Source organism: Lathyrus oleraceus, chromosome 4, assembly GCF_024323335.1.
Source record: "Lathyrus oleraceus cultivar Zhongwan6 chromosome 4, CAAS_Psat_ZW6_1.0, whole genome shotgun sequence".
NCBI classification, from domain to species: Eukaryota; Viridiplantae; Streptophyta; class Magnoliopsida; order Fabales; family Fabaceae; genus Lathyrus; species Lathyrus oleraceus.
The window spans coordinates 341319623-341463801 of record NC_066582.1 but is presented as its reverse complement, the minus strand read 5'-3'; the positions used below and the strand labels follow the sequence as shown (position 1 = coordinate 341463801).

The following is a 144179-nucleotide window of genomic DNA, read 5'->3' as shown; positions in this document are numbered from 1 at the left end:
ATGTGTTGATGCATTGAGAGTAAGAACCCAAAATCCAGTCTATAGAGTCAGTCATTTGTGGAGAAGAGTTCCTTCATTCTGAACTCCCACACTTTCTATTTGATTCATGCTCTCCCAGGCCAGGGATAAGAGTTGTGAGGTCTTACCCTCACTTTCTATTTCATCTGCTTCACCCTAACTCTCAATGTTAGGGTTAAGAGCTAAAAACACCCCTTCCAGTTGGCTTGTTTCTGCAGCCTAACCTTGTATGAGCCCAATTGTTTGCATATAGTGTGTGCTACTTGTGCTTGTGTTTGTTGGATGTGCTATTTAGGATAGCTTGCTTCCTGTGCAAGTTAGGATAGAGACCTCAACATAGGGATCGTATGCATGACAACTTCTAGGCTCGAGTCGTAGTCTCCCTAGTAGTCTGTTATCTCCCTTTGTCTCTGGTTAGGTTAGAAGTTCTTTCCCTGTTTAGGGGAACTACGTCGCCCTGATCCTCATACCAGATGAGGTACGTAGGCAGGAGATGAGCTGATCTCTCCGGGCGCCCTTTTTCTCTTTCAACCCTTTGTTTGTGTTGGAGTCTGACGTAAGTCCAACGATTGGCAGTTGGTTTCCTGTCCGTGTTTCTTTGGTTTGGAGTCTGACGTAAGTGCAGCGATTGGCAGTCGGTTTCCTGTCAGTGTTTTGTTTGGCATGCGTTAGCCGAGCTACGAGTGCTCTGATTCTTCTGTGATTAGAGAAGATACGTATGTGTAGCACCTCAAATTTGCACCTCCCATTTGTATATACATTTCATGGTTAGGTCATTAACATTGCATTGCCATTGCATAGTCCATTACATGTCATCATTCAGACTGGTCAGGAGATTCAACTATACAAGGCCACAAGAGCATTCTCCATGAGATCAAAGCCCTAGGGTTGGTACAATGAGTTCACATGATCCAAGGAACATTTTGAAGTGTCTTGGCCAAGAATTGAATGCTCAAAACTCATCAGTCCATGTGCAATTCATCTGAGATCCTAAAAAGTCAACAGAAGTCAACTGTCAAGTTAACTGTGGATTTGGAGGTGGGAAGTGGTTAGAGATACCTCATTCATGTTCAAACAAGTCTCATTTGACATCTCAAACATCAACATTGAAGAATTTGAGGTCAGATCAAAACTTTCCAAAAATAGCAGGTGACCTGTAATTTGAAAGTTTCCAAAAATGGAAAGGTTTTGGACCAACTTCAACTCAAGATTACATCATCAAGAAAGCTTCAAATGAAATTGTGTCCAACATTAAAGTTGAAGATCTTTCTCTCCCATTTCCAAAAAGTCCAAGATCATGGATTTCTCATGTGTGGTTGAGGAGATATGATCCAATCATTGCAAAGTGTGGTTTAAACTTCAAATGAGCATAACTTTCAAACCAAAACTCCAAATTGAGTGGTTCTTTTTGCACTTTGATCCTTGTAACATGTATTTTCCAAGCATACCATCACTTGACATGAAATCTTATTGCATAGGCATGTGCTCACTCATGAAGGTTTTGGAAGAAAATTGCATAACTTCATGTTGCATGATCATGAGCATACCAAATCAATTTCAAACCTTGCATGAGATGTTTTTAAGGCATTTTGGGCCAGAACATGCACTGTTCACGTGCATGGGGGTGCATGAAGTGGAAACTGCATTTTTGCACAAACACCACAAAACTCACTAATCTCATTTGCATTTGCCCTAAACATTTCTTAAACATGATTAGCATGAGGTATATATGCTTAATCATAACTGTTTTGCTCAGAATCATCAATTGTAGATCTAGAATCACCAAATTCTCCAAATTTTTCTCTCACATTTTTTCCAAAATTCTTCAAACCTAAACACTTTTCGTTGATCCATTCATCATCCTGAGGTATTGTTGAGCACATTTGGACCAAAATTCAGAAGAAATCGTGGCTGTTTGAGCTAGGTGCAAAGAGTGAAACATTCATGGTAGTTGGAGATTCAGCTGGATTCATGTGCACTTGAGCCTCACACTCATCATCATTCATCTCAAGAAGCATATTGGAAGAGATCTGAGGACTTGCCAAGCCTTGTAACACGTGATTTCAGTTGCTGTTCATCAAGAGGTTACTTTTTCGACCTCTTTAATTCACAAATTCATTATGCTTATTGTGTAGATCTTTGAATGGTGGTAATCCTGGTACAAATTTGGAATGATTTGGTGCTATATTCACAAAGATCCGTGCATTTAAAGTTTTGATGTAGATTTGTAATTCCTTCGATCCATGCATATTTTGATGTTTTTGCATGAATGATTTGTGGATTCTTGATGTATGATGCCATATGATTCGAATGCTATGCTCATTTTTCCTTTCTGGAACTTTTTGGAAAAAATCTGGAAAAGTTGGATGAAGATCTTCATGATCTTCATCGTGTTCTTCATTTTCCAGTTTTGCTGGAGATTTTCCTACGGATTTTGCCACGAAACGCATGTGATTACCTGCGGATTTTTGAATGTCATGCATGCGCGCCAGGTTAGGGTTAGATGTAAAAACTACGTCGTTATGTGTGGCGCGCGCGTTTGGATTTGAATATGTACATGGTTCGAATCCGGTTGAAAACATTTTCCATTTGCCTTGTATTTTCTCACATGTTCCTTCATATTTGCCATGGTTGCTCCATTTCATTTTTTCATTTCTTTCTCCACTTCAAAAATTCATTTAAAATTGAAAACTCATCCAAATTCATCCCAATTTTTTGCATTGTGATCCTTATCCTGTGTATTATATTTTGATCATTAATTTCAAAATTGTGCTTGGCTGGATTATTTTTGGTGCTAGAATGTTTGAGTACATGTCCATATTTGACCTTGCCTTGGTTATCATGTTGTGAAATGCTGGTCTTTGATCCAATGGATGTGAAATTTTGCATGCTATAACTATACACATTTCTTGACATTTTGGTGTTGATTTGGTATTTTTATCAATTGTCAATTCTGTTTTATGAATGTGCTAAGTTGGTGTGACAATTTGTGTCACACCTTGTGATGTTCAACTTGAGTGATGTGTTTGCCATGCCAAATGATATCTTATGCTCCTTATTTTTTGTGTGATGCATGTTATAGATGTTATGATTGCTCATGAATTTTGTTGGAATTATTTGAATCATTTCTGATTTAATTGAGATTTCTCATTCTGGTTGCTCACATTTGAGCTTTAAAATTGCCTTGAACTTCAATTGATCATGAAATGCTTTTGGTTAATGATATTGATATGAGACCTTTTGGAATGTGTCAAGATGTGATTGAAGTTGATTCATGTTAAATTTCATGTTCTGTTTTGAATGTTTGACCCTCTTTTGACCCTAGGCTTTGACCTAGTGGTTTGGACTCACTGTTTAGATTGTGGATTTCAGGTTCAAAGGCACATTGCCATAAGTGGAGTAGCTCATTCATTTGAGTTGATTACTTGATTGATGTTGGCTAATATTGAGTTGTTTTGTAGGCTTTGAGAACAAGTTGCCTAATGGCTTGTGCCTTGCTCATTGTGGCCTAATGCTTTGTCTGTCTGTGTACTATTGCCTGATGACTGTGGTCTGTTTATTTGAACTGTATACTGATTAGTTTAGATTTTTCAACAGGTACCTTAGTTGCTTTGAGTTCTTTTGAACTTGCTTTTGCTTTGCTTGGTTGCTTAACCACTGAGGTATAATTTCCCTGACTTCATGTAGTCTGGAAGACCTGTCCTGTTATGTGGGCAGGCACCTGTCTGAAGCCCTCCTTAAGAGGCAATGCTTGTGAATGTTTACTTTTGTGCCAAGCAGGTAAAGACCTCTTAAGAGGCAATTGGCAGATAAAAGAGATGTGTAATCCATCTCCTGTTACTCAGTGTGTCATTCACTTTGCTCACACACCTTGTGTTGATGCATTGTGGATAATAACCCAAGATCATGTTGTGTCAGTCACTTGTGGAGAAGAGTTCCTACATTCTGAACTCCCACACATTCTATTTTGAGTCAAGCTCTCCCAGGCCAGGGATAAGAGTTGTGAGGTCTTACCCTCACTTTCCATTTCATCTGCTTCACCCTAACTCTCAATGTTAGGGTTAAGAGCTAACTACACCCGATTCCAGTTGGCTTGTGTCTCACAGCCTAACCTTGTATGAGCCCAATTGTGTGCATATAGTGTGTGTGCTTGCTTTTTGTGCTTGTATGACTTTGCTTGTGCTGTTTAGGATAGCTTGCTCCCTGTGCAAGTTAGATAGAAACCTCAACCTAGGGCCATTGTGGATTGCATGATAACTACTAGGCTCGAGTCGTAGTCTCCCTAGTAGTTTGTGTCTCCTTTTGTATCTGGTTAGGATAGAAGTTCTCTCCCTGTTTAGGGGAACTACGTCGCCCTGATCCTCATACCAGATGAGGTACGTAGGCAGGAGATGAGCTGATCTCTCCGGGCGCCCTTTTTTCTTTTTCGACCCTTTGTGTGTGTTTGGAATCTGACATAAGTCCAGCGATTGGCAGTCGGTTTCCTGTGTCTTGTTTGCTTGTTGGAGTCTGACGTAAGTCCAGTGATTGGCAGTCGGTTTCCTGTGTGTGTGTTTGTTGGTTCAGAGTGTGATGTAAGTCCAGCGATTGGCATTCGGTTTCCATGTTTGCCTGTTTGTGTGGAGTCTGACGTAAGTCCAGCGATTGGCAGTCGGTTTCTAGTGTTTGTGTTTTGTTTGGCGTGCGTTAGCCGAGCTACGAGTGTCCTGATTCTTCTCCGGTCAGAGAAGATACGTATGCATAGGATGCGACATCCTAGCGAGCACGTTTCCCACTGTCCCGAACTACGTCGACTCTGATGTCTGTGCCCGACAGACTACGTAGGCCCAGGATACGATATCCTGCCGAGTTAGTTTCTCTTGTCTTTCTGTGTTTCCTTCCAGTCGTGTGTGCAGTGTTGGAGCAGTCTTTAGCAACCTTCTTTTTCTATCCTTTTTGAGCGTGGATCCCGTCCAGTACGACGGATGCGTAGGGGTGCTAATACCTTCCCTTCACATAACCGACTCCCGATCCCATCTCTCTCTGGTCGCGAGACCATGTCTTTTCCAGGTTTACTTCGAGCGTTTCCTTTCCCTCTTTTGGGATAAATAACGCACGGTGGCGGCTCTGTTGTTTCGTTTTCCCGCCGGTTTTTCGCGTAATGCGACAATATACATAGGATGCAACATCCTAGCGAGCACGTTTCCCCTGTCCCGAACTACGTCGAGTCTGATGTTTGTGGTTGACAAACTACATAGGCCCAGGATGCGATATCCTGCCGAGTCCCGTTTCTTCCGTCTTTCTGTGTTTCCTTCCAGCCTTGTGCAGTGTTTGGGCAGTCTTTTAGCAACCTTTCTTCTATTCTTTCTGAGCGTGGATCCCGTCGAGTACGACGGATGCGTAGGGGTGCTAATACCTTCCCTTCACATAACCGACTCCCGTACCCATCCATCTCTGGTCACGAGACCATGTCTTTTCCAGGTTTACTTCGAGCGTTTCCTTTCCCTCCTTTGGGATAAATAACGCACGGTGGCGGCTCTGTTGTTTCGTTTTCCCGCCGGTTTTTCGCGTAATGCGACAACGGGGTGGTGGATTTCTTCTTACTTGAGGCCTCCTCTTCCTCCCACTGGAAATTGTGTTGGTTTCACAGTCCTTCCTCTTGCTGAAACTACTACCATACTTCTTACTTGTTGACGCCTCATCTCTTGACAAACGTCCCTCACGGACCCCCTCTTCAAGTCTCATCCCCATGTTTACCATTTCGGTAAAATCACTGGGGGCACTGGCGATCATACGTTCATAGTAAAATGAACTCAGGGTTTTGAGAAAGATTTTTGTCATCTCCTTCTCCTCTAAAGGAGGAGTAATCTGGGCAGCCATCTCCCTCCAACGCTGGGCGTACTCTTTAAATGTCTCATTGTCCTTCTGAGACATGGACCTCAGTTGGTCCCTATCTGGCGCCATATCCATGTTGTACTTATACTGTTTCACGAAAGCCTCTCCTAGATCGTTGAAAGTGAGGATGCTTGCACTATCTAACCCCATATACCACCGGAGTGCAACACCTGTCATGCTATCCTGGAAATAATGAATCAGTAGTTGATCATTATCTGCCTGGGTTGACATCTTGCGGGCATACATCACAAGATGGCTAAGTGGACAAGAGTTTCCCTTATACTTCTCAAAGTCAGGCACTTTGAATTTGACTGGGATTTTCACATTAGGCACTAAGCACAGTTCAACAACACTCTTCCCAAACAGATCTTTGCCTCTCAGCGTTTTCAGTTCCTTGCGCAACTCACGGAATTGATTCTTCATCTCATACATCTTCTCATAAACGTCCGGGCCCTCAGATGGCTCGGAATGATAGATGGTCTCTTCTACTCGCGGCAAAGTGTGCACAACGGGAGGTGGCACAGACATGACCGGGCTAAATGCAGGCATGGAAGCAAAAGTGGGAACGAAACCATCTGGCACAAAATTAGGTGGCATTCCCCAAGGGAATCCAGCAAGCAGATTCAGAGCAAAATGGGTGGTGGCAGCAGGCACTGTAGAGGTAACCACTTCAGAAATGACAGTCCTTGCGGGAGGAGTTGCAGGAGTTGGAGAAGCTTGGCTCTGGGCAGCAAAAACAGACTCCATCATGGCAGTCAGCCGGGCAATCTCCTCTTTAAAGTCTCGATTCTCTTGCTCAAGGTGTTCCATGATCTTTGAATGATTGGCTCGAGTGTTGTACCGGTGAGTCAACTTAGCAAAAGCACAGAAGAACACCAATCAGACACCTGGCAAAAACCTGCTTATGCAAATGATGCATGAAATGAAATGCTTGATTATTTTTATTTTCCAAGGAACTTACTATATCATTTTCAAATACATAAAAATTGAAATGGCAATTGCAATAATTTGATATGACAAAAAAAAATCTCTTTTCATTTATATAAATTGGAAGGATTACACTGAGTACAACTTCAGAAACCAAAAATAAAAGATACATGAGAAAAGGAGACTAGTCATCCTATGGATCCCTAACAACAGTGTCAGAAGATCTGGTTGAAGGCGTGTACTTCCTTCGAATGCGACGAATCTCAGCCTCAAAAGAAGCCTTCAGCTAAGTCTTCTCGAGGACAAGACGGTCAACAATCTTCTTCCAAGCAACGGAAGACTGAGGCATGCTAGAAGATGAAACCTCGGGCTCTCTCTGTCTCTTTGTCACTCGGTCTTCAAGTAGCTCAATCAGTGCATCTTTGTCTTTAGACTACAATAGCAACTCTTCATGTTTCTTGCTCAAAGCGTGGAAACGCTCTTCCCACATATCCTTCTCTTGCTTCATCTTGATGAGCGCGTCTTCCAACTCCTCTACATCTTGATTAGGGAGAGTTAATGGCTCAACTACAACCATAGACATAGGTCTTTCACAAGGATAAGGCATCTTCAATTCCATAGCTCCCTTCTTCACCCAAAGAGTGTAAGATTCCAAAGCTACACAATTGCACGAACTAAGCTCGAATCTTCCTTTCCTATGCACATTATGCCAAGTGTGTACAATCTTCTGCTTCAAATGTTAGGGATCTTTACTCTCTTGATAGAAAAGACCTTCTAACAAAGTGTTATTAGGTTTGTCTCTCAAGGGGAACCCAAGTTGACGACGAGCCAAATCAGGGTTGTAGTTAATTCCTCCTTGTGTACTAATGAGAGGCACATTAGAGAATTCACCACAACTATCAATAATCTCCAAACTGCTTAAAGACGGATCATACCAAACTATATCATCATTAGTGAGGGACATAAGTCTCTGAGACCACCTTAGACATTGTTTGTTCTCTACAAAAGCAGGTGTCTGAGGCAAGTGCAAAATAAACCACTTGTACAGAAGAGGAATGCAACAGACAATCGTTCCACCACCCTTAGAATTCCTTAGATGCAAAGAGAAATACATATCATCCAACATAGTAGGCACAGGATTCCCATTCAAGAAAAGTCTAATGGCGTTAACATCAACAAAACCGTCAATGTTAGGGAACAAAGCTAATCCATAGACGAGCAACACAAAGATAGCTTCAAAAGCATCCATACTACCAGCTTGAGCAAAAGTGGTAGCTTCCTTGATGAGGAAAACAGATGGCAATCCAAATAACCCTCCTTTCTTCACCCAATGAGCCTCTATCTCAAACTTCTTCAAGTGAAGCGCTTCAGCAAGAATATTAGATCAGGGAATCTCCTCCAATCCACTAAAGGGTACTCTACTGGAAACAGGTATCCCCAAAAGATAAGAATACTCCTCCAAGGTAGGCACAAGTTGAAAATCTGGGAAAGTGAAACAATGGTAGAGAGGATCATAGAACTGCACCAATACACTCAAGAGTCCTTCAACTACATCAGCAAACAAAATGGACAGAAGCTTCCCATAACGTTATTTAAAGTCAAAGGGATCTAATAAAAAAGATGCAAGCTTCCTTAACTCTTTCAAGTCGGGACATCTAAAACTGTACTTCTTAGTGCTCCTTCGTCCATAATCCATGGTCTGAAAATATTTGCAAATGATACGTTAGTTCCTTGAAATTTTGTGTGATGAATGTTATGATGCACATGAAATGCATGGATGCAACAATCACAAATAAGGGATCACACACAAGGCAAATAAAGGTCAAGGGATGAATCAAGTCATTGTCAAGATCAATCATCCATTTTGGGGGATTATGGTTTTCACCTTATCAACACCCAAGTTCCATTGATATTGACAAGACTTGATTGGATCAACCAAGAATCAAGGGTTTGTTGCAAGTCACGAGCATGTAGTCTGGGTAAGAACCATCCCAAAGGAGTGAACTAAGGATAAAACCTGTAGATCATTTCTAAAAGGTTCCCAGAGTCTTAATTCCATCTATCGGATATTACAGGTTAAGATGGATGACTCATCGACCCATAATATTCTCAAGAGAAACTCGTCTGAGTGTAGTATCGCGTAACAACTGTTATCAAGTCTACACTTGAACAGTTTCCGCACTACGTCCTAAATAGGCCAAGATGGGTTAGATGTTCTAAGGTCCTCAGCTTCTCAGAACCAATTAGAAATAGTCATGCCTAACCACAAATACTTGTGTGACATTTCCAAATTCAAAGGAGTCTCCACTGAGCAGATGGATCTCAAGCGAACTTGTTAAGGACTACTCCATAAAAGTCGAACATGACTATACCATCCTCCTATCTTAATTGCACTCAATTTTGGGTTAGAACTTATCTCACCAATCAGAGATCACCAAGCACAACAAGCAGATTATATCACACATACATATATACAAACATTAAATATATTCACACAAAAAGTAGGCTAAACCCACTAGAGACTACTTCCCAGTAGAGTCGCCACTTAATTTCTGTAGCGGGAAATTCATGATCATCAAGCTATTGACATGCTAGAGATCAAATAACAAGAGTCGCCACCGCGATTTTATTGTTTCAAAGGGAAAAGGAAAACAAATCCGAACAAAACCCAAATACTAAGAAGTTTTCAAATAAAAACTAATAAAAATCAGAGATCACAGGTAAGGGGTTGGTTACACAGAGGGAAGGTGTTAGCACCCAAAGTGTCCTAGGTACTCCTAGGGAGCACTTTTTGTGTGCATATGTATTTTGTACAAAGTGATGTTTATAAACAAATAGACTGGGGAGGTGAGAAAAGAATTCATTGACTATATTTTTTGTGTTTGACAAGACCTTTGGTCTCGTTCCTACGTACCAACATATAAATGAGGGGTCAAAACCTCGTAGTTCATGCTAGAAATTTCAAAGTGAGTATGTTGGTTTTAACAAAAATTAAGTCTGAAAGGCACAAAGGCCTAAAATGGTTTGGATGAGTTAGTTCTTTTTGGATTTTGAAATTTTAAGTCAAGTATAATTAAGTTTACTTACAAGTTTTATTTAAGAAAATAAGTTTGAAAATGCAATGGCATATGGCCAAAGTTTCTACCTTTTTGTAAAAGTGGTCTAAGTTTAGAACAAAATAGTTCACACAAAGAAGGTTTTGAAAATGGAGGGAGAGATTTTTGAAATTAAAGAAATGGGGAGAAGATGAAGAGACTACCCTAGATACAAGAAATTTAAAAGCTTAAAGTTGAAAAGATCTAACCAAATGGGAGCAATCCAATAGACAAGTATGTCAATAGAAACCCATAATTCCCTTGGACTGTTTAGATCAAGCAACACACAAATGCATAATTATATAAACTTTGAAGAGCAAAGTGTAGCGGGGTATTCGTTACCATTGGGGATATTGACTAAATCCAAGGTAAATCATACAAGTCGAGTCGCCACCGCACTTCTATTTATCCAAAGGAATGGTTAGAAAGTGAACAAAAACCTAATAGTTTTAACAAAAACTAATAAAAGAAACAGAGATCTGGGTAAGGGGGTTGGTTATGCAATGGGAAGGTGTTAGGCACCCAAAACATCCTAGGTACTCCTAGGGAGCCCTTTTCATACTTGTTGCAAAGGTTATTGTTTTGTGAAAATTTTATTTGTGCAAACATGATTGAAGAGATGAGAAGAGAATGTACAAGTTATTTACCTTTTGTGTTTGGAGGGATAAACCCATTGCCTACGTATCATCTTATAAAAAGATTAGGATCAAAACCTCCTAGTTCGGGGTAAAAATTTCAAAATAAGTTGATGAATTGATTGGTCCAAAGCCTTAAGGTCTTTTGTTATCAAAGGGAGAAAACTCAACCTAAAACCACAAATCCACCATGTGAGGATAGCTTCAACATGCAAGTGAGGGGTTAACCCTATAATAAGCATGGAAGACTCATTGTCCATCACTAAGGATATAGGTGAGTATTACATCTACCACAAGGATAACTCAAACCTAATAGCTAAAGGTTATGGAAAATTTTGATTAAGAACATGGCCATTGAAACCACAAAAGGGAAATTTGAATGGGTTATATTTACCAATTAGAAGTATATACAAAAGTGGTCAAAGTTGACTTAAAGATTCAATTCAAAATGAGCGTTATGAAAAGAAAGTTTGAAAATCAAAAGCATAAGGCTTAGGTTTCTAATGTTGAAAACAAAGGTTGAATGTTTGCACAAAAAGGGTTTTGGCTTGGGTTAGAGTGGAGAGATGAAGAAGAAGGGTTAAGTCCTAAGGAAAACAAAAAGATGAGGGATAAGAAATGAAACCATACTAGGAGTTCCTCTCTTGAGATCATATTGATGATCCAAGTAGCTCCCATCCTTTGGAATAAGCAAGCACAAAGTATAAGCAATCAAACAAGTCTCATAAGAGATCATCAATGTATCTTGTATCTTCCACTTGGATGAACATGGTAATGATCCTCCAATTAAACTCAAAAGGAAACTCCTAGTTCAAGAGCACACACATCAAAAGTTCCATGGGGTAAAACACTCTCCTAACCAGAGACCAGGGAAACAACAAACTAATAGGGAGACTAAGACTCGAGCCTAATGTTGCAACCTGAAAAATACAGTGTGCGAAAAAACAACCGGCGAAAGAAAATGACAGAAGAGTCGCCACCGTGCGTTATTTATCCCAAGGGAGGGAAAGGAAACGCTCGAAGTAAACCTGAAAAAGGAAAGGACAAGACGGGGTCTCGCAACCAAATCTTGGGTTCGGGAGTCGGTTATGCGAAGGGAAGGTATTAGCACCCCTACGCATCCGTAGTACTCTACGGGATCCACTTTTGTAGTTCTTGTCTAAAGAGTATGGGTTTACCTAATGTGTTTATTTACTAAAAAGGTTAAGAGAAATGACTCGCGCGGATGTCGCATCCACTGCATACGTATCTCATCTGAATATGAGAATCAGAGTCTTCGTAGTTCGGCTGACCTATGGGTTAAGGGTTAGTGTGCTCGCTAAGACATCGCGTCTTATGCCTACGTATCTCATCTGGAATGAGAATCAGAGCAAGCCGTAGTTCGGCTAACTACGGGGTTATGGATTGGGTTTTGGACGAACGACGTCACTACGCAATCTACCGGATGCTCGACCTTTGGAGACTTACTCGCCTGTAGTAGAAGGAGTAAACGTGTTGCTTTGGGTTTTAGGGTTTGGGATGCTCGAGGGTAAACAGGCGGTCCTTGACGAAGGAACCGCGCTACCTGTGGGGATACGAATACAAAACACAAAACATGTATCTCAAAGTAAAATGCCACCAAGGGGCTCAAACATTGCCTCCTATCGAGGTCTTCCAGTTAAGAAAGCGATAAAGTATGAGAAAGGGAAAAAATTACCACATGGATAAAGATCCGAAGCTATAGCAGTTAAAGGGGCAAGAAACCCTGAAATGTCTCCAGCTGGACCGTCAAAGGAAATCAGTCAACACGAATAATCAGAATAAAACTCCAGGGGGTATCCCACAAATAAAGTGGGAAACCACGCGAGTGTCTCTGCGAAAGCCATGTGAGCCCTCACAAAACTCGACAAAGGGTTAGAGCAGCAGGATGAAATCAAGAGAAAACAATGCCATGGAAACACAAGACAGGTTAGAATAAACAAAATAGGGTAACCCAGAGTTGCCCCTAAATCAAAATGTAACCACATGAATAATTCCATCAAAATTCACAAAAGGCTCACAAAAAAGGTATCAAATTCACCCATAATACCTCATACATTTAGAGCATTCAAATAAAAGGCATAAAGATGATGGATATAGGGCAAACCTGATTGGAGAGCTTGATTGAAATTGAGTTGCACCCGTGAGGTTTACAAGTTGAGTTCCCTTCAGGGTTTGGAGGCTGCTCTGAGTTCTCTGTCAGGTCTTCTCTCACTATCTTTTTCCTCAGGGTTTTGTTCCAAGGAAACCTCAGAGTGTTTTGTTTCTCCTCAAAATCCCCCTTTATTCTGTCTTCTTTCTCTCACTATCTTTTTCCAGTGAATCTCCCAGTGTAACTCCAAGTGTGTTTTCCTCTACTGAAACTTCAGTATTTATAGACTGATTTTCGTGGGTAGTGGGCTCAAATGAGGGAGACCCAAGTCCAAAATAATTTGTTATATTTTATTTATTTATTTTATTTATTTATTTAATTAATTAATTAATTAATTAATTAATTTTTTTTCGTTTTTTTTTTTTTTCAGGAAAAATGAAGGGTAAATTTTGGGGTATTACAGCTGCCCCTATTCAATCAACTGGAGACCCGGAAAGAAGATGGCAGCTGCTTTCGTGCTTTCGAGGTATCAAGGGATTGAATACAATAAAAGCCCAAAAGTTTGCACTGAAGTGAAGTGAAGTAACAATGTCTGTCAGAATCGGCAAAGAGGTGGTCTTGAAAGAAGAATCCGTCTGGTACGGTGAAAGTCAGTCTGAATACCGAAAAAGAATGTTAACTTGGATACCAAAATAAATGGTAACACAGAAATAACCATGGCCTGAATGCCGCTCATCAGTCTGAATACTGGAAATGACTTCGATCTGAACATCAGAAAATTGGCCTGAATGCCACAAGTTGCATCGACCTGAACGTCGGAAACTTCTTCGATCTGAACATCGGAAAGACTTGGCCTGAATGCCACTTCGATCTGAATATCGGGAAAACTGGCCTGAATGCCACTTCGATCTGAATATCGGAACACTGGCCTGAATGCCACAAGTCGCATCGACCTGACCGTCGGAAACTTCTTCGATCTGAATATCGGAACACTGGCCTGAATGCCACAAGTCGCATCGACCTGACCGTCGGAAACTTCTTCGATCTGAATATCGGAACACTGGCCTGAATGCCACTTCGGTCTGGATACCGGAAAACTGGCCTGAATGCCACTTCGGTCTGGATACCGGAAAACTGGCCTGAATGCCACTTCGATATGAATATCGGAAAACTGGCCTGAACACCACAAGTCGCATCGACCTGAACGTCGGAAACTTCTTCGATCTGAACATCGGAAAGACTTGGCCTGAATGCCACTTCGATCTACATACCGGAAAACTGGCCTGAATGCCACTTCGTCTGGATACCGGAAAACTTCATGCTTGTCAGCATTGGCAGAAATAGGGAATGATAATAGAGGCGGCGCATGGGCCAATGACACTTACTGGGGATAACAAAGGTAAGTCATGAACAATCTTCAGTCTGAGTACTGGAAACAACTTCTAGCTTATCACTTGGGATACCGAGAATGTTTTATGCTTACATGCGTATGTTTGAATTTTTCAATGGCGTAATGCTCCATGAAAATGGAAATGCTACGCGATTTGGAAGGATGCGATGCAATATGATTCTACATGCAGGGATGCGAAATGCTGGGTAGAATGCGAAGCTGAGGCAAGGGGATCTACTGGGGGTATGATCACCATCTTCTGGACCCTGGCAAGGCTGTTGGAGATGCACAACGCAAAGAACTCTGTGGGGAGATGACTAGCCATGCGGTATTCTTGCCATACCGAGACTCTGATCGGGGAAAGAATGGCATTGGAAGCCTGCTGCTGAGGAAAGCTACAATGGTTCTGGCAACCACGATTTGCGAGAGATGACTCAGCAGGGGGAGCAAACACTGATACGGTACCGAGGTTCTGCTTCAAGGAAAGAAACCATGGATCTAGCATTGGGATTATCGATCTGGCATCGAACTCTAAGGAGCAGCCACTTCTGCTGGGAAGATAAAGTCTGGCACTGTCAACCCCGTTGGGGATATGTAGTCTGGTACTATCAACTCTACTGGGGAGTGTATGTCCTGAAACAACCGCTAGGGGAAGTACGGTGGTGAGAAACTGCTGGGGATTGAAGAATCCAACGCTCTGATCAGCTCTGCAGGGATAAGACACCGAATTTGTCTGTTGGTGACTTCACTGGAGAAGATATTCACGATCATCTGCAGGGAATTTTAAGGAAATGCCCCGAGGGTATCTGTTCTGAATAGACGATCCAAAGCACTTAAAATTTACAGCAATTTTAAATGTTTATTAAGCATGTACCTGTAAAGCCCTTATGTGTCATGATGCAATGTTTATAAAAAATTCGGACGTCATTTTTGCAAACAAAACAGTAAAATGAAAATGAAAACAGAGATATACTGAATAACATGATTTTATTGATTAAATGGCCTCTGAATAGGCATTTACATTAAGAAGCAATCCCTGGAAAGAGGTAATCGCACAATAGATAAAAACAGAAATTAATCTAATGGCAATGTGAAATGGATTTCTATTGGGTTCCAATTCTGCTATGACTTGCCCGTCTTCAAGATCCTCCAGATGATCAGCTTTCTGAAAGAGTGATTGGACTGTTTCCTATCCTTCAAAAATTTCCAGTCATTGGCACGAGATGAGATTCAGAATGACTCAGAACGCAGTCATTCGCTTAATCCCTAACTTTTGCCTGGATCGCCCTTTTCGGGTTTTCGATCCACCGGGATACCCATTTTTGCCTAAGTTGTCTTTTCAGGTTTTCAACTTACCGGGTGTACAATCTTTTTTTATTTTTGTCCCTAATTTTTTCCCGAACCCTTTCATTTTCTTGGTTCGCCGGGACGCCCATTTTTGCCTGGACTACTCTTTTTTATTGTCCAGCGGGTCTATTTTATGCGAAGTATTTTTTAACTGCGTCTGAGTTCACAGGGGAAGTGAAGTCTTCACCATCCATAGTTGCAAGCATTAAGGCCCCACCATCGAAAACCTTGGTGACAATATACGGTCCATCATAGTTAGGAGTCCACTTGCCCCTGTGATCTGTCTGAGGAGGAAGGATCCTTTTCAACACTAAATCTCCGACTTGGAAACAACGAGGACGCACCTTCTGATCAAAAGCTCTCTTCGTCCGACTCTGATACAACTGCCCATGACAAATGGCTGTCATTCGCTTCTCTTCGATAAGACTCAACTCATTGAACCTTGTCTGAATCCATTCAGCTTCATCTAACTTGACATCCAACATGACTCTTAGAGAAGGAATCTCCACTTCAACAGGTAGGACTGCTTCCATACCATACACCAGGGAGTAAGGGGTTGCCCCGGTCGATGTACGTACTGAAGTACGGTACCCATGCAAGGCGAAGGGTAGCATATCATGCCAATCTCTGTACGTAACGACCATCTTCTGCACAATCTTCTTTATTTTCTTATTTGCCGCCTCAACAGCGTCGTTCATCTTAGGGCGGTAAGGGGAAGAATTGTGATGCTGAATGTTGAAGTTCTGACACAACTCCTTCATCATTTTGTTGTTGAGATTAGAACCATTATCAGTAATGATTCTTTCGGGAATCCCATAGCGACAAATGATTTCTTTCTTGATGAAACGGGCAACCACATGTCTGGTGACATTCCCGAACGACGCTGCCTAGACCCACTAGGTGAAATAGTCGATGGCAACAAGGATGAAGCGATGCCCATTGGAAGCAGTCGGCTCAATCTTTCCAATCATGTCAATGCCCCACATGGCAAACGGCCACGGCGAAGACATCACATTCAAAGGATTCGGCGGTACATGCACCTTATCAGCATAAATCTGGCATTTATGACACTTCCGAGCATACTTGAAACAATCTGATTCCATGGTCATCCAATAACAACCCGCTCTCAACAATTTCTTAGCCATTGCATGTCCGCCGGCATGAGTACCGAAGGAACCTTCATGAACTTCCTGCATTAACATGTCCGCCTCGTGTCTGTCCACGCATCTGAGCAAAACCATGTCGAAGTTCCTCTTATACAGCACATCGTCTTTGTTCAAGAAGAAACTGCCTGTCAATCTTCTCAAAGTCCTTCTGTCATTGTTGGATGCCCCTGCAGGGTACTCTTGATTCTTCAGAAAGCACTTGATATTGTGATACCAAGGCTTGTCATCGACTACCAGTTCAGCAGCAAACACATACGCGGCCCTGTCAAGGCGCATCACATCGATCCTGGGAGCATGGTTCCAACGAATTACCTTGATCATGGAGGATAGAGTAGCAAGTGTGTCTGCTATCTGGTTCTCATCACGAGGCATATGATACAATTTTACTGTTGTGAAGAAAGTCAACAGTCTTCCCGTGTAGTCTCTGTAGGGGACCAGAGTGGGCTGGAGAGTATTCCAATCACCATTCACTTGATTAATCACCAGAGCTGAATCTCCGAAGATGTCCAGAGTCTTGATTCTCAGATCAATGGCTTGCTCAATGCCCAAAATACAGGCCTCGTACTCAGCTTCATTATTTGTGCACTCAAAAGTCAAACGAGCGGTGAAAGGCATGTGGGCACCCTTCGGAGTAGTAATGACAGCGCCAATTCCCCTACCTCTAGCATTGACAGCCCCATCAAACAACAAAGTCCACTTTTCGTTTGGATCAGGTCCCTCCTCAACAACTGGCTCTTCACAGTCTTTCATCTTAAGGAACATGATATCTTCATCTGGAAAATCAAACTTCATCGGCTCATAATCATCAATCGGCTGCTGAGCAAGATAGTCTGACAGAATACTCCCTTTGATGGCCTTCTGTGACGTGTATTGAATATCATACTCTGTTAAAATCATTTGCCAACGAGCGACCCTTCCGGTGAGAGCTGGCTTCTCGAATATGTATTTCACTGGATCCATCTTAGAAATCAACAAGGTAGTATGGTTCAACATATACTGCCTCAGTCGGCGAGCAGCCCAGGCCAAAGCACAACAAGTTTTCTCAAGCTGCGAATATTTGACTTCGCAGTCGGTAAACTTTTTGCTAAGGTAGTATATGGCATGCTCTTTTCGACCAGACTCGTCATGCTGTCCCAATACACACCCCATCGAGTTCTCAGTCACTGATAGGTACATTATCAGAGGTCTCCCAGGAACTGGAGGTATAAGGATCGGAGGTTTCTGTAGATACTCTTTTATCTTCTCGAAAGCCCTTTGACAATCTTCATTCCACCTGATAGCCTGATCTTTCCTCAGCAATTTGAAAATTGGCTCACACGTGGTTGTTAGGTGAGAGATGAACCTTACAATGTAGTTCAACCTCCCTAAGAAACTACGGACTTGCTTCTCTGTTCTTGGCTCAGGCATTTCCTGTATTGCTTTCACTTTATCAGGATCCACCTCAATCCCTTTTCCGCTAACAATAAAGCCCAGCAATTTTCCCGATCTTACCCCGAAAGTGAACTTGTTCGGATTAAGTCTCAGTTTGAATTTCCTCAAACGCTCAAACAGTTTCTGCAAATTCACCAAATGTTCTTCTTCTGTCTGAGATTTGGCAATCATATCATCCACATAAACCTCGATTTCATGATGAATCATATCATGGAACAGAGTTACCATAGCTCGTTGATATGTTGCTCCGGCATTTTTCAGACCAAACGGCATCACCTTGTAGCAGAAGGAGCCCCATGGGGTTATGAAAGTTGTCTTTTCCATGTCTTCTGGTGCCATCTTGATTTGGTTATAGCCAGAAAATCCATCCATGAAGGAGAATACCGAGAACTGAGCTGTATTATCCACCAAAACGTCGATGTGAGGTAATGGGAAATCATCTTTAGGGCTAGCTCTGTTCAGATCCCGGTAGTCAACACACATCCGTACCTTTCCATCCTTCTTAGGTACTGGGACGATGTTTGCAACCCATGGCGGATAATTGGTGACTGCTAGAAACCCTGCATCCAACTGCTTTTGTACTTCTTCCTTTATCTTGACAGCCATCTATGGTCTTGTTCTTCTGAGTTTCTGCTTGACCGGAGGACAACCTTCTTTAAGAGGCAAGCGGTGTACCACGATGTCTGTGTCCAGCCCGGGCATGTCCTGATAAGACTAGGCGAAGATGTCAACGTATTCTTGCAGCAATTCAATCAGCCCTTTCTTCACATCACCTCTCAAAGCAGCCCCTATCTTGATTTCTCTCTTGGCGTCTTCGGTGCCGAGATTAATCACTTCAACAGACTCTCGATGCGGTTGAATAACCCTTTCCTTTTGTTTTAATAACCTGGTAAGTTCTTCAGGGAGTTCACAATCCTCATCACCCTCTTCTTCAGCTTGAAAGATTGGATTTTCAAAGTCGAAACGAGCCATAGCAGAACCGTTATCAATAGGATCCGGTGATGTGCATCTGCATGAATGATGGTATGTGCTTATGAGTGTGAACAAGAAGTGAAAACTAAACGAAACATTGCCATTTTTTTTATGTTTTATTTATTTTGAAAAACTGCAAAAATAGAAAGACAGGGAACGAAATATTTGAATGCAAAAAGACGTCCGTTATTTATGATAAAAAATGCAAGCGTCACATAGATGAGCCCTACAATGAGTCATTACGCCCTGGGCGGAACGTAAGACTTGGATATGCATGAATGAACAAAGAAAATTACTCTTCAAGAAGAGTGACTTGGATAATCTCCTCAGAAGACCAATTGTTAATGACTTCATCCGGGATCCTCGGACGCACCCAGTTGTCAATGTCACAATCACTATCCCCATCTTCTTCTTCGACTGCAGAGACTTGACCATACTGAATGATGCCAGCACTGGAGAAAATGATCGGCCCCTGAAGTGTTGTAGAAGTCAGAGCTGGCTGATATCCAATCCCGAACTTATCTTCTTTCACTGGTAATTCCAACAGACGCCCCCAACCGGGAGCAACACCTGAATCAACCACGGCCCGTGCCTGCTTAAAGGATGAGATAGAGGCACCCGCTTTAACCTCTTCCACCGGAGCTGCATCCTTGACTTGAACTGACTCAGAAGCCTGACACAGAGTCTCATGAATTTCACCTTCTACTTCTACATACTTGAATGTAGACAGGTTACTGACCAGGATGTCCTCCTCACCACAGACGGTGATAATTCGTCCGTTGACCGGAAACTTAATCTTCTGATGTAGAGTTGAAGAGACTGCCCCAACATTATGGATCCAAGGACGACCCAGCAAGCAACTGTAGGAAGGACTGATATCCATCACGTAGAAGACAGTATTGAAGGTTTGTGATCCAATCAAAATTGGCAATTCTACCTCTCCAAACACCGACCTCTTAGAACCATCGAAGGCTCTCACAATAAGATCTGAAGGTTTCAAGACCAAACCCTCTACTTCTAACCTTGTCAGGGCTCTCTTGGGTAGCACATTGAGAGAGGAGCCTGTATCCACCAGAACATGCGATAACACGGTGTCCCTACATTCCATCGAGATGTGCAGAGCCTTGTTATGATTGCGTCCGGCTGGTGTTAAGTCAGAATCAGTAAAGCCTAACCCGTTGGTTGTATGCACATTGGCGACGATCCCTTCTAGTTGGTTTACCGAGATCTCTTGAGGTACATAAGCAGCATTAAGAACCTTCAGAAGTGCCTCCCTGTGTGCCTCCGAACACAATAGAAGTGAGAGAATGGATATCTTGGACGGAGTCTGAATCAACTGATCGACTACCTTGTAATTGCTTTTCTTTATGATTCTCAGAAGCTCGTCCACATCCTTTGCAAAAGTGGGCTCAGAACTTCCCTGGGGTGCAGAGGTATCCCCGTTCACGGCTTGCTTGCCCTTGGCTTTCGCCACAGCATCAGCATTATCAGCTTGGGTAATAGGTGGTGAGAACAGTCTACCACTCCTGGTGAATCGCCCAATTCCACCGACATTATCCACTGCGGGACCTTCAAGTTCAGGCTTCTGACCCTCTTCTACTTTCAGTGGCCGTTCCACCTTATGATCGTGCGTATACACGCTCCCCCCATAATGCCACGGAATGGCCCTTTCACTGGTGAAGGGTAAAGGACCAGGGGTTGTGATGGTCATAGTAGATCGTCGCACTGGTGGCACGGGTTGCGCTTCTGGCACACGGATCTGATTGGTTGGGTAGAAAATAGTGATAGTAGCAATATCACAGTCGTACTCATAAATCTCATTCATTGAAATGCAAGCATCCGAAACATCGGAATCAAGTTCAATTACATCATTATGGATTACAGAAACAGTAGGAACAACATCTGCGAATTCATCAGTAGCATCTTCAAACCCTTCTTCCTCAACCCCTTCCGCAGACTCTTGGACAGACAGACCCTCAACCTGGAGGATACCTTTGTCGAGCAAGGCCTGAATACCCTGCTATAGTTTCAAACAACCTCCACTCTAAGTGGCACAATCCAAACAACCCTTCCCACAACCGGGGAAGACATCGGCCTTCAGCAAGCATCCTTTGATATCCAACAATGGAGTCTTCAACTTCAACACATCCTTAATGGACTTGGCTTCTCCCTCTACCAAATTAACGTTCGCACCACCATGCTGGGGCATGGGATTGTTGACGACATTCGGAGCTGGTGCTGTCGCACCCCAAAATTTGACTTTGGCTTTGTTGACCACATCTTGATTAATCTCATTGTCTCGTATTCATCTCAATTTCTTAAACTTCGCGTGAAAACTGGTTTGATTAGGTTTTGTGTGTTTTCGTTGCTTACCGTGTTGTATTTCGTTGTTTTAGCAAAACCTGGCCGATATCGTTGCCTCGTATTTATCTCGCTTATCTCTTTTGTGCGTGGCATCGCTTCGATTAGGTTTTGTGCGTTTTTATCTATTTAATTGTTTGTTTGTCGGTATTTTGACTGTATTTCGAATATATTAGAGTTTTCGTATTGTCCGATTATTTGTGATTGTGTTTGTCAGCGTTTTCGTGATGTCGTGTTGATTTTATTATTGCCTAGGGTTGTTTATTTAATTACGTGTTGTGCCGTGTGATTTAATCGAGTCTGTTTGATTCGTGTTGTTGATTTTTCTGGTTTACCGGTTTACTGGTTTATTGGTTTTATCAATTTGTCTGTTTTGCTGTGCAAATTGTCATCGTTTTTATCGCGTTCGTGTCACTCGATTTTATCGTATTTTAATCGTGTGCCGTTTAATATTATTTGTGCTTAATATTAATTGTGTTTAGTTGTTAATTAGTTTATTTAATTAGGATTAATATTATATTAGTTTATTATTATTATTATTATATAATATATAAATTATATTATTAATTTATGTTAGATATTTTTTTTAGGTTTCCTATTGTTTAAGTAATCTAAATATATATTATTAATTTATGTTAGATATTTTTTAGGTTTCCTATTGTTTAAGTAATCTAAATATATATTATTAATTTATGTTAGATATTTTTTAGGTTTCCTATTGTTTAAGTAATCTAAATATATATATATAGATGTTGTTAGTAAGAAAAAAAGAGGGGATCAGTAAGGAAAAAACGTGTGGTGAGAGAAACAGAGAATTGAAAAGAAATATTTTTCCAAAAGCATTACCGTATTTCACTTGTTCTTCATTTTCGGTAACCTAAAATCGTCCCGATTATTCACCGAAACACAAAACCGATTTCATATATTTGAAGTTCGTTGAGTCCAGGTCACAAATATCCAAGGTTCATTTCATTCTGGCGTCGTTTCACCGATCAAAAGCGACGTTGAAGTCAGGTACTCACGAAGGCAGCCAGCACTGCGTCGGTGACGGTTTCCAGCTTTCGGTCGATCATTTGGACGATCAGAAGTTCATCCTCTTCACACAAGGTAATATTCTTCACTTATCTCTGAAATCGGCAAAGTTCCGGCTTGCCGACATGTGTTTTAATATATTATTTATATATATATATATATATATATATATATATATATATATATATATATATATATATATATATATATATATATATATATATATATATATATATATATATATATATATATATATAATATATATATATATATATATATATATATATATATATATATATATATATATATTTATTTTTGTCTATTATATATCTAAATATATATATATATATATATATATATATATATATATATATATATATATATATATATATATATATATATTACTTTTGTTTACTAAATATTGTTTATCTTTTATTATTATTTTGCATATACGTTTTATTTAAATGTTAGTTAAATTAATTATTTTTTTAAATGTTTATTTTAATTAAATGTTTATTTATATCAAATGTTTATTTTGTCTAAAGTAAATGTTTATATTGTTTTTTTATATTTGTTTATGTTGTTACTAACTGTTTCGTTTCAGTTTCAGCTCGATTAACTCCACTAACTATTCGTAATACTAACTATTCATAGCTAACTGTGTTGTAATAATTTACTTTCTCGCATTTTATATTTTTTGTATTGTGTGTTTAATCGTATTGTTCACGTTTTATGTTAAAAAAATCGAAAAATCCAAAAAAAAAAAAGAGAAACCCGATGCGATTCCAACGGTCGCCGTTTAAGAAACCCTTTTCACACACTCATAGGCTTACTCTTGGGCTTTCCTGTAATGAGCCCATTTATCTATTTCTTTAGAGTTTAGGCTCGTTCAAATCTAAAATCAACAAAACAGACTTTCCCCTTTTCTTTTGGGAGAACTACGTGGATTCTGATTTTTCCATTGCGCCTTGGAGATACGTAGGCATGAAGTCTACGACTTTATCGAGTCCAAAAGCAATAAAATCAAGTTCTTTTCTCATCTCCCCAATCAAACGATCAAAGCAAAAAAAGCAAAGCATTCACATAAACATAAGCAAAAAGGTTCCTGTGGAGTACCACGGATGTAGAGGGTGCTAATACCTTCCCTTTGCAAAACCAACCCCCGAACCCGTAACTCTAAAGGGATTTATCGTTATTTTTCCCTTCCTCTTTTTGGATAAAATAAAAGACGGTGGCGACTCTTGCATTTAAAATATTTTTCAAACGGGTTAAGTTCAATCAATACTTAATCTCGTGAAAAATCCCGCCGCGACAGAATGGCGACTCTGCTGGGGAGTACATGATTAAACTTATTTGAGGGTTTAGCCTATCTTTGCTTGTTTATATGTTTTCTTTGTGAATATTTGCTAAATTGTATTATTTGTAATGTTTGTTATTTTGGGTTTTGGGGGATACTTGTGATAAATCCTATACCCGGATTTGGGGTACATTTGAGATAGGATGGATGATAATTCAGGTTGACTTGATAGGAGACAATCCTTACCGAGTTGACTTGAGCCTTTGTCCGCTTGGTGGAGGCCTCTTTGAGGGTGATAGTGCTAAACAAGTCATTTGTGAGACATTGTTGCTTTCGACGGGCCCGTGAAGCCAAGGACCTTAGTTTACCTTTACCCCATCTTGGCCTTACTTAGGATGTGATGTGGTGACCACTTCAGACCAAAAGTCTGGTTTGGTTGATACGCGATATCACACTCAAGCGAGATTCTTTTGAGAATAATATTGGAAAGCGAGCAGTTGCTTAACCCGGTATTATCCGAAGAAGGATCCATAACCTTGGGAACTTTTAGAACCCGTTTGGCAGGTGAAACTTAGAACTTATCTTGGGGCTTTGTCCTAAACTTCATGCTGGTGATGAACTTTGAGCCTTGTATTGTTTGACCATGTTTGTGTTTGTTGCATTCATGCATGACATGCATTCATTCCCATCATTTCAACCTTTTTCCAAGGAACTTAAAGCGAGGATTGCAAATATTGCAGGAAAAATGGATTTTGGACGGAGAAGTGTGAAAAAGTACAATCTCATCAATCCAAAGATAGATGAACTAAAGAAACTGGTTTCTTCGATCACAGATCCTATTGGTTTCAGAGACAGATATGGGGCACTTATATCTTTATTGACACTTAGGATGGAAGAAGGGTTATTGCAGACATTAGTACAGTTCTATGATCCAGTCTATCACTGTTTCACATTCCCAGACTATCAACTCATGCCTACATTGGAAGAGTATGCCCAGTTGCTTCACATCCCAGTTGCTGATACAGTACCTTTCTCTGGTTCAGAAAAGTTACCCGAGCACAGTTCTCTTGCAAAAGTGTTGTACATGAAGAAGTCAGAATTCAAGAATAACTTCACCACCAAAGGAGGACTTCCAGGTTTCACTGCCAAGTTCTTAATGGGGAAGGTTTCTTATTTTGCCAGTCAAGGTTGTGATATTATTGTGGAGCATCTGTTTGCCTTGTTGATCTACGGTTTGTTACTATTTCCTAATATTGAAGGTTTTGTGGATTCATATGCTATACGCATCTTCCTAAGTGGTAATCCTGTTCCAACTTTGCTCGGAGACACCTATCATTCCATCCATTATCGTACTTTGAAAGGAGGAGGAACCATAGTCTGCTGTATACCGTTACTCTACAAATGGTTTGTCTCTCATCTTCCTAAGTCAGCTACTTTTTGGGATCGCAAGTCAGGACTTCAGTGGTCACAGAGGATTATGTCTCTTACCCAGTCAGATATTGCATGGTATAGTAGAGTTTTAGACGATGTGAAGATCATTGATAGCTGCGGGGAGTTCCCCAATGTGCCCCTCATGGGCACAAAGGGAATCATTTCTTATAATCCAGTACTTGCTAGGAGACAACTCGGTTACCCTATGAAGGACAAGCCTCCTAACATTCTTTTAGAAGGTATTTTCTTGAGGGATAACGAGGAGGACCCTACCATGAAAGAGAGAGTAGTAAGAGCTTGGCATCGTGTTTGTCGCAAAGGGAGACTTGAATTGGGTAAGAAAGATTGTACCTCCTATGAGCCGTACCTCCAGTGGAGCAGAGCCAGAGCTATACAGTTGAAAATGCCATACCCACATAATGATCCTGTCAAACCCGCTCCGTTGAAGACCCCTTACCTTCCGCTAGATGACAAAGAAGAACTCCAAGCCACCTTGGAGAGGGTCGAGAAAGAGAGAGACGCTTGGAAGAATAAGGCCCAGGTGCTCGAAATGGAAAATGAAGAACTTCAGAGACAGTTAAAGGAGCAGAGTGGAGAAGATCGTGCAGGTAAACGTCCAAGGGTGCAAGAGGATTTATTTTCCTCAGACACAACAGATTACTCCCAGATTCCACAGTCCTCAAGTGCATGGAAAGGTCTTGTAGACAGTTTGGTGAAGGAGAAAGCTTTTATGCAGAAGGCCTATGAAGAAAGAATTGAGAGACTTGAAGGACAACTCCTACTTGTTTATGCTCGTCCTGATGACACATGTCCTTAAATGGTTTTCTTGGTTGTATTTTGGGTTGATAACTTTGTATATTTTGATAAAAATGCTTAAAATGAAAAATTTTGTTTTGTTATCAAAAATGTTTGCAATTCTATCTTTTCCTTCACTTAGAGTTCCTTGGAAAATCATTCATTTTGCATATCCATGCATCACGTGCATACAGGTTGTCTGTCTTGGTCCAGTCTTCTAACAGTTGCTTCCCGCTAGCAGATCCATTTCAAGCTGACGCATAATTACAACACAAGAGCCAACTACAAAAGAAGAATGGAGATAACAGATAACGAGAATCGAGAATTGAAAGCTCACGTTGACCGCCTTTCTGCTATGGTCGAGACATTGATAGCAAACCAAGCAGCCCAAGCTGCTCAACTTCAAACAGCACAAGCTCAGGTTGCCGAAGCACAAGATGCACAGATCCAGGCGCAAGCACAAGCAGCAGAGATGCGCAACCAAATGTTAACCGCCCGTCTACAAGTAGAGGAAGCCCAGGCTAGGGCTCAAGTTCATAATTCAAGACAGACTTCGGCACAGAATCAACCTCAAATTCAGAATCAAACAACAGCAGCACCCGTCACTACAGTCATCGCTTCAGAAATCAACGCTGTCCCAGTCACTTCTGCTACCATCACAGCATCCCGTCCTTGGGAAATACCCAGGGATCTTAATCAAGATAGATATCAACAAGAGTTCGTTCCACCAAATGCTCCCGTCTTCACTAATGTGCCTCCCGTTGTTCACTATACTCCTCACCTAGGCGAACCTGTCTATCACGGCCCTACCCCAAGTGAGGATCCTGGTCTCAATGATAGAATGGATGAATTCCAGGATCAGTTTGCGGAATTACAAAAAGAGATAAAAGCTCTTCGTGGGAAAGAACTGTTTGGTAGAGATGCAAATGATATGTGTTTGGTTCCAGACGTAAGGATGCCAGCAAAATTTAAACTACTAGAATTTGAAAAGTACAAAGGAAGTTCTTGTCCACAGACCCATTTGGTTATGTACGTGCGAAAGATGTCAATGTACACCAACGACCAAAGGATGCTCATTCATTGTTTTCAAGACAGCCTTACCGGTGCAGCTTTACGCTGGTATATGGGATTAGACAGTTCTCAGATCAAGACTTTCAACGATTTAGGCGAGGCCTTTATCAAACATTACAAATACAACCTTGATAATGTGCCAGACCGAGATCAGTTGAGGTCCATGCAACAAAGAGAAAAGGAGACATTCCGTGAATACGCGCAAAGGTGGCGCGAAATTGCAGCACAGGTTGTTCCACCTATGGAAGAAAAGGAGATGACGAAAGTGTTCTTAAAGACTCTTGATACTTTTTATTATGAGAGGACGATTGCAAGCGCTCCTACAGACTTTACTGACATGGTAAACATGGGAGTCCGTTTAGAGGAAGCAGTTCGAGAAGGGCGTTTAGTCAGAGAAGGAAGTTCATCTTCAAGCGGGGCAAAGAGGTACGGCGGTTTTATGAAAAAGAAGGAACAAGAAACTAATGCTGTGTCCTATAATCATCCAAGAAGGATCAATTATCCTTACCATCCCCAACACCAACATATAGCAGCCGTGACTCCAGTAATCACTTCCGCTCCAGTTCAAGTCCAATACCCTCAGCAGCGTACTAACCGCTTCCAACAGAATACTCAGTATCAGCAACAACATCAACCTCAACAACATCAACATCAGTTACAACAACGTCCACCACAGCAGCAAAGAAGAACCAATTTTGATCCAATTCCAATGTCATATGCAGAATTGTATCCAGCTTTGATCACTAAAAACCTTGTGCAACCACGACCACGACCTCCTGTACCAGAAGTGCTACCTTGGTGGTACAAGCCAGAGGTATCTTGTCCCTTTCATCAGAATGCTCTAGGTCATGACTTAGATAACTGTTTTGCTTTAAAGTTGGAAGTACAGAAGTTGACAAGAGCAGGTATCCTGACCTTCAAGAGCATGGGTCCCAATGTGAAAGACAATCCAATGCCAAGTCATGGTCCTTCATCAGTGAACAATATAGAAGTTTGTCTCAATGAACAACGTGTTACGAAGATAGAGGAGATTCGGCAGTCTTTGGTTGAAATTCATTCTGTTTTATGTGCTCATGGTCTATTCCAACATGACCACCAGATCTGTGGTACATGTTCAGTCAATTCAAGAGGTTGTAGAAAGATTCAAGATGATTTGCAAGGCGTCCTTGATCAGGGTTTGATTCAGATTTCAAGACAAGTGAGTTCTCCAGAATCACAAGAACAAGAGGTGAATGTCATCATTCCTTGCTTCAACATTCCAGAGAAAGTAGAGATAGCTTATCATCCGAGGGAGCCAGTGGTGATTTGCCCTCCGGGCCCAATGCCTTACACTTCAGATAAAGCGGTCCCCTACCGCTATGCAGCAACTATTATTGAGAACGGTAAAGAGGTCGAGATTAAAACCTTAGCCTCAGTTACCAATATCGCAGCAAATAGCCGAATGACGCGTAGTGGCCGCGTGTTCGCTCCGACGGTTATCCCAAGTAGAAATGTTGAGAAAGATCCAGTAGTCGTGGTACCAGTGACAAGAGAAGCAGAAGGGCAAACAAGCAATTCAACCCTTGACAAAGAAACAGATGAACTACTCAGAATTATCAAGCTCAGTGACTACAAAGTGGTAGATCAGTTGCTACAGACACCGTCAAAAATCTCGATCCTGTCCTTATTATTGAACTCAGTTGTCCACAGAGAAGCACTACTGAAGGTGCTTGATCAAGCCTTTGTAGAACAGGATATAACACCAGAGCAGTTCAACAATGTTGTAGGCAGCATCACTTCGTGCAATGGCTTAGGCTTTTGTGATGAAGAACTGCCAGAAGAAGGAAAGAATCACAACTTCGCTCTCCATATCTCAGCCAATTGTCAAGGGGATTCTTTGTCTAATATCCTAATTGACACCGGTTCATCTCTGAATGTCATGCCCAAGTCTACCTTGTTGAAGCTAAAGTACAAAGGGGGGCAAATGCGGCACAGTGGAATTATTGTGAAAGCGTTCGATGGATCAAGAAAAACAGTCATTGGAGAAGTTGATTTGCCTATTGGTATTGGACCACACGTATTCCAGATCACTTTCCAGGTTATGGACATAGTGCCAGCTTATAGCTGTCTGCTCGGACGCCCATGGATTCACGAGGCGGGTGCCATTACATCCACGTTACACCAAAAGTTAAAGTTTGTCAAGAATGGGCAAATAGTGACGGTTAATGGGGAGCAGGCTATGCTGATTAGCCACCTTTCATCGTTTAGTGTGATAGAAGTAGACGAGACGGCTGTTCAAACTCCATTTCAGGCCCTGACCATCGATGATTACAAGAAAAGTGAAGGTTCAATCGCGTCATTCAAAGACGCCCAGCAGATTGTCAAGACAGGTCCTACAGAAATGTGGGGCAAAGTGATAGAGTTGCCAGAAAATGTTAACCATGCAGGATTAGGCTTTGTTGATGGAAAACAAGTGCAGACTTTAGTGGTGCGACCTTTCAAAGATATCTTTCACAGCGGTGGGTTTATCAACATGGTAGCAGTTGGGGAGGATACTTTTGAGGGAAAGACAGAAGACGAAGGCCCCAGATTTGTGACACCAGGAGTAGTTATGAAAAACTGGACCGCAGTTGACATCCCACATTGTGTCCACATATCAAAGTAATTAAGCTTTTCAGTTTTCAAAAATCTTTCGCTTTAGCCCAAAGCGCGAAGCATTAATTTTGTAAAATGGGCACTTTTGTCAAAAACGTACTATCCATGAAAAAGATCTTTTGTGTTCCTATACACTTGTATCCTTTTATCTTTTTAGCTTTTTCGGAAAATGGTAACACAAAAAAAAAACCTTAAAAAGAACACATTTTTGCATGTCATGGTCAGTCCTCTAAAAACAATTGTTTGTACAGGTTACTTAAACCCGTTGAACACAATGACATCATGCCCTCTCCCAACTTTGAACATTCTGTATTCGAAGCTGAAGAGGAAGAGTGGGATGAGATTCTAGAAGAGGTCGCCCGCCAGCTTGAAAATGAAGGAGACACTATTCAGCCATACAAGGAGCCTTTGGAAACAGTCAACTTGGGTTCGGAAGAAAATGTGAAAGAAGTCAAAATTGGAGCATTGTTATCCCCACAGGTGAAGGAGCAATTGATCAGCCTGTTGAAAGAGTATGTAGATGTGTTTGCTTGGTCTTATCAAGATATGCCTGGTCTCGACACTGACATCGTAGAGCACAAGCTACCTTTGAAGCCAGAATGTCCACCGGTCAAATAGAAATTAAGAAGAACACATCTAGATATGGCCGTCAAAATTAAGGAAGAAGTTCTGAAGCAAATAGATGCTGGTTTTCTTGCCACTTCAGTGTATCCAGAGTGGATAGAAAATATTGTGCCAGTTCCTAAGAAGGACGGGAAGGTACGAATGTGTGTCGACTATCGTGACTTAAATAGAGCAAGCCCAATGATTTCCCCCTGCCTCACATTGACATGTTGGTAGACAATACAGCAAAGTTTGACATATTCTCCTTCATGGACGGATTCTCCGGGTATAACCAGATCAAAATGGCTCCCGAAGACATGGAAAAAACTACATTCATAACACCATGGGGAACATTCTGTTATCAAGTGATGCCGTTTGGGTTGAAGAACGCAGGTGCTACTTACCAGCGAGCCATGACAACGCTCTTTCACGACATGATGCACAAAGAGATTGAGGTTTATGTGGATGACATGATCGCGATATCTCGTTCAGAAGAAGGTCACTTAGTAGATCTATTGAAGCGGTTTCAACGATTTAGGAAGTTCCGTCTTCGCCTCAATCCGAACAAATGCACATTTGGCGTCAGGTCAGGTAAACTTTTGGGCTTCATTGTCAGCCAAAAAGGCATTGAAGTTGATCCAGATAAAGTAAAAGCTATCCAAGAGATGCCCGCACCAAAAACAGAAAGGCAAGTGAGAGGTTTTCTAGGACGATTGAATTACATATCCCGGTTTATTTCTCACATGACTGCCACTTGTGAACCTATCTTCAAATTGCTGAGAAAGAGTCAGAATTGTGTTTGGACAGAGGATTGTCAGAAAGCATTTGACAGTATCAAAGAGTACCTCATGGAGCCTCCTATCTTGTTACCACCTGTTGCTGGAAGACCGTTGGTTATGTATTTGACAGTGCTTGAGAATTCTATGGGCTGTATTCTGGGTCAACAAGACGAAACTGGAAAGAAAGAGCATGCCATTTACTACTTAAGTAAGAAATTTACTGACTGTGAATCACGATACTCCTTACTCGAGAAGACATGTTGTGCATTGGCTTGGGCTGCTAAGAGATTGAGGCAGTATATGTTAAGTCACACCACTTGGTTGATATCCAAAATGGATCCAATCAAGTACATTTTTGAGAAGCCTGCACTCACTGGTAAGATTGCCAGATGGCAGATGCTGTTATCAGAATACGACATTGAGTATCATACCCAGAAAGCTATCAAGAGCAGTGTGTTGGCTGAGTACCTTGCTCACCAACCCGTTGAAGATCACGATGATAATGAGGATGAGTTTCCTGATGAAGATGTCATGTTCCTAAAATCCAGAGATTGTAAAGAGCCACTTCCTGAAGAAGGACCTGAACCAGATTCTCAATGGGGTTTAGTATTTGATGGAGCTTCCAATGTTTATGGACATGGAGTAGGTGCAGTCATTATCACTCCAGAAGGTTCTCATATTCCTTTCACGACAAGAATTTGCTTTGAATGTACAAACAACATTGCTGAATATGAAGCCTGTATCATGGGTCTTGAAGAAGCCATTGACCTCCGCATCAAAAATCTTATTGTTTATGGTGACTCAGCGTTAGTTATCAATCAAATCAAAGGAGAATGGGAAACACGCCACCCTGGCTTGATCCCATACAAAGACTATGCAAGAAGATTGTTGACTTTCTTCACCAAGGTTGAATTGCATCACATTCCTCGGGATGAGAATCATATGGCGGATGCTCTAGCTACGTTGTCTTCAATGTATCAAGTGGGTTTTCCAAACGAAGTACCCAGAATTATGATCAAGCGACTTGATAGACCAGCACATGTGTTTACAGCTGAGGCCAGTTTTGATGATAAACCATGGTACCACGATATCAAGCATTTCCTTCAAACTCAGGAGTATCCTCTTGGAGCAACAGAAAAAGATAAAAAGACTTTGAGAAGATTGTCAGGCAGTTTCTTCCTTAATCAGAATGTGCTCTATAAGAGGAATTATGACATGGTCTTACTCAGATGTGTTGACAAAAAGGAAGCAGAAATGTTGATGAAAGAAGTTCACGAAGGGTCCTTTGGTACTCATGCAAACGGCCACTCTATGTCAAGAAAGATGTTGAGAGTTGGTTACTACTGGTTGACCATGGAATCAGATTGCTACAAATTTGTAAAGAAGTGTCACAAATGTCAGATCTACGCTGATAAGGTTCATGTACCACCAACCTTTTTGAATGTGATTTCTGCTCCTTGGCCATTCTCAATGTGGGGCATTGACATGATCGGTATGAGTGAACCCAAAGCTTCCAACGGACACCGTTTCATTCTCGTGGCAATTGATTACTTCACCAAATGGGTGGAAGCAGCTTCGTATGCAAAGGTGACAAAGCAAGTGGTGGTCAGATTCATCAAAAATAATCTCATTTGCCGATATGGCATTCCAAACAAGATCATCACTGACAATGGCTCCAATCTGAGCAACAAAATGATGGATGAATTATGTGAAAGTTTCAGGATCGAGCATCACAACTCTTCTCCTTACCGTCCCAAGATGAATGGGGCAGTTGAAGCTGCAAATAAGAATATCAAGAAGATCATTCAAAAGATGGTTGTTACCTACAAAGATTGGCATGAAATGCTGCCTTTTGCACTACACGGATATAGAACATCAGTCCGTACTTCAACTGGGGCAACCCCATTTTCACTTGTATACGGTATGGAAGCTGTGTTACCGATAGAGGTTGAAATTCCATCAATGAGGATACTAATGGAAACTCAGTTGTCAGAGGCTGAATGGTGCCAAAGCAGATACGATCAGTTGAATTTGATTGAAGAAAAAAGAATGACTGCCTTGTGCCATGGACAGTTATATCAAAAGAGAATGAAGCAGGCTTTGATAGGAAGGTTAAGCCGAGAGAATTCAAAGAGGGTGTCCTTGTGCTCAAGAAGATGATACTATTTCACAATGATTCTAGGGGCAAGTGGACTCCTAACTATGAAGGACCCTATGTTGTCAAGAAAGCCTTCTCAGGCGGTGCTTTAATTCTTACAAACATGGATGGTGAAGAGCTTCCACGTCCCGTGAATACAGATGCAGTCAAGAAATACTTCGCCTAAAAAATGAAAAGAACAGCTCGCTAAGTTGAAAACCCGAAAGGGCGGCTTAGGCAAAAATGAGCGTCTCGGTGGACTGAAAACCTGAAAGGGCGGTCCCAGCAGAAATTAGAGACATAAAAAAACAAAGAGAATATTATCCCGGTAGATTGAAAACCCGAAAGGGAAATCTAGGAAAAAGTTAGGGATTTCAGGCAAGTAACTGCATAACAGAGATAAGATCATTGAAGTATCAGAATATTTTCAACAGTTCTCCAATTTTCTCAAGGCTGCAATACAGGTCAAAAGTGGAAGAGAGAATGATGTCATTGTAGTTCAACGTACCCTTTTTCCACGAATATACCATTTTCCAATTTGTAAAGATCTATGGAATCACGCTATTGGCTGAGTACCATCCTATCAAATCAATTTGAGCCTTTCTATATTTCTTGGCACTCTTAATTTTCATTTCAATTTACGAAAGTTCTTTTACTTTGACAGATATGTTTTGAAGCAAAAGTTTTGAATTAAAAACAGTTTTTGAAAAATATAAAGATTATTTATTTTGATTTGTGGACATCAATAAAAGGATTGAGACATGTGGTCCCAGTAATTCTGAAATCATGTCATTCCAACTAGACATGTTCATATTACTATCCTTATATGTATATGATGAAAAAATCTCCACAGGTGTCTTGGCAGTAATATTTCTCCAGCAGAGGTTGTGATTCTGGATATCCCCAGCTATGCTTCCTAGTTTTCCTCAAGAGATCATGCAAGAAATATTTCAAGAAGTTTATTCCCTTCACTTGGGGCATGAAGACTCCGCAGTTAATTGATCATGAAGACTCCCTAGTTTAATTGATCATGAAGACTGTAACACCCCGATAATAATATGATTATTAATTAAATTAAGTTAATAATAGATTTATTAATTTAATTAGATAATTGGATTATAATTATTATTATTATTATTATTTTGGGATTATTGAATTATTATTATTATTGGAATAATAATATAATTTGGAAAATATATAAGTTGGAAGTTAGAAAAATCCCATTTTTGGTAAAAACTTATTTTTCACGTGAAAAGGGAAAAGAGGCAGAAAGGGCAAAAAGCAAAAGAACGAAGGTTGAAGGAAGGGAAAGCTTGGAGCTCAGAGACTGCCGGATTTACTCAGGTAAGGGGGGTTTATCATCGATTAACGGGTATTATGGGATAGTATGTGATGGGTAGTGAGAAACCATTGAAATTGACTCTGATTGAAATGATATGTGATGAATTTGTGAAATATATTGATGAACGAAATTGGATGATAATTGATGAAATTGTAGGAATTAGATGTAGTAAGGTTAGCGATTTGAGAAGTTGAATGTATCTGAGTTGCAATTGATAAAACGAACGAAAGTGTATGAAAAATTGGACTGGGAGAGGTTGGATCGGAAGGATCTCGTAGCAGAGAAAACCCATAACAGATCTGGAAAACTGCATTCTGGTCATACGCGTATGGCACTAGGCAATACGCGTATGGGGTGGCTTGAAAATGGGGGTTTTGGCGCTGGTACGCGCCATACGCGTGTGATACGCGTAATCCCTGGAGTGGTACGCGTATGGTGTATGCTATACGCGTATGGGTGAGAAAGAGGATGTTTTGAACGTGAAAACGTCTCTGTTGGTACGCGTATGAGGATGTGGTACGCGTAGCATACGCGTATGAGCGTGGGCGATACGCGTATGGGATGGGCGAGGAAATGCGCCATACGCGTATGGGCATAGGCGATACGCGTATGGGCAGACTTGTGGTTTTTCTGAACTGTTGTTGTGCAGTTTTTGGTTGTTTAGGCTGAGTGGTGTAACTTAGCTGATGTATGACGTAGTAGGGATCATTTCCCGTTGTTTTGAGTAGTATAGGTATTAGTAGAGTGTGCTAATACTATGATTAATTATGTGGCATGATATGATATGCTTTTGTTGATGATATGTGAATGTATGCATTTGTGAATAGACTGTTTTATGGCTTAGAGTGTGAGCATACGTCTACTCTTGAGTTGTTGTTGTTGTTGCATTGCTAGGTGATTAGCATGCATATTGTGGCCCATTTGGGGTGGTAGCTAATTCCCATGGTGTGGAATTAGTGAGTAAATAATTTTGATTGTTGTTGATGTTTGCATGCTAGGTGATTAGCGTGCATAGCATGGCCCATTTGGGGTGGTAGCTAATTCCCATGGTGAGGAATTAGTGAGTGAGTCACTATGTCTCAAATGAGTGGGACTAGTGAGCTTGGTAGCCGTGCCTGGATTTGGACGGTGAGGTTGAACTATATGTTCACAACATAGTCGGTACCGCATGCATGGAGTCGCATTGCATAATATATGTATGGCGTGTAATATGAATGGATGTATTCCAATATTACACGTGTAATTTATGTTGGTATTGTTGTGTTGTTATGGAGTATGATGTTGAATTAATATGCTGTCCCTGAATGTGTGTTTTGATTAGGGTGATGAAGTGTGTTGAATCACTTAACATAGCATGATGTTTTATAATACTCATTATATTGATTGAGGAACTCACCCTTACAACTATTTTTCAGGTAACGAGAAATGAGTTGAGTAGAAGCTGATGCATGGAGTCTAGTGTGGTCTCCGTAGTGGGTCGTGCTCTGATAGATGTAACATCGGGATGGGTTGTCTTAATTTGTTTTGAATGTTTTACTGTTGGTTGAGAATCATTTTCCATGTAATGTTTTACATGATTGATGAAATTATATCCGCTGTGTTTTATGCAATTGTTTAAGTTTTAAATTAATAAAAGAGCATGACCTCTATATTGTTGAATGGTGTGAAGATTGTGTGACACCCTTAAAGGGCATAATTACTCTGATGTTATATTTTGATAATTTAATTAAATATTATTGGGGTATTTTAGAAGGGTGTTACATTAGTGGTATCAGAGCATAGTCGGTCGAGTCGAGTCGTAATTATTCTGTTTCCCCTGTACGGTATAGGTGTTGTGTAACCTATCAGTACTTATTGTTTTAGTTTGTTTGGGTTTTCAGAATAGAGATGGCCGGAAGAGGTAGAGATGATGCTGCGATTGCTGAGGCTCTGGGTATGCTAGCTGGAGTACTTGGAGGAAATCCGAATGTTGTGGGAATGGGAGCTGCTCGCCAATTGAGTGAGTTCCAGAAGAACAATCCTCCAATGTTCAAGGGAGCATACGATCCAGATGGTGCTCAGAAGTGGTTAAAGGAGATCGAGAGGATCTTCCGAGTAACTGAGTGTGCCGATAACCAGAAGGTCAGGTTCGGTACGCATATGCTGTCAGAGGAAGCTGATGATTGGTGGGTTGCTACCCGCACTGAGTTGGAAACTGCTGGAAATGCTGAGATTACTTGGGCAGTGTTCAGAGAGAGATTTCTGAGGAAGTACTTTCCAGAGGATGTCAGAGGAAAGAAAGAAATAGAGTTTTTGGAATTGAAGCAGGGTAACAGGTCTGTTACTGAGTATGCTGCTAAGTTCACCGAGCTGTCAAAGTATTATACTCCATATAGTGAGGCTACTGGGGAATTTTCCAAATGTGTGAAGTTTGAGAATGGGCTGCGTCCCGAGATCAAACAGGCTATTGGATATCAGCGGATCAGAGTGTTTTCTGATTTGGTTGACTGTTGCAGGATTTTTGAACAGGATTCCAAGGCTAGAGCAGAGAGCTATCAGCAAAGGGTTGATAGGAAAGGTAAGAATCAGATTGATCGTGGGAAACCGTATGCAGCTGGCAAAGGTTTCCAGAGACAGAGTGGGATGAAGAGGCCTAGTGGGGGAGATTCGAGTGCTCCTGCTAAGTGTTATAGATGTGGTCAGGCTGGACATCGTATCCATGAGTGTACCAGTAATGAGAAGAAATGTTTCAAGTGTGGAAAAGGTGGTTACTTGGCTGCAGACTGCCGGTTGAAGACTGTGACTTGTTTCAACTGTGGAGAAGTGGGTCATATCAGTCCACAGTGTCCTAAGCCGAAGAAAGAGAATCAGTCAGGAGGCAAGGTCTTTGCTTTATCGGGTTCTGAGACTTCTACAGATGATCGTTTGATCCGAGGTACGTGTTATATTAATGGCTTTCCTCTTGTAGCTATTATTGACACAGGTGCGACTCATTCTTTTATATCTTTGGATTGTGCTGTGAAACTTAAGTTAGAGATATCTGAGATGTATGGTAGTATGGTGATTGATACTCCTGCAAAGGGTTCAGTGACTACTACTTCAGTCTGTTTGAATTGTCCTCTGAGTATTTTTGGTAGAGACTTTGGGATGGACCTTGTGTGTCTTCCACTAGTGCAGGTTGATGTTATCCTGGGTATGAACTGGTTGGTGTTTAACCGAGTCTATATCAACTGTTTTGATAAGACTGTGATATTTCCTGAGATTGAAGAAGGAAAGAGTTTATTTCTATCTGCAAAGCAAGTGAATGAGGAAGTAGCAGATGGAGCAGAGTTGTTTATGCTGTTAGCGACTTTGGAGGCTAAAGATAAACTGGTGATTGGTGATCTGGCTGTGGTGTGTGATTTTCCTGATGTGTTTCCTGAAGAAGTGAATGAATTGCCGCCAGAGCGTGAAGTTGAGTTCTCGATTGAATTGGTACCTGGTACTAGACCGATATCGATGGCTCCGTACCGTATGTCTGCTGTTGAGTTAACTGAATTGAAGAGTCAGTTGGAAGATTTGTTGGATAAGAAATTTATTCGTCCGAGTGTGTCACCGTGGGGTGCTCCAGTGTTATTGGTTAAGAAGAAAGAAGGTACTATGAGGTTGTGTGTGGACTACAGGCAACTGAATAAAGTGACGATCAAGAATCGGTATCCTTTGCCGAGGATTGATGATTTGATGGATCAATTGGTTGGTGCGAGTGTGTTCAGCAAGATAGATTTGAGATCTGGGTATCATCAAATACGTGTGAAAACTGAAGATATTCAGAAGACTGCTTTCAGAACAAGGTATGGACATTATGAGTATTCTGTGATGCCTTTTGGTGTGACTAATGCGCCTGGTGTATTCATGGAGTATATGAATAGGATTTTCCATCCGTACCTAGACAAGTTTGTGGTAGTGTTTATTGATGACATTTTGGTGTATTCGAAATCTGAAGAAGAGCATGCTAAGCATTTGAGAGTAGTTTTAGAAGTTTTACGAGAAAAGAAGTTATTTGCTAAACTGTCTAAGTGTGAATTTTGGTTAGAAGAGGTTAGTTTTCTTGGGCATGTGATCTCAAGAGGTGGTGTTGTTGTTGATCCTTCTAAGATAGAAGCGGTATCTAAATGGGAAGCTCCAAAGTCAGTTTCTGAGATAAGAAGTTTTCTTGGACTTGCAGGTTATTATAGGAAGTTCATTGAGGGATTTTCCAAGTTGGCGTTACCGTTGACGATGTTGACTAGAAAGGGGCAAGCGTTTGTTTGGGATTCGAAATGTGAAGAAGGTTTCCAAGAGTTAAAGAGAAGGTTGACTACTGCTCCTATTCTGATATTACCGAGTTCGTCGGGACCATTTGAGGTTTACTGTGATGCTTCATTGTTGGGTTTGGGTGGTGTGTTGATGCAGAACAAGCAGGTTATAGCTTATGCTTCGAGACAGCTAAGGGTTCATGAGAGGAACTATCCGACACATGATTTAGAGTTGGCAGCCGTGGTATTTGTTCTAAAGTTATGGAGGCATTACTTGTACGGGTCAAGATTTGAGGTTTTCAGTGATCATAAGAGTTTAAAGTATTTGTTTGATCAGAAAGAGCTGAATATGAGACAGAGGAGATGGTTAGAATTTCTGAAGGATTATGATTTTGGTTTGAATTACCATCCGGGTAAAGCAAACGCAGTAGCTGATGCATTGAGTCGGAAATCATTGCATATGTCTATGTTAATGGTTAAAGAGTTGGATTTAATTGAGCAGTTTAGAGATTTGAGTTTGGTGTGTGAGAGTACTCACAATAGTGTTAAATTGGGAATGTTGAAGTTAACGAGTAGTATTCTGGATGAGATTAGAGAGGGTCAGAAATCCTATATGCTTTTGGTTGATAAGTTGACTTTAGTGAATCAAGGTCAAGGTGGTGAATTCAGAGTTGATGAGAATGGTATTTTGAAATTTGGTAGTCGGGTGTGTATTCCGGATGTTACCGAACTTAAGAAGAGTATCCTTGAGGAAGGACATCGTAGTGGCTTGAGTATTCATCCTGGAGCTACGAAGATGTATCATGATTTGAAAAAGCTATTTTGGTGGCCGGGAATGAAAAGAGAAATTGCGAGTTTTGTTTACTCCTGTTTGACTTGTCAGAAGTCAAAGATTGAGCATCAGAAGCCGTCTGGGCTAATGCAACCGTTGGCTATTCCAGAGTGGAAGTGGGACAGTATCAGTATGGATTTTGTTTCTGGTTTACCGAGGACGAGTAAGAATTTTGAAGCCATTTGGGTGATTGTTGATAGATTGACGAAATCGGCTCATTTCATTCCGATCAGGATGGATTATCCGTTAGAGAGATTAGCCGAGTTGTATATTGAGAAGATTGTAAGTTTGCATGGTATTCCGTCGAGTATTGTTTCAGACAGAGATCCTAGATTTACATCGAAGTTCTGGGAAGGTTTGCAGAAGGCTTTGGGAACTAAGCTGAGATTGAGTTCTGCATATCATCCGCAGACTGATGGTCAGACTGAGAGGACGATTCAGTCATTAGAGGATCTTTTGAGAGCTTGTGTTTTGGAAAAAGGAGGTGCTTGGGATTGTTATTTGCCTTTGATTGAGTTTACCTACAACAATAGTTTTCATTCGAGCATTGGTATGGCACCGTTTGAAGCTTTGTATGGTAGGAGATGTCGGACACCGTTATGTTGGTATGAGTCCGGTGAGAGTGCTGTGGTTGGACCGGAGATTGTTCAACAGACTACAGAAAAGATTAAGATGATTCAGGAGAAGATGAGAATTGCTCAGAGTCGTCAGAAAAGTTATCATGATAAGAGGAGGAAGTCACTTGAGTTCCAAGAGGGAGATCACGTGTTTCTTCGTGTTACTCCGATAACTGGTGTTGGTCGAGCTTTGAAGTCGAAGAAGTTGACACCTCGATTTGTTGGTCCTTATCAGATTTTGGAGAGGATAGGAGAGGTAGCCTATCGTATCGCTTTACCGCCGTCGCTTGCGAATTTGCATGAGGTTTTTCATGTGTCTCAGTTGAGGAGGTACATTCATGATCCGTCGCATGTAGTCCAAGTAGATGATGTACAGGTGAGAGATAACCTGACTGTTGAAACATCACCTATGGGGATCGAGGATCGAGAGTTGAAGCAGTTGCGAGGTAAAGAGATTGCCTTAGTGAAGGTAGCTTGGGGAGGACCAGCAGGTGGCAATGTGACTTGGGAACTGGAGAGTAAGATGAAGGAGTCTTACCCAGAGTTATTCGATTGAGGTATGTTTTCGAGGACGAAAACTCTTTTAGTGGGGGAGAGTTGTAACACCCCGATAATAATATGATTATTATTTAAATTAAGTTAATAATAGATTTATTAATTTAATTAGATAATTGGATTATAATTATTATTATTATTATTTTGGGATTATTGAATTATTATTATTATTGGAATAATAATATAATTTGGAAAATATATAAGTTGGAAGTTAGAAAAATCCCATTTTTGGTAAAAAGTTATTTTTCACGTGAAAAGGGAAAAGAGGCAGAAAGGGCAAAAAGCAAAAGAACGAAGGTTGAAGGAAGGGAAAGCTTGGAGCTCAGAGACTGCCGGATTTACTCAGGTAAGGGGGGTTTATCATCGATTAACGGGTATTATGGGATAGTATGTGATGGGTAGTGAGAAACCATTGAAATTGACTCTGATTGAAATGATATGTGATGAATTTGTGAAATATATTGATGAACGAAATTGGATGATAATTGATGAAATTGTAGGAATTAGATGTAGTAAGGTTAGCGATTTGAGAAGTTGAATGTATCTGAGTTGCAATTGATAAAACGAACGAAAGTGTATGAAAAATTGGACTGGGAGAGGTTGGATCGGAAGGATCTCGTAGCAGAGAAAACCCATAGCAGATCTGGAAAACTGCATTCTGGTCATACGCGTATGGCACTAGGCAATACGCGTATGGGGTGGCTTGAAAATGGGGGTTTTGGCGCTGGTACGCGCCATACGCGTGTGATACGCGTAATCCCTGGAGTGGTACGCGTATGGTGTATGTTATACGCGTATGGGTGAGAAAGAGGATGTTTTGAACGTGAAAACGTCTCTGTTGGTACGCGTATGAGGATGTGGTACGCGTAGCATACGCGTATGAGCGTGGGCGATACGCGTATGGGATGGGCGAGGAAATGCGCCATACGCGTATGGGCATAGGCGATACGCGTATGGGCAGACTTGTGGTTTTTCTGAACTGTTGTTGTGCAGTTTTTGGTTGTTTAGGCTGAGTGGTGTAACTTAGCTGATGTATGACGTAGTAGGGATCATTTCCCGTTGTTTTGAGTAGTATAGGTATTAGTAGAGTGTGCTAATACTATGATTAATTATGTGGCATGATATGATATGCTTTTGTTGATGATATGTGATAGTATACATGATGATGTGAATGTATGCATTTGTGAATAGACTGTTTTGTGGCTTAGAGTGTGAGCATACGTCTACTCTTGAGTTGTTGTTGTTGTTGCATTGCTAGGTGATTAGCATGCATATTGTGGCCCATTTGGGGTGGTAGCTAATTCCCATGGTGTGGAATTAGTGAGTAAATCATTTTGATTGTTGTTGATGTTTGCATGCTAGGTGATTAGCGTGCATAGCATGGCCCATTTGGGGTGGTAGCTAATTCCCATGGTGAGGAATTAGTGAGTGAGTCACTATGTCTCAAATGAGTGGGACTAGTGAGCTTGGTAGCCGTGCCTGGATTTGGACGGTGAGGTTGAACTATATGTTCACAACATAGTCGGTACCGCTTGCATGGAGTCGCATTGCATAATATATGTATGGCGTGTAATATGAATGGATGTATTCCAATATTACACGTGTAATTTATGTTGGTATTGTTGTGTTGTTATGGAGTATGATGTTGAATTAATATGTTGTCCCTGAATGTGTGTTTTGATTAGGGTGATGAAGTGTGTTGAATCACTTAACATAGCATGATGTTTTATAATACTCATTATATTGATTGAGGAACTCACCCTTACAACTATTTTTCAGGTAACGAGAAATGAGTTGAGTAGAAGCTAATGCATGGAGTCTAGTGTGGTCTCCGTAGTGGGTCGTGCTCTGATAGATGTAACATCGGGATGGGTTGTCTTAATTTGTTTTGAATGTTTTACTGTTGGTTGAGAATCATTTTCCATGTATTGTTTTACATGATTGATGAAATTATATCCGCTGTGTTTTATGCAATTGTTTAAGTTTTAAATTAATAAAAGAGCATGACCTCTATATTGTTGAATGGTGTGAAGATTGTGTGACACCCTTAAAGGGCATAATTACTCTGATGTTATATTTTGATAATTTAATTAAATATTATTGGGGTATTTTAGAAGGGTGTTACAAAGACTCCCCGGTTAATTGATCATGAAGACTTTGATCCAAGTTTTAAGTTACAGATTTGGCCTATGGGATTACTACAGGTATTTCCCCAGTAATTTATTAAGGCGGGATCAACAATGTCCCCAGCAGAGGATGAGAAGGAAGATTTGATTTCCCTGAGCAGGAGTAATACAAAGGTCTCCATCCCTCAGCGAGTGAAGAAAGTTGATATTCAGAAACTACAGGGAATCTCCTGTTGTTCTCTGTCCATTCAATAGAAGGATATGTCTCCTCCTCAGTAATGTTTTGTAGTAAAAGAAGAGTGTGTTATGCATTTTAAGCAAATTCAAGAATTGCAGGATTTCTCCTGAATTCTCATTTATATTCAAAGGTCAGACATCACTGTTCCCCAGCAGAGTCTCCTAGAGGAAAGATCTCGTAACCAGATATCAGACACCATAATCCCCTGCAGAGTCTTCAGATACAGAAAGTCTCCATGATAATTAAAGCAAAAAAATCAAGGATAGATTTCCCCTATATTCTTATTCCCTGGAAAGATACCACCTATCCCCAGCGGACTTTATCCCCAGCGGAGTCTTCCAGAAGAATAATCCCTTCTGCATTATCAGCAATTTCAAGAATTGCAGGACTTCTCTTACAATATCATCTTATTTCCAGAGGATAACACCTTGTATCCCCAGCGGAGTCCTCAGAAAGGTCCAATCCTCATATACCTCACAAATTCAAGAACCACAGGGAATCTCCTGCATTTTTGAAGTAGAAGGCATCTCCATTCTTCTACAGAATCCTCAGCAGAGACAAACTTTTAAAGAAACCTGGATATGGTGCTCTTGTACCAATTCCCCAGCAAGTATTTGTACTACTCCCTAGCGAGTCTCAGTGCAAATCTCCAGCAAGTCCTTATGCAGCTGTTAACATTTTTAGTTATTCCTAGTTTTGTCTGTCCATCATGCATTCATTACTAAATATTCATGCATATCTATGACATATCATGCTTGCATTCATATACACCTTGTTTCCTTGTTTATATTGTGGGTTGAGTCAATCTCTCCATATAGAGTATCCTCATAAGCAGCAAAATACCTTTTATTGGTCATGTTCCCCACAGAGATCTATGCCTCGTGGAAGATGGTTGTTTCAGTTGTAAATCCTGATGAGTTCATTCCTCTTTAGTTGAAGTCTTGTTTGACCGTTTCATTCTAGTTCTATCCTAGTTTGAACCTCGTGTCTCCAGATAAAGCTCAGAAATTGCTAGTAAAAGGCAACAATATAGTCTTTGTGACTCTCATTCAGTAAAACAGACATGACAGATATTGTGTCCAAGTCCTTTATGCCTTCATCTTTGAGTTGGTACCCGTTACAAACTTGAGTTACCTACATCCATGAGTGGTAACCTTTGTTATCCCTCGGATAAATTAATTACTATCTCCATCTATGAGTTGATAACATCCTCACAGAAAGTTCCATGGTTCTACCTGCAACTTTGAGCTGGTAGCGTGCTTTCGTCTTGGAGTTTAGCACAGATTCCTTTTGATTCCACCTTCGTCTTTGAGTTGGTGAAGTACCTGCAACTTTGAGCTGGTAATATGCATTCATCTTTGAGTTCGCACATTTTCCTGTGATTCCATCTTCATCTTTGAGTTGATGGAGTACCTTCATCTATGAGTAGGGTATGTTTGATCCTTGTTGAACTGATAGTGTGTTTTCATCTTTGAGTCTGCACAGATAACTTCTGATTCCATCTTCGTCTTTGAGTTGATGGAGTACCTTCATCTATGAGTTAGGTACATTTTGTCCTTCCACCGTCATCTTTGAGTCGGTAATGATAAACATCTCCAGGAGAATATGTTCTAAATTCTTTTAAACACCTTTGTCAATGAATCGGTGGTTGCCTTCAACTTTGAGTCGGCATTTCTCTGTCTACCTCATCAATGAGTTGGTAGTGTGCATTCAACTGTAAGTCTGCACAATGATCCTTAGATCTGATTCTTCATCTACACCATCATCAATGAGTTGGAATTTGATTTCCCTAGCAGTGTTATTATCAATCTTTTGAAGCTTGCCTTCAACTTTGAGTTGGCATGTCCTGTTTACCTCATCAATGAGTGGGTAGTGAGTTGTCAACCATGAGTTAACGCAGTTCGATTCTTATTATGCCCTTGTTATACCTTCATCCTTGAGTTGGTATTCATCTTTTCTGTTACCTCCATCTTTGAGTTGGTAATGTACTGTCACATCAGTACTCTTGTTATATTGATCTTTTCCCACTTTCATCTATGAGATAGTGATGTATCGTCAACATTGAGTCGATATCTCTTTTCCTCCTATTTTCCATCTATGAATAGGTAGTGAATCTTCCCCAGCTGAGTATTCTCAGTGTTTACCTTCATGCATTGAGTCGGTGTATGTCCTTCCCCAGTAGAGTTTGCACTCCTGTGTCTCTGTGTCTGTCTGTCTTTTGCATCATGCATACATGCATTTGCGGTCAAATTTTGTGGCGTTTGTCATATTTAATTACCTTACGCCATTCGATAGCCTCCGGCTATCTGGCCTAAGTTAATTAAATAGGGGCATCTGTCGCACCCCAAAATTTGACTTTGGCTTTGTTGACCACATCTTGATTAATCTCGTTGTCTCGTATTCATCTCAATTTCTTAAACTTCGCGTGACAACTGGTTTGATTAGGTTTTGTGTGTTTTCGTTGCTTACCGTGTTGTATTTCATTGTTTTAGCAAAACCTGGCCGATATCGTTGCCTCGTATTTATCTCGCTTATCTCTTTTGTGCGTGGCATCGCTTCGATTAGGTTTTGTGCGTTTTTATCTATTTAATTGTTTGTTTGTCGGTATTTTGACTGTATTTCGAATATATTAGAGTTTTCGTATTGTCCGATTATTTGTGATTGTGTTTGTCGGCGTTTTCGTGATGTCGTGTTGATTTTATTATTGCCTAGGGTTGTTTATTTAATTACGTGTTGTGCCATGTGATTTAATCGAGTCTGTTTGAGTCGTGTTGTTGATTTTACTGGTTTACCGGTTTACTGGTTTATTGGTTTTATCAATTTGTCTGTTTTGCTGTGCAAATTGTCATCGTTTTTATCGCGTTCGTGTCGCTTGATTTTATCGTATTTTAATCGTGTGCCGTTTAATATTATTTGTGCTTAATATTAATTGTGTTTAGTTGTTAATTAGTTTATTTAATTAGGATTAATATTATATTAGTTTATTATTATTATTATTATATAATATATAAATTATATTATTAATTTATGTTAGATATTTTTTTTAGGTTTCCTATTGTTTAAGTAATCTAAATATATATTATTAATTTATGTTAGATATTTTTTAGGTTTCCTATTGTTTAAGTAATCTAAATATATATTATTAATTTATGTTAGATATTTTTTAGGTTTCCTATTGTTTAAGTAATCTAAATATATATATATATAGATGTTGTTAGTAAGAAAAAAAGAGGGGATCAGTAAGGAAAAAACGTGTGGTGAGAGAAACAGAGAATTGAAAAGAAATATTTTTCCAAAAGCATTACCGTATTTCACTTGTTCTTCATTTTCGGTAACCCAAAATCGTCCCGATTATTCACCGAAACACAAAACCGATTTCATATATTTGAAGTTCGTTGAGTCCAGGTCACAAATATCCAAGGTTCATTTCATTCTGGCGTCGTTTCACCGATCAAAAGCGACGTTGAAGTCAGGTACTCACGAAGGCAGCCAGCACTGCGTCGGTGACGGTTTCCAGCTTTCGGTCGATCATTTGGACGATCAGAAGTTCATCCTCTTCACACAAGGTAATATTCTTCACTTATCTCTGAAATCGGCAAAGTTCCGGCTTGCCGACATGTGTTTTAATATATTATTTATCTAAATATATATATATATATATATATATATATATATATATTATTTTTGTCTATTATATATCTAAATAAATATATATATATATATATATATATATATATATATATATATATATATATATATATATATATATATATATATATATATATATATATATATATATATATATATATATATATATATATATATATATATATTATTTGTCTAAATGTACATATATATTATTTTTGTCTACTATATATTTATTGTCTATTATATATTACTAAATATTGTTTATCTTTTATTATTATTTTGCATATACGTTTTATTTAAATGTTAGTTAAATTAATTATTTGTTTAAATGTTTATTTTAATTAAATGTTTATTTATATCAAATGTTTATTTTGTCTAAAGTAAATGTTTATATTGTTTTTTTATATTTGTTTATGTTGTTACTAACCGTTTCGTTTCAGTTTCAGCTCGATTAACTCCACTAACTATTCGTAATACTAACTATTCATAGCTAACTGTGTTGTAATAATTTACTTTCTCGCATTTTTTATTTTTTGTATTGTGTGTTTAATCGTATTGTTCACGTTTTATGTTAAAAAAATCGAAAAATCCAAAAAAAAAAAAAGAGAAACCCGATGCGATTCCAACGGTCGCCGTTTAAGAAACCCTTTTCACACACTCATAAGCTTACTCTTGGGCTTTCCTGTAATGAGCCCATTTATCTATTTCTTTAGGGTTTAGGCTCGTTCAAATCTAAAATCAACAAAACAGACTTTCCCCTTTTCTTTTGGGAGAACTACGTGGATTCTGATTTCTCCATTGCGCCTTGGAGATACGTAGGCATGAAGTCTACGACTTTATCGAGTCCAAAAGCAATAAAATCAAGTTCTTTTCTCATCTCCCCAATCAAACGATCAAAGCGAAAAAAGCAAAGCATTCACATAAACATAAGCAAAAAGGTTCCTGTGGAGTACCACAGATGTAGAGGGTGCTAATACCTTCCCTTTGCATAACCAACCCCCGAACCCGTAACTCTAAAGGGATTTATCGTTATTTTTCCCTTCCTCTTTTTGGATAAAATAAAAGACGGTGGCGACTCTTGCATTTAAAATATTTTTCAAACGGGTTAAGTTCAATCAATACTTAATCTCGTGAAAAATCCCGCCGCGACAGGTGCAAGGTCGATGGACTTTGAATCTATGAGGTCCTGAACTACGTGCTTAAAAGCTTTGCAGTTCTCAATGTCATGGCCAGGTGCCCCAGAGTGGAAGCTACACCTAGCGTTGGCGTCGTAACCCACCGGAAGTCTACCAACAGGAGGAGCCAGAGTGCGCAATTGCACAAGTTGTAGTTGTTGAAGACTAGAAAGTAACTGGGCGTACGACATTGGAAGGGTGTCGAAACGTCGGTCCATCATCCTTTGCCTCTGTTGATAAGCGGGTCTGTTACCCAGTTGTTGTTGCTGTTGATACTGAGCTGGTTGACGTTGTGATTGTTGTTGTTGTAGTGGTGCTGCAGCTGGAATGGTCACAGCCGCAACATACGGTTGCTGATGATAATTCTGAAAATTATTCCTCCGGTTATCCCTGTTATGATAAGAAGATATGGCATTCGCATCCCCTTCTCTCCTCTTCTGTCCCTGAATGAACGGCTTCTTCACCCCTGATGAGCATCCACTTCCACTCTGGATCTTGTATGTCTTTAGGTAATTCTCTACCCTTTCTCCAGTAGAGACCACATCAGCAAAGTTGGAAGCATTGCAACCTACCAAACGCTCCAAGTAAGGTTCAGGCAGCGTATTCATGAACATGTTGGCCATTTCCTTTTCCAACATAGGAGGCTGAACACGGGAAGCTGTATCCCTCCAGCGTTGAGCGTATTCCCTGAAGCACTCATTGCTTTTAAGAGACTGATTCTGAAGTTGAGTTCTGTCCGGAGCCATGTCTGCATTATACTGATACTGCTTCACGAAAGCCTCTGCCAAATCCCTCCAGCAACGGATGTGGGCTCTGTCCAGCCTCATATACCATTCCAAGGATGCCCCAGCTAGGCTATCCTGGAAGAAGTACATAAGTAGCTTCTCGTCATCAGAGTATGCAACCATTTTACGGAAATAGGCTTGCACGTGAGTTTTGGGGCAAGAGCTGCCATTGTATTTGTCAAATATCGGGACCTTGAATTTCGGTGGCACTCTCACACCTGGGACCAGCCCCAAGTCAGCAACATCTACTCCCAGAGGATTCTGTCCTTCCACTGCCTTCAACCTTTCTTCCAATTTTCTAAACATGGGGTCCATGCCAAAGTCTTCCTGAAGCAAGGGGAACTGATCATCCTGACCATCCTGAATGGGTTGTTGACCGGAGGTGACATGTAGGATTGGGATAGGCCCTGGTCCATTGGGACCGTTAGCCTCTCCAGCTAGAGGATCAGCTAGCGTCTCCGGTTGAGTAATAGGGGGATCCTTCTGCACCAACAATCTAAGCTTCTGCTGTCCTTGAGCCACCCCTTGAACCAAATCCATGAATTGATTCATGTGAATCTTCATCTCGGCGAGCTCTGCCTGTAGGCTTTCCATTACTCTCTGTTGGTTCCTCCGGGTACCGTATCGGTGAATGCCTGAGTCAGCTATCCTGCTGATGGGACACCAAACAAACTGAGAACACTGTGGCGGTACCTGTTATGCAAGACATGCGGATGACTATGCAAATGCAATGACATGTTTATCAATTCCAAAAGTATTCTACCCCCTTGATTCCAGTCTCACATTTGATAAACAGTGTAAGAAGAAAACCCCGACTAGAATCAAGAAGAAGATTTAAACCTCCTTGAAAAGGATAAACATGTGTTAAATGATATGAATGCAAATGGTGTGATGATGTGAATGCAATGCAATGGCATGCCAATCAGGATTGCTGTATCTGCTTGAACATCTGTCAGGTTGCACTGTCTGGAGAGAAATTAAGAGCACACCAAACAAAGGTCATGGGATGGATCATGTTATCCTTAATATCAACCACCCATTTTGGCGGATTATGGTTTACACCTTATCAATACCCGAGTTTCATTGATATTAAGGATACCTGATCAGATCAACCATGAATCAAGGGTTTGTCGCAAGTCACGAGCATGGAGTTTAGGTTAAGAACCACCCAAAAGGAGTGTACTAAGGTTTAAATCTGCCAAACATGTTCTACAAAAGGTTCCCATAGTCATAATCCCATCTTTCGGATATTATCAGAGGAACGACTACTCGTATTCCAACAATATTCTCAAGAGAGACTCTTATGAGTGTAGTATCGCGTAACAATCGTATCAAATCTTACATTTGAACGACTTTCGCAATACGTCCTACGAATAGGCCAAGATGGGTTAGGTAAACTAAGGTCCTTGGCTTCTTAGGTCTATATTGGAACAAGTAATGTCTAACCACAACTTACTTATGTGACATTATTGATCTCAACATGACCTCCACCAAGTGAATGGGCTTGCAAGTCAACTCGCTAAGGAATACTCCACACAAGTTGACAGGACTATGCCATTCTCCTATCTTAAGTGCACTCGAGTTCGGGTATAGAACTCATCTCACAAAGATCACCAAGCAGCCATAGCCAGCCAACAGATACAACAATGATATGTACACAATGCAATAAGGTAAAGCAGGTAAATAAATAACTGTACAAAAGCATGAACACCCAATAAACAAACAAACTACAAAAGCTAGGAGGGACTCGCTTAGGGAAGATGGACCAGCAAGAGGTCAACTTCTTAGGGTCCCCAGCAGAGTCGCCAGCTGTCGCAACCTGAAAAATACAGTGTGCGAAAAAACAACCGGCGAAAGAAAATGACAGAAGAGTCGCCACAGTGCGTTATTTTTCCCAAGGGAGGGAAAGGAAACGCTCGAAGTAAACCTGAAAAAGGAAAGGGCAAGACGGGGTCTCGCAACCAAATCTTGGGTTCGAGAGTCGGTTATACGAAGGGAAGGTATTAGCACCCCTACGCATCCGTAGTACTCTACGGGATCCACTTTTGTAGTTCTTGTCTAAAGAGTGTGGGTTTACCTAATGTGTTTATTTACTAAAAAGGTTAAGAGAAATGACTCGCGCGGATGTCGCATCCACTGCATACGTATCTCATCTGAATATGAGAATCAGAGTCTTCGTAGTTCGGCTGACCTATGGGTTAAGGGTTAGTGTGCTCGCTAAGACATCGCGTCTTATGCCTACGTATCTCATCTGGAATGAGAATCAGAGCAAGCCGTAGTTCGGCTAACTACGGGGTTATGGATTGGGTTTTGGACGAACGACGTCACTACGCAATCTACCGGATGATCGACCTTTGGAGACTTACTCGCCTGTAGTAGAAGGAGTAAACGTGTTGCTTTGGGTTTTAGAGTTTGGGATGCTCGAGGGCAAACAGGCAGTCCTTGACGAAGGAACCGCGCTACCTGTGGGGATACGAATACAAAACACAAAACATGTATCTCAAAGTAAAATCCCACCAAGGGGCTCAAACATTGCCTCCTATCGAGGTCTTCCAGCTAAGAAAGCGATAAAGTATGAGAAAGGGAAAAAATTACCACATGGATAAAGATCCGAAGCTATAGCAGTTAAAGGGGCAAGAAACCCTGAAATGTCTCCAGCTGGACCGTCAAAGGAAATCAGTCAACACGAATAATCAGAATAAAACTCCAGGGGGTATCCCACAAATAAAGTGGGAAACCACGCGAGTGTCTCTGCAAAAGCCATGTGAGCCCTCACAAAACTCGACAAAGGGTTAGAGCAGCAGGATGAAATCAAGAGAAAACAATGCCATGGAAACACAAGACAGGTTAGAATAAACAAAATAGGGTAACCCAGAGTTTCCCCTAAATCAAAATGTAACCACATGAATAATTCCATCAAAATTCACAAAAGGCTCACAAAAAAGGTATCAAATTCACCCATAATACCTCATACATTTAGAGCATTCAAATAAAAGGCATAAAGATGATGGATATAGGGCAAACCTGATTGGAGAGCTTGATTGAAATTGAGTTGCACCCGTGAGGTTTACAAGTTGAGTTCCCTTCAGGGTTTGGAGGCTGCTCTGAGTTCTCTGTCAGGTCTTCTCTCACTATCTTTTTCCTCAGGGTTTTGTTCCAAGGAAACCTCAGAGTGTTTTGTTTCTCCTCAAAATCCCCCTTTGTTCTGTTTTCTTTCTCTCACTATCTTTTTCCAGTGAATCTCCCAATGTAACTCCAAGTGTGTTTTCCTCTACTGAAACTTCAGTATTTATAGACTGATTTTCGTGGGTAGTGGGCTCAAATGAGGGAGACCCAAGTCCAAAATAATTTGTTATATTTTATTTATTTATTTTATTTATTTATTTAATTAATTAGTTAATTAATTAATTTCTTTTCTTTTTTCGTTTTTTTTTTCGTTTTTTTTTTCGTTTTTTTTTTCCAGGAAAAATGAAGGGTAAATTTTGGGGTATTACACCTAATAGTTGTCATGCAATCAACATCCCTAATTTGAGGTCTCTAACAAGAACTTAACTCACAAGTAAACAAACATCACACACTATATCTAGGGGTGTTCGTGGTTCATGAACTGCAATGAACCAAACCAAATTTATAGTTCAGTTCAGTTTATAATAACCATTTTAAAAAAAATGCAGTTAATTGTTAAAATAGTTTCAATTCAATTTATAACTAGTTTATAACCGGTTTGTATTTATAAACTAGTTTATAATCAGTTTGCAATTATAAACCAATTTTATAATTTGAACTCTTTTAAAATCAATTTTTTGAATTTCATAAAAAATAATTAATTTAAAAAAATAATAATATATGAAAATATTTATCTTTTTAAAAAAAACTTTTATTTATAAAAATTCATTAAATTTTTTATTTTTCTGAAAAAAACCGAAATAAATATTTTTAAAATTTCATGCAAAAAAAAAATCTTTTTAAATATTTTGATTTTAATATTTCGGGGAAAAAAATCTAGAATAAAATTTTTTCGAATTTTATTTTCGGAAAAAAAAAATTATTTTATATTTCAAAAGTTTTGGGGAAAAATTTCACTACAAAATTTATTTTATTCTGAATTTTTTATTTAAATTTTTTTTTTCAGATTTTTTTTATTTCGAAAAACAATAATTTTTTATTTTTCTGAAAAAATATTTTTTTCATTTCAAATTAAAATATATTTTCTTAATGAATAAAAAAAATTATTTTTAGAAAAAAAATATTTTTTATTTTATGGAATACAAAATATTTTATTTTCAAATTTTTTTCTAAAAAAACTATATATTTTTTTTATAATTTTATTTTTAATTTTTAATAAAATATTTTTTACTTTTCATAATTATAAATGTTTTTAATTTCCATTTTTTTCACTCTCATTAATTCTTCTTTTTTTTATTAAAAAAAATTATAATTAAAGCAATTTATAAAAGAAAATTGATTATGAACCAGTTTTAAACTGAATTATAATTGGTTAATTTAAATGGTTCAGTTCATTAACCATTCAAGTGGTTTAGTTATTTTATGGTGCAATGCAATTCAGTTTAGGCATATAGTTTGGTTAACCATATTTTTGCACACCCCTAATTATATCCATACAAGTGGCTCAAACAATGGGTGGGCTTTAGTCAAGAGGGGTCATGTCAACCTCGACAAACAAGCCAAACTGTAAAGGGTAATCTGTAGCTCTTAACCACTAACATTGAACGTTAGGGTGAAGTTTCTCATGCCATGACTATCCAATCCTGAAACAATAGGCAAAGTTAGTCTATATACATACAATCAACACAACAAAGCATAAACAAACAATGGCATGAGATGAATCAAATCACAAGCCCCAAACAGAACCATATGAATCCCTAAACACCAATCACCATGGCCAAAGATCCACCATACTCCAAATATCATTCAAATGCTTCAAAAAGCCTCAAAAATATGCACAAAATGAGCTTCCAACTTAGAAAATTCATACCAAATCAGAAATGCATGCAATGACTTTGATATTTTTTGTATAAGTTTCTCATGCCATGAATGTTCAACATGCAAAAAATCAAGTCCAGAATGATGCAAATGCTATGTGAACAAAATTGAACCAATTCAATGTCAAAAATGTGACACAAATTGTCACACTTTTCTCTATGTGTCAAAAGTGATGATAACATGTGAGAAAAAATCCAAACCAGTGACCAAAAATTCATATTATGTATGAATGTCATGTATGCAAAAAATTGGATCAAATGGTTCAACATAGAGAATTTCACAACACATTGAATACACTATATCAATTTGGCACCACATGGATTCAAAAATTCACACATAAAAATCCAGACATCCAAAATTCATGAATTCAGCACCATAAAAAAGTAGACATCAATACAAAACCATGAAAATAAAATGGGACTCATTTGGATCATTTTTGCATTTTTTATGAATTTTCTAAAATGACTAAAATAACTGGATAATGCATGGAAAATGGAGGGAAACAACATAATTCAAATAAAATCAGAAAAATCCATAGCCATAGGATATGGCGCGCTCCTCGGATCAATGGTTCACATTTGAAACATGAAACGCACCATTCCATTTATGACTTAGCACACAGTCACCACACACAATCAGCATTTCAACGAATGCGTGGCTTGGTCAAGCGCTCTCATCCAATCAATCTCACACGCAACAGCACACATGGCTTCCACACATGCAAAACCCTAGCACACGCAGAGGCCGGAGCTACAACTCTGGTCGTCTTCTCTGACGACTCACGCGGCGCCGCCGCCATGCAATTTTCCAGAATTTCACAAAACCTACATCATTCCAATCCTCTTCCAACGTAGGTTCCAAATATGACCTTAGATTTCCCTAATTCCTCATAGATTTTGCAGATCGAAGGTAAACATTTTCTAGATCCAAACTTTCAGTCCACATAACATCCTCAATTCTCACTCATTTTCAAATCTAATCATATATCCATGCTCCACTCAACAAGATCTACAGTTCTATGTCCTAAAAACAGCAAAAGGAGAGATCAAAATTGAAGTCACCTTGGATTGGAGAGCTCTGAAAACGTGTCCTCACGCACTCATCTGCTCCAGATCTTCTCCTCTACACTTCCTTTGAAGCTTTAAGCAAATAGCAAAGGCTGAAACCACTTGAATTCACCTCAATTTCCAAAATCCATCAACATGATAATGCACATGAACTGCTCGAAATCTTGATGAATTGTACCAAACAAATGATGATTCTTGATCAGTGAAGGATGATGATCAAGAATATGCAAGAATCTTTGAGAATTATTTGAAGAATATGAGAATTCGAAGTGAGAGAATTTTTTAGAGAGTTTCTTCAATTCTGATCTGAAAATGGTGTTATGGCAGTTATGATTAGGGTTTCTGTTTATATACTCCATGCTAGTGACAATGCTAATCATATTTTCCATTGGTTAATCATGATTAGTGAGATATGAAGCATCTTGCAAAAATGCAAATTAAGCTCTCCTTGCCATAATACACGTGATCAACTCCATGTTATGGTTGGAATTCACTCAAAAGCAACCAATGGTCAAGATGGAAGTGTTATTTTGCTTGTATCTTAAGCCAAAAATGAATGGTGAATATTTACTTCAAAATGAAAATGTGTGAAATAATGAACATTTGACCATGATTCCTTTGCACAATTGAGCCAAATGATGTTACTTTGAGATGCCTTGAACATGAGAAGCACTTTGCAAAAAGAATGAACCAATTTGAAGCATTACATCAAAAGTTATGCCATTTTGAATTTCCATGCACACTTTGTGATCAAATGACCATAACTTCTCAACCATTCGTCATATGGACATGAATTAGGAATTTTTGAAAAGGGGAGACAAAAATATACAACTTTCATGTTCACCAAAAATCCATTTGAAACTTATTTGACATTGACAAGTCAAGTTGAAAGTGGACCAAAACTTGCCAAATTTGGAAACTTTGAATTATAGGTCATTTTCCATTTTTAGTAACTTTTGCCATGACCTTTGAATCTTCAAGATGGATGTTTAGAATGATGAATAGACCCCATTTGAACATGATTGAGGTGTCTCAACTCATTTCCCCACCTCATAGCCCTCAGTTGACTACACAGTTGACTTTTGGTCCTCAGATGACCTTGAAATGTCTTTATTAACTTGAGCCTCTACCACTTGGTGAAATTGCTTCAAAATGAAACCCTAGCTCATGTAAGCTCCTTATAATAATCATGTGATCCTCATCCCAAGAAAATACCTCATCTCTTGCACAAAGGATCTTCTTGAAGCTCTTGACCTGGTGATTGCTTAAGCTTCAAACAAAAGATATTAGTGACATATTTTTATGCTTTTGGTTAGTAAATAAAACATGAAAAGAAATTATATACAATTAAAGCATGCTTGGTGATCTCAAACCACTCACAAGAGATCCCTACCCAAAGGGAAAGGGAGCCAAGATGCTCAATGATCCTTGAGGCTATGCAATGCAATGTTATGATGCCATGAGGGATCTTAGGGACAAAATTGAGGTCTTACACAAAGGCATCAAATAAAGATGGCCTCATCCAAGCTTATCCACTTCAATGATCTTCTTCAAAATAGCCTACATAGCAGATGAATGTGGAGAGATTTTGAATGATGTATCATATGAATTCAAACTTGCAAGTTCTTGGTTCTTCAACAAATTGGCATTGACCAATTCCATTTAGCAAAGGAATGTTGCCTGAGTTCTAAGTCCAATTGGGGAGATCAAAACAACAGTCCAGTCAAATTGTCTTTTAGGGTTTTTGTTATTATTATGTGCATTAATGGTCAAAGACCAATCAAATAAACAAAGCAACAAAGTATATCACACAATATGGTCCAAGTGGATAAAGTGAAAATTGCATAAACATAAACAATTAGAATGATATGTACAATGATAAATGATAATAGAGCAACAAAAATAAATTTCATTAAAAGTAAAAGCTTGAAAGTAAAAGTTAATATTTAGTAAGTTAATGGTTAGTTTTGTTTTGCTTTTTGATGTCAAGACATTCTTTGGAGAACGCTCAACCCACTTGCCACAAGCATGGATCCTTGAACCAAAACATCTTCTAAAGAAAGGAAAGAAGGCCAAGTTTCCACACAATACGATGGAAGAGGGGAGACTTACAATCTCACTAACTAGAATGCTTATATCTTTTGTGTCACAAATTTAGCGCTATGTTAAGCAATCGTAATTGGACTTATGTAGAAGTCACAACTATTTGAGGTCGGGCCGTAAAATTTTGGTGTTAATACATGTTGGAGACATTTTATTAAGAACTATACTCATTAAACATACCACACACAAAAAATATGCAAAGGTGTGGCGTAATCTCATCCATACTCATGTTAATCTTTCAATCAACTAGCATTTGAACTTTGAGACGTCATTGGCCAATTGAAAATGAATGGATGAAGAAGGGGAATTAGATGAAGAAGGAAAGGGATGAATGAGATCACAAATTGGTCAAATGAGGACTTTTACCAAATTAATATTATTCATTCATTTTGGGAGATGGAATATACATTCCATCAATCCCCTAAATCCAATAATATTAACTTGACAAAGTCAAATCAACCTTGACCAAGGCCCAACAACAAATGAGAAAACTCAAATAAGTCAATCCAAATGGTCAATACAATTAAAATGACATTTATTCAATTAAAAATATTAAAATAATGCACTAAATTCAAATATGTTTTGTCTAAATCCTAAAATCACATCAAAACACCAAATAAATGGCCATGTGATTTATCATAGGTCAAACAAGGTCAAAGGACCTTGGATAAAAAAATTCATAATTTTTGGACCCTTAAAAATATTTTTAAACAATTAAAAACAAATTAAAAATCCATTAATTCATGAAAAATATTAATAATGATCCAAAAAATAATTTTAATTCAGAATAAGAAAGACAAGAATATTTGAAAATTTATGGTGAAAGTCCCATATTTTTTGGATCAATATTGAATTTAATATGAATTATTGAAGAAAATAAAATAAAAAGAAAAATTAAAAATTGCAAAAATACGTGGACCATCAGATCTCCCTCATTAATTGAGGTGGCAGATTTGATGATCCACGGCGCGCGTTCCACCTATTCATGAGTCCACTGCGCTGTAAACTTGGTAATCACAATGCACGACTGAGATTATAACATGAGAAACAGATCACACGGTCTAGACTTGAAACACCTCATCATCGGAACCAGAGCCCCGATTGTCTTCTCCGGCGAGCTTCGTCGGACTGGTCATCATCAACCATCACCAAAATTTCAAACAGGGACATGATTTTAAAGAGAAAACATCACTGAGCACGAATATCACCTCCATTTCTTCCAATTCCAACTATATTGAGAGATATGTGGAATTGAAAAATGAGGTTCATGATTTGAGTTGCTTCGATTCAGCATCAAAATAACTCAAACACCTTGCCTACATTGGTAGGACTTCAACCAACACAATAATCAAGAGAATTGAGCAAGAAACAAGGAGAATCGAAGAGATCAAATTTTCTGCAAAATACCTTCAATGGAGGTCTGAACTTGTTTGATCTTGATCTAAATCGTGCTTTGCTTCACTTCAATTGCTTGCAGAAGAGGAATGGAATGGCTTAGAATCAATGGACTCGTGGAGAATTGAATTCCAAAATAGTGGATATTCAAGCTCAAATTCAATAGAACTTTTCAGGTTTATCCTCTCAATGTGAAGGGTTTTCTGTGCGGAATCAAAGCTGGTGCAGTGTGTGTGTTCATTCTGAGCAATTGAGCTTCAATTTATAGAGAATTCAAATGATAATTACACATTCCTTCAAGTTTCCAAAATTGGCAAAGTGAGGTAAGCAAGTTGCATGGGCGCGCATAGGCCCATCAAATGATTTTTCAAAAGTCCATAATGATGTTCAGATGCATTGGAGGTGGATTGGTCTGCAAGGCAATTGAGCATTGTTGTTTCAAGTTTGATCCATGACACATGATACCATCCTGTTTAAGCCTTGCGCAGCCTATGCATTTCTCATCCAAAATGTATGAATTTTAGCTCTTTGGAAAGGTGAGATCAAGAGGAACAACTTTGATGTTGAACACTTTTTCTATTGGAGCTTGGAACTTGGAGATATTTGAGGTGGAAGTTTGGAAAAATTTGACATATTGAAAATTTTCCAAGTGTCAAGCCATATGTCTCAATATTCCACCTTGCTTAACTTTTTATGGGAGCTTCAAATGAGAAACGTTTCTTCATAAAAGTTATAGCTCTCTAAAAGAACTTCAAAATGGTCACCAATTTAATGTAATTTGGATTTGAAATGATAGAGTTATGCATTTTTGAAGTTTGGAAAAATCACTTGATCAATGGTATAGGTAAAAAATGACTTATAATGTAGCCTCATATCACATGTTCAAAGAAGTTGAATTATATCCCACTACAAACATCAAAGTTGAAATAGACACATTGAATTTGATTTTGCAACTTGGAAATATTTCATCTCATAAAAATTGAGCAAGTTATGGCCTTGGGAAGTTGACTTTCAAATTAGGGTTTAGACAAAATCACGTATAATGTTTCAACATAGAAAATGAAATTTCCAAGCCAAAATAGCTCTAGGTCTCAAAATGAAAGTTGTTTATAATGTCATTTGTAGTAAGTTTTCTCTTTGAAGAATTTTCATATGGTGAAAATTGTAGGAGATAGGGTCTAGGGAGACCCAGTTTTGATTAGAAGAAACCATCTGGCCAACCACCACCAACAAACTTGCTAACTTCCAATTCTCTTGACTTTCTTGGCTCATGGTAGATCATATATGCATAAGATGATGAAATTTTAAGTGTCCCTTGAGAAATTTGATCAATAGGTGAGATAGCTTGTTAGAGAAGTTACTCAAGATACCTAGTCAAACTAGGGTTTCCAAGGCAAATCACCCTCAAACTCTTGAAGAAAACTTGATTAATATCATATTTAAAAGTAGTTGGGACTCATACATGATGTTCATAACCATTCTTGAATCAAGTGTTGATGATGAAGCAGAGGAAGAGATTGATGATGAAGAAGTATCTGATGAGTTATCTCGTTTACTCAAGTACGAGTAAAAAGCCATTCAGCCATTTGAGGAGCAGATTGAATTAGTCAACTTTGGTTCCGATGATGATGTGAAGGAAGTCAAGGTTGGGTCTCAATTGTGTCCATAAGTTAAGAAATGATTTATTGATCTTCTTCGAGATTATTATGATGTGTTTGCTTGGTCCTATCAAGACATGCCTAGTTTGGATTCTAAGATTGTGGAGCATAGATTACCGTTGAAGCCAAAATGTCCGCCAGTCAAGCAGAAACTGAGAAGAGCTCATCTTGACATGGCAGTAAAGATCAAAGAGGAAGTGCAAAAATAGATTGATGTTGGTTTTCTTGTTACCTATGAATATCCGTAATGGGTGTCCAATATTGTGCCTGTTCTGAAGAAGGATGGAAAAGACTGCATGTGTGTTGATTATAGAGATTTGAATAAAGCCAGTCCAAAAGATGATTTTTCTCTATCACACATTGATATGTTGGTAGACAATATATCTAAATTCAAACTCTTATCATTTATGGATGGATTTTACGGTTATAATCAAATAAAGATGGCACCTGAAGATATGGAGAAAACCACATTCATTACACCTTTGGGAATGTTCTGTTATAGAGTGATGCCTTTCGGTTTAAAGAATGTTGGTGCAACATACCAGAGAGCTATGACCATTCTTTTTCATGATATGATACATAAAGAGAATGAAGTTTATGTTGATGATATGATTGCTAAATCAAGTAATGAAGAAGAGCATGTTGAGCATTTGTTGAAGTTATTCCAGCGTTTGAGGAAATATAAACTCCGATTGAATCCCCATAAGTGTACTTTTGGTGTTCGCTCTGGTAAGTTATCGGGTTTCATTGTTAGTGAAAAGGGTATTGAAGTTGATCTCTCCAAGGTCAAAGCAATACAAGAGATACATGCGCCCAAAACTGAGAAGCAAGTCAGAGGTTTTCTCGGTCGCTTGAACTATATCTCAAGATTTATATTGCATATGATTGCCACATGTGCATCTATATTCAAGCTTCTTCAGAAAGATCAGTCTTGTAATTGGACCGAGGATTTCCATAAAGCTTTTGATAGCATCAAAGAGTATTTGCTTGAGCCTCTGATTCTGTCTCCGTCTGTTGAGGGGAGACCATTGATCATGTATTTGATTGTGCTTGAAGAGAGTATGGGTTGTGTTCTTGGTCAGCAAGATGAATCTGGAAAGAAAGAATATACAATTTACTACTTGAGTAGGAAATTCATGGACTGTGAGACTCAGTATTCTATGCTTGAAAAGACGTGTTGCGCATTGGCTTGGGCTGCTAAGCGTCTGCGCCAGTATATGTTGAATCATACTACTTGGTTGATATCCAAAATGGATCCAATCAAGTACATTTTTGAGAAGCCTGCTTTAACTGGGAGGATTGCCCATTGGCAAATGTTGTTATCTGAGTATGATATTGAATACAGATCTCAGAAAGTTATTAAAGGTAGTGTCTTAGCTAACTATTTGGCTCAACAACCTATTGAAGATTACCTGTCGGTGCAATATGATTTTCTTGACGAAGAGATTTTGTACTTGAAGATGAAAGATTGTGATGAACCATTGCTTGAGGAAGGGCCAGAACCTGGTTCCCATTGGGGTATGGTGTTTGATGGAGCTGTTAATTCGTATGATAATGGCATTGGGGCAGTGATAATTACTCCTCAAGGCATGCATTTTTTGTTTACAGCTAGATTGATCTTCAAATGTAAAAATAGCATAACTGGGTATGAAGCTTGCATCGTGGGGCTTGAAGAGGCCATTGATCTCAGAATTAAATATCTTGACGTCTATGGAGATTAAATTTGGTTGTGAATCAGACAAAGGTGAATGGGAGACGAATCAACCCCGTTTGATACCATATAGAGCCTATGTGAGGAGGATATCAATTTTCTTTACAAAGGTTGAGTTTCATCATATCCCTCGAGATGAAAATCGGATGGCAGATGCTCTTGCAACTTTGGATTCAATGATTGTGGTAAATTTTTGGAATGAAGTTCCTAATTTGACTGTGATGCATCTTGATAGGCCAACTCATGTGTTTGCTGTCGAAGAAGTCAATGATGAAAAGCCATGGTATTACGACATAAAATATTTCCTTCAAAGTCAGATTTACCCGTTTGGGGCATCTTTGAAAGATAAGAAGACTTTGAGAAGATTAGCTGACAACTTCTACCTAAATGGTGATGTGATTTACAAGAGAAATTTTGATATGGTTCTGCTCAGATGTGTGGATAGACACGAAGCAGGCCTATTGATGACTGAAGTCCATGAAGGTTCCTTTCGTACTCACTCCAATGACATGCTATTGCAAAGAAGATGTTGAGGACAGGTTACTGTTGGCTGACAATGGAATCTGACTGTTACAAGTGTCAAAAGCTTATTTTCTCTCCATGGCCCTTCTCCGTGTGGGAAATTGACATGATTGGTATGATTTAGCCAAAAGCTTCAAACGAACATTGTTTCAGTTTGGTGGCTATTGATTACTTCACAAAGTGGGTTGAAGCGACATCGTATGCGAATGTAACCAAGTAAGTGGTGGTCCGATTTATCAAGAATCAAATCATATGTCGTTATGGTGTGCTAAGTAAGATCATTACTGATAATGGATCAAACTTGAATAATAATATGGTGGAATATCTTTGCAAAGACTTTAAGATTGCACATCGTAATTCTTCTCCCTACAGACCCAAGATGAATGGATCTGTTGAAGTTGTAAACAAGAATATTAAAAAGATCATTCAGAAGATGGTTGTGACGTATAAATATTGGCATGAGATGCTCCCATTTACTTTGCATGGGTACCTACATCCATTCACACATCAACAGGGGTAACCCCTTTCTCTCTCATTTATGGCATGGAAGTTTTGGTCCCCGTGGAGGTTGAGATCCCATCATTACGCGTTTTAATGGAAGCCAAGTTGACTGAAGCTGAATGGTGTCATACCAGGTTTGATCAACTCAATTTGATCGAAGAGAAGAGATTGACTGCCATGTGTCATGGTCAGTTATATCAACAGGGAGTGAAGAAAGCTTTTGATAAGAAGGTCAAGCCTCGTGTGTTCAGAGAAGGTGACCTCATGCTTAAGAAGATTCTATCTTTCAAACCTGATGCTAGGGGAAAATTGACTCCTAATTATGAAGGCCCGTGTGTTGTTAAGAGAGCCTTTTCAAACGGTGTTTTAACCTTTACAACTATGGACGGTGAATAGTTCACTCGTCTTGTGAATTCCAAAGTAATCAAGAAATACTTCGCCTAAAAAATAAAAGAACAACTCGCTAAGTTGAAACAGTCATTTGGTTCTGATTCGTCATTCTCAACCAAAGACAAGAGCACAACGAATTTCAAAGTTGGTAGGGAGAGTAGTGATAATTGTATTCAATGTAGCCCTTTTCCATGTAAATTACCATTCTCAAACTTTGTAAAGATCCATGGAGTCCGGCCGATTGCGGACTACCATCCTATTAAATAAAGTTGAGCTTTTATCCAATTATTTCTACTTTTATTTACTTCTGTTAAATAAAATTCAATTTTTATAATGATATTTTTGAAGTAAATTAATGAATAATTTTTTTCTTAAAATAATAAAAGCATTCACTTTAACAACAATCGATTTCAGTAAGGAATGTCAACAACAATATGAGAACAGGTAAGTCTTGAAGTGTGAAGCATTGTTGGTCTTCCCCAAGAATTGGGTTTGGTAACTATTTTCCTCCTCAATGGTTCTTCACTCATTCCCAACCTAGTTGATGAGTTTCTCTCCAGTAGAGTTAGTGGGTCTCATCCCGGTTGAGCGGATAGTTGGTCCCTTTTACAAATTCATATTCCCCAGCCGAGGTGTTCATATTGTTTTGTATTCCCCAGTTTGTGATTTAATGATTGTACCCTGGGTACTCCAAAACGTTTATTTGGTTTCCAGATCCCCATTTAAATTTGATTGTGTTGCATAACTTCGGCAGTTTCTCCTTTGTGTGAATCAGAACTGGTTATATTTTCCTTAGAATTGTTTTATTTCGAAATTTCCAAGAAGAATTTGATGATTATCGAGGAGTGTGACGGTCTTTGGTTTTGTTCCAACGAGTCACATCATCCCCATCAATTATCTTGATTCCTCATTCAGAGTTTTTGTATTCCCCAACAGAGTTCATCTTCAGATAAAAGTTCTCTCTTTCTCGGAGGTGTTTGATTCTGAGCAGTATTTAATTTCGTCCCTTGCAAGGTTGTCTCCCATTTTGACATGGTGTTGACTTAAATTTCCCCCACAGTGTTGATTTGTTTGGATCCTCAGCAGATCCTTCCCTATCCTCGGCATGATTGGTTGATCATCCTTCATTAGTGCTCTCTTCTCCCCACAGAGTTTGCCTTGATTAATTGGAAGCATGTTCCCCATGACCTTCCCCAACCAGATTTGATTTATTCGGAGCTAGATGATTTATTTTCATCCCTAGTGTATTCTACATTTGGTGATTCCATCTTGTTAAGATCAGTCGAGTGTTTTGTAGTCATGATTCAAATCTTCGATATCTGTATCCTTTGTGCTGTTTTGTTGAGATGATCATAATCACATACATACATATTCATGCATATAACACATCATCAGATATTTTATTCTGCACTTTATCGCATTGATCTTCCTTCTGATCCCCTGCTTTGGTGATATTATTTTCCCATGTAGATTTGGCGTGTCTGTCCTCCTTCAACTGTAGAGTGTCAGCCCCTTAAGCAGAAAGAGTTTATCCTTTCTCATTCCCCACTGAGTTGTTTCCTCATGGATGATGATTATTTCAGTTTCCTCCCCAGTTTATTATCTGGATGAAACCACCCCCCTGAGTTATATTCTTATTGGATTGAGTCTTTGATTGACCATTTCTTTCTAGTTCTTACCTAGATCGATCTTTTGGTCTCCAAGAGTTTATTAGGTAATAACTGGTAATGTTCATCTTGATGTTGGGTACATTACTTTTGCCCAATACCGGTAAAATCTAATCTACTTCCTTTGTTTTCCCCAGCGGATTCGTTTTCACGTTTTCCCGGTAAGTTTATCCTTGATATGTTCATCCTAATTGATGACGAATATTCTTCCTTTTTGGTTTTCTACCAAGTAAAGGTAGTCGTAATCCCTACTTTCATTCTCTAGAGAGTCAATCCTGGATATGTTCACTCTAATCGGTGACAGATTTTCTCCTCTTTACGATCTTCTACCCAGTAAATGTAGATATAAATCCTACTTTTCCTCTGTGTTAATCCTTGATATGTTCACTCTAAACAGTGACAGATTCTCTCTATTTTTGGTGGTCTTCTTCCCAATAACCGACAATTGTAAATCCCAGTTCCTCATTTGAGTTTATCCTTGATATGTTCATCCTAACCGATGAAAAATATTCTTTATCTTTGGTCTTCTACCCAGTAACCGATAGTTGTAATTCCTATTTCTCCCTGGCAGTTTATCCTTGATATATTTACCCTAACAGGTAACGGATATTCTTTCTCTTTCCCCAGGTGGTCTATCCTTGATATGTTCATCCTAACCGATGACAGGTATTTTTCCTTTGAGTTTATCCTTGATATGTTCACTTTAACCAGTGACGGATACTCTGTCTTTGGTCTTTTGCCCAATAACAGGTAGTTGTAAATCCTATTTGATCTTCTCTCCCCAGTAGGTTATTCTTACCCAGTAACTGGTAATGAATACACCTCATCTTCTTAGTGAGTCATCCTTGATATGTTTACCCTAACCGGTAACGGATGCCCCTATGTCCGAGAGTATTGATCTTCATACCCAGTAACCGGTAGTAGATAATACATCTCTTTTACTTTCATGTTGAAGTACATTCTTCCCTAGTTGAGTTTGGGCACATATTTCCTCAATGAAGTCACCATCCCCTGTAGATAACCTTATCCCTAGGCCTAGCCCTTCCATTGATTTATTTTCATGTAAAACCTTTCGTGTCTCCAGCTATTTTCAAGTCGTAGCCTGGCCTATACATAGCTTTTTATCCACTAGAGTCTATGTCTCCTCAATGAGTTTTCCTAATGGAATTCATTTTGCTCCTGTGGACTTTCAGTCTCTCCGAATTCTTTTCCTTTGTCGCAGTATATTCTCCACAAAGATTATCTTTACATACATATCATACGCATCATGAGGTCTCTTATGGACCAAAATTTGTTTCTAGATGTTGTTATTTAAGTCTGTTCTACTGAGTTGATACGAAAATTTTAACCTTCATATCCTCAGTTAGAATGTCCTTAAATAGGGGCAGCTGTAAGACCCTAATTTTGACCCTAAGATCCCTTATGTTATCTCATCACATGCATTGGCTTTGGGATCACACCTTGGCATCCTCCTTACCCCTTATTCATTGGGTTAGCATTGGGAGAGATCACCAAGCACATTTGATTGTATCATACTTTATTTTTCTTTGTTTACTAAGCAAAATACCAAAAATATGTTTATGTATAACTTTGTTTCTTTTGTAGGTAGTGTGTGCATCCATCAATGACAACTGGTCAAAACTAGGGTTCCCTAGACCCTATCTCCTACAAAATATTTCATATTAAAATTATTCCAAGAGAAAGGTTACTCCTTATGACATTCCAAACAACTTTCATGTTGGTATCAAGATCTAGTTTTTCTTTGAAAGTCATTTTTTATAGTCAAAGATTATAGGTCATTTTGTTTGTGCCCTGGTTAGGAGGTCAACTTCCAAGGACCATAACTTGCTCAATTTTTATGAGATAAAGGCAATAAAAGTTTCATGATCAATTTAAAGATGTCCTACCCAACTTTTATTCTTTTAGAAATGTCAAATTCAACTTTCGATGGCATATGCCAAGAGGAAACATTATAGGTTATTTTGGGCCATTACCATTGAACAAGCAATTTTCCTCAACTTCTAAAATATATAACTCCTTCATTCCAAATCCAAATTAGGTCAAATTTGTTATCAAATTCAAGAGGATTGAAAGGTTTACAACTTTTATGAAGGAACCATTTCCATTTGAAACTCATATCAAAAGTTATTCAAGGTGGAAGAAGTGGATATTTGACTTAGTACTTAGAATGATTTCAATTATGTTTGATTTCTCAAACTTCTACCTCAAAATTCATTATGATCCAAGCTTCAAATGGAAAAGTCTTAAACATGAAAGTTGTTCCCCTTTATGTTACCTATCCAAAAAGGCCAAAATCATCTTATTTGGACAAGATTTGAGGGACTTACACATGGTTACTCTTCATGGTCCCATTTGGATGAATCACCTAATCATTTCTCAAGTACAATTGCATGGCCTCATGTTAAGCTTTCAACATCATTCATGCTCATTTGTGGACCTATTTCAATCATCTCATGGGCATATTACACACCCATGCAAGCATGCACTAACATTTCCAATTTTGACCAAATTTTCAAGTGTGTGAAAAGCAATGCAAAACTCTGTAAATACATGACCTTGTGATCAGAATGAGGATCCTGCTTGCCCAATCATTAAACCATTGCTTCCCTAACCTCCATTAAAGGATAAAATTGAATATTTCACTTGAAATCAAGTTTCAAATCTCATTATGTTTTGAGATTGAAACTCCAAGAATCCAAGCCTCTCTTTGATCAATTTCACTTCCTACAAACTTCTAGAGTCAAGCCAGGCCAAATTGGAAGTAAGATCAAGCTTATTTGAAGCTCCCCGAAGGTGAGATTTCAGAAACTTCTCTTCTTCGATTCTCCCTTATTTCTCATTTATTTTGATTGATTTTTGGTTTGCTGAAGTCCTACCAATGTAGGCAACAAGATTGAGTTGCTTTGAGGTCAAATCGAAGAAACTCAGTTCATGATCCTCAAAATTCAAATCCATGTATCTTTCAATATACTTGGAATTGTAAGAAATTGAGGCCAGATTTGAGCTTCTGAGCATTTTTCCTTTAAAATCATGTCCTTGTTTTTCATTTTGGTGCTGGTTGGTGGTTGGCCAATCCTAACTCCGGTGATGTGTTGGCGTGTTCCCAACCTTTTGATTTGATTCAAATGTTTTAATTCTGACCCTCTTTCCTGATTATCACGCGTGTACATGTGTTAACTGTAGAATGTAATGGAAGCATGCGCTTGGCCATCAGATCTTCCACCTCAATTAATGAGGGAGATCTGATGGCCCCTGATTTTTTGTATTTTCTGATTTTTCATTTAACTGCTTTATTTTGTTTAATTCATATTAAATCCATTTTTAATCCAAAAAATATGGGACTTTCACCAAAAACAATTTAAATATTTTTCTTTTCCATACTCTGAATTAAAATTATTTTTTGGATTGATTTTGGTATTTTTCATGAATTAAGTGTTTTTGTGTATATTTTAATTGTTTAAAAATACTTCTGACTTTTAAAAAATCATAATTTTTTTTGTCAAAGGTCTTTTGACCTTTTTTGACCTAGGATAAATCCCTTGACCATTTATTTGGTGTTTTGAAGGGATTTGAGGTTTTGTCCAAATTAAAATGCATTTAAATTCATTTTTAAATTGATTTTTTATTGATTAGATGTTCAAAAATTATGTTGAGCCATTTTTATGGTTTTGTGATATTTGCATTTCTGTTTCGGCCTTGATCATGGTTGATTTGACTTTTGTTGGATCAAAACCATTGGATTTAGGGGATTGATGAAATCTACATTTCATCTCCCAAAATGAATGAATGGTTTTGATCAAATGAAATTCCTTTCATGATCAATTTGTGTTTCTACTTCCCCTTCCCTCTTCATCTTCATCCTTATCCTTTCCCATTCCCTCATTTGACCAATGAAATCTCTAAAGTCTAAATGTTAATTGATTCATCAATGACTGAGATAGGTCCCTCCCATTTTCTTTTAGTGTGTGGTATGTTTTAGGAGTTTGGTTCTTTGTACCAAATCTCTAACATGCATTAACACCTATATTTTTATTTCCCGGCCTCAGATAGTTGTGACTTCTACATAAGTCCAATTACGATTGCTTAACATAGAGCTAAATTTGACCCTCAAGGCATAACATTCTAGTAAGTGAGATTGTAAGTCTCCCATTCTTCATTGCATTGTGTGGAGACTTGGCATTTTTTCCTTTCATGAGAGCTAGTGGCATACTTGTTGAATTATCCAAGTTGAAGCCCTTCTCGTGGATGATGTATTGGTTCAAGGATCCATACTTGTGAATGAATGGTTGAGTGTTATCCAAAGAATGAATTAATCAATTAAAATTTAACACTAACATTTGACTAACCATTGACTAACTCTTATTCATTATGCCTGTATTCTCAAGTTATTTTCTTTATGCAATTTTAATTTTCAGTCAGTTATCATTCATTGCGATTTACATTTCATATAACTTGTTTATGTTTCTGCCCTTTTAACTTTGCTCATTTGAGCCATATCTTGTGATTGTATATATTGTTTGTGTGTTTCGATTTTATTTATTGTCTTAGGACCTTAAAACACCTAATAACAACAAAAACCCTAAAAAAAACATTTAGTGGACTGTTGGGACTTGATCTGAGCTTTTGGAATTAGAATTAGGCAACTTTCCTTGTGCTAAAGGAATTGGCCAATGCCAACATTTGAGAATGAGCTATCCTTGATAGTTGACTTTCATCTAATGCAAGACTTGGGCATCTCTTTGATTCATCTACTAATTTGTCTTTGTGCTTAATGGTTATCTTGTTGTTGCATATATCTGATGTTTTTGTTCTGAGATGATCAAGGAACATTTTATCTGATACATGGGAAGACAATGAAGACTTCTAGCTATTGGAATGCTTTCTTGGATATAGATATCTTTATTTGATGCTTTGATCTTTATGATGTATGGATATTGCTCATTTCTTATTGTTTATTGCTTGATCAAAGCCCAAAAGAAAATGATTTTCTATATGACATTCTTGTCTGTTGGATTGCATCCCTTTGGTCAGATCTTTTTAACTCTTAACTTTTAAATTTTTGCTTAGGGTAGTCTCTTCATCTCCTCCCACTTCTTAAATTTAAAAATCTCTCCCTCTTTTCAAAAACTTCTTTGTTTGTGATTTCAATTTAGACATGTTCTAAAGATTAGAAACTTTGGCCTTATGCCATCGAATTTTTAAAGTCTTTTTCTTAATCAAGTTTGTAAATAAACTTAACTATATTGACTTAAATTTCAAAAGACAAAAACTAACAACCCACTTCAAACTTTGGCCTTTTGTGCCCTCTTCTTAAATTTTTGTTCAAATAAACTCACCAACTTCTTTGAAATTTTTACCACGAACTACAAGGTTTTGATCCCTCATTTTTATGTTGGTATGTAGGCACAAGACCGAAGGTCTTGTCAAACACAAAAATATAATCAATAAATTCTTTTCTCATCCCCAAACTCTATATTTTCTCAAACATCATTTATACCCAAAAAAATATGCACACCAAAAGGGCTCCCTAGGAGTACCTAGTACACTTTGGGTGCTAACAACTTCCCTCTGTATAACCAACCCCCTTACTTGTAATCTATGGCATTTTATTAGTTTTGAATTGAAAACTTCTTATCCTTGCGTTTTGTTCGTACTTTTCCCTTTTCCTTTGGAAACAATAAAAGTGTGGTGGTGACTCTAGTTTTATTGACGTCAAGTTTATCCATAACATGATGGTCATGAATTTACCGTTCAACAGGGGATAACAGTTTTCAATATCATGACCGTGAGCACCCTTTTGAGAAGAATAATGTATGTCAGGTTTGAACCACCATGTCAATGGTTCAGGAATTTGTGGAGGATTTCTCGGTTGGATAAGATTTTTAACTACCAAGGATGGGTATAACTCTGTATATATCATAGGAATAAGGTTAAAAGAGACCTTCTTCCTCTCGAAGTTCTCATGATGATTATTGTTGTTGTAGTTGGTGCATTGTTGCGGTAGTTGTTGATGTTGTTGTTGAATTGGAACTGATTAATTGGTTGAATTATTGTTAAAGACTAAAATTACTGATGATACTTGATGCTGATGTTGACGGGACTGAGAATTCTTTGTCACATGAGGCCTCCTCTGCCTCCCTGCTGATACTACATTAGTTCCTCCTTCCTTCTTTTTGGAGAAGCTCCCACCGTACTTCTTGCTTGTCGATGCTTCATCTTTGGATAAACAACCTTCACATACTCCTTCTTCCAATCTTATCCCCATGTTTACCATCTCGGTAAAATCATTAGGGGCACTTGCGATCATACATTCATAGTAAAATGAACTCGGCATCTTCAAGAATATCTTATTCATTTCCTTTTCCTCCAGAGGCGGATTAATTTGAGCAGCTAACTCCCTTCATCTTTGAGAATATTCTTTGAATGTCTCCTTGTCCTTCTGAGACATCAATCTCAATTGATCCCTATCTGGCGCCATATCAACATTGTACTTATATTGTTTGACAAAGGCCTTGCCTAAGTCATTAAAAGTGCGGATACTAGCACTGTCTATACCCATGTACCATCTGAGGGCAATTCCAGTCTGAGTATCTTAGAAGTAGTGAATAAGCAGCGGATCATTATCGGTTTGAGTAGACATCCTTATAGAATACATGACAAGATGACTCAATGGATAAGTATTCCCCTTATATTTTTCAAAGTCTGGGACCTTGAACTTCACCAGAATCTTGACATTGGGAACTAAACACAACTTGGAAGCACTCTTACCAAATAAATCCTTTCCTCTTAGGGTCTTCAATTCCTTGTGCAGCTCAAGAAATTGATCCTTCATCGCATCCATCTTCGCATAAATATCTGGACCTTCAGACGAATCAGAGTGGTAAATGGTATCCTCGACACGAGGCAGAGTATGAACAATAGGAGGAGGCACGGACATGACTGGTCTAGATGCCGACACAGAAGCAAATGTTGGCACATACCCTTCAGGCACAAAATTTGGTGCATTCCCCATAGGAACCTAGTAGGCATGGCAGGAACAGACTGGCTAGTAATGACAAACACAAATAATGAAGAAATATCTGAAATGACAGTCGTCTGAGGAGGAGGAGTTGTAGGAGGTGGAAACGGTTGGTTCTCAACAACTATCACAGACTCCATCAAGGTTGTGAGTCTAGAAATCTCATCCTTCATCTCTCTGTTCTCTTGTTCAAGGTGCTCCATTCTTTTCAGTTGATTAGCTCGGGTGTTATAGTTCTGAGTCAGCTTGGCTGATACACAGAAGAAGAAATGATAAGACACTTGGATGAAGAAACCTGTTATGCAAATGATGCATGAAATGCAATGTTTTTTATTATTTTTAATTTCAAGGACTATATAAAGTCTCATTTGCAAATAATTTCAATCATTAATAACAATAATTAATAATAACATTTCAATTGACCATAAAATCTCTTTTTATTCATAAAATTTGGAAGGATTACACTGAGTACAATTTTAGAAACCAAAATACAAATACAAGAGAAAAGGAAACTATCATCCTAAGGATCCGTAGCAACTGGATCATATGATCTGGCTATGGGAGCATACTTCCTTCAGATGCATCGAATCTCTGACTTAAAGGATGTCTTCATCTGAGCCTTCTCAAGGACAAGCTGATCAATAATCTTCTTCCAAGCACCGGAAGGTTGAGGCCTGCTAGAGGCAACTAAACCCTCTGGCTCACTCTGTCTCTTCACTGCACGATCCTCAAAAATCTCAATAAGCGCATATTTTTCTTTCGACTCAAGCTGCAACTCCTCATGCTTTTAGTTCAAAGCATGAAATCGCTCTTCCCAGAAATCTCTCTCTTGCTTCATCTTGGCAAGTGCGTCTTCCAATTCCTCCACATCTTGGTTAGGGAGAGTTGATGGCTCAACCACAACCACAAACATAGGTCTCTCACAAGCGTACGACATCTTGAGCTCCAAATCTCTCTTCTTCACCCAAATAGTGTAAGCTTCTAAAGCTACACAATAGTGTGAACCAAGCTCGGATCTTCCTTTCCTATGCATATTATGCCAAGCACGCACCATCCTATTCTTCAGAAGTTAAGGATCTTTGCCCTCCTGATAAAATAGACCATCTAACTGAATGTTGTTAGGCTTATCTCTCAAAGGGCCAAGCTGACGACGGGCCAATGTTGGGTTGTAGTTGATTCCTCCTTATGTACCAATGAGAGGCACATTAGAGAAATCACCACAACTGTCAATGATATCAAGCTACCCAATGCAGAATCATACCAAACAATATCATCATTAGTGAGAGACATAAGTCTCTTAGACCATCGTAGACATTGCTGATTCTCTAAGAAAGCAGGCGTCTGAGGCAAGTGTAAAATAAACCACTTATACAAAAGAGGAATACAACACACAATAGTCCCACCACCTTTAGATTTCCTCAAATACAAAGAGAAGTACATGTCACCCAACAACGTCGGAACAGGATTCCCTATGAAGAATATTCTAATAGCGTTAACATCAACAAAATCGTCAATGTTAGGGAACAAAGCTAGATCATAGATGAGCAATACAAAGATGGCTTCAAAATCATCCAGGCTACCGGCTTATGCAAAAACAGTAGCTCTACCCATGAGAAACTCAGAAGTCAACCCAAGAATCCCTCATTTCTTCACCAAATGACATCAATATCAGATTTCTTCAAATGAAGAGCTTCAACTATGACATGAGATCTCGGGATCTCCTCCAATCCACTAAAATGTACCTTGTTAGAGACAGGCATACCCAAGAGATGGGCATACTCCTCCAACATGGGCACAAGCTGATATCGGAAAAAGTGAAGCACCGATAAAAGAGGGTCATAGAACTGAACCAAAACACTCAGAAGCCCTTCAACCACATCAGTAGATAATACAGACAAGCGCTTCCTATGATGTTGCTTGAAGTCCAAGGGATCTAATACAAAGGATGACAACTTCCTTAACTCTTTCAAATCAGGACATCTGAAACTGTACTTCTTAGTGTTCCTTCGTCCATAATCCATAGTCGGAAAATATTTGCAAATAAGACCATAGTTTCCTTGAAATTATTTCCTGTGATGAATGTTATGATGCGCATGTATGCATGAATGCAATAATCACATACAAGGTATCACACACAAGGGAAACATACACAAAGGTCAAGGGATGGATCAAGTCATCATTAAGATCAATCATCCATTTTGGTGGATTAAGGTTTTCACCCTACCAACACCCAAGTTCCATTCATATTGATGAGACTGGTCAGATCAACCAAGAATCAAAGGGTTTGTTATGAGTCACAAGCATGGAGTCAGGTTAATAACCATCCCAAAGGAGTGTAATAAGGCTAAAATCTTGTAGATCATGTTCTAAAAAGTTCTCAAGGTCTTGATCCCATCTATCAGATACTGTAGGTTAGGATGACTGACTCATCAACCCATAGTATTCTCAAGAGAAACTCGTCTTAGTGTAGTATCGTGTAACAACTGTTATCAAGTCTACACTTGAACAGTCTCCACACTGTAAGACCCTAATTTTTACCCTAAGATCCCTCGTGGCATCATAACATTGCATTTGCATAGCCTCAAGGATCATAAGCATCTTGGTTCCGTTTGCCTTTGGGTGGGACCTCTTGTGAGTGGTTTGAGATCACCAAGCATACTTGAATTGTATATTATTGCTTTTCTCATTTTATTTACTAACCAGAAGCACAAAAATATGTCACTAACATTTCTTGTTTGTAACATTGAGCAGTCACAAGGTCTAAAGCTTCTAGGAGACCCTATGTGCATTGATATGGCCAAGAGAAGATGAAAGCAATCATGGCTATGGTTTTAAAAGCTCTCATCCATCAAATATGCCTCCCAAGTATCTCAATTCATCATTTTGATCAAAGAAAATCAAGGGGCTTGAGGCTTGTTTCCCAAGGAAACCCTAATTCATCTGTTCATCAACTGTGCCTTGCTCTTGAAGCAACCTCAACCCATGGTCAAATACAATCAAGGTAAGTTATTTAATTCATCATATCATGCATATTTGAACTTATTTGAGTGTCCTCAATCACCCATTCATCAAGGTATGAGTTTTGGACTTGAGAAGTTGATCAGCCAATTCATCTAACTATTTTGAAATACACTGAGCCCTAACATTTTATGTGTTTGGAAAATGGATATGACCCCAAGAGAAAACATGTTCTTAAAGACAATATTCACAACTTTCATGTTTATCAAAATTTGATTTGAAGCTTGGAAGGTCATCGTCCATTCCAAGACATTATAGGTCATTTTGACTGAAACCCTAATTTTAGGTCAACTTCCCAAGAACCTAACTCATTCATTTTTCATGATTTGGAGGTGAGACTAAGTGCATTGGAAAGCTTATTGTGTCTACTTCAAATGTTATGTTGAGAAAATTTTCAAAATCTCAAAAGAAATGCATGTGATAATGCAAAACATTATAGGTCACTTTGGACCAAATGTATTGAAATGTGAAAAAGTCCAACTTCAAGTGCCCATAACGTCTTCATAAAAAATCCAAATGATGCAGACTTTAAGTCCAAATTGATTGCCTTGAAACGATCTACAACTTTCATGTTGAAGATTTTGTCATTTGGAGCTTGCACCATTGAGACAGAAGGGCTTGAACATTGGCCCATTTTGGAAATTTCACATATACATGTTTTGCACCCTACACTTCAAGCTCAATCTTAATTAATTTCCAAGGCCCAAATGGAGTTTTTATCAACATGACATTTGTTCCTTATGCAACAAGCTTTCCAACCATTACCCATAAGGCTATGTTTCAAATTTGGAAGTGCCATTTTCGAAGAGGAGAAAGTTTTAGTGCATTTTTGGAAATTCATTGAAAATACATTGCATAAGCTTATGAACTCATTTCTTCACGTCCATTTCATCTTAATTTGGTAGTAGCTTGCAATTCCAATCAGAATTGGGCCCTCCATGCGCCTGTACAGGGCCATGCATGGAGGCCCTCTTCTCCCATGCACACGATTTTGATCGTGCTTGCAGCTCCCTTCATCTATAAATACAAGGCCTTGGCTTCATAATTTCTCAAACTGAAGGCGCCCTACATGCTGTGCAACTAAAGTCCCACCCTCACACCAAAGGACCTCTCTCTTTTCTCTCAAATTTTCAGATCTAAAATTCAGTTTCCTCGATAGTTTTCTTAGATCTAAAAGTTCCTAGACCTCTTCACCTTGATCCATAGAGCTTTCTGTTTGCAAAAGAACCCAAGGATCTTGACTCAATTCCTCACAATTCAAAGGTTTTCCTCAACTGAATTTTTCTTCGAAACAACTTGTATATGGTTCCATTTGCCTTGTTCTTGTGTGATCTGAAGTCCTCTGCATAGAGGCAACATTATTGTGCTTTCAATTTTTGAAAATCATTGAGTTCACTTGAACACCACAAAACTTCCACCTCTGATTTCTCTCAATATAGAGATCTAGAGTGGAATTGAGTGGAACAGGGGTGATGTACATCACCCCAACTTTCGAATGATACCTGGATCGTGGATTTTTGTTGACAATTTCTCCTCTGCAAATTTGGACCTTCGCCGGAGCTAGCCGAAGAAGACGGTGGCGCTGACCACCGTTCGTTTGCCAGTTTCAATCCAGGTAGTTGATGATGATTCCCAGATTGAATCAGGGCTCTTGGATCTTATGACTTTTTTTAAATGTTTATGTTGCTCAGTTGATCTACGTCCATGATGCGTGTGCATGCCATAGCCGTCTGATCTGCCAGGTCAATTAATGAACAGGATCCAACGCGTGTGGATTTTCCTGATTTTTATTTCTGATTTTTAATTTCCATTTTATTTCTTTTATTCTATTTCATTTCAAAAATTCATATCTCTGTCATTATTGGTCCAAAAAATGTGAGACCAATTGCATTATTTCTCTTTTATTTTCTAGTTTCTAAAAATGATTTTTAATAATTTTTATTTTATCATTTGATATTTTTTAGTAATTTTCTCTTTTATGGTTATTTTTAATTCATTTTAATTAGTTTTTGATATTCAAAAAATACAAAAATATTTTCTCAACTTCTTTGAATGATGATAGATCTATGAAAAATATTCTCATCAACCAACCCCCTAGGAGTACCTAGTATGTTTTGGGTGGTTAAAACCTTCCCATTGCATAACCAACCCCCTTACCCAAATCTCTGACATTTTTACTAGTTTTTGATTCGATAAAACTTTTAGGTTTTTGTTTGCTTTCTAACCATTCCTTTGGATAAATAGAAGTGCGGTGGCGACTCGACTTGCATCACATTTCAGCTATAAATAAGAGTGCATTCTCATTCAATTGGCAACCAAGTGGAGATCTGAATTACTACTGAATTGAAATCCAAACCCTCACTAAAGGAATTTATAGTTTTCTATTTCTCTTTCAAGCTTGAATTTCAACATCATTAGTTGATCTTCAAAGCTTAATTCCTTAACCTAGCATCACCATCACACTTCCAGGGCAAAAGTAGATCAAGAGCTTGGAGAATTCGTGTTGTTTGAAGCTTCACTTCAGAGATAGAACCTCAAACTTTTTTGATTCAGATCTTGCAATATAATGTAAATTCCTTTGGTTTGTGCTATTTCCGGAAGTCCTCATGCATGAGGCAGGCCAGTGGTGGTCTTAATTTTGCAAATCGTGCCATTTAAGTTCATGCACCATGATCTTCAAGCTCACGTTTCTCTCTAAATAGGAACTGTGAGGATGATCCATGGTTACAAGGGTGATGTACATTACCTCAGCTTCATTTTGATGTCCTTATTTTTCATTTTCATTTCCATTTAATTTCCGGATCATGTTGGATCACCGAAGAAGATGGTGGTTTCCACCACCATCGCCACGTGGTAGCCTCCCAGCCTTTGGATCATGCAGAAACTTTTTAATATTAGCCATTGCATATGTTGACTTATTTTAATATAAAGTGTTGCACGCTTGACTTGAGATCACCATGTGACCGCACCTTTGAGCCATGAGATCAATGTCACGTCAATTAATGATGTGATCCTGTGGCTACGCATTTTTGCTATTTTTCTTATTTTCTGTTAATTCCATTTAATTCCTTTTATTTTCAAAAATTCATAAATATCTTATTTGAAGTCACAAAAATATGAGACCCATGCCAAAAATTTTCTTGAAAATCTAGTTTCATATTTTGATTTTTAATTATTTTTGTGACTTTTTTGGTTTTTTAATAGTTTTAATTCATTTTAAAATACTTTTTGATATCTGAAAAATCCAAAAATATTTTCCTAACACCTATGGATCATGATAAGTCAATGAAAAATAGTCTCATCAATTTCTTATTTGATTTGAGATTTATTTGAGATTTTAATTTTATTGTGTTATTTTTCATTGTTTTTAATTGTTTTTTAAATAGTTTCTGATTTCAAAAACTATTGAGAAAATTTGTCAAAGCTTATTTGACCATGTTAGACCTATGAGAATTTAATTGGACTTGTTGAAGTTGATTTGAATTAAATATGAGGTTTGACCATATTTTGTTTATTTTATTTTGCATTTATTTTTAATTCAAAAAATACCAAAAAATATGTTTGACTTGTTGAATTGTAATCTTCATTTCTCTTATGTTTAACATTGATTGATGATGATTTGATTCACTTTTGACCAATTGGATTTGATGCTTGCATTCTCTTTCCATTCATTTCATCTTCATCCTTTTCTTTTTCAATTTGGCCTATGAGTTAATGTCTTATGGTTTGTCTTGACAAATGAGAGGTTTAACCTTCTTTGATCCAAACCAAACTCAACTTTATCCAAGATCAAGTGAGTTGTTTTGTGTCCAGGATAGGTTGCTTCTTGGTCAAGCAAAAAACCTAAAGTCCATACAAGGCCTTTCCCCTTTTGTTTTGGCATGGCAAGTTTTTGGAGCTTAGCTTACTAGTAATGATCTCTAACTTGTGTTTATTTGCCTATAGTTTTATTGACCGGCCTCAGATAGGTGTGACTACTACATTAGTCCACTTACGATTGCTTAACATAGCGCTACATTGTCTTATGACAAACTAACATAACTTCACTAATCACTAACTTTAAATTTGAGCATTTAATTTCTTGCCCTTTACTTTAATGCACTTTATTTCTTGCTCATTTATTCATATTGCTTTTCATTTTGCTCACTTGAGCATATATTTTATGTTTATGTCATTTTTCTTTTGCTCATTTGAGCTCATTATTGTATTTAAATATACTGTTGTCTCGTGGTTGTTTTGTATTTGTTTTGTGTATACCCAATGCAAAAAGGAGAAATGACTTAGAATTAGGACATACCTATGCTTAAAAGCGTTCAAGAGCAACTAGGCCTCATGCCTTTAGAATGCTAAATTTGTTGAAGAGCAACTAGGTCTCATGCCTTTAGAATGCTAAATTGCAAAGTTGACTTCAAAGGACTTCTAATCTAAACTTATTCTTTGTACATTCCCCTTATTATGTTGTGAACTTTTTGATGTTTTCTCTTGTGTGATAGGGATTCCATCTTGAGATTGTGTAAGAGGACCATTGTCATGAGTAGCCAAGTTAAGAGAGACAAGATAAATGGAGATCATAGGAGTTTGAATCCAAATTGTTTGATTGCTTGATTTGTGTTTGCTAAGTCCAAAGGAAAGGAGCATCTTCAATCATATTTATGATCTCAAGAAAAGGAACTCCAAGGGTTTTATCTTTCTCCTATTATATTTGTATGCTTTAGGACTAGCCCTTCTCTTCTTCTCCTCCCTCTAACCCAAGCCAAAAATCTTTTTATTTCAAACTTTGACATTGTTTCAAATTAGAAACCTAGGCCTTATGCCTTTGATTTTTCAAACTCCTTTCATCAATACTCATTATGAATATATCTTAATCCCACTTTGACTTCATTTTGTAAATAAGCCTAACTTGTAAATATAACTCACTTCAAGTTGTTTTTGTGGTTCCAATGGCAACCTTATTAAAACCTTTTCATAAGCATTAGTCATAGGTTTGAGTTATCATAGTGGTTGATGTAAATCTCACCTCATCCTTAGTGATTGGATTATAAGTCTTCCATACTTATTATAGGTTTAACCCCTCCCTAGTATGTTGAAGCACTCCTCACATGGTGGATTGTTGGTTTAGGTTGAGTTTTCTCCCTTTGATAACAAAAGACCTTAAGGCTTTTTGATCAAATCAATTCACCAATCTTTGAGATTTCTACCCCGAACTACGAGGTTTTGATCATACCTTTGTGATGGTACATAGGCAATGGGTTCATCCATTCAAACTACAAAATTGTAAATATAATATATTCTTTTCTCATCCCTCCAATTTTTTGCACATATTTTCACAAATACCAACCTACAACACATTTTTGCAAAAAGAGGTTCCCTAAGAGTACTAAGGATGTTTTGGGTGCGTAAAACCTTCCCATTTCATAACCAACCCCGTTACCTAGATCTCTGACATTTTTATTAGTTTTTGATTTGATAAAACTTCTTACTTGGCTTTTGTTCGCTTTTTAGTCTTTCCTTTGGACAAATAAAAGTGCGGTGGCGACTCGAATTGTATGTTTACTTTTGGTTTAGTCAATAAACCTAAAGGTAACGAAAACCCCTCTACAAAAAAGTGGCGACTCTACTGGGGTTAAGGAAATTTCTCTAGTGGGTTTAGCCTACTTTTTGCTTATGTGTGTTGTATGTTTATATTGGTGACATATTTTTGTGCAAATTTGGGATGATTGTATTGATTGTAATGTATGAATTGCTTGATATATTAATTGCTTGTATGCTTGGTGGTTTCTTGTGAGATGAGTTATATACCCGAACTAGAGTGCACTTATGATAGGAGAATGGCATAGTCTTGTCGACTTGTGTGGAGTTATTCCTTAGAAAGTTGACTTGCAAGCCCATTCACTTGGTGGAGGTCTTGTTAGGATCAATAATGTCACACGAGTAGTCGTGATTAGGCATTACTCTTTCCAATATAAACCTTCGAAGCCAAGGACCTTAGATACCTAGCCCATCTTGGCCTATTTTAGGACGTATTGTGAAGGTCGTTCAAGTGTAAGATTTGATACGATTGTTACGTGATACTACACTCATAAGATTCTCTCTTGAGAATATTTTTGGAATACGAATAGTCGTTTTATCCGATAATATCCGAAAGATGAGATGATGACTATGGGGACCTTTTTAGAACATGATTGTCAGGTTCAACCATAGTACACTCCCTTTGGGTGGTTCTTAACCGAGACTCCATGCTCGTGACTTACAACAAACCCTTGATTCACGGTTGATCCGTTCTCGTACATTCTCAATATCAATGGAACTTGGGTGTTGATAAGGTGTAAACCATAATCCACCAAAATGGATGATTGATATTTACAATGACGTGAGCCATCCCGTGACCTTTCTGTGGTGTGACTTTCTTGATCCTTGAGTGTGATTTTTGCATCCATGCATCCATGCATTCATTTTCATCCATATCATCAACAATAAGATTTTCAAGGAACTTAAGAGGTCTATTTGCAAATTTTCAGACATGGATAACCAAAGAAGGAATTCAGAGAAGTACAGTTTCAGACAACCCGACCTGAAAGAGTTAAGGAGTTTGACATCTTATGTATTAGAGCCCTTGGAGTTCAAAGCTCGCCATGGGAAGCTCTTATCTATACTTTCTACCAAGGTGGATGAAGCTCTGATGAGTGTGTTGGTGCAGTTCTACAATCCTTTGTATCGGTGCTTCACTTTTCCGGATTTCCAGCTTTTGCCTACACTTGAGGAGTATGCCTATCATGCGAGTATACCTATTATTGATCAATTGTCGTTCAAATTTGGAGAAGATTCTGTCTTCTCAAGAGATTGCTGATATGCTTCACATAGACGTATCTGATATTGTTCCTCATATGACTACCAAAGGTGGAATTCAAGGTCTCCCATCTGATTTTCTCATTGCCAAACCTACTTTATTTGGGAAGACCATGAGTGAGGACGCTTTTGAAGGCATATTTGTACTTCTCATCTATGGGCTAGTGTTATTTCCCAACATCAACAACTTCGTGGATGTGAACGCTATTAGGATTTTCTCTTCTCTTAATCCCGTTCCAACTCTGTTGGGTGACACTTATTTCTCTTTGCATATGAGTGTAGCACCTCAAATTTTCCCCTCATTCATGCATTCATTTTTAGGTCATTTAACATTTCATATTGCATTTCATCATGTCAATCAGAATCAAATCCAAGGAGCTTAAGTATCATCCAAGACACTTTGTGGGTTTTATCCGGGTGATCAGTCAACACAAGGGAATGACTTGAGTTACTTCCAACATGTTCAAATGGGGTCTATTCATCATTCAAAACGCTAATCTTGAATGAGCAAAAGTTTGTTCATGAGCTGTCACGCTCGCTAGGCGAGTAGCGTGGTTCGCTTAGTGAGTTTGAACTGTCATGCTCGCTAGGCGAGCAAATTCTTCGCTAGGCGAAGCGCACGCGTTTTCAGAATATAACAGAAAATCTTGGACTTGGACCTCTCTCATTTGAGCCCACAAAGCCGCGAAAATCAGGTTATAAATTCCAAGATTTCATTGAAACAAAACCCTAGTGAAAAAAGAAGAGCTAACAGAATTCAGGGCAGCCTCCATAGACACTGAAGAAAAAAATTTCTCTGCAGAGGATCACCTCTACCAATTCTAAGATTGCTTTACAAACCCAACGGTGCAATTCAATTTCATTCGATCTCTCCAATCAGGTTTGCCTTATTCCCATTACTTTGTGCTTTTAATTTGAAATTTCTAAATGTATAAGGCATTACGGGTGAATTTGGAAGAGTGGGGACCGTTAGGTTTCATATGTGGGTTTAGCTATGCATGAATGTGTAGAACAATGCTTTGAATGTTTGATCACTTAATTTCTGAAATCGTATTTTTACCAGAGAACAACCCAGAACCCGCAGGCATTCGCTAGCCCATCGCTAGGTGAGCCTGCAGCGAAGCTTCGCTGAGCCTTCGCTAGGCGAAGCAGTAGCGATCGCGACAGTAACTGCATTTTCTGTTTGCTCTCCAATCTGTTTTATTTTTGTTATGACATGCTTTCTATAGCATCCGGGCACATGTTTTAGTATGTATGTCATGTCTTGATGTGTGGATCCTCGCTCCCTGACTTTAAGTTTTGATACCCTTTTGATGCATTTGTTTGACAAGAGGCTTAGGCCCCTATTCTTGGGTGTTTTTGAGAACTTTTGTGAATTTTAATGGCATGATTCATGTGGTTACATTTTGATTTGGTGCGACTCTTGATTGCACCCCATCTCGTTATTCTAACCTATTTGTTGAGTTTTTGTGAGGGCTCACATGACTCTTGAAGAGATAGCTTGCTTGGTATTCCACTTTATTTGTGGGATACCATTGGGAGATTTATTCCGATTGCTTTGCTGACTTGTTTTCTTTGATGGTGCTAGCTTGAAAGATCTCTGGGTTTCTTATTTCTTTAGTTGCTGCTACTTCAGATCTTTATCCGTGTGGTAGATCTCTTGATCCCTTTTACATCTTTCCCGTATTTTACCGCTTTCTTAGCTGGAAGACCTCGATAGGAGGCAATGTTTTTGTGTATTTACTTTTGTGCCCAAAAACCTCCAAAAGTAGGCATCAGTGCTAAAGACCTCCATGAAGAGGCAATTTACGGATAAAAGGGATTAGTTGTCAATCCCCCGTTATTCAGTGTGTCATTCTTTAAGCTCACACTACGTGTCGATGCTTCAGAACAAAAGCCCAAGATCTTTTGTCCGGTCAGTCAGTGGAGAGGGTTCCACCTTTCTGAATCCCCACTTTTTGTCATGAGCTCACCCTGTCCAGGGGTAAGAGCTATGAGATCTTATCCTCATTACCCTTTTGATCTGCTCACCCTGACGTTCAATGTCAGTGGTTAAGAGCCCATTTGATTACCTTTCCATGGCTTGTTTGTCGAGGTTGATATGACCCCTCTTGACTAAAGCCCTACCCATGTATGTTTGAGCCCCCTTGTTGGCGTGTTTGCTTTATGCATATTTGTTTTGTATGGTGTGATCGTCTCCCCATAGGATTGCTAGGCTTCGTGTAGTCTCTCGTCTGCATGTCAATTAAGGTAGCACTGTTCCTTCGTCTAGGACTTCCTTTTTTTTTGCATGAGCATTCCTAGAACACAAACAAACTCATTGATTTTTCTTCTCCTTAGAACACGTTAACTCCTTCTACTACAGGCGAGTAAGTCTCCAAAGGTCGAGCATCCAGTAGATCGTGTAGTAACGTCGTTCGTCCAAAACAAACCCGTAGGTAGCCGAACTATGGCTTGCTCTGATTCTCATTCCCGATGAGATACGTAGGCATAAGACGCGATGTCTTAGCGAGCACACTCCTCTTTAACCCATAGGTAGCCGACCTACGAATACTCTGATTCTCATGTTCAGATGAGATACGTATGCAGTGGATGCGACATCCGTGTGAGTCATTTTCTTTTGACCCCCTTTAAGTAAATAGTACATTAGACAAGAACAACAAGAGTGGATCCCGTAGAGTACTACGGATGCGTAGGGGTGCTAATACCTTCCCTTCGCATAATCGGCTCCCGAACCCGAGATTTGGTTGCGAGACCTTGTCTTTTCCTTTCCTTTTTCCAGGTTTACTTCGAGCGTTTCCTCTCCCTCCTTTGGGATAAATAACGCGCGATGGCGACTCTTCTGTCATTTCTTTTCTCACCGGTTGTTTTTTCGCATACTATATTTTTTTAGGCTGCGACAATGAGGAATGCAATGGGTGGTGGTTCCATTGTGTGATGTCTGCCTCTATTGTACAAGTGGTTTATTTCGCACTTGCCTCAGCGCTCGCCTTCAAGGAGAACAAGGGATGTCTACGGTGGTCTGCAAGACTCATGTCTCTCACTAATGATGATATCTCTTGGTATAACCGTGTTTATGATGGCGTTCAGATTATTGACTCTTGTGGTGAGTTCTCCAATGTGCCTCTTCTTGGTACATGTGGTGGAATTAACTACAATCCTGTTTTGGCTCGCCGTTAGCTTGGGTTCCCCTTAAAGGATAAACCTATCAACGTTTTATTGGAAGGCCTATTCTTTCAAGAGGGTAAAGATCCCCAGAACTTGAAGTTTAGGATGGTCTGTGCCTGGTGCAAAGTTCATAGGAAAGGGAGGAATGAGCTTGGTCTGAAGAATTGCATTGCTTTGAAACCTTACACCTCTTGGGTGAGGAAGAGATCTCTTGAGTACCACATGCCGTACGATTATCCGAGACCTACCCCTATGGTTATGGTTGGGCCTTCAACCCTCCCTGACCAAGGAGTAGAGGAGTTGAGAGATGAAGACTGGTCGCGTGCATGGGTTCGTGAGCGTGAGGAACTTCTTCAGCAGCTCAAAGATAAGGATGCAGCGATAGAATTTCTAGAGCATCAGGTTATTGATGAGCTTGATGATATGGTTACTTCTCTTCTTCCTCATTCATCTAGGTTTTGAAAGAAGAAGTATGATCAGCTTGCTAAGGAGAAGGCCGATATGGAAGCAGCTTATGAGAGAGAGGTGGAGAGGCTTCATGCAACTTATTTCCCGATCTCGAAGGCTTTGGACGATTGTTTCTAGGGCTCCATAGGATGTTCATTCTCATTTTCTCTTGTATTATATTTGGTTACCAAAACTGTACTACTTCATTGGTGTAAAAAGTTTCCAAATATTATTACTATGAGTATTCCATATATGTCTTAAAAGTTGAACATTTTCAAATATTTGCAAATAGATCTCTAAAAGTTCCTCGGATTAAAAATAAACCATATGCACAAACATTGCATGCATCATATGCCTAAGCAGGTTTTATTTTGAGCTCTTGATCAGTGGTTTAACTCTTTGCTCTTCATTTATTTTGAAGACAAACTGACGCACCGGTATAATACCATAGCCAATCATCCAAGGATAATGTAGAATCTAGAGCAAGAGAACAGGGACTTGAAGGAAGAGATTGCTAGGCTGACTGCCATGATGGAGTCAATTCTGGCCGCACAGAGCCAAGCTTCACAACTCCTACAACTCATCCCACAAGGACGGTTATATCTGAGACAGCAACATCAACCGTGCCTGCTGCAACAACCCACTTTGCTCCGCATATGCCAGTCGGGTTCCCTTGGGGAATGCCTGCTAATTTCGTGCCAGAGGGTTTTGCTCCTACTCTCGCTTCTTTGCCGGCATCTAGCCCGGTCATGTTTGTGCCACCTCCCGTTGTGCACACCCTTCCCCGTGTTGAAGACACCATTTATCATTCCGAGCCATTTGAGGGTCTAGATGTATATGAGAAGATGGACGGAATGAAAGACCAATTCCTTGAGCTACGCAAGGAACTGAAGAATTTGAGGGGTAAGGACCTCTTTGGGAAAAGTGTTGTTGAGTTGTGCTTAGTGCCTAACGTGAAGATCCCTATTAAATTCTAAGGACCTGACTTTGAGAAGTATAAGGGAAACACATGCCCGCTCAGCCATCTTGTGATGTATGCTCGCAAGATGTCAACACAGACCGATAACGGCCAACTGCTGATCCACTACTTTCAGGATAGCCTGACAGGTGCTGCGCTCCGGTGGTATATGGGGCTGGAGAGTGCAAGCATCCATACTTTCAACGATCTAGGCGAGGCCTTCGTTAAGTAGTATAAATATAATGTGAATATGGCTCCAGACAGGGACCAGTTGAGGGCGACGTCCCAGAAAGAGAATGAGACCTTCAAGGAGTACGCCCAGAGATGGAGAGAATTGGCAGCTCAGATAGTGCCACCCCTGGAAGAGAAGGAGATGACAAAGATCTTCTTGAAGACTTTGAGCTCTTTCTATTATGAAAGAATGATTGCTAGTTGTCACACCCCATTTTTGACCCTGAATCCCGATTCAATACATTCATCATCGTTATCACATCTCTGCATAGCATACCATGCATTCCATACCGCATAATGCCTATAATATCAGTCAAAATATTTTTTTTCGGATCTACAGGCAAACTAGTTGAACTAATCGACGGATGTGCGTCAAATCGGTGGACGTAATTTTTTAAAATCAAGCTTCCAGACATCAGCTTTATTAATCTACATTTCTCGTAGTTTAATCTGGTATGCTCGATTTATTTTTCAACTAATTTTTTGGCCACTTTTTGATCAGCTCGAGCCTGTTTAACCGTCAAAATTTACTTCAAAATTAAAAGAAACGTTGTATTTTTCCAGTAAGTTTATTTCGCACTGATCATTTTGGTGCATTCATTTTAATTTTTTGAGCATTTTTGCGTCCGATTTTTATTCATTTTAAGTCCTTTTATTTTTTCATTTTTGTCAAACCGTTTATAAAAACAAATAAAATTATTGGTGTTTTTAGTTTCATTTTATTTTAATTATTTTAAATGTCTAGTTTTATTTAATTTTAATTGTTAATATCTCTAAAATAAATATTAAGGGCATTTTGGTATTTGTTATAATTAAGTAACCCTAGTATATATATATTAGTTAAGCATTGCATGAAAGAAAGAAAAACCAAGACCAGTAACACTCAGAGCGGCGCCCTCATCCCCACAGTGGCTCTAACTCTCATTTTCAACAACCAGTAGAAAATAAAAAATTGATTTGCCTTTCAAAAAGCTCAAACTATCTTACCATGACTTCTCATCTCACATACTATTCACCCCTATAAACCACCATAAAAAAAAGAACATTTTTCTCATAACCATAAAAACAATGCCTAAGACTCTCTCACTCTCAGTTTTTCCAATGAAAGGTTATTCACTCTTCTTTCAAGATCTCTCATCTTATATTCAAAACACACAAAAAAATGAAAAGGAATGGACTTCTATTTTTGCTCAGTAGAAATGTTACCATCTTCTTCACATAAGATAGAAACATTAACCTGTACATCCAAACATATCCTATTCATTTCTACTCACCAACAAACTATTCTGAACTCCTCCACTTGCATCATTAAAATGCGTGAACGTCCATCCAACATATTCATCGCCTGCTACATTCATCTCCCTCCATGCGTGCAAACTCACAGCCATAACTCCATCTTGTTATGCATTAGCGCCACGAAACAACTACATCACATGTTGCATCACCGTAAAAACCAGTTTCGAAATCGTCATCACCTTGAGCTTCAACAAACAATAGCAACACAACAACTTTCGCAACTTTGATTTGAAATAACAACGACATTTGCTCGAGCTAAACAACAACAACACCATTCACGCAGCACGACAATGACAACGTAAAGCTTTCGCTCAGCACCTCGCCATTTCGGTAGTCACACATTTTTTGTTTGTTCTTCATTGTTAATTTTTTATTTTATAATTTTAATTAAAGGTTGCATGTTTGTTTCAAAATGATATAGTTTTGTTTTATTTGCAAGATTGGTTGTAGTATGTGTTAAATATTTGGTCTGTTGTGTTGTAAGAAAGAGAAGATGTAGGTTGCTGAGAAACTCTATCAGTACTGCTATATTCTTCTTTGTATCATTTCCTTTTTTTCCATTTAATTATTGCCATGTGTCGCGCCACCATTGGTGGTTGTCCATTATTTTGAAAAAAGCTCAATTGTAATAGCTAAACAAATATATCTTGTTCTTGATGTCTACGGTTTCTTTTATTCTGGCATTAGTACTCTTTATTTATTATATTTTATTTTATTTGTTAATTATTTAAAAATTAAGTTTGATGACATCTTGTTGTTGGGCTTGTTTCTGGATTTCTTGCTTAAGCCCAATTAACTCAACTTTCCATCCCCGTCCATTTCTTTGTACCCCAATTTTCTTTCTTTTAAATTTGATTTTGGTTTTTATTTTTACTTCTTGATTGATTTAGTTAGGTTAGTAAGTAATTGCTTGTTAATTTATTAGTCATTTGTAGTTAAATTAATGAATTGTTTTATTGTTCAATAAACTATTTGATTAATTGTTACATTGATTCTATTGCGTTGTGATCTAAGAGTTAAAATCCAATTTAACTTTCGAAAATCGTTTGGACGCATAGATTTTTGCTCGGCTTCCTTAGAGTGGTTATTACATGAATTCACTCTAAGTTAGCTTATAGATAAATTCAGTTTGCTCTCGATTTCAGTTGGCTTTCAGTCTCATGGCTTACTCTTGGGCCTTCTTACAATGAGTTTGGTTTATTTCGGTCTTGTGGCTTACTCTTAGGCCTTCTTACAATGAGCTCTTAAGCAATATCAACTTAATTTTCAATAATTTTAAATATTTGTACATTAATCATTTTAAATTTAATTTCAAACCATTTTCTTAACTAAATTGAAAGAAAAAGATTACTTGGATGAAATGTCCAGTCGTAATCTCGAATATTAGGCCTAAGTTGTAAGAGCTTGCAAGCCATAAGTATTCGTCTTCTCTTCAAATCACTTGTAAGTATTCAAATCATTTTCATAAGTAAGTTGGAAGAAAAAGATTACCTGGATGAAATATCCAGTCGTAATCCCGAATATTAGGCCCAAGTTGTAAGAGCTTGTAAGCCCTGTGTATTCGTCTTCTCTTCAAAACGCTCTAATATTCAAATCATTTTGATAAGTAAGTTGGAAGAAAAAGATTACCTGGATGAAATATTCAGTCGTAATCCCGAATATTAGGCCAAAGTTGTAAGAGCTTGTAAGCCCTATGTATTCGTCTTCTCTTCAAAATGCTCCAATATTCAAATCATTTTCATAAGTTGGAAGAAAAAGATTACCTGGATGAAATATCCAGTTGTAATCCCGAATATTAGGCCCAAGTTGTAAGAGCTTGTAAGCCATACGTATTCGTCTTTTCTTCAGAATACTTGTAAATATTCAAACTTCTTTTCTCAATAAAATTGAAAGAAAAAGATTACCTTGGTGAAGGGTCCAGACGTAGTCCCGAGTATTAGACTCAAGTTGTAAGAGCTTGCAAGTCATAAATATTTGTCTTTCAAGCCCAAAAATACATCCAACCAATCAAACTTTTTTTCGCCTCCGTGCGATTGATTAGAAAAACCTTTTCATAAACGAAAGACACTTTGTCTTAAGGTGATGCAAAGCAATGCTTCGGCCCCAATTATTGAATTGAGATAAGTGACGTTTTTCCGAATGTTGATTTATAAATCCATTCGATGTGTGGTATACGTCCGCTCCTCATTTGTTTTGGGTAAAACAATGTTTTCGTCGATTAATACAATATAGTTTTCGCTAAAATCGACCAACAAACAAATAGTTTTTTACCCAGAACTACGTAAGCCTTGATTTCTCTATTGAGATATGTAGGAGCATGATTTGTAAATCTTGTCAGGCCCACTAATAAAAAACTTAGGTTTAGTCCTTCGTCAAAAATCCAAAAACATTTTCCTCTCTTTTATTCTTTCTTTCTCACCTAATAACTTAAAGCCTAACATTTCAAACTAACACTAATGCACACAACAGACCTAACGGTTCCTGTTGAGTACAACGGACGTGAGGGATGCTAATACCTTCCCCTTGCGTAATCGACTCCCGAACCCTGATTTGGTTGCGACGACCAATATCATTGTCGTTCTTTCTTGGGTTTTATCGATATTTCCCCTTTCCTTTTTAGGAATAAATAAAGTTCGGTGGCGACTCTGTTCAGCCCATCATTGCGAGCGTGCGATCGCGCTTCGCTTAAGTCGTGTTCTCATTTTCCTGAGGTACGACACCAGTGCTCCCTCAGACTTCACTGAAATGGTGAATATGGGGATGAGATTGGAAGAAGGGGTCCATGAAGGACGATTATCCAGAGATGACAGCTCCTTAGCAAAGAAGTATGGAGGCTTTGCGAGGAAGAAGGAGGGAGAGACTCATGTTGTGTCCTCCCATATTAAACGAAGGCCCTCTGTAAGGAGGAAGGATGTGCGTCCTACCGTCAACCAACACCAGGTGGCTCATATAGCACCTGTTTTTTGAGAAGTTCAACATCAACAACAACAACATCGTCAACAACAACAGGCCTACCCGCCTCGCAACAATAATAACACCAGCACCAGCAACTACGAGAGGAAAAGGGTAACTTTTGACCCGATTCCGATGACATATGCTGAACTATATCCTTCCTTGATTGATAGGAAGCTGATAACTCCACGAGATCCTCCTGCTGTACCCACCAATCCTCAGTGGTGGTATAAGCCAGAGCTTCATTGCGTATATCATTCCGGTGCTCCCGGACATGACGTGGAGAACTGTTACCCATTGAAGACCAAGGTGCAAGACCTTGTGAGGAGTGGGATATTGTTTTTTGAGGACGTAGATCCAAACGTAAAGAAGAACCCATTGCCCGAGCATGGGAAGGCTATTGTTAACATGGTCCAGGGATGCCCTGGCAAATACAAAGTCCTGTATGTTAATGACATAAGGCAGTCTTTGGTCGAGATGCATAAGTTGTTGTGTGAACACAGCAACTACGAGCATGACCGTGATAGGTGCCAGGTGTGCACTATCAATGAGAGAGGATGCCGTCAAGTAAGAAAGGACATCCAAGAGATGATTGATCAAGGGATGATTGAGATACTTCAGAATCGTAATGAGGATGAAGTTGATGTTATCACCCCCGTATTTAAAATTCCTGAGCCTGTTGTCGTCAAGTATGATGGTAGCAAGAAGAAGGTATCTCCAGCTCTTGTTATCAAGCCAGCGGGCCCTGTCCCGTATGTATCAGACAAAGTTGTTCCCTACCGATATAACGTTGTGATGCTAGAAGATGGGAAATAGGTGTCGTTGCCCTCAACCTCTATTGTGAGCATTTCAGATGTTAGTGGTGTGACCCGTAGTGGTCGTGTTTTCTCAGCACAACCGAAATCCCATGAAGATGTCGTGAGAAGAATTGTTGTTAATCCTACCGGCCTCGTGGGGAATTCTTCTCAAAATAATCCTGTTTCTGTTGTTGACCCTATTGCTGTCAAGAATAATAACACTCCTATCCTGGTTGACTAGTCTGGCATTTTGAAAGAGGATGGTGATGAGATGTTGAGGCTCATGAAAAGGAGTGAATATAATGTTTTTAATCAGTTGCTACAAACTCCATCAAAGATATCTGTCTTATCTTTGTTGATGAATTCTGAGCCATACCGTGAAGCTTTGCAGAGGGTGTTGGACGTGGCATACGTGGACCACGATGTCACAATAGAACAGTTTGATAGCATTGTTGCAAATATAACCGCTTGCAACAATTTGAGCTTATGTGATGCTGATCTTCCCAAGGAGGGAAAATGTAACACCCCGATAATAATATAATAATTATTTAAATTAAGTTAATAATATATTTATTAATTTAATTAGATAATTGGATTATTATTATTATTTTTGGAATAATAATTATTGGGATAATTATTTATTGGAATATATAAGTTGGAATAATAAAAAGTCCCAATTTTTGGAAAAAGGGTTTTCACGTGAAAAGGAAAAGAGAAGCGGCTGAAAGAGAAAGGGCAAAGAGGCAGAGCAAGAGAAGAGGAAAAGCTTGAAGCTAACGGAATTTGCCGGATTAACTCAGGTAAGGGGGGTTTATCATCGGTTAACGGGTATTATGTGATGATATGTACTGGGTAGTAATAAACTATTGTTTTACCTCTGATTAGATTGATGTATGCTGAAAATGGTGGAATATTGGATGAACGAAATTGGGATTTTAATCGAAGGAATTCGTAGAAATTATATGTGGTGATGTTAGGATTTGTGAAATCGAATAGGGGATGATTCGGATTAGATGATATGAGTAATATTGTGTGAAATTTGGACTGTGGAAGGGTGAATTGGATAGATCTCGTAGCAGAGAAAGCCATTGCAGATCTGAGAGTTCTGGTTTCTGGTCATACGCGTATGGCACTAGGCAATACGCGTATGAGATGGCTGGTACGCGTATGGCACTAGGCAATACGCGTATGGATGAGGAAGATGGTGTTTTGAACGTGTTTTGGTCTCTGTTGGTACGCGTATGGGAATGTGATACGCGTAGCATACGCGTATGGGCATGGGCATTACGCGTATGGATTTGGTCAGGCGTGGGCAATACGCGTATGGGCATAGGCAATACGCGTATGGGCAGAATTGAGATTTTTCTGTGCTGTTGTTGTGCAGTTTTTGGCTGTTTAGGCTGAGTGATGTGACTTAGCTGATGCATGATGTAGTAGGGATCATTTCCTATTGTTTTGAGTAGCATAGGTATTAGTAGAGTGTGCTAATACTATGATTGATTATATGGCATGATATGATATGCTTTTGTGATAAATGTGTTGATGATATGTGATGGTATGCATTATGCTGTGAATGTATCAGTTATGTATGCATTGTGAATAGACTGTTTTATGGCTTAGAGTGTGAGCATATGTCTATTCTTGAGTTGTTGTTGATGCTGCATTGCTAGATGATTAGCGTGCATGGCATAGCCTGTGGGGCTGTAGCTAATTCCCATTGTGAGGAATTGGTGAGTGAATCGTTGTGAATTGTTGTTGATGTTTGCATGCTAGATGATTAGCTTGCATAGTCTAGCCTTTGGGGCTGTAGCTAATTCCCATGGTGAGGAATTAGTGAGTGAGTCATTAGATCTCAATGAGTGGGACTAGTGAGCTTAGTAGCCGTATCCGGAGGGATCGGTGAGCTTGAACTGTATGTTCAAGAATAGTCGGTACCGCATGTGTGGAGTCTCATTGCATGAGTCATGTATGGCGTATAATATGAATGGATGTATTCCAATATTATACGTGTGTCGTGTTGCTATTAAGTATGAATATGAGTTGTATTGATGTTGAGTATGATGATTGAGTTGATATGCCGTTACTGAATGTATTAATCTGACTTGGGTGATGAAATGTGTTATTTACTTAGCATTACATGTTGTTCTATAATGCTTATTATATTGATTGAGGAACTCACCCTTACAACTGTTTTTCAGGTAACGAGCAGTGAGTTGAGTAGGAGCTAGTGCTTGGAGTCTAGTGTAGTCTCCTAGTGGGTCATGCTCTGATAGATGTAACATCGGGAGGGGATGTTTGACTATATTTTCTTTTAGTTGTTGATCAACTTTACATGTAATGTAATACATGATTTGAATGTCGATATTTTGTATCCGCTGCGAATTATGCAAAAGTATCTTATTTTGATTAAATACATGAGCATGACAGGATATTTTGACGAATGTTGTGTGACACCCTTCGGGGCATAATTACTCTGATTGATATGTTATTATTTTAAATTAAATATTTTGGGGTATTTAGAAGGGTGTTACAGAAAAGACCATAATTTGGCTTCACACATATCTATGAACTGTAAGGATGACGCCTTATCCAATGTGTTGGTGGACACAGGGTCATCCCTTAATGTGTTGCCAAAATCCACTCTTGCTAAACTTTCGTACCAGGGGCCTCCCATGAGGCAGAGTGGAGTGGTTGTGAAGGCGTTTGATGGATCACGCAAAACTATGATCGGTGAATTAGAACTCCCGATAAAGATTGGACCTAGTGATTTTCAGATCACTTTTTAGGTCATGGATATTCATCTGTATTACAGTTGTTTTCTTGGCAAACCATGGATTCACGAGGCAGGCGCCGTGACGTCCACCCTACACCAAAAGTTGAAGTTCGTGAAGAACAAAAAATTGGTGGTGATAGGGGGAGAGAAGGCTCTCTTGGTCAGTCATTTATCTTCCTTCTTCTATATTGACGTTGAGGATGAGGTTGGGACTCCGTTCCAAGCCTTATCTATTGTTGTGCCTTCAAGGAAAGGACTTTCTTCATTTGTCTCCTATAATGATGCAAAGTTGGCCATTTAGCATGGTGCAACTACTGGTTTGGGGAAAATGATAAAGTTGGAAGATAACAAGTCCCGAGCTGGCATAGGGTATTCTTCCGGTGTTTCCAATGATCGTGGGTTGTTCCAGAGTGGAGGTTGCATCCACACTATTGAAGATCAGGAAGCTGCTGCCATCATTGAAGACGATGAAGAGGAAGACCTTGGCAACTTTGTCATACCTGGCGGGATCTACAATAATTGGGTCGCTGTTGATGTTCCAACATTTATCCATAAGTCAATGTAATGTGTTCATTTTGCCTTAAAACCCTTCTCCCATTCCAAAAGAAGAAGTAAAAACATTGTTAATACAATGATATTCATTCAATAATCACATATTAAATGTTTGTTTTGCGAAGTTATTTTTTCCTTTTTGCTTTGTGCATGAAATTGGTGATCACCATACAACCCTAAAAAGAGAATAAAATCAATCTTCTCATCTGCATAATGATTTGCCTTGTTTGAATTCTGAAATCTCTATTATACTCAAAATCATTATGTAAGTTAATCAAACCCATTGAACATAATGATCCAACACCATCTCCCAACTTTGAGTTCCCTGTATTTGAGGCAGAAGAAGATGATGTTGAAGAGATTCCTGATGAAATTACCCGTTTGCTTGAACACGAAGAAAAGATCATTCAGCCGCATCTCAAGAACCTGGAAACAGTCAACTTGGGGTCTGAGGATTGCATTCGTGAAGTGAAGATTGGGGCACTCCTGGAAGAATCTGTTAAGAAGGGGTTGATTGAGTTGCTACGAGAATATGTCGACGTCTTTTCCTAGTCATATGAAGACATGCCTAGTCTAGATACTGATATTGTGCAACATTTCTTGCTGTTGAAGCCTGAGTGTGTGCCTGTGAAGCAGAAGCTCAGAAGAACTCATCCTGATATGGCAGTGAAGATTAAAGAAGAAGTTCAGAAGCAAATTGATGCGGGGTTTCTAGTGACTTCTACATATCCTCAATGGGTGGCCAATATTGTGCATGTGCCTAAAATAGATGGAAAAGTACGAATGTGTATGGATTACCGTGACTTGAATAAAGCTAGTCCAAAAGATCATTTTCCTTTACCACAGATTGATATGTTGGTAGACAATACGGCTAAATTCAACATCTTTTCATTTATGGACGGATTTTCCGGTTATAATTAGATTAAAATGGCACTCGAGGATATGGAGAAGACAACATTCATCACACCTTGGGGAACATGCTGTTATCGAGTGATGCCCTTCGGTTTGAAGAACGCCGGAGCCACATATCAATGAGTTATGAGTACCTTGTTTCATGATATGATGCACAAGGAGATTGAGGTGTATGTAGATGATATGATTGCAAAGTCGAAAACGGAAGTTGAACATGTAGAACACTTGTTGAAGTTGTTCCAGCGTTTGAGGAAGTACAAACTTCGCCTGAATCCGAACAAGTGTACATTTGGGGTCTGTTTCGACAAGTTGTTGGGCTTTATTGTCAGTGAGAGAGGTATTGAGGTTGATCCTGCCAAGGTCAAAGCAATACAAGAAATGCCTGCCCCCAAAACTGAGAAGCAAGTCCGAGGTTTTCTTGGCCGCTTGAATTACATTTCGAGATTTATATCCCACATGACTGCCACATGAGCGCCTATATTCAAGCTCCTTCAGAAAGATCAGCGTCATGATTGGACCGAGGATTGCCAAAAGGCCTTTTATAGTATCAAAGAGTATTTGTGTGAGCCTCTGATTCTGTCTCCGCCTGTTGAAGGGAGACCTTTGATTATGTACTTGACCGTGCTTGATGATTCCATGGGATGTGTATTGGGTCAGCAAGATGAATCAGGGAAGAAAGAGTATGCCATATATTAGTTGAGTAAGAAGTTTACCGACTGTGAGTCTCGGTACTCAATGCTTGAGAAGACATGTTGCGCTTTGGCTTGGGCTGCTAAGCGCCTACGCCAGTATATGTTGAATCATACGACTTGGCTGATATCCAAAATGGATCCAATCAAGTATATCTTTGAGAAGCCTGGTTTAACAAGGAGAATTTCCCGTTGGCAGATGTTGTTATCTGAGTATGATATTGAGTATCGAGCTCAAAAAGCTATTAAAGGAAGTATCTTGGCTGACCATTTGGCACATCAACCAATTGAAGATTATCAGTCTGTGTAGTACGACTTCCTTGACGAAGAGATTATGTATTTGAAGATGAAAGATTTTGATGAGCCCACACTCGATGAAGGACCAGAGCCTGGTTCCCAATGGAGTATGGTGTTTGATGGTGCTGTTAATCAGTATTGAAATGGTATTGGGGCAGTGATTATTACTCCTCAAGGCACACATTTTCCTTTTACAGCAAGGCTAACCTTCAAATGCACGAATAGAAAACCACATAAATAGGACTTACAACTACTGGTTACTGGGTAGAAGGCCATAAAATCTGCTGGGGAAAAGATGAACAATTACTGGTTACTGAGCAATTGAACAACTGAACCACATGGAACTGTAGGGGATAACAAGAAATGAATCATTCTAGGAACAAACTAGAAAGACACAATCAAACAAGACTCAACCCGATGAGGATATAACTCAGGGGAGTAATTCCATCCCGATACACAACTGGGGAGGAAACTGAAACAATAATCATCCACGAGGACCTAACTCAGTGGGGAAGGAAGAAGGAAAGATAAACACTTTCTGCTTATGGGGCTAACTCTATATGGAGAGATCAGACACAAACATCTGCTTGGGGAAGAACATTTCACCCATAGCAGGAGATAACAAGCAAAGATATATGGCAAAGAAAGCATCATGAATATCTGAATGCTATGATTATGCATGTATATGCATGATTTATGTATAATTAATGGTGACAAATAGACATATCTAACACACACAAGTCCAAGAATCACGAACAGACACTCGACGAACATCTCGACAAGAAAGGCGAAGCCTATTGGAGAACTCAGCTTGGGAATAACCCGAGAAGGATGAAAATAAATCATCGGGGATATCAAACTCTATCCCAAAGCTACACTCGCTGAGGATACAAAGAAGATGTATTCAGGAGCAGCGAAAGAAGATGATCAAACAGAGAACTCAACTCTAGTAGGGATTATCTCTGGAATAAGAGTAAACAAGAGAAGACTTTAACCATAGCCGGGAATAGGCAAGGTCAAAGCTTCCAACTGCAGGAGATACCACTCTGCCGGAGAAATCTTCCAAGAGCAAACAATTCTGACATAAGGAAGATGCAGAAAATCTGTCGGGGAGTTTCCATCAACTCTCTTGGGGACAGGTGGTTAAATAACAAAAAGATCCGCCAGAGAAGAAACTCTATTAGGTAAGCTTATTAAGGAATGATGTGAAACTCCGTGGGGAACAACCACCAGTCAGATGTACATTAATCAAAACACTCCCATTTATCTGCCGGAGAGGAAACTCTACAAAATGGAATAATAGCATTTTGCTCCACTAGGGACGGAGGTAAACATTTTCACTGCCATCTCTTAATGCTAGAAGAAATCTTCAGACTCGGAGGAGATACAAACATCAAACTCTGATCTGGCGACCCTATTGGGGACAAGCTTTAAATGCTCTTGAGGAAACTATTCTTGTTGGAGATATTGGAAATAAATCCTTTATCAACAAGCGACATACTGGGGTTACCTCTTTTCAAAATAGATGAAATGGGAAATAAGCCCTTCATCAATTGCACTAGGCAACTTCCTGCTGAGGAGACAATTATCTGGAAAGGCAGGTCTGCAGGGAACACATGCTTACTCCATTGGAGATTCTTACTCAGGTTGGCGAAAGGCAATCTTCCTCGTGAGTAGACAGTTGAGACAAGGAATATTCTCAACTCAAAGCATATCAATTTTTATCAATCTATAAGGGATTTTAGGTCAGTCCACACAAGGGATGACAACCATACAAATGATAAAACACAAATGCTAGCGCCTGATATAGAGGGATGCACATCTCTAAAATATCGAGGATTTTTTTTGGAAATGAAGGGATCATTCACAGATTAACCATATACCAATCATGGATTGCTAAAAACTCCACGAGAGAAACAAGCATGTATACACAAACAAACTACCGGGAATGTATTGGGTGAAAATCCAGCTAGAGGAAAGCAATCCATGAGACAGATCAATCCACTGCCATCAAGGAGAACTTCTCATACCAGACTCTTTAGGAAGTTGATGATGAGGATATAAGGAGCAAGAATGCCAGAATATGAACAAATGTCTTACCCTTTGGTGATCATACTATCCTTGGGAAAGCACTGAGGACATTCCACTTATCCTTTCCGTCATTGTGAATGTTCACTTTGTTTAAAACAGTTTATTCATGATAACCTTATTTGTTTAAAATACTGATATTCATCAGTTAAAACATGCAAACATTTGTTAAACAGAAACAAATAAGAGTGCAAAGAATTGGATAAAGGCCCAAATTTATTTAAGAGAATGGTAGTCCGCAAATGGCGAGACTCCATGGATCTTTACAAATTTGAAATTGGTGATATACATGGAAAAGGGCTACATTGAACATAATGACCGTTTTCCCACCAACTCTGAATCCACTGTATTCAAAAATTCAGTTTGATGACGACTGAGCGAGAATCTTTGACAGAGTTTACAGGACGAGTGAAATCCTCCCCATCCATAGTTATGAGCAACAGAGCACCGCCTGAAAAAGCTCTCTTTACAACGTATAGACCTTCATAGTTTGGATTCCACTTGGCCCTAGAATCGGGCGCGAAAGACAAGACTTTCTTGAGCACGAGGTCGCCTTCTTGGAACACACGAGGCATGACCTTCTTATCAAAGGCTTTCTTCATCCTTTGTTGATATAACTGACCATGGCACATGGCAGTTAACCTCTTCTCTTCAATCAAATTCAGTTGGTCATAACGACTCTGAACCCATTCAGCCTCAGCCAACATGGCTTCCATCAAGACTCTCATTGATGGGATCTCGACCTCCACGGGGAGCACAACTTCCATGCCATATACAAGGGAGAAAATGGTTTCCCCTATTGAAATGCGGACATATGTACGATAGCCATGCAAAGCAAATGGCAGCATCTCATGCCAATCTTTGTATGTAACGACCATCTTCTGAATAATCTTCTTGATGTTCTTGTTATCAGCTTCAACAACCCCATTCATCTTGGGTCTATAGGGAGAAGAATTATGATGTGCAATCTTGAACTCGTTACACAGCTCTTTCATCATCTTATTATTCAAGTTAGATCCATTATCAGTAATGATCTTGTCCAGCACACCGTATCGGCATATAAGTTGGTTCTTGATAAACCTCATAACCACCTGCCTGGTCACATTTGCAAACGATGCCGCCTTAACCCACTTGGTGAAGTAATCAATGTCTACGAGAATAAAACGGTGACCGTTTGATGCCTTAGGCTCAACCATCCCAATCATGTCAATTTCCCACATGGAGAAAGGCCATGGTGAAGAAATAACATTCAGAAGCATCGGGGGAATATGAATCTTATCCGCATAAATATGACACTTAGGGCATTTCTTCACAAACTTGCAGCAGTCAGACTCCATTGTCAACCAATAGTAGATTGCTCTCAACATCCTTTTTACCATGGCATGTCCATTGGAATGAGTACCAAATGAACCCTCATAGACTTCAGTCATCAACAGATCTGCTTTGTGTATATCCACGCATCTGAGCAGAACCATGTCAAAATTCCTCTTGTAAAGCACATCACCATTAAGGTAGAAACTGCCAAATAATCTCCTCAAAGTCTTCTTATCTTTAACAGATGCCTCAGGCGGGTAAGTCTGACTTTGGAGAAAGCACTTGATATCATAACACCATGGCTTATCGTCTTTCACCTCCTCAACTGCAAACACGTGAGCTGGTCTATCCAAGCGCATCACGGTAATTTTTGGGACTTCATTCCAATAATTGACAGCAATCATTGAATCAAGCGTAGCGAGAGAATCCGCCATCCGATTCTCATCTCGAGGAATATGATGGAAGTCAACTTTAGTAAAGAAAGTCGAAATCCTCCTCGCATAATCTCTATATGGGATGAGACCAGGCTGATTCGTCTCCCATTCACCCTTAATCTGATTAACAACAAGGGGCAAAACACCATAAACATCAAGATGTTTGATCCTAAGATCGACACATTCTTCCAAACCCATAATACAAGCCTCATACTCCGCCATATTATTTGTGCATTTGAAAGTTAGCCTTACCGTAAAAGGAAAATGTGTGCCTTGAGGAGTAATAATCACTGCCCCAATGCCATTTCCATACTGATTGACAGCGCCATCGAACACCATACCCCATCGGGAACCAGGCTCTGGCCCTTCATCGAGCGTAGGCTCATCACAATCTTTCATTTTCAAATACATAATCTCCTCATCAGAGAAGTCGTATTGCACAAACTGATAATCTTCAATTGGTTGATGCGCCAAATGGTCAGCCAAGATACTACCTTTAATGGCTTTTTGAGCTTGATACTCAATATCATACTCAAACAACAACATCTGCCAACGAGCAACTCTCCCAGTTAAAGCAGGCTTCTCAAAGATATACTTGATCGGATCCATTTTGGATATCAACCAAGTTGTATGATTCAAAGCACATCATGTCTTCTCAAGCATTGAGTACCGAGACTCACATTCAGTGAACTTATTACTCAAGTAGTATATTGCATATTCTTTCTTTCCTGATTCATCTTGCTGACCAAGGACACAACCCATGGAATCATCAAGCACAGTCAAGTACATGATCAACGGTCTCCCTTCAACAAGTGGAGACATAATCGGACGCTCAGACAGATACTCTTTGATACTGTCAAAGGCCTTTTAGCAACCCTCGGTCCAATCATGATGCTGATCTTTCCGGAGGAGCTTGAATATAGGCGCACATGTGGCAGTCATGTGGGATATAAATCTAGAAATGTAATTCAAGCGGCCAAGAAAACCTCAGACTTGCTTCTCAGTTTTGGGCGCAGGCATCTCTTGTATTGCTTTGACCTTGGCAGGATCAACTTCAATACCTCTCTCGCTGACAATAAAGCCCAATAACTTTCCGGAACGGACTCCAAATGTACACTTGTTTAGATTCAAGCGGAGTTTGTACTTTCTCAAACACTGGAAAAGCTTCAACAAGTGTTCTACATGTTCAACTTCCGTTTTCAACTTTGCAATCATATCGTCGACATACACCTCGATCTCCTTGTGCATCATGTCATGAAACAAGGTAGTCATAGCACATTGATACGTGGCTCTGGCGTTCTTCAAACCAAAGGGCATCACTCGATAACAGAATGTTCCCCAAGGTGTGATGAATGTTATCTTCTCCATATCCTCGGGTGCCATTTTAATCTGATTATAAATGGAAAATCTGTCCATAAATGAAAAGACATTAAATTTAGTCGTATTGTCTACTAACATATCAATGTGTGGTAGAGGAAAATCATCTTTTGGGCTAGCTTTATTCAAGTCACGGTAATCCACGCACATTCGGACTTTTCCGTCTTTTTTAGGTACAGGCACAATATTGGCCACCCATTGAGGATATGTAGAATTCACCAGAAACCCCGCATCAATTTGCTTCTGAACTTCTTCTTTAATCTTCACTGCCATATCAAGATGAGTTCTTTTGAGCTTTTGCTTCACAGGCACACACTCAGGCTTCAATGGCAAGAAATTTTGTACGATATCAGTATCTAGAACAAGCATGTCTTCATACGACCAGGCAAAGACGTCGACATATTCTCGTAGCAACTCAATCAACCCCTTCTTAATAGACTCTTCAAGGAGTGCCCCAATCTTCACATCACGAATGCAGTCTTCAAACCCCAAGTTGACTATTTCCAGATTCTCAAGATGTGGCTGAATGATCTTCTCCTCGTACTCAAGCAGACGGGTAATCTCATCAGGAATCTCTTCAATATCATCTTCTTCTACCTCAAATACAGGGAATTCAAAGTTGGGAGATGGTGTTGGATCATTATGTTCAATGGGTTTGGTAAACCTGCATAATGATTTTGAGTATAAAAGATATTTCAGAATTCAAACAAGGCAAATCATTATGTAGATGAAAAATTGATTTTATTCTCTTTTTTTAGGGTTTTATGGTGATCACCAATTTCATGCGAAAAGCAAAAAATGAAAAATAATTTGAAAAACAAACTTTTAACATGTGATTATTGAATGAATATCATTGTATTAACAAATCATGCCAACAATGTCTTCACTTCTCCTTTTGGCATGGGAGAAGGGCTTTTAAACAGAAATGAACATATTACGTTGACTTATGGATAAATGTTGGAACATCAACAGCGACCCAATTATTGCAGATCTCTCCAGGTATGACAAAGTTGCCGAGGTCTTCCTCTTCATCTTCTTCAATGATGGCAGCAGCTTCTTGATCTCCATTGGTGTGGATGAAACCTCCACTCTGAAACAACCCAAGATCATTAGAAACACCGGAAGAATACCTTATACCAGCCCAGTGTAATACCCCAAAATTTACCCTTCATTTTTTCTAGAAGCATGGGATTATGTTTTACATTTCATTGGCGTCCTACTAGGTCATACTCATTGCATACTGCATTAGTGACTGGGAAATCAGGTTTTGATTGATCACTCCTTAACAGAAGGAACCCCCACAAAGAAAGATTGAGGATTGAACTTCATTATCTAAGTATCAAGTCTCAAAGGTCTCAGGGGGCTCCAGGCATCTTATTATGGGCCACAGTTCATCAGTGAAGGATTCAGAGCTCTTAGAGTGTTCATCTGGATTTAATCAAGAAATTAGGGTTTCATGGCTACCCGCAACAGGCGATGTTTGGTTGGAAGTAGAGGAGCTCATCCATGTCATGTTTGAAGAGGCATCTTGGCCTAGGAAGACTCACAATTTTCTCAGAAAGATCCATTGGCAAGCAGTGCAATCAGTCCCCGATCATTTTTGCCCTAAAATTAGGGTTCGGAATAAAATCAGTTTATTTCTGATTCTTTGGGTGAAACTCTTTTCCATGGCCCTCCATATGTCCACAAGGGTCTACATACAAAAAATAAGTTTTTTTTTTGAGCCAGAAGTGCTTCAATTGATCAGTGGAATCGGCAATCAGACGGTTTGGGAAAAGTCAATTGTAGGGCCAGAAAAGTCAACTCCTGACTTTTTGAGAGTGGAATCTCAAAATTCATGCCTAGGGGAGCCTACATGTGAAATTTTATCAAGGTTGGATCATGGATTCATCATTTAATCAGGAATTGGAGAAGTTACTTAATTTGGAAACGGTTGACTTTCCATTTAGGGCAAGTTTTCATGATTGTTGCACTCACTTTAAGCCCATTTTCCATCAAGATAAAAGCTCCATTTGAAAATTTCTCCAACACGAAAGTTGTTCATCTTGTTCCAAGCTTTCTATAAATATAAAAGTTTTCTCCATTTGTTTCAAGATTTAGAAAGTTATGCTTAGTCAAAGTGAGACATTTTTTTAAGACACTTAGAAAAATTACGAAGTCCAAAAATCTTCAAAGTTTGTCAAGACTTCTTGGCCAGTTTTCTTGCACTTCAATGCATCATTTGAAAATACTTTCTTCACAATAATTATACCTTTCCATGTCCTCTTTCACCTACTTTTGGAATCATCTCATTTGGATCCATGGTTTGAGAGATGCATTCACATAAAATGGGCATCATGACTTGATTTTCTAGGCAGATTTTGGGCCTAGCTGGCCCAACCAGATTTGCAATGTTGCGACATGACTTTGAGGCCATTCTTCACCTTTTTCCATTCATCATTTCCATTTATGCTCAACATGAAATATGCCAAGCTCCATGAGGTCTTGCTACTGTTTGCATTATTTCATCATTTGGTAGCTTGCTCATTAAGTTACATAGCCTCAAAGTCACCCCTTTGGACTGTTTTCTTGCCAGACCAAACAGACCAAAACTATGCTGCATAAAATCAGCCCACTTTTTGTTTCCTCATTTGGCCATGCACTCTTATTTCCATTCACTTAAACCTCACGTGCCTTTTCTTTCCCTTTCCTATTCTACCTCACCAAAATTGACACCAACTTACATTTGCTCATGGACAAAAAGATGGATTTTTGAGCCCATTAGAATATTTGATCCACCATATTTCAGAGACCAAAAACCCTAAACCTAAAGGCAAAAGCATGGTGAATTTTCGATCAAGGCAAGGTCATCTTCCATTCTTTTTGCTCTCATCGAGTTCTTGAAGTGAGGCACAAAGGAAGCATCATATTCTTCAATTCTCTCCACAATCAAGAGGCAGTGGACCAAGCTTCCACTAGGTACCTTTATTACTCCTCTTCCATGGCCATGTATTGCTTGCTATGCTTATTACCTTTACTGTTTGCCATGCTATATCCATGCTCATCATCATTACCATGCTCATCATCATTACCATGCTAATCATGCTATGCTTGTTTTTGAAGCCCTCAACACGAGGCAATGTTCTTGATATTGATTTGTGCTGCTGAGTTTTTTGCCCTTGCCTGTGTCCATGTTGACATCTTGTGGTCAACTTTTCTCCATGTTTAGGCCACCATTTAACCTAAAACAAGATACCATGTTATTCTCCACATTTCATACTTCAAATCTGGGCTTTGTATCATATCATTTGATGCCCTATGATGGTTGTGTTCTTGAGTGGAAGTTTGAAGAAAACCATTGTATTTTCGTGTTTGCATGGCGTTAGGGTTTGTTCCATGAGGAAGATGACTACGTGTCATCTTATGAACCATTGGACCTATTGCGCATCTTTTAATCCTGGCCATTTATTTGCTTTTGTCTTTTAGTCACTTAAACAGATGTGACCAATTGATACAATGTCACATGATTTTATTCTAATTAATTTTTATTTCATGCTGTCACGTGCTGCTTAAATAATTGTTTGGACTGGGCCTTCGCCACTTACTTTCCACGCCCCCCTTTGCAAGGCCCATCAGCGCTTCATATTTTCCAGCTCAATTAATTGCTAATGCACCCCTTCCATTTTCATGTTCATTTTTTAATTCTTTTTTTATGTTTTGATTTTAACTAATAAAAAATATTTTCTTTGTTTATAAAAATGTCAAAAAATATTTTTCATATTTCTTAATGTCTTATTTAATTTTATTTAATTTTTATTTTCGTATTTATTTAATATTGATACTTTGTTTTAATTGTTTATTCCAAGTGATTCATTTTAGCATACTCTTTTTTATTGATTTTATTTCCATGACTTAAAATTCTTTTTAGCTTTTAATTTTTGGGATGAAGGTTGACCACTATCCCATGGTCAACCTGAACTTTTCTTGGAATTTTATTTCCCATTTTCAATTTATTATTGATTTATTTTGTTGGTTGACTTTTAATTTGACTTCTGTTTCATTTTAATTAATTCACATACCAATTTTCATTATTTTTAAAATCTTTTTGGGGGATGATGATGTCCTGAACCCACCTTATTTAGTTTAATTTTTCATAATTTTCTTGATTAGTTTTCTATTTATTTGATAATTATTAAGTTGGTTCGATTTTTTAGTTGAATTCTTTATGATTGATGTTTGACTTAGGGATTGCTTATGGCAATTGAAGAGATCTTTTGATCCTCCCTTGTTCATCTCATATGCCATGTATTAGAGGCATTTCATCTTGATTTTATTTAATCCTCACCTCATTTCCTGATTAAATTATTCAGTGAACCCTTTTGTGCATTTCTTTTCATCTGTCTGATTCATCTATCATCTTTTATACTTGTTTCTTTCATCCATGATTATTATATCTTGATTGTTTAACATGTTCATACTTCTCATGCCTTATTTAATGCTCCATTATTTCATTTCTTTGATTCTTTGATTGGATTATACACCTGTTTACTTATCTGATTTGATTGATAACTGTTGCCTACTTGTATGGTGTATGAGGCATATATTCTTATTGTTTGATTGCCATGAACAATCCCCATTCGTAACAAATGTACCCCTCCCCCATAAAGTGTATAATATTTATTCTTTCATTCTTTATTCATCTGTTAATACAAGAATTAAAACGAACATCCGATAATCATTTCAAAACAAGATCAAAAGTTCGATCCAACGTCGAGTAATCATTTTCAAAACTTAACAGAACCAACACGTATTCATCCATCCTCTTGTAAGTCGATTGCTTCATGCATCGCCATCTACCTGTAAGTCGATTGCTTCTGGCATCGCCATCTACCCTTATATGTGGCTCCTCTCCTTGCTCCATTTGTCGACTCTTGTTCCGTTTAGGTAGCACCCATTAGGTAGAACCCTTTGTGTGATAACATAGGTAGAATTCCCTTATTCTTTACATGCTAACATTAGGTAGATGTTCCCTTCTGTAAATCCTATCACATAGGTCCACATTGCATGACAACTCTAGGGCAAAGCTTCCCCATTTTTAGGCCTTCCGTGCGTCTCCAATCTTGTGGCATGTCAGTCTGTTCTATTGCAAAGAGGTAACTGCCTAATACTCGATTCAGCAAGCTGCGACACCTACTGCTAGGACGTTGAACCCATTGCCCACTCTCCTTTGACACATTTGGTGTCCCCTTTTGTAAGTCCATGTTCATATGGAAATCCTTAACCCCTAGTTAGGAGAACTACGACAACTCTGATTCTCATGTTCAGATGAGATACGTAGGCACGGGATGCGATGTCTTGCCGAGTTTTTGACTGACGACTAACAACTAATCCTTGCTTGTTTTCGCCCTTGTTGCAATTCTTTTCTCTCGCCCTCGTTGCGATCGAGACCTTCCCTTTCTCTTGCCCTAGTTGCAATCGAGACCCTTGTTCCCGTAGTTCGCTTAACTACGTTTTTCTCTGATTCTCATTCCAGATGAGATACGTAGGCATAAGATGCGATGTCTTATCGAGCACACTTCTCTTTCGCCCATAGGTAGCCGAGCTACGAAGACTCTGATTCTCATGTTCAAATGAGATACGTAGGCAGTGGATGCGACATCCTTGCGAGTCATTTTCTTTTAACCTTCTTTTAGCAAATAGTACCTTAGATATACCTAAACCCTTTAGACTAGAACAACAAAAGTGGATCCCGTAGAGTACTACGGATTCGTAGGGGTGCTAATACCTTCCCTTCGCATAATCGACTCCCGAACCCTAGATTTGGTTGCGAGACCTTGTCTTTTCCTTCTCTTCAGGTTCTCTTTGATCATTTCCTTTCCCTCCTTTGGGATAAATAACGAACGGTGGCGACTCTTCTGTTTTCTTTTCCTCGCCGGTTGTTTTTTTTTGCCTTGTTGCGCCACCCAGGATTTATTATCTTCCATGTTTATCATTTTCCCCAAACCATTAGTTGTGCCATGCTCAATGGCCAACTTTGCATCATTGTAGGAGACAAATGAAGAAAGTCATTTCCTAGAAGGCTCAGTAATAGATAAGGCTTGGAATGAAGTTCCAACCTCATCCTTGGCATCGATGTAGGAAAAGGAAGATAAATGGATGACCAAGAGAGCCTTCTCTCCCCCTATCACCACCAACTTCTTGTTCTTGACGAACTTCAACTTTTGGTGTAGGGTGGATGTCACGACACCTGCCTCGTGAATCCATGGTCTACCAAATAAACAACTGTATGACGGATGTATGTCCATAACCTGGAAAGTGATTTGGAAATCACTAGGTCCAATCTTGATCGGGAGGTCTAATTCACTGATCACGGTCTTGCCCGATCCATCAAAAGCTTTTACTACCACTCCACTTTTCCTCATGGGAGGTCCCTGATATGAAAGTTTGGTAAGAGTGGACTTTGGCAATACATTAAGTGATGACCCTGTATCCACCAACACATTGGACAGGGCATCGTCTTTACAGTTCATAGAGACATATAAGGCCAAATTGTAGTCTTTTCCCTCCTCGGGAAGATCATCACCATAGAAGCTCAAATTGTTGCAGGCAGTTATATTTGCAACAATGCTATCAAACTGTTCAATTGTGACATCGTGATCCACATATGCCACGTCCAGCACCCTTTGCAATGCTTCACGGTGTGGCTCTGAATTCATCAACAAAGATAAGACAAATATCTTTGATGGAGTTTGAAGCAACTGCTCCACAATGTTGTACTCGCTCCTCTTAATGAGCCTCAGCATCTCATCACCATCCTCTCTCAATATGCCAGACTAACCAACTAGGATAGAAGCTTTATTAATTTTAACAACAACAGGGTCAACACCCTTCACAACCAGAATAGAATGATTTGAAGAAGAAGTCCCCACAGGACTGGCAGAACTAACAACATTCCTCTTCACGACGTTTTCATGGGATTTCGGCTGAGCCGAGAAAACATGACCACTACGGGTCACTCCACTAACATCGTATATGCTTACAACAAAGGTTGAGGGCAACAGTACCTCCTTCCCATCTTCCAGCATAACAGCATTGTAATGGTACGAGACCGCTTTATCTAACACATACGGGACATGGCCCGTTGGCTTTATCACAAGAGTTGACACCACCTTCCTTTTGTTGCCGTCATACTTGATGACAACAGGATCAGGAATATTGAACACAGGAGTGATAACATCAACTTCATCCTCATCACAATTTTGATGTATCTCGATCATCCCTTGGTCTAGCATCTCTTGGATGTCCCTTCTTATCTTGCGGCATCCTCTTTCATTGACAGTGCACACATAGCATCTATCATGATCATGATCATAGTGATTGTGCTCACACAACAGCTTATGCATTTCTACCAGGGACTGCCTTATATCATTCACATAAAGGACTTTATACTTTCCAGGGCAAACTTGGACCATGTTGACAACTGCCTTCCCATGCTCGGGTAATGGGTTCTTCTTAACGTTCGGGCATACATCCTCAAAGAATAGTATACCACTCCTCACAAGGTCTTGCAACTTCGTCTTCAATGGAAAATAGTTCTCCACATCATGTCCGGGTGCGCCGGAATGATATACACAATGAAGTTCAGGCTTATACCACCATTGAGGATTGGCTGGCACAGCAGGAGGATCACGTGGAGTTATCAACTTCCTATCAATCAAGGAAGGATACAGTTCAGCGTAGGTCATAGGAATCGGGTCAAAAGTCACCCTCTTCCTCTCATAATTGTTGGTGTTGTTGTTGTTATTGTTATGAGGTTGGTAAGCCTGTTGTTGTTGACGAGATTGTTTTTGTGGTTGTTGAGCTTCTCTGAAAGAAGGTGCTATGTGAGCCACCTGGTGTTGGTTGACGGTTGGAAAAACGTCCTTCCTCCTTACAGAGGGCCTTCTTTTCCTATGGGAAGAAACAACATGAGTCTCCCCTTCATTCTTCCTGGAAAAACATCCATACTTCTTTGCCGACGAATCATCCTGGGACAGACGTCTTTCACGGACTCCCACTTCTAGCCTCATACCCATATTTACCATTTCGGTAAAGTCTGAGGGAGCACTAGCAATCATGCGCTCATAATAGAAAGAGCTCAAGGTCTTCATAAAGATCTTTGTCATCTTCTTCTCCTCCAACGGTGGCACTATCTGAGCTGCCAATTCCCTCCACCTCTGGGCATATTCCTTGAAGGTTTCCTTATATCTTTGGGACAACTCCCTCAGTTGATCTCTGTCCGGAGCCATATCCACGTTGTATTTATACTATTTCACAAAAGCCTCTCCTAGATCATTGAAAGTGTGGATGCTTGCACTATCTAGCCCCATATACCAACGGAGCGCATCACCTTTCAGGCTATCCTGGAAATAGTGAATCAGTAGTTGATCATTATCTGTCTGGGTCGACATCTTGCGGGCATACATCACAAGATGACTGAGTGGACATGTGTTTCCCTTATACTTCTCAAAGTCATGCACTTTGAATTTCACTGGGATTTTCACATTGGGAACTAAGAATAGTTCAACAACACTCTTCCCAAACAGATCTTTGCCTCTCAGTGTTTTCAGTTCCTTGCGCAGCTCAAGGAATTGGGCCTTCATCTCATCCATCTTCTGAGAAATGTCCGGGCCCTACAGATGGCTCTAAGTGATAGATGGTGTCTTCTACATGCGGCAAAGTGTTCACAACGGGAGGTGGCACATACATCACAGGCTAGATGTCGACATAGAAGCAAAAGTGGGAGCTAAACCCTCTGTCACAAAATTGGGTGGCATTCCCCAAGGGAATCCAGCAGGCAGATTTGGAGCGAAATGGGCGGTGGTAGTAGGCACTGTAGAGGTAACCACTTCAGAAATGACGGTCCTCGCGGGAGGAGTTGCAGGAGTTGGAGAAGCTTGGCTCTGAGCAGCAAGAGCTGACTCCATCATGGCAGTCAGTCGGGCAATCTCCTCTTTCAAATTTCGGTTCTGTTGCTCAAGGTGTTCCATGATCTTTGAATGATTGGCTCGAGTGTTGTACCGGTGAGTCAACTTATCTTCAAAATAAATGAAGAGCAAAGGGTTAGACCACTGTATCAAGAGCTTGGAACCAAAACCTGCTTATGCATATGATGCATCCAATGTTCGTGCATATGATTTGTTTTTTATTGGAGGAACTTTATAAAGATCTATTTGCAAACATTTTAAAAAATATTGAACTTTTTAAGACATATGTGGAATACTAATATAATATTTGGAAACTTTTTACACCAAAGAAGTAGTACAGTCTCGGTAACCAAATACAATACAAGAGAAAAGGAGAATAAACATCCTATGGAGCCCTAGAAGCAGTCATCTAAAGCCTTCGAGACCGGAAGATACATCGCACGAAGCTTCTTCACCTCTCTCTCATAAGCTGCTTCTATGTCGGCTTTCTCCTTGGCGATCTGATCATATCTCTTCTTCTAAAACTTAGATGAGTGAGGTAGGAGAGAAGTAACCACATCATCTGGTTCATCAATAACCTGATGCTCTAGAAACTCGATCATTGCATCCTTATCCTTGAGCTGCTGATGAAGCTCCTCATGCTCACGAACCCAAGCACGCGAACAATCTTCATCTCTAAACTCCTATACTCCTTGATTAGGGAGGGTTAAAGGCCCAACCATAACCATAGGGGTAGGTCTTGGATACTCATACGGCATGCGGTACTCGAGGGCTCTCTTCTTCACCCAAGAGGTGTAAGGCTCCAAAGCAACTCATTCCTCAGACCAAGCTCATTCCTCCCCTTCCTATGAACCTTGCGCCAGGCGCGGACCATCCTATCCTTCAGGTTTTAGGGATCTTTACCCTCTTGAAAAAATAAGCCTTCCAACGAAATGTTGTTAGATTTATCCTTTAAGGGGAACCCAAGCTGACGGCGAGCCAAAGCAGAGTTGTAATCAATTCCACCATATGTACCAAGAAGAGGTACATTGGAGAACTCACCATAAGAGTCGATAATCTTAATTCCATCATAAACACGATTATACCAAGAGATATCATCATTAGTGAGAGACATAAGTCTCGTGGACCACCGTAGACATCCCTTGTTCTCCTTGAAGGCAAGCATCTGAGGCAAGTGCGAAATAAACCACTTGATCAACAGAGGCAGACAACATACAATGGAACCACCACCCATCGCATTCCTCATGTGCAAAGAGAAATAAGTGTCACCCAACAGAGTCGAAACAGGATTAAGAGAAGAGAAAATTCTAATAGCATTCACATCCACGAAGTTATCGATGTTGGTAAATAACATTAGCCCATAGATGAGGAGTACAAATATGGCTTCAAAAGCTTCCTTACCCATGGCCTTCCCAAACAAGGTAGCTTTCGCAATCAGAAAATCAGACGGGAGACCATGAATTCCACCCTTGGTAGTCATATTCGCAACAATGTCAGATGCCTCTACGTGAAGCATGTCAGCAATCTCTTGAGAAGACAAAATCTTCTCCAAACCATTGAACGGAAATCGGTCAAGAATAGGTATACCCACATGATAAGCGTATTCCTCTAGTGTAGGCAAAAGCTGAAAATCCGGAAGAGTGAAGCACCGATACAGAGGATCATAGAATTGCACTAAGACACTCATCAGACCCTCATCCACCTTAGTAGAGAGAATAGCTAGAAGCTTCCCATGGCGAGCTTTGAACTCCAAGGGCTCTAATACATAAGATGTCAAACGCCTTAACTATCTCAATTCGGGTTGTCTGAAACTGTACTTCTTCGTATTCCTTCTTTGCTTATACATGTCTGAAAATTTGCAAATAGACCCTTTAAGTTCCTTACAAAAATCCTATTGTCGATGACATGAATGCGGATGAATGCATGGATGCATGGATGCAACAAACACACTCAAGGATCAAGCAAGTCGCACCATACAAGGGTCACGGGATGGCTCAAGTCATCGTCAATATCAATCATCCATTTTGGTGGATTATAGTTTACACCTTATCAACATCCAAGTTCCACTGATTTTGAGGATATACGAGAACGGATCAACCGCGAATCACGGGTTTATTATGAGTCACGAGCATGGAGTCTCGATTAAGAACCACCCAACGGAAGTGTACTATGGTTAAACCTGAAAATCATGTTCTAAAAGGTTCCCATAGTCATCATCCCATCTTTCGGATATTATCGGATAAAACAACTACTCGTCCTCCAAAAATATTCTCAAGAGGGACTCTTATGAGTGTAGTATCGCGTAACAATCTCATCAAGTCTTACACTTGAACGACCTTCGCACTACTTCCTAAAATAGGCCAAGATGGGCTAGGTACCTAAGGTCCTTGGATTCTAGGGTTCCTATTGGAAAGAGTAATGCCTAACCACGACTACTCGTGTGACATTAGTGATCCCAATAAGACCTCCACCAAGTGAATGGACTTGCAAGTTAACTTGTTAAGGAATAACTCCACACAAGTCAACAAGATTATGCCATTCTCCTATCATAAGTGCACTCGAGTTCGGGTATAGAACTCATCTCACAAGAAACCACCAAGCATACACGCAATTAATATATCAAACAATTCATACATTACAAACAATACATTCATCTTAAATTTGCACAAAAAATATGCCACAAACAAATATAAACATACAACTCATACAAGCAAAAGTAGGCTAAACCCACGGGGCAAAGCTTCTGTCCCCAGTAGAGTCGCCACTTTTCTGTAGTGGGGTTTTCGTTACCTCTATGTTTATTAACTAAACAAAAAGTCAACATACAATTCGAGTCGCCACTGCACTTTTATTTGTCCAAAGGAAAGGCTAAAAAGCAAACAAAAGCCAAGTAAGAAGTTTTTCAAATAAAAAACTAATAAAAATGTTAGAGATCTAGGTAAGGGGGTTAGTTATGAAATGGGAAGGTTTTACGCATCCAAAACATCCTTAGTACTCTAAGGGAACCCTTTTTGCAAATATGTGTTGTAGGTTGATATTTGTGAAAAGAATTGTGCAAAAGATTTGGAGGGATGAGAAGAGAATAGATTATATTTACAAGTTTTGTTGTTTGAATGGATGAACCCATTGCCTACGTACTATCACAAAGGAGGATCAAAACCTCGTAGTTCATGGTAAAAATTTCAAAGATTGGTGAATTGATTTTAATCAAAAGCCTTAAGTTCTTTTGTTATCAAAGAGAGAAAACTCAACCTAAACCAACAACCCACCATGTGAGGAAGGCTTCAACATACTAGTGAGGGGTTAACCCTATAATAAGCATGGAAGGCTTATAATCCAACACTAAGGATGAGGTGAGATTTATATCAACCACTATGATAACTCAAACCTATTACTAATGTTTTTGAAATACTTTTAACAAGTGGCCATTGAAACCACAAAAATAACTTGAAATGGGTTATATTTACAAGTTAAATTTATTTACAAAATGAGGTTAAAGTTGGATTGAAGTTTATTTACAATGAGTATTTATGAAAATAGTTTTGAAAAGTCAAAGGCCTAAGGCTAGGTTTCTAATTTGAAATAAAGTCAAAGTTTTGAAAATGATTTTTGGCTTGGTTAGTTGGGGGAGAAGAGAGAAGGGCTATTCCTAAAGCATACAAAGATAAGAGGGAAAAGATAACCCTTGGAGTTCCTTTTCTTGGAGTCATAGAGATGACTCAAGATGCTCCTTTCCTTTGGATTTAGCACACAAAACAAGCAATCAATAATTTGAATTCAAGCTCCTAGGATCTCCATTTGGCTTGGCTCTTAACTTGGCTACTCATGACAATGGTCCTATTTTCACAATCTTAAGATGAGGTTCCTATCACAGAAAAGCACACATCAAAAAGCTCACAACATAATAAAGGGAATGGACAAAGAATGAGTTTGAGGAGAAGTCCTTTGAGGTCAACTTTGAATTTTAGCATTCTAAAGGCATGAGGCCTAGTTGCTCTTCAACACACTTTACATTCTAAAGGCATGAGGCCTAGTTGCTCTTGAAATCCTTTAAGCATGGGTGAATCCTAATTCTAAGTCCTTTTTCCTTTGGCATTTTGGTTCACATCAAAACAAACACAAAACAACACAATATATTTATATACAATAATGGGCTCAACTGAGCAAAAGAAAAATGACATAAACATAAAATATGTGCTCAAGTGAGCAAAATAAAAATCAAGATGAATAATTAGCAAGAAATAAATGACATTAAAAGTAAATGACAAGAATTTAAAAGCTCAAATTAAACTTAGTTAGTAGAGTTATGTTAGCTTGTCATAAGACAATGTAGCGCTATGTTAAGCAATCGTAAGCGGACTAATATAGTAGCCACACCTATCTGAGGCCGGTCAATAAGAATATAGGCAAAGAACACAAGTTAGAGATCATGACTAGTAAGCCAAGCTCCATAAACTTGTTATGTCAAGCAAAAGGAGAAGGGCCTTGTATTGACTTTTGGTTATTTGCTAGACCAAAAAATAACCTATCTTTGACACAAAATAACTCACTTGATCATGGATCAAGTTGAATTTGGTTTGGATCGAAGAAAATTAAACTTCTATTTTGTCAAGACCAACCTCAAGACTTTAACTCATTGGCCATTAAGGGAAAGAAAGGATGAATATGAAGGGGAGGGGGTAAGAAGTCAATAATCAATCCCAATTGATCAAGGGATGACTCCTCCTTGATCAAATTCATTCATCTTTCTAGGTGATGATCCTTAAGGATTCTCAAACCACAAGATCCAATGAATTTGATCAAAGTTGAATCAATTCAACCTTGATCAACACCAAACAGAAGAAGAATGAATATAACAAGTCAAGAAGTCAACAATATTTTTTTGGTATTTTTTTTAATTAAAAGAAAAAAAAAATAAACAAACAAAGTTGAACCTCAAATTCAATTCAAAGCCACTTCAAAAAGTCCAATTGAATTTTCATAGAATCAACATAGTCAAACAAACTTTGACTAATTTTCTCAGAAATTTTTAAAGTCAGAGAGTAATTAAAATCAATTAAAAACAAACAAATATAGAATAATATGAATTAAAATCTCAAATAATCTCAAAACAATCAAGAAATTGTTGAGACTATTTTTCAATGACTTATCATGATCTATAGATGCTATGAAAATATTTTTGTATTTTTTAAAAGTCAGAAAGCATTTTAAAATGATTTAAAACCTTTAAAAACCAAATAATTCATGAAAAATATCAAATGAAGTCACAAAAATAATTAAAAATCATAATATGAAACTAGATTTTTCAAGAAAAATATCAAAGTTGGTCTCATATTTTTCTGACTTCATATGAATTTTTAATGAATTATTGAAAATAGAATGAATTAACAGAAAATAAAAAGAAAATGAAATAAGCGAAAAATGCTGAGCCATTAGATCTAATTCATTAATTGACTTGGCAATGGTGCACGGCTTGGATCTGAGGACACACGAACACTCAAGTCAACAGCGCCACATGATAAATTAAAACAAGCAATTAAAACGGACGCATGAGATTAGATTGTGAGAGAGAGAGAGATCCAAGGGTTATGGTTAACACACGTGGTGGTGGTGGTGGTGGTGGAAAACACCATCTTCTCCGGCCAAACAACATATTCCGGCCAAATTTGCAGGAAAATAAACCTCCACGAAAATGAAAAATAAGGACATGGAAATGAGGCTCATGTGATGTAGATCATCATCGTACCATTGGATTTCCTTCATTCTTCCTATTTTAAGAGAAAGATGAAAGAGAAAATTGTGGTGTCCACACGTATTGTTCATGAAATGGCAAATTGAATGCACCAAAAGTTTACGTCAAGTATGAGGACTTCAGAGAACCACAGAAATACAAGAATACTACATTTAATTAGGAGTTTCAGATCCAATTAGTTTGAGTTTATACCTTCAAATTGGTGAGCTTCTGGCCATGAATTCTTCAATCTTTTTGCTCCTTTTTGATCTCTGAATGTATGGAAGATGATTGGCTAAGGAATCTAGCTTTGAAATTCAACTAATGTTGCTGAATTTCAAGCTCGAAAATCTGAAGAAAATGGTGAATGATTCCTTTGGCGAGGATGTGGTTTCAGTTTTGCAGCATAAGGGATCTCCAAAAGGTTGTGAAATGAAGCTCATGAGGTCCTTATTTAAAGGTAAATTCTTCTGAATATCACACTTTACTCATGTGCATGGGATTTGAAATTTTGAGTGCATGGGCCTTTGTGGACGTGTGAGAGGCCCATGAATGATTGCAGAAGCTTGCTGAGATCATATGGTAGGCATGTGGTTGTGCACTTGGAATATAAAGGACTTGTATTTCAAGTTATAACATAAAATATAAAAAATACGCATAAATGAAAAGAATTTTGAATCTCCCAAATGGTAAATCCAAATGATTATTGTGAGTAATGGTTGGAAAGCTTTTGAAATAAGGAACAAAAGTCATATTGGGAAAAAAATCATTTGACATGTGCAAATTGATCAAAACTGGCCTGGAAAATTCAAGTATAAAACATATTCAAATCACTTTGAAAAAGTTAACCAAAAGCAAGCTTAATCAAACCCCTCTTTCCTTATGATACAAGCTTCAAATGAAAACATATCCAACATCAAAGTTGTGTATCTTTTCAAGATAGTAAATTTAGACTCAAATTTTCAATCATTTAGATTTTCTATGACAAGGTTATGGTCATTTGAAGTTGGGTACTTTTTCAAATTCAATGAATTAGGTCCAAGATGGCCTATAATGTTTTGCAATATCACATGTATTTCCTTTAGGATTATGAAATTGTGTCCAACATAAAATTTGGATTATACATCTCAAGAATTCCAATGCTTTTGGTCTCACCTCAAAATCATAAAAATTAAGGAAGTTATGCCCTTGGCAAGTTGACCCAAAATTAGGGTTTTAGTCAAAATGACCTATAATGTTTTGAAATGAATGATGACCTTCCAAGATTCAAATGGATTTTTGATGAACATTAAAGTTGTTCATATGGTTCTTAGGAACAATGTTTCGTTTGGGGTCATCTTCATTTGACAAACACATCAAAAATTATAGCTCATTGAACCTCAGCTTAGTCAAATGACTTCACTGGTCAACCTTTCAAAGTCAAACTTCCAATCTTGATGAATAAATGATTGAGGGGCCTAAAATAGGCTCCTATATGCATAAAATTATAAATGAAATAACTTACCTTGATTAAATTTGATCAGAGGTTGAGATTGTTTCATGGGCAAGGTACAGTCAAAGCACAATGAAATTAGGGTTTCCTTGGGAAACAATCTTCAAGCCCTTTGGGTTATCTTGATAAAATTGAAAAATTGAGATACTTGGGAGACATATATGATGATTAGGAAATTTGTGGACCATTTTCATGCTTTTTCTCATCTTCATCTAGCCATTGCATTGGGCTTAGGAGCCTCCTAGGAGCATTGTGGAGCACATGATCACTTGAGCCTCAAAACAAAAAGAGTTAGTGACATATTTTTGTGCTTTTGGTTAGTAATCAAATAATAAAAGCAATAACATACAATACAAGCATGCTTGGTGGTCTCAAATCACTCAAACAAGTCCCAACCCTAGGGTTAAGGAGCCAAACATGCTATGATCCTTGAGGCAATGCACTTGTGTAATAACATGATACCATGAGGGATCTTAGGGTCAAAATTAGGGTCTTATAATAATGCCTTCGTGCACGAGTTTGATCATAACTTTCAACTTTCAAATTTGGGTAGATAAAATATTTTTAGTGATTTTATCATAGGTCGGTGGCAGATGGGAATGAAGTGTATGATGTGACGAATATGTACGAGGTTCATATTGACAAATTATTTGATTTGTTGTGAATGATTGGAGGGTGTATTTGATTATATTGGTGGTAGTCCATAAGGTTGAATTACATTATGCATGGTTGTAATTGTGTGATCGATTGAGGATCATTAAATATTATTATAATTATTGTGTTAATTGCATTATTACCATACCATGCATTCATTGTTTATATGTTGAAGGAGATATGTCATAGGTCTGAAAGGGGAAGAAAGACTTATCCGGAACTCAGAAGAGGGACTTCGGGATTCTAAAGAGGGAATCAGGTCCATATGATGAACCATTGATGAGAATATGTACCACATGCATCGTGTAATCTTATCAAGTCTCATTGCATTATAATTATGTTGTGCTTGTGCATTTGTTATGGTGAGAATATGATTATGAATGAATATGATTTATGTGTATAAATACTACTCTCTTAATTATTATACACCATTTATTATATAAATGAATTTCTCACCCCTTTTATGTTTGTTATGTCTGTGCTCCCTCAGAGTACAGACAATCAGGTACCTGAGTAGTTGGAGATGTACCTCATGTTGCTATCGGTCGAGTCTACTAGTGGACTTGGTCTAATACATAACACCAGGGAACAAGTTATTTTCTTTATGTTATTCTATTACATATGTTTTAATTTAAAGTAATTACTAAACCACTTTTTGTGTGGATGCTTTATTGAGGCTATGAGTGGCATACTTTTGTTTAATTCCGTTGTTTTGACTATATTTTTAATTAAATGAAGTAACATTCATACATCTTGGATTGTGAAGTGACATCATACTTGGATAGAATTATATTTTATTTAGTAGTTATTGAGTTGGGAAGTACGGTATTAGATAGTGGTATCAGAGCCTGGTTGGTTCGTCTGGCTAGGTGTTATAGTCTGTCAGTAGTGTACGACTGGTGTGTAAGTTAACTTTATTCTAATCCTTATATGTTGATGTTGTTCAGAATATGGCTAGGAGAAATAATGGCGTTATTGCTGCCGCTTTGCAAGCAGTGGCTCAAGTTATATAGAACAACCAAAATGGAGAGAATGATGAGTTCCGCAACATGGGAAAGTTATAGAGGAATAACCATCGTACCTTCAAAGGCATGTATGATCCGGATGGAGCGCAAGCTTCGCTGAAGGACATTGAAAATATTTTCAGGGTTATGGCTTGTAATGAAGCATAAAAGGTGCAATTTGGTACGCATATGCTGGAAGAGGAAGCTGATGATTGGTGGGATAATACGCGTCAGAGACTGGAGGCTGCAAGAGATGAAATCAGTTTGGCTGTATTCAGAGGAGAATTTATGGAGTCGTAATTTCTAGAAGATGTGCGTGGGAAGAAAGAGATCGAGTTTTTGGAGCTGAAATAAGGGAATTCTACTGTTGCTAAGTATGCTGCTAGGTTTGAGGAACTTGTGAAATTGTGTCCATATTATAATGCTGCAACTACATAGGCTTCTAAATGCATTAAGTAAGAGAATGGGTTGCATCCTGAGATCAAGTAGGGCATTGGTTATCAACAGATTTTCCGATTTCCAGAACTGGTGAAAATATGAAGGATTTATGATGAGGACAACAGGGTTCGGTCTTCTCATTATAAAAGTATGAGTGAGGAGAGGGGAAAGCGGTTGAATCATGGAAAATTGTATAGTGCTCTAGCTGACAAATGGAATCAAAAGGTTTCAGAGGGTAAGAATCCAAGTGGGGAAAGGACTCCCACTCCTATCAAATTCTATAGGTGTGGTGGTGTAAGACATCATGCCAATGAATGCAAGAGTGATGAAAATAAGTGCTTCAAGTGCGGGAAGCTAGGACACCTTATTGCTGATTACAAGACTAATGCGACAACTTGTTACAACTGTGGGGAACCTAGTCACATCAATACGAACTGTCAAAAGCCAACGAAAGCTTAGTATGGAGGGAAAGTGTTTACACTGTGTCGCTATGCAAAAAATACTTGAGCGCATCGCACGCTCAAAGATACAACAGATTCGCCATCGAACTTTATTTATTCCTGAAGGAAAGGGAAAACATCGGTAAAACCCGAGGAAGAGAAAAAGGAAAAAAATTGGTTATACAAGCGGAAGGTATTAACACCCCTCGTATTCGTTATACTCAACGGGAACTATTTTGATTGTTTTTTGCTTGAATGGGTGTTACTATCTAAATGTTACTTGCAATGATCTCAACAAAGGGAAAAAAGTTTAATAATTAGTGTGCTCGCCAAGGATTCAAATCCTTGTGCCTATGTATCCTCATAGAGCAATAAGGAAATCAGAGCTCCGTAGTTTTTGGTAGAAAATAAGTCTGTGTTGGTTGTTTTTATGGAACAGTTATAATCGTATCCTAGAAGTGTGTAGACATTCGCTGAATTGATCCTAGTTCGGATACTCCAAGCTTTTGGTCTGACTACTAAGGAACGAATTATAAAAGTTATTTTTTAGAATGCAAAAAGTTTAAGTGATAAAAGAAAAGAAAGAGTTAATTGAATTAGAAAAGAAAGAGAAATGTTGGAATTGAAAGTGTGGTTGAATTGTAAGAGTGTTGTATGTGTATGGTGAAAGTATGGTTTGAACCAAGAGTCTGTTGTTTGAATCCATAGAGGAGTCTATCTAATTCAAAGAAGGTGGCTAATACAGAAATGTAGGATTTTACCTAGTTCCAAGGATCAAGACCTACAAAGGGGGTTGCTAGAGAATGAAGCTCCACAAGGAAATGAATGAAAGCTACTAGAGTATGTAACTCTACAAGGAAAAAAGAAAAGGTTTTGTAAGAGCATGATGCTCCACAAGGCAATGCATGACAGTTGCTAGAGTATGTAACTCCACAAGGAAGTGCATGAGAGTCTCCAGAGCATGAGGCTCAAAAGAGTAAAATAAAATAAAAAGGTTTGTTAGAGCATGAATCTCTACAGAGAAATGATATGAAGGTTTTCAGAGTATGAGACTCCATAGGGCAATGCATGAGAGTTTCCAGAGTATGTAACTCTAAAAGGAAATGCATGAAGAAATTGATTCAGAGATGGGTGCTTAACCATGATATGATTAACCCAAAGAATGTATGGAAGTCCAAAGAATGCAATGTTTGGTCCAAAGAAGAGAGCATTTTTTATGAGGCAATGTTGCAATGTTAAAGTGTAGAAGTTCTACCTATGGGGATGTAGGTTTGTCAATCATTTGATTTGAATTGCACTAAAGTCGATGAATGAAAGCAAATACTCTGAATAACTAGCGCATATGCCCTATACGCAGAGGTACTCTAGACAAAGATAGGAAAAATTCCCTCTCATCATTCTTTGTTCCTTAATGCTCGTGGTATGCAATTCTCATCATAATTCACAAGTGTTGAAGGGTATTATTTTTTGTGCTTTGAACATTGATCCAGTCCTAGTGCCCAATGTCTTCAACCTTGCATAAGAAGCTTGACTTGATTGAAGGGTGAATGTCCTGAGCTTGAATTTGTCTTGAATTGTTCAATGCATTGCCAAAAAACCAATCCTATCAAGTGATCAAGAGGCACTTGACTGGACATTAGGATTAACCATAATGTGAAAAGATTAGTTGATCAAAGAAAACTTTGATCATCTTAATCAATCAGGATTAAGATCAAGTTATGAAAGCACGTTGATTTTAAATCCTAAAAATCTAAGGGGAATAAAACATATCATGCATCAAAATTCTAAATTTAAAGCTAACCTAAAAACTACATGAACATGTGTTTATTATTTTTCTAAAAAAAATCTTAATTGGAAATTAGCCTAAAAATTAAGGATTTATCTTTAAACTAATGGTGCATCATTATTTTGTTAATTTTCAAAAAGACGGATTAAAAGGTAAACAATTAACCTAAAATCTAAGTATGTATTTATTTTTCAAGGTATATTTTACATCAAAATAAAGGAAAGAACAAGTGTTAAATTATATTTAAAAAACTAAAATGCATTAAAAGATATAAAAGGTATTAAAAACAAACAAAGATTAAAGAAAAAATAAAATAAAATAAAAAATAAAGGAAAAGTAAATAAAATTACAAAGGGTACTAAACTAGAAGGGGGAGTATGTTAAGCAAAAGTGGCGATGGGACAGGTTTATTAAGGCCTAAAAGTTTGCATTCTTGTTGTTGTTTAGCAAAGAGGTGAAGTAGTGAAAAACTGAGGGTGTATGGTGAGTAAACATTGGGCCTGAGTCCCAACCAAACATCCAAAGAAGGGAATCAATTAATCACACAAGCTCATTCATGCTCAGCTTATCTCAATTCAAACATCCTATGGCCTAAGCATATAGCTCCGCTGTGCAGGAAATCGCCTTTGGCGGTGAAGGAGGTTCAAACACTACCATCCATACATCAATAACACCTTCTCCTTCTCTTATATCCAAATCCACTAACCAAATTCAATAATTTCGCACCTAAAGCCTAAATTGAGCACCCTACACATGAACCCTAATTCAAGAGAAAATGGAAATTACAACGTATTAAGGGGGAATCAGTGCCTCACACCTGAGGGATTTGATTCCACACATTTAGGGATACATTATGGAAAACAGAATTGAGCAAGGAGAGGGATAAATCATGACCACTGACTATGAGGCAGAGGATGACCCCAGTTCTGTAGGAGTTAGAGAAGAGGAAGACGAAAATAACAGGTTTTAGGTAATCTTGACAATCACAAAACCTTCGCACTTTGATACTCTTATTCTTCTTCTTCTAATTACACTGTAGTATATAGTATACGATTGGTTTGTTGTTTATGTGTGCGTGTGGGCTTGAGGAGTGATTGAGGCTTAGCTCACTGTAGCGGTAAATTCATGACCATTAAGCTATGAATAAACTTAACATCAATAAAACCAGAGTCGCCACCGCGCTTTTATTGTTTCCAAATGAAAAGGGAAAAGTACGAACAAAACCCAGAGATAAGAAGTTTTCAAATCAAAACTAATAAAATGTCAGAGATTACAGGTAAGGGGGTTGGTTACACAAAGGGAAGGTGTTAGCATCCAAAGTGTCCTAGGTACTCATAGGGAGCCCTTTTTATGTGTGTATGTTTTTTTGGTATAAAATATGTTTGAGAAAAATAGAGTGTGGGGATGAGAAAATAATTTATTGATTATAATTTTGTGTTTGACAAGACCTTCGGACTTGTGCCTACGTACCATCATACAAATGAGGGATGAAAACCTCATTGTTTGTGGTATCAATTTCAAAATGAGTGGATTGATTTTAATCAAAAGTTTAAGTCAAAATAGGCACAAAGGGCCCAAGAGTCTGAATGGGTGTTAGTTCTTTTTATCTCTTTGAAATTTTAAGTCAATATGGTTAAATTCATTTACAAGTTTGATTTAAGAAAAGAGTTTAAAAACGCAATGGCATAAGGCCAAAGTTTCTAATTTGAAATAAGGTATAAGTTTTAAAATCACAATCAAAGAAGATTTTCAAAAAGGGGGGAGATTTTGAAATTTAAGAAGTGGGAGGAGATGAAGAGGCTAACCTAAGCATAAAATTAAAAGTTAAGAGTTGAAAAGATCTGACCAATGGGATGCAATCCAACAGACAAGAATGTTATATAGAAAATCCACTTTCCCTTTGGACTTTGAATCAAGAAAATATACACAAGCAATTAGCAATATGAAGAGCAAGGCATCAAATAAGATGGTGACATTCAAGCAAGAAAATCCATAGCTAACCGTCTTCTTTTGTCTTCTCATATATCAGATGAAATAATCCTTGATTTTGCTCAGAATAAGGTATTAGGCATGGGATCAAAATAATAGTTGCATCAAGACCATGTAGCAGATGAATTCGAGTGGATCCGAATACTTGCATCAGATGAAAACTCAAATCACAATAACTTGGTCTCAGAAATGTTGGTATTGGCCAAGTACTTTTGCATATGGAATATTGCCTAATCATAGGTCCAAAAGTTCAGATCAAACCCAACAGTCCACACAAACATTTTTAGGGTTTTTGTTGTTTATTAGGTATTTTGAGGTCCTAAGACCACAAGCATAAACAAAATACACAAACAAAATATATACAATCACAATATATGGCTCAAATGAGCAAAGTGAAAATGACATAAACATAAACAAGTTAAATTATATGTAAATGAAAATTGTAGCGGGGTATTCATTACCATTAGACATATTGACTAAATCCAAGGTAAACCATACAAGTCGAGTCGCCACCACACTTCTATTTATCCAAAGGAATCAAAGAGAACAAAAACCGAGAAGTTTTATCAAATCAAAAACTAATAAAAATGTCAGAGATCGGGGTAAGGGGGTTGGTTATGCAATGGGAAGGTATTAAGTCCCAAAACATCCTAGGTACTCCTAGGGAGCCCTTTTCACACTTGTTGTAAGGTTGGTATTTTGTAAAAAAAATTGTTTGTGCAAACATGATTGGGGAGATGAGAAGAGAATATACAAGTTATTTACAATTTTGTGTTTGAATGGATAAACCCATTGCCTACGTACCATCTTAAAAAAGATTAGGATCAAAACCTCGTAGTTCGAGGTAAAAATCTCAAAACAAAGTTGGTGAATTGATTGGTCCAAAAGCCTTAAGGTCTTTTGTTATCCAAGGGAGAAAACTCAACCTAAAAACCACAAATCCACCATGTGAGGATAGCTTCAACATGCTAGTGAGGGGTTAACCCTATAATAAGCATGGAAGACTCATTGTCCATCACTAAGGATATAGGTGAGTATTACATCTACCTCAAGGATAACTCAAACCTAATAGCTAAAGGTTATGAAAAATAAATTATAAGAAGTGGCCATTGAAACCACAAAAGCATTTGAATGAGTTCTATTTACCATTGAAAAGTATTTACAAAAACATGGTCAAAGTTGACTTAAAGATTCAATTCAAAATAAGTGTTATGAAAAGAAAGTTTGAAAATCAAAAGCATAATGCTTAGGTTTCTAATGTTTGAAAACAAGTGTAAATGTTTGCACAAAAGTGTTGGCTTGGGTTAGAGTGGAGGGAAGAAGAAGAATGGCTAAAGTCCTAATCATACAAGAGAAGAAGGAGAAGAAATAAGACCATAAATGGAGTTCCTCTTTTGAGATCATATTGATGATCCAAGTAGCCCCCATCCTTTGGAATAAGCAAGCAAATAAGTGTAAGCTCAAGCAATCAAATCAATCAAGCAAGCTCTTAGAAGATCTGATCGCGACTTTATGAGTCTATTGGGGTATTAACTGCAAGTGCACAGTCTAATCGCGTAGTAATAAAAGATATCGATCCCATAGGGACTTATGAATCGATATACCGTTTTATAAGGTTACTTCGTAAACCTAAGGCGGATTATAATTTGTTGATTAGGGAAAAATAAAACTAAAATAAGATCTAGATTAAATATCAAATAAGCGGATATCGGTATGCAGTTCGTCGTAATTAGGGAATCAAATCTTCGTTGGTTTCGTAGTTTTAAAATAAATCTTTTCAGTAGACACTATTGATTTAAAAGCCTTTTCTCAAACTCTCGCTCTGTTGAATAGACTATGACTTTATATTAACGTGCGCTGTCACTAATTAGTTAAGTCCAAAATCACTTTTTGAAAACAATAGAATCTATAGAAACTCTTTTTAAGAAAATGCTAACCATTTAAACACCCTTGTCTCAAACTTTCGCTCTGTTGACTTAGATTATATAATTAAACTTAAATGCTTAACTCTCGTCCTCACATTTAACCTTTAAAAATACTTTTTGAAAATGATTAGAATTTAATTAACTCTAAAAATTGCTTTCGCCCTGATTTAAAATTAATGTCCAATTTACACTGTCCAGTTAAAATCTCAAACCGTCGTTCTATTGATTTTAACTTCTTTATGTCTTTTACTCTCGTACAAAAACCTTGGTATTAACTCTGTAAATTGAGACCATAAAAAGAGTGATTATGTTTTTAAACAAAATTAAACCAACTTAGTTTTGATTCCTTCATTCCGCTTACTTTACATACCGATATCTAAGTTTATTTAGCCAGACATGCTAAACAAGCCTAAACAATAATTATGCTTAGATACAACCATATCAGACAGACAGTATAAATAGATAGCAGTGCAGAGCATATATAAATTTAAACAATAAAATTAAAGAACCTGTAAAATTAATAGAAGTCTTGATTATTCCTAGCTTCGATGCTTGAACTCTCCACCATAAACCGGTTGGATTTGTTCTTACAATCTTCGATCGGACAAGAAAATAAAAACGAAGGAATAAAATACTATGATCTAACGTAAGGTTAGATCCAGTAAAAATTACACAATAGTTTCCAGTGTAGAAACTATTGTGAGAAAATTAATTGAATGCTTTAAAATTGACTGGAAAAGGAAAAGAAATAAAAATTGCTAGGAATGTAGAGTGCTAGAAAATAAGAAAAACAGTAAAAATAATGCGGTGTCGAAAACTGGAAAATTGAGCGAGAGCAGCAGGGTTCCACAATTGGTCCTATTTATATCAATCCATCAAGTGACCGTTTCTTCCATTCAGTAGGTTTCCTCACGTCAACTGGTCAAGCGAAGAAAGAGGAAGAACGTTTTCGGTTACGCGTCAAACCCAAAAATATAGGAATGGGGGTGTGATGTTCGTAACACCAGGTGCTACGCTCGTAACACAAAGCAGGGGGACGTGACGCTCGTCACACCTTGTGTGGCGGTCGTCACAGCTTCAGCGCTTCTAGTTGATAGTTGTGGGCTGGGCTTTAGTGGAAATTGCTTCTTATCATCTTTTTGCACCTCCTTTTCTTTCTTTTTCACGTATGCTTCAAATAATGTTGCCTGGAATAAATAGAAGGAAAATACCAAGTAATATCGAATAATATAAAATAAACCGAAACAAATAATAATATAATTTAATTAAATCGAGTCCAAAAGTGTGATATTATTTCATGTTATCAAACTCCCCCATACTTAGACTTTTGCTTGTCCTCAAGCAAGATACAGTATAGAAATCGTTTTAAAATATTAGCTAGATGAAATTTCTAAACACACATCAATTCGCGCTAGGTTGCAAGTAAATCTCATTTAGAAATAGCCTGAGCTTAATCTTAACATCAACAACTACCGTCACAACCTCAGATAACCCCACCTTATGCAAACCAGTTCGAGTTACGCTATTATAGCTATCCTAGTTCTTTTACTCTTATTTCACCCGTTTTCATTCTAGCGAAATCACATTAAGCCCTTTATCTTTTAGTTCTGGTACATAGGTTGGATAACTTCGTCATTTAGTCCATTGCAGATTGCGGGGGATCGGATCGTAGTCCGCCCTACCAAGTTCAGCACCAGAAACCGCTGAACCAACTCACAATGGATCGTTCATACAATGTTTTTGTAGGATTCGCAACCTTTGGATTAAATGATCGGGTAAGGATCACCTAACTTAATTAGTGCATTTCCTGATTTTTTTTTATATTCTTTTGGGAATCATTCACTTATATTCATCGGCTCTCCACGTAGTTTGCTATTAAGATGGTGACGACTTCTCGTATAAACTACTCGGGGTTACTATAAACCTAAAAGTTCAAGGGATTGGTATAATAAGGACTTCTCTGATCTAACATGTTGAGGTTTTTAGAGCGTTGGGGCGGTAATAATTTTTGTCTTAATTTTACTTAAGTTTGATAAAATAAGCAACCTTTATACTTTTTGAGTGTGTTGAATTTTTGTTATGGCTCAAGAAAATTGAGGGGAATAGATAATAAAAAAATTTCACACTAGGGACTTAACTTTAAAATAAATATATATTATAAATTTTATTTTTATTTTTTTATTTTTATTTTTTTAAATATAGATAAACACTTAAATGAAAGGGAAATAACAATGAAAAGGGAAATACATACTTGAAAAAGAAATGTTGAAAGAGGAGTAATCATAACTGAAACAAAGTTTTTCCCCCCCACACTTAAATGAAACATTGTCCCCAATGTTTTTAGAGAAAAGAAAAAAGAAAGGAAATAAAAAGATAAATATGCTTAATTTTGCTGACGTCCTCTTGTTCTCGGCCCCGATGATCGTTGACGAACCTCTAAGTCATCAAACCTGCTGAGCAAATCGGTGAACCGCTGGTCGGTTATTGCATTCCTCGCTTCCTGTTGTTGTTGCATCTGGCGCATCAGTTGCATCACTTCGGTATTCTGCGCATGCATGGCATCAATAGCATCCATGATGTCATCATTAGTTGCTGGCCTTCTTCTTCGACGACGTCGGGAGGATGGACCAGTTGCATTATCAGAAGGATTAAGCGGGGCTGACTATTGTTCAAGACCTTGATCACCTTGCTCCATTTCGGCAAACTCGTCCGGGGGCGGGTTTGCGTGTGTAGGCTCGGTAGCTTCGGGAGCATTCAGATTGTAGAGGAATCGGTCGGGGTTGGTGACATCAGTGAGGGCTATGTTGGGCAAGACAGCGCTTGGGACTTCTTGGTTATTCACCATAAGATAATACCTTCCGCCTACCCAATTTTTGATTAGGCGGCTGGAACGGCAATAGCTTATATCCATAAATAGGGGTGGGAGAGCTTGTAAATTTTGAAGTCGGTCCCCTAGATTCAAACCAAGTGCTATGGGGGTTATTAATCCTCCAATCATGAAAGGTTGGCGGCCTCTAGCACATAGGGTGCGGATATGGTGAAATAAGAAAGAAGCGGCGTTTACCTTTGTATCCATTGCAAAGACGCGGTGAAGGAAGAATAATTCCTTGGCATTGACTTTGTTGTTGTTGGGTCGATCGAAAATGGTGTTTTGCAGAACGCGGATAAAATACCGGATGGTTGGGTTGTGTATGTGGGAAGCAAGTAGTGCATCCCAATTATCGGTTTCCACACCGGATATTTTTCTAAAGAGGTCGAAGGCGTTTATGGGCCACTGTGAGTTTGGAGGGATTCTTGGGTGGACTTGGTCTCCTACAGGGAACTGTAGCATGGCACTCAACTGATCCTGGGATAGTGAGTACTCGGTGTTGAACATGCGGAAAGTTGCGGTACCGGTTAAGTACTCGTCTTCACCGGTTGGAGTGTTATAAGAATAGGAACTTAAAAATTCTAAGGTGAGTGATGGGTAGGTAGGTTGATTGTGTGTGCAAAGAAAGGTTAAATCAGCAAGCCTAAGCATCCATTGTACACCTTGAAGGAATCCTAATTCTTGTAAACAATTTAAATCAGGATACCTGGTGGAGACGACACCTCGTTGTTGAAATCGTTCGAACTGCTCGCGTTGGAAGTTGTCGTCTTCGGATCGGAAGATGATATTTCCGAATTGTTGGTTTTCCGCCATATCGATAGGTGGGTTGAAAGAATGAAAGAGGGTGAAAATGTATTTGTATAGAGTGGTTTGTTGGAATGGTGTGGTTTAGGGAGAAATGGAGTGTAGGTATTTATAGGGAAAGTTTTGGAAGTTGGAAGGTGAGTGGGTGAAAAGAAAATAAATGTGGATGAATGTGATTGGGATGGAGTAAAGGTGAATGAATGGGGAAAATAAAAAGTGAGGTGTAACGGTCGTGTCCCCAACGGTCACTAACGTTCACCTATTATGGAGCTGTCATGCTCGTGACGGAAGGTGTTACGGGCGTCACATGCACTTGCGTGACGACCATGATGGCTTGTGTGACGCTCGTCACACCAGTCAGCTTGCAACGGTCACTTACGTGGGTGCTTCATAATATGTTTTTATTTTATTTTATTGTTTTTATTTTGTTTTGTTTATGTTTAGTTTATTTTGCTATATATATATTTTAGAAATACCATGCATGCTACTCTATTACACCATAGTGTAAATATATTTTTCTCTAATAGGCTATGTAGGTAGCATACAGTAAATATCATTATTGATAATTGTAGATATTGCATAGAACAAAATAAAATAAAATAAACCAATAATGCAATAGCTTCATAAAATAATCATAATGTAACATTGGAAGATAAAGGCAAACATGCGGGAAAAAAAACAAATACTAAGATTAAAATAATGTTAATTGAAACTATAGATTCCCTAAAACTAAAACTAATTAACTAAAAACTTCTAGCCACTTGTAGGATCTTTGGCAGGAGGAGCAAAGGAGTTAACACGGTTTAGCAACTCGTGGAATTGATTTGTCATACTGCTCATGTATCCCAGAAATTCATGTCCCATATTAGTTAGCTCTTTTCTGATGGCTTCTTGTTCTGACATCAAGGCTTGAATGGCGGTGTTATAATCAGTTCCGGGCATATGATGTCTAAGATCAGGTATTGCCGACTCTTCGGTCGGGATAGGATGAGGTGGAGAGTCAATATCATAATAACCAGATGGTGTCTGAGGGTCAGGTTCAGCATAAGGAATCTGGTTGTCACAAATCTCATAGTCTTGGATGGATTCAGTAGATCTAACAGGAGAAGGTATTCCACTCAGATTGTAGAGCCAATTGTTTCGGTTATGAACACTAGTCCTCGGGCTAGGCAATGTGAATAGGAAAAGAACTTGGTTGTTAATTATTAATTCAAACTCTTCAGGCCCTAGGTTTCCTATAAACATAATGTTGAAGAGGAAGGGTATACTCATAGACACAATGCCACAAAAAGGGCTCAAGTCAAGCATGGGTTGGCGTAATCCGATAGCATTACCAATCATGGTTATCAATCCACCTATTTGGATTGGTGCTCGGTCATCTTGAATAAGGAGGTCAAAATTCGCCAACATATAAGTGGCACCATTCACTGGACGGTTCTGGGAAGCACCAAATATGATGAAGAGTTCATCACGTGAAACTGTGGTAATGTTTGATTTCTTCCCAAAAAGAGTGTGTGCTAGGATTTTATGGAAATAACGAAAGGCTGGGTTATGTATGTTTCCAGAAAGAAACTCATGCTCCTCAGGGTCGTCATTTCCTGTTAAACTTCCCCAAAAATGTTCAAGTTCTCTATATTCAAAAAGGTCTTCTTGGCTCATGGTGAATGTATCAAAAGAGGTAGGAAACCCTAAAAGGTTAGTAAAGTCTTGAATGTTAAATTGATACTCCATATTGAACATCCTGAACTGAATGAAACCTCTGCTTATTCCTTTTCCATGGCTGGGTAGATAGATCAAGGAGCTAAGGAATTCTAGAGTTAGCCTCCGGTAAGTGACAAATTGTCTTCGAATAGGAGTGGTTTCCCATCCTATTTGACTCAGCAGATACATGACACTTTCTCTTAGTCCAAGGGCAGTCATTGCCCAATCATCAGCATAGAAACTAGGTAGCATCTCTCTCTCTGCTAGTTCTTCAAACTTTTGTTTCTGAGCTTTCCCTCTGAATTTGATACCCATACGATCAATTTGTCCCATCAGGTACGTGTTAACTAAAGAAAAGAAAAACAAGAATTTAGTCAGGGTTTGGCCAGATGCCGAAAGAAGAAAAGAAGAAAAGTTTTATAAAATAAAATAAATGAAGAATGAATACTAACTAAAATCAAAAGAATAATCAAAGAAAAGATAGTAAAAATTTGTGGATTGTCTCCCACGAAGCGCTTTGTTTAATGTCGCAAGCTCGACATAAAACTAGTAAATGTTAATCCATAGATTTAGGAGACAATACGTCTAATTTCAGGACTTGCGAGTCTTCATTGTTTTCATCATAGTGATAATGTTTCAGACGCTGCCCGTTTACGATAAATGCTTCCATAGATTTGCCTTTAATTTCCACAGCTCCACTAGGGAAGACATTAGTAACTTGGAAAGGGCCTGACCATCTAGATCGTAGTTTTCCTGGGAATAACTTAAGTCTAGAGTTAAACAATAGGACTACGTCGCCTTGTTTGAAAGTTTTCCTTGATATGTGCTTATCATGCCATTTTTTCATTCTTTCCTTGTAGATTTTGGCATTTTCGTAAGAGTCTCGTCTAAGTTCCTCTAATTCGTTTATATCAAGGATTCGATTTTCACCGGCGGCCTTATAGTTTAAATTTAAATTTTTAATAGCCCAATAGGCCTTATGTTCTAATTCTATCGGGAGGTGGCAGGATTTACCATAAATAAGCTTAAATGGGGTTGTTCCTATGGGTGTTTTGTAAGCAGTTCGATATGCCCATAAAGCTTCGGGTAATTTTGATGACCAGTCTTTTCTTGACGTGGCAACTGTTTTTTCCAATATCTGCTTAATTTCACTATTAGACACTTCCACTTGTCCACTAGTTTGAGGATGGTAAGGTGTCGCTACTCGATGTTTTACACCATACTTAAACAATAGTTTTTAGAGTATCTTAGATATGAAATGCGATCCACCATCACTGACTACTATTCTTGGGACACCAAATCTTGGAAAGATTATTTTCTTAAAGAGTCTAGTTACTACTCGTGTGTTGTTTGTTGGAGAAGCTATAACTTCAATCCATTTTGATACGTAGTCAACAGCTACGAGTATGTACTTGTTACCGAAAGAAGGTGGAAAAGGTCCCATGAAATCTATTCCCCACACGTCGAAAATCTCTACTTCCAAAATACCCTTTTGTGGCATTTCGTCACGTCTAGATATGTTTCCTGTGCGTTGACATCTATCACATTTCTTGACAGCAGCATGCACATCCTTCCATATGTTTGGCCAATAAAGACCGGCTTGTAGGATTTTAGAGCAGGTCTTGGATGTACTTGCGTGTCCACCATAAGGAGCGGAATGACAATGTTGGATTATACTTTCTATCTCTTCTTCAAGTATACACCGACAGAAAATGCCATCGGGGCCTCTTTTGAAAAGTAAAGGGTCGTCCCAATAATTATGCTTTATGTCATGGAAGAATCGTTTCTTTTGTTGGTAGGATAAATCAAGTGGAACCATTCCGGCGGCTAAATAATTGACAAAGTCGGTGTACCATGGTGTAACGCATACAGCCAAGGTGGTCTCTACTTGTTCATCAGCTCTATTTTCTTCCAAATTAACTATAAGTTTATCGTACGAGAAGTCATCGTTGATCGATGTTCTTTCCGGTTCCAGATTTTCAAGTCTAGAAAGGTGATCTGCCACTACATTTTCAGTTCCTTTTTTATCTTTGATTTCCAAATCAAATTCTTGTAACAACAAGATCCACCTTAGGAGTCTAGGTTTAGCGTCCTTTTTTGTTAGGAGGTACTTAATGGCAGCGTGGTCAGTGTAAACGATTATTTTAGCTCCGACCAAGTAAGAACGAAATTTATCTAGTGCAAATACTACTGCTAGAAGTTCTTTCTCGGTCGTGGCGTAATTCATTTCTGCTTCATCTAGAGTTCTACTTGCATAATATATGACGTGAAGTTTTTTATCCTTTCGTTGTCCTAAAACAGCGCCTACGGCGTAGTCACTTGCGTCACACATTATTTCGAATGGTTCATTCCAATCCGGAGTCTGCATTATGGGTGCGGAGATTAATGCTTGTTTAAGCGTTTGAAATGCTTCTAAACATTTATTGCCGAAGATGAATTCAGCATCTTTCATTAATAATCCGGTTAGAGGCTTAGTTATTTTAGAGAAATCTTTAATAAATCGTCGATAAAAACCAGCATGTCCTAAGAAGCTTCGTACTTCTCTCACAGTTTTCGAAGGTTGAAGGTTTTCGATTACTTCTATTTTAGCTTTGTCTACTTCAATTCCTTTATTTGATATAATGTGTCCTAAAACAATTCCTTTTTGTACCATAAAGTGACATTTTTCCCAATTAAGTACTAGGTTTACTTTTACACATCGTTCTAGAACTCTTTCTAGGTTCTCAAGGCATTCTTCAAAACTTTGTCCGCATACGGAAAAATCATCCATAAAGACTTCCATGATGTCTTCAAGAAAGTCGGCGAATATTGCCATCATGCACCTTTGGAAGGTTGCAGGAGCATTGCACAAGCCAAACGACATTCGTCGATAAGCGAAGGTACCAAAAGGACATGTGAACGTTGTCTTTTCTTGGTCATCAGGATGAATTGGTATCTGAAAGAAGCCTGAGTAACCGTCTAGATAGCAGAAATGAGAATGCTTTGCTAATCGTTCTAACATCTGGTCTATGAATGGTAAAGGAAAATGATCTTTTCGGGTTACTTTGTTTAGCTTTCAATAATCAATGCACATTCTCCATCCCGATTCGATTCGTTTGGTTATAGTTTCTCCTTTTTCATTTTCGATAACTGTTATACCTCCTTTCTTTGGTACTACGTGTACAGGACTGACCCATTTGCTATCAGATATAGGATATATGATACCTGCCTCTAATAACTTCGTTACTTCCTTCTTCACTACCTCACTCAGGATCGGGTTTAATCTCCTCTGATGTTCCCTAGAAGTTTTATAGCCTTCTTCTAGCATGATGCGATGCATACAAATAGAAGGACTTATCCCTTTAAGATCGGTGATGTTGTATCCTAGTGCGGTTGGATATTTTCTTAAGATATGTAGGAGTTTTTCGGTTTCGAGTTTTCCTAGGTATGCATTAACTATCACTGGTCGCTTAAGTTCTGAGTCTAAGAATTCATATCTCAGATTTTTGGGATATGTTTTCAAGTCGAGGGTTGGTTTCTTAAGGCATTGCGTAGAATCCGGTATTGCTAAACAATGTTTCAGTCTGTCTTCTACACGATAGTCAGACGATTTGTCATTTTCTAATTCTGTTTCTTTTATGCATTCGTCGATGATATCCATGAAGTAACATGTTTCATCTATTGCAGGTGCTTTCAAATATTTGGAAAGAATGAACTCAATTTTCTCTTCTCCTACTTCGAAAGTGAGTCGTCCTCGTTTCACGTCTATGATAGCACCGGCGGTTGCTAAGAAGGGTCTTCCCAATCTAATGGGTGTAACTTCATCTTCTCTTATGTCCATAATTATAAAATCGGTTGGGATGTAGAATTGACCTATGCGCACGGGAACGTTTTCAAGAATTCCTACGGGATATCTAACGGAACGATCTGCTAGTTGCACAGACATTTTAGTTGGTCTTAATTCTCCCATTTCAAGTCTCTTGCATATGGACAAGGGCATAACACTGATACCGGCTCCTAAATCGCATAAAGCTTTGTCTATGACAAATTTTCCTATGTGACAGGGTATAGAGAAACTACCAGGATCTTTAAGTTTAGGAGGCATATTTTGGATTATCGCGCTGCACTCAGCAGTGAGTGTAACGGTTTCGCTATCTTCAAGTTTCCTTTTATTAGATAAAATTTCTTTTAAGAACTTAGCATATGAAGGCATCTGCGTAATAGCTTCTGTAAAAGGAATGGTGACATTTAATTGTTTCAGTAGGTCAACAAATTTTTTAAATTGGTGCGCGTCTTTGGTTTTAATTAGCCTCTGAGGATAAGGGATAGGTGGTTTGTAAGGCGGTGGAGGTACATAAGGTTCTTTCTTCTCTACGGTTTCCTTATTACTCTCTTCCTTTTCCTTAGGTTTACTTTCTTCCTCAGTTGGCTTTCTAGAGTTTTGGTTTTCAATTCTTGGATCAGATGGTCCTTCTACCTCTGTTCCACTTCTTAATATAATTGCATGAGCGTGGCTTTTCGGGTTAGGTTGGGGCTGTCCAGGAAATGTACCAGTTGGGGCAGCAGTAGGCGCTTGTTGTTGAGCTACTTGTGAGATTTGTGTTTCCAGCATTTTGTTATGGGTAGCCAAGGCATCTACTTTACTTGGTAATTGTTTAATTTGTTCGTTAGTGTGTCCATTCTGGTTTAAGAAATCTTTATTGGTTTGCTGTTGAGAAGCTATGAAGTTCTCCATCATGATTTCCAAGTTGGATTTCCTAGGAACGTTATTGTTAGGTGTAGATGGGGTCGGCTTTTGATATCCAGGTGGTATAGCTGGGGCTTGATTGGGAGCTTGACCTGGTGCGTATAAAGCATTATTACTCTTATATGAAAAATTAGGATGGTTCTTCCAATTTGAGTTATAGGTATGCGAGTAAGGATTTCCTTGTGCATAATTCACTTGCTCTGCTTGGATTCCTGTTAGGAGTTGACAATCTGTAGGAGTGTGACCTTGGATTCCAAAGACTTCGCAATTTTGAGTCACGACAACCACGGTGGCTGGAGGTGATACATTTAAACTTTCAATTTTCTGGGCAAGAGCATCCACTTTTGCATTAACATGATTAAGGCTACTTATCTCGTACATGCCAGTTTTCGTTTGAGGTTTTTCTACCATTGTTCGGTCGCTTCCCCACAGATAATGGCTTTGGGCCATGCTTTCGATAAGTTGATAAGCGTCAGCCTAAGGTTTATCCATAAGTGCACCACCTGCGGCGGCGTCTATTGTCAACCTTGTGTTGTACAAGAGACCATTATAGAAGGTATGAATTACTAACGAGTCCTCTAAACCATGGTGTGGACAAAGTCTCATCATGTCTTTGTATCTTTCCCAACCTTCGAAAAGAGACTCGTTATCTTTCTATTTAAATCCATTTATCTGGGCTCTTACCATAGCTGTTTTGCTTGGAGGAAAATATCGGGCGAGAAAGACTTTCTTCAACTCATTCCATGTGGTGACTGAGTTGGAAGGAAGAGACTGAAGCCATCTTCTAGCTTTATCTCTTAACGAGAAAGGAAAAAGACGAAGTCGAATTGCCTCTGAAGTGACACCATTAGCTTTAACAGTATCAGCGTATTGAACAAATACGGATAAATGAAGGTTTGGATCCTCGGTAGGATTTCCAGAGAATTGATTCTGTGGTACGGCTGTTAACAACGAAGGTTTAAGTTCGAAGTTGTTTGCTTCGATTGCGGGTGGAGCAATACTCGAATGTGGCTCATCTTGCGATGGAGCGGCGTAATCTCGAAGAGCACGAGCTGGTTCTTCCATCTCGGGTATCGGCGAAGGAAGAAGATTTTTAAGATCAACAATTTCGATTGGAGGAAGATTGTTTGCAGTACGATACTCCCGAATTCATCGTAAGACTCGGAGATATCGTTCAACGTCGTTGATTCGTAAGTAATACGGTTCGCCTTGTGAGTGAGTGTGTGGCATACAAATCAACGAAAAAAAGAAATAAAAATTGCCTTAGTCTCTACAGCGTAACGGAAGAGTTACGATATCGACTAAATAAAAGTCCCCGACAACGGCGCCAAAAACTTGATCGTCGATTTCATGAGTCTATTGGGGTATTAACTGCAAGTGCACAGTCTAATCGCGTAGTAATAAAAGATATCGATCCCACAGGGACTTATGAATCGATATACCGTTTTCCAAGGTTACTTCATAAACCTAAGGCGGATTAAATATCAAATAAGCGGATATCGGTATGCAGTTCGTCGTAATTAGGGAATCAAATCTTCGTTGGTTTCGTAGTTTTAAAATAAATCTTTTCAGTAGACACTATTGATTTAAAAGCCTTTTCTCAAACTCTCACTCTGTTGAATAGACTATGACTTTATATTAACGTGCGCTGTCACTAATTAGTTAAGTCCAAAATCACTTTTTGAAAACAATAGAATCTATAGAAACTCTTTTTAAGAAAATGCTAACCATTTAAACACCCTTGTCTCAAACTCTCGCTCTGTTGACTTAGATTATATAATTAAACTCAAATGCTTAACTCTCGTCCTCACATTTAACCTTTAAAAATACTTTTTGAAAATGATTAGAATTTAATTAACTCTAAAAATTGCTTTCGCCCTGATTTAAAATTAATGTCAAATTTACACTGTCCAGTTAAAATCTCAAACCGTCGTTCTATTGATTTTAACTTCTTTATGTCTTTTACTCTCGTACAAAAACCTTGGTATTAACTCTGTAAATTGAGACCATAAAAAGAGTGATTATGTTTTTAAACAAAATTAAACCAACTTAGTTTTGATTCCTTCATTCCGCTTACTTTACATACCGATATCTAAGTTTATTTAGCCAGACATGCTAAACAAGCCTAAACAATAATTGTGCTTACATACAGCCATATCAGACAGACAGTATAAATAGATAGCAGTGCAGAGCATATATAAATTTAAACAATAAAATTAAAGAACCTGTAAAATTAATAGAAGTCTTGATTATTCCTAGCTTCGATGCTTGAACTCTCCACCACAAATCGGTTGGATTTGTTCTTACAATATTCGATCGGACAAGAAAATAAAAACGAAGGAATAAAATACTATGATCTAACGTAAGGTTAGATCCAGTAAAACTTACACAATAGTTTCCGGTGTAGAAACTATTGTGAGAAAATTAATTGAATGCTTTAAAATTGACTGGAAAAGGAAACGAAATAAAAATTGCTAGGAAAGTAGAGTGCTGGAAAATAAGAAAAACAGTAAAAATAATGCGGTGCCGAAAACTGGAAAATTGAGCGAGAGCAGCAGGGTTCCACAATTGGTCCTATTTATATCAATCCATCAAGTGACCGTTTCTTCCATTCAGTAGGTTTCCTCACGTCAACTGGTCAAGCGAAGAAAGAGGAAGAACGTGCTTCTGTTACGCGTCAAACCCAAAAATATAGGAATGGAGGTGTGACGTTCATCACACCATATGTTACGCTGGTAACACAAAGTAGGGGGGCGTGACGCTCGTCACACCTTGTGTGGCGGTCGTCACAGCTTCAGCGCTTCTAGTTGATAGTTGTGGGCTGGGCTTTAGTGGAAATTGCTTCTTATCATCTTTTTGCACCTCCTTTTCTTTCTTTTTCACGTATGCTTCAAATAATGTTGCCTGGAATAAATAGAAGGAAAATACCAAGTAATATCGAATAATATAAAATAAACCGAAACAAATAATAATATAATTTAATTAAATCGAGTCCAAAAGTGTGATATTATTTCATGTTATCAAGATCCCTCAATGCCTCTTAGATCTCTCTCTTTAGAAGCTCATGACAATGGTTCTTCACTTAGGCTCAATGTTGGAATCCCTAGCACAAGAACACACACATCAAAAAGTTATATCCAACAAACAAAGAATAAACAAGAAGGAGTTTAGAAATTGGTCCTCTCAAAGTTTCTTCAACATTTATAGCACTCTAAAGGCCCAATGCCTAGTTTTTCTTTGACTTTTATAGCACTCTAAAGGCCCAATGCCTAGTTGCTCTTTGACTCCAATTTTGCATAGGGAATGTCCTAAAGTCTAAGTCCTTTTTGTCCATTTTGGCATTTGGTTCACAACAATCAAACAAAACACAAGCACAAAAGTATATACACAATTATGTGCTCAAGTGAGCAAAAGGCAAATTGCATTAACATAAACATGTACTCAAATGAGCAAAGGAAAAAAAAAGCAAATGATAATATGTACAAGAATAGTAAATTGCATAAATATAAAGTGCAAGAATTAAATGTTAATGGTTAATGGTTAGTGTTAGAGTTAGTGTGCCATAAGGCAATTTAGCGCTATGTTAAGCAATCATCATTGGACTTATATAGAAGTCACAACTATCTGAGGCCGGTCAATAATAATGTAGGAAACAACACAAGTTAGAGATCTTGATTAGTGAATCAAGCTCCTACAACTTGCCATGCCAAAAAGAAGATGAGAAATGATCTTGTATTGATTTAGGTTCTTTGCTTGATTAGGAAGCAACCTATCCTTAATGCAAAGCCATTCACTTGATCCATGATCAAGTTGAATTAGATTTGAATCAAGGAAGGTTAAACCTCCCATGTATCAAGGATAACCACCAATCTTTAACTCATTGATCAAAAAAGAAAAAGAAGAAGAAGAAGAAGAAGAATATTAAAGTACATTAATGGAAATGAAATGAAATAATCAACAAGCGTTGACCAAAGATAGAGAAGGTCAAGGTCAAACAATAGTAAACAGAAGCAAAATGAAGATTAGAAGTCAAGAAACAAATAAAATATTTTTGGTATTTTTTCAAAAGTAAAATAATACTTGAATTAAAATAATAAAGAAAGGTCAAACTTCAAACTCACTTCAAATCAACTTTGAAAAGTCCAAGTGAATTATCCTAAGTTCAACAAGGTCAAACAAATTTTGATAAAAAATTTCAGCAATTTTAGAAGTCAGAAACTATTTTTAATCAATTAAAAATGCATGAAAATAACCTAATTGAATTAAAATCTCAAATAAATCTCAAATCAATTAATAAATTGATGAGAATATTTTTCATAGATCTATCATCATTCGAAGAGGTTCGAAAAATATTTTTGTATTTTTTGAATATCAAAAACTATTTTAAATGAATTAAAAATAACCAGAAAAGAGAAAATTCCTAAAAAATATCAAATTATAAAATAAAAAATATTAAAAATCATTTTTAGAAACTAGAAATTAATAGGAGAAAAATGCAATTGGTCTCACATTTTTTGGACAAATAATGAAGGAGATATGAATTTTTAAAATGAAGTGGAATTAAAAGAAATAAAAGAAAACTGAAATCAGAATTAAAAAATGTGGAAAAGCGTGGAGCGTCTGATCTGATTTCATTAATTGACGTGGATCATCACGTCACCAGGAAGTGCGCGTTCACCATACACTTTAGTCAACTGAATCACACATAGCCAATAAACAAGTCATAACATCGAGTGGCCTGGATTAAATCTGGAAAAGCAAATGAATGGCTCAGATTCAATCTGGAGACTGGACGGTGACCTCCGCCACCGTCTTCTCCGGCCAGCTTCCGGCGAAGGCAAAAATTGCAGAGAAATAAAAGATCACCAAATGCCACGATCTAGGTACCAAACGAAAGCTGGGGTGATGTACATCACCCCTGTGCCAACCAAATCCACTTTAGGTTTCTACATTGAGAGAAATCAGAGGCTGAATTTCTGTGGTGTTCAACTAAACTTGTTGGATTTTGAAAATTCAAAGCTCAAATCAACTGCCTCTATGAAGAGGACTTCAGATCACACAGAAACAACAAGAAACAAGCAATGTATGAGCAGATTCGAAGAAAATAAAATTTGAAATAAACCTCTGATTTGCAGAGTTTGAGAGCACGATTTCTTGAGGTTGATGCTTGAAGTGTGATCAATGGATTAATGTGAGCAAGGCTAAGGAACTTTAGATCCAAAAATCAATCAATGAAATTGAAGTTCAGATCTGAAAAAATTGAGTGAAAATGGTGAATTCCTTTTTAGGGTGGTTGAGGGATAATTCGTGCAGCATTTAGCACGCCTTTAGGTTACTCAAATGAGAGGCAATGGCATTGTATTTATAGCAAAAAGCATGGTTGAGATGCATGAACATTTCATTGCATGGTTGGAAAGGGCCTCCATGCATGGGCCTGTACAGGCACATGAAGAGACCAATTCCACTTGGATTTGCAAGCTGATTCTAATTGGAATCAAATTGGTCGTGCAGATTGTGCATAATCATCTCATGCAATGCCAATTTAAATGGTTTCCAAAATTGTACCAACTTTTTCATGCTTTCGAAAATGACATTTCCATAATTGAAAAACAACCTTATGAGTAATGGTTGGAAAGATTTTTGCATGAGGATCATTTGTTATGTTGACCAAAACTTCATTTGAAACTTGGAAATTGGTGAAAAGTGATCATGAAGTGCAGGGTGCAAAACATGTACATGTGAAAATTTCAAAAACGGCCAAACTTTAAGCACTTCTGTTTCAATGATGCAAGCTCCAAATGACAAAATCTCCAACATCAAAGTTGTATATATTTTCAAGAAAATAAATTTGGACTTAAATTTTGCATCATTTGGATTTTTGATGAAGATGTTATGGGCACTTGAAGTTGGACTTTTTCACATTTCAATGCTTTGGGTCCAAAGTGACCTATAATGTTTTTCATTATCACATGTAGTTATTTTAGGATTTTGAACTTTTTCTCAACATAACATTTTAAGTAGACATCTTAAGGTTTCCAATTCATTTGATCCCACCTCAAAATCATGAAAAATGAATGCGTTATGTCCTTGGGAAGTTGACCCAAAATTAGGGTTTCAGTCAAAATGACCTATAATGTCTTGAAATGGATGATGACCTTCCAATCTTCAAATAAACTTTTCATGAACATTAAAGTTGTTCATATGGTTTTTAAGAACATTGTTTCTCTTGGGGTCATCTCCATTTGACAAACACATTAAAAGTTAGGTCTCAGTGTACTTCAAAATAGTCAGATGAATTGACTGATCAACTTCTCAAGTCTATACCTCATATCTTGATGAATTAATGATTGAGGAAACTCATATAAGCTCAAATATGCATGAAATTATGAATTAAAGAACTTCCCTTAATTGCATTTGATCAAAGATTGAGGTTGCTTCATGAGCAAGGCACAGTTGATACACAGATGAATTAGGGTTTCCTTAGGAAACAAACCTCAAACCATTTGGTTTGCTTTGATCAAAGTGATGAATTGAGATACTTGGGAGGCATTTTTGATGGATGAGAGCTTTGGGGAACCATTTCCATGCTTGCTTTCATCTCTTCTTGGCCATATCAATGCACATAGGATCTCCTAGAAGCTTTGGATCTTGTGACTGCTCAAGCTACAAACAAAAGATGTTAGTGACATATTTTTGTGCTTTTGGTTAGTGAATAAAATGAGAAAAGCAATAATATACAATTCAAGCATGCTTGGTGAACTGAAACCAACTCTCAAGAGATCCCAACCAAAGGTAAGAGCCAAGATGCTTATGATCCTTGAGGCAAGATGCAAATGCAATGTCATGATGCCATGAGGGATCTTAGGGTCACAATTAGGGTCATATACATGCCCCTATTTAAGGTCATTCTAGCCGGAGATATGAAGGTTAGAATCTTCATCTCGACGAGGTAGATTGGGCTTAAATAATAACAAAGAGACGAATTTTGGTCCCTAAGAGACCTCATGATGCAAATGTATGTATGCAAAAGGTAATACTCTGTGGAGATATGTGTCCATAAAGAGAAAAGAAATCAGGAGAAACTGTCAATCCATATGAGTAATACACTTAATCGGACAAAGACTCTAGGGACTCTTATAGGGATAAGAAAGGGAATAAATTGCGTGAGCAGGTCAGGACTTAGAACTTGCTGAGAGACACGAGAGGAGTTCCATGAAAATAAATCAATGGAAGGACTCGAGCTGACTCAAAGGTGCACGTATTAGGGAATATGCCAATACAGCAAAACTATCCATAAAGGATACTTCGGATAAAAATCTGGACTCAGATAGGGGAAGATCCACTAAGGAACTTCACTGGGGAATGTCCAAACAGGACTCATTGAGGAAACAACATAATGAGGTATTACCGGTTGCTGGGTAATAAGCTCAAGGAGACATGTGCTTAAAACACCGGTATGAGGGTGAGAGAACAGCACGCTCGGGGAGAATTAATATCTAAGACCGGCATGAGGTTGATAGATATCAAACATCCAAAAACATCTGAGGAAGACCTAAAAAGGTATATTTCGACTCAGGACATCTGACTCCGCAGGGGACAAAAGTCATAATAGGGAGCAGAAGGGAAGGAACACCAGGGATACCGGTTACTGGGCATATAATAGGTTACCAACCAGGCGTGAATTGGGCAATATTTCCAAGACACTCATCATCCGAAAGGAGGGCTGAAAAAGCAAACTCGATTACTGGATGGACATTCGATTCCATAAGGAAATACGAATCTTGCTCGACTAG

General features: G+C 38.5%; 1 protein-coding gene and 1 non-coding gene across 2 annotated transcripts; both read left to right on the top strand.

The window, feature by feature from the left end:
- The first annotated feature begins 27115 nt into the window (after positions 1–27115).
- On the top strand, positions 27116–119717 carry LOC127137341 (uncharacterized). Its single transcript, XM_051063812.1, has 2 exons — positions 27116–29536; positions 119652–119717. Exons 1-2 carry the CDS (start codon positions 27116–27118, stop codon positions 119715–119717), a joined length of 2487 nt encoding a protein of 828 aa, XP_050919769.1.
- A 17249-nt stretch (positions 119718–136966) lies between these two features.
- On the top strand, positions 136967–137073 carry LOC127077541 (small nucleolar RNA R71). Its single transcript, XR_007787338.1, has one exon. It is a non-coding gene; the product is annotated as a small nucleolar RNA R71 (small nucleolar RNA).
- The last annotated feature ends 7106 nt before the right edge of the window (positions 137074–144179 follow it).

Bases quoted from the DNA above. Each gene is read 5' to 3' on its own strand.
- LOC127137341 (XM_051063812.1), top strand. From the start codon at position 27,116: ATGCAACAAAGAGAAAAGGAGACATTCCGTGAATACGCGCAAAGGTGG. The intron at 29,537-119,651 runs GTAGTTATGAAA...GATGTTGTTCAG, and splicing joins CCAGATTTGTGACACCAGGA to AATATGGCTAGGAGAAATAA.